Source organism: Eleutherodactylus coqui, chromosome 1, assembly GCF_035609145.1.
Source record: "Eleutherodactylus coqui strain aEleCoq1 chromosome 1, aEleCoq1.hap1, whole genome shotgun sequence".
Lineage (NCBI taxonomy): Eukaryota > Metazoa > Chordata > Amphibia > Anura > Eleutherodactylidae > Eleutherodactylus > Eleutherodactylus coqui.
This window is the reverse complement of record NC_089837.1, coordinates 15077085-15221263: the sequence shown is the minus strand read 5'-3', so window position 1 is coordinate 15221263 and position 144179 is coordinate 15077085. Positions and strand designations below refer to the sequence as shown.

At 47.5% G+C, this 144179-nt stretch overlaps 1 protein-coding gene across 1 annotated transcript; it reads left to right on the top strand.

Annotated features, from left to right (window-relative positions):
* Window positions 1–60319: 60319 nt before the first annotated feature.
* LOC136572577 (vomeronasal type-2 receptor 26-like) lies at window positions 60320–61625 on the top strand. The gene is made up of 2 exons (XM_066573711.1): window positions 60320–60467; window positions 60703–61625. The coding sequence occupies exons 1-2, from the start codon at window positions 60320–60322 to the stop codon at window positions 61623–61625; spliced, it is 1071 nt and encodes a 356-aa protein (XP_066429808.1).
* The last annotated feature ends 82554 nt before the right edge of the window (window positions 61626–144179 follow it).

Here is a 144179-nt window from a genome sequence, read left to right as displayed (position 1 = left end):
TAAGCAATACGTAGGCTGCACCCGCGGATGGAAGCATCGTTTTGTATTCCCATCAAAAACGGGGACCTTTTCGCATCATCAATCTGTGTATAATACTCCTCCTCCTCCTGCTCCTCCTCCTGAAACCTCACATAATCACGCCGAACGGGCAATTTTTCTTAGGGCCACAAGGCTCACTCATATAATTTTTCTAAAAAATTTTTATACGTTTCAATGCTCTTAAAAGCGTTGGAACTTTAACTTGAAACAATTTTTCGTTAAACTGGGCTGCCTCCAGGCCTAGTTACCACTTAAGCCACATTAACCAAAGCGATTAATGGGTTTAACCTGCCATCTTGGTTGGGCATGGCCAATTTTTACTGAGGTACATTAGTACTGTTGGTACACCAATTTTTTTGGGCCCTCACCTACAGTGTAATCATAGCAATTTCTATGTTCTTTACCTGCACTCATGGTACAGAAGTGTGTGTGGGGTTGGCCTACACTTTAGCTACATAAATGTAACTTGGGCCTTGGCTATACTGCAGCTACTGGAATGGAACTAAGACTGCACTCCCACTATACTGCTGCTTCGGAATTGTTCCTGGGGCCTGTGTAGGCTGCTACTATTACTTAAATGGAACTTAGACTATGCTCCTCCTATACTGCTGCTTCGGAATTGTTACTGGGGCCTGTCTTGACTGCTACTATTACTGAAATGGAACGAAGACTGCGCTCCCACTATACTGCTGCTTCGGAATTGTTACTGGTGCCTGCCTGTCTTGAGTGCTACTATTACTGAAATGGAACGAAGACTGCGCTCCCACTATACTGCTGCTTCGGAATTGTTACTGGGGCCTGTCTTGACTGCTACTACTACTGAAATGGAACTAATACTGTGCTCCCCCTATAATGCTGCTAGTGATATGTTAGTGGGGCCTGTCCTAATGCTACGGCTGAAATGTTACGAATTATGGTCTCTGCCTATACCGCTTCTAATGGTATGTCTCTGGGGCGTGGAAACAGAGGCTTCCCAAAGACATGATGGCGGCGAGGCCATTTCCCACCAACGCGGTTACTGTTAAGGTGCATATAACCACGGACACGTGGAGAGGACACGTAGTGCCTCAAAAACTTCCCCTCCTCCTCCAACAATGAAAACATTCTTGGCAAATGCCTTTGCATTGGTTCGTCTGGTGGCAGTCCAAGAATTTCACCTTTACCGACACAAGAGAGCCCCCCCACCATCCCCCCGCCACGGCCCACTTAATCCTGGCCACATTCCGAAAACCAACAAAATACAACCGCGCTACTAGGTCCGCGTCACCACCACATTACCACCAATGCGGTTACTGTTAAGGTGCATATAACCACGGACACGTGGAGAGGACATGTAGTGCCTCAAAAACATCCCCCGCCATGGCCCACTTAATCCTGGCCACATTCCGAAAACCAACAAAATACAACCGCGCTACTAGGTCCGCAGTCACCACCACATTACCACCAACGCGGTTACTGTTAAGGTACATATTACCAGTCTGACTGGGGCATACAGACACCTTGACAGAATGAATGGTGTGTGGCACATAGGTTCCCCATTGCTATGCCCACGTGTGCAGCTCCTGATGGAGGTGGCACAGGATTGGATTTCTCATTGCTTCTGTACAGCATTGTGGGCTATCGCCCCACCACTTTTAAAGAGGGTCGCTGCCTAGCCATGCCAACCCTCTGCAGTGTGTGCCTGCAGTTCCTCCTCATGGCAGACGCACTTATAAATAGACATGAGGGTGGTGTGGCATGAGGGCAGCTGAAGGCTGCGCAGGGACAGTTTGGTGTGCGCTGTGGACACTGCGTCGTGCAGGGGGGAGGGGGGTTGGGCAGCATGTAACCCAGGAGAAGTGGCAGCAGAGTGTCATGCAGGCAGTGATTGTGCTTTGTTGTAGCTAGTGTGGTGCTTAGCAAAGGTATGCCATGCTAATGAGGGCTTTTCAGAAGTAAAAGTTGTTGGGAGGGGGGGGGCCCACTCTTGCCGGTATTGTGGCTTAATAGTGGGACCTGTGAACTTGAGATGCAGCCCAGCATGTAGCCCCTCGCCTGCCCTATCCGTTGCTGTGTCGTTCCCATCACTTTCTTGAATTGCCCAGATTTTCACACATGGAAACCTTAGCGAGCATTGGCGAAATACAAAAATGCTCGCCCATTGACTTCAATGGGGTTCGTTATTCGAAACGAACACCCGAGCATCGCGAAAATTTCGTCCCGAGTACCGAGCACCCGAGCATTTTGGTGCTCGCTCATCTCTAGTGAACACATAAAATACTGGTTCCTGATGAAGTGTCTTCACATGATACAGAAACGGGCCGAACCGAACCCACATGACATCTAATCAAAATTTTCTGATATTGGAGCCACAAATTTATATTGATATAAATAAAATCCTTCTTTCAAGTCATCATAACTTGAACTTTGATGATCGCACCTTGGAACGTCTATATTTGTGAGTATAATTATTATATACTACCAAAGTAAAAAACAGGGGTCCGCTTCTATTTTTACTGTCCACTCAACTGGTTATCACATGGATTTAAAACTATAGCCCATCAATTATTCTGTATTCGCCAATTGGCATGATGGACTAATATGACACATCTGACACTGCCACCTTTATTCAGCTATGGTGACAATCAGTACCACCTACTATCTATAACATAGTGTTGAGTTGGAAGTATTTTGGTCTGTTTTTTGTGAGTCTGTCTTTGTCAGCCCAAGATTTTAATTCATTTAAATAAAAGATTATTTCAGGTGTTTGTAACTATGAAGGGCTTCTGTTTTAGAACTTTGCACCTATGCTCCCTGTACCTAACATTTCACACGTGCATTTTTTATCCTACCCCAATTCCTCATTTATTTTGTTTTTATTACCTTGTTATTCCTTATTCTATTCCTGTCTTTTTGGTCCCTCCCACGCCCGATACACATTTACTTCTCTGTACATTATATCACGTGTTCAAGTCTCATGTTGGAATAAGAAAATATTTATTAAAATTTTTGAAATGTATAGAAAAAAAACCTTAAAAAGCCCTCCGCTGATTTATCACATAAACAATGTAAAGACTAAAAATATAAATATAATTGGTATCATCGCATCTGTAAAATTCAGGATTACCCTATCATTTATCTGGTGCTGTGAGCTTTGAAAACTAAAGTCTCACAAAATACAGTTGAGCGCAAAGCCCTGGAGATTGATGTACTACAATGTATAACTTGTCTCTGGTGGAACCTATGGAAGTCACTGCCGGCTCCTGCTTGTGAACCAAAAAGGGAAAAAGAAAATAGAGAAGCTCACCTGTACTTAGGAGCCCTCACTACACCGCTGCCGCAGAAAACACTACCAGTGTCAAATCCAACTGCCCAGTCCTGGCGGCTTCCTGTACCTAGTCACCAGGTGCATGAAATATGCTAGTTCTGAAATATGGGACCCTCGGCACGCAATAGAATAGGAGACCACTGTTCTCCATCACCCAAGTGCATGACCACATTGAGGAATAATCTAATGTACATGAAGGGCTGTTCATCAGGGAATTAAGTTTCCTAAATAATCTGGATTATGATTTTATTATGCAAATTGAAGTTGAGATTTCCTGCTGGTTTGATGTTCTCCCCACAGATCAGCTATGGAGCGATGGATCCTGCATTTACCAACAAGCTCCGGTTCCCTTATTTCTATCGCACAGTCCCTGAAGAGTCGGCTCAGTATGAAGCTGTTGTTCTGCTACTGAAGCATTTTGGCTGGAGCTGGGTGGGGATGGTGACGTTAGACGATGAGAGCAGCCAACGAGCCGGCATGGAGCTGTACAATGTGATAACACAGAGCGGCATCTGCATAGCTTATACAGAATCTGTCAGTAATTATCGTTCTAGGATCTCTTCTGTGGCCGACAGGAAGGTGTTGTATCACATCTGGAAGACCCATTGTAATGTTATTTTATTTGTTGGTTCCTCACATGGCTTAGACTCATTGCACAATTTATTGTCTGACTTCATCAAAGCCAGGAAGGTTATAATCATACTCTCATCTACTGTTCGTGAAGAGTTAACCCATTTCACTACATTTCATAGATCTTTACAGCTCACTCTTCATAAAGGAAGAATCCCAGGATTAAAGGAACATTTACTGACAGCCGGTCCTCTGAAATATCCGGAGGCTGAGTTAATGTTTGATGTATGGAAATGTCATCTTTCTTGTTGTGTTGGAACTGATGGAACTAACTGGAGGCCATGTAATGAAAGTGATGTTCTCGGTAATGTAGATCACTCTCTGTATGATGTGGACAATTTCCGATACACATTCAGTGTGTACTCTGCAGTGTATATTGTGGCTCATGCCTTACATCATCTGATATACCCAGATAAAAGACAGGAACATACCGAATTATTTAATATCCAAAGGGAAAAGGTTTCCTGGAAGGTGAGCGCTCCAGTTTGGAGACTATATTATAATTATATTTAAATTATAATTAATTATATTTAACCCCTTTGTGACAAGTGATGGAGATATCAGTTGGAGGCAGATGCTGATCCTGCACAGTGACAGGTATATCTATCAATGCCCAGTGTACCTGCAGGATCCTGACAGGAGGGCAACCATGATGCACAGCCGTGCTTCCGCTGCAACCCTAAGGAACCAATATAACTCTCCCTTTATTCCTCCATAGTCACAACCTGCAATGAGATCACAAAGTGCTACCCATGTGTAGGAGGATATAGGCCAACCAGGGGATAATGGTTAATGCTAGCAGAAGACCACAGGACCAGAATTATTGGGCCACAAGGGGGTTTTTCTTCCCAGGAGCCTCCCTAGTTAAAGGACATACAGGCAGAGACCACACACTGCAACGCTGAAGAAAGCTTTGATGAAGATAATGAAGGCAGATAGTAAGTCTACCAGCCGCTGACCAGCATAGATGCATGGCCTGGAGCTCTCAAGACAATGGGGAAACCCCTAACACCAGCAAGGAAACTCCAGCACTGCCAGGAGGCCCTTGGAGATATAGGCAGCTGCGACGGGGGACCGGCAGCAGAGAGATTGACAGTGGTGAACTGCCCTCTATGTACCACGGCACCCACTGTCTAACCTGCCGAGACCTGCAGGCTTCCTTCCTACTACAGCTGATTCCCTATCACTACCTCCCTGCTCCTTCTCCCATCACTGATGCTCGTCCTGTCTAACAGCGACCGTGACTGAGTAAAATAAAAACAAAGTTACTCTTTGAGATAGCACTGGACTGCTTGGATATAATCCCATTTTCCCCATACTGGTTTCATTACCAGTAACACATCTGTTGCTTCTAGCAGGGGCGTAACTATAGGGGATGCAGGGGATGCGGTTGCACCCGGGCCCAGGAGCCTTAGGGGGGCCATAAGGCCTCTCTTCTCCATATCGGGAGCCTGGTAATATGAATAAAGCTTTATAGTTGGGGGCCCTGTTAGTGGCTTTGCATTGGGGTCCAGGAGCTTCAAGTTACGCCTCTGGATTCTAGCAATGTTTTCAGCTGCTTCCAGAGTACGTTTGTCCCTTGCCTGCTTTACCTAGATCTTAGCACCACTATTCAAGAAGTCAGTAGAAACAGAACCTTTATCTCCTCTCACTGTCACAAAAGTAGGAGCATTACCCTTGATTACTTGCATTTATGGTAAAGACAATACTAGCTATTGAGTAATTCTGTCCCACTTTTGAATCCAAAAATTGTTAAAGCCACTGTTTTGCAAAATTACTTTAATCTCACCTTGATAATCTTGAGCGTGGGGAAATTAATCCAAAATGATCTGGGATCAACTGTGCTCTTATAACTGTTCTAATTGCTATAACAACTGTTTTATCTAATTTAATAACTTCATAAGCCTTTAAATCAAGACCTGCTGCTCGAGGCTTTGCTCCATATGGTCCTAATACACCTTTTTCTAATTCCCAGTAAATCACAGTCTGGTCGGATGTTTCAGCTTTGAAGCGTATTACTGTTAAATTAGGAGTAATCCTTCTCATTAGGGTGCGGGCAGACGAGCGCATAAACGGCGCGTTTTTGCAACCAAACGTATATACGTGACCATCTGAGGCAATGGTTTCGAATGTATTCGTTCACATGGGCGATTTTACGGCGCGTAAAAATGGCAATTCGAAAAAAAACGGAACATATGCGACCGAAATACGCGCCAACGCATATTCGATCGCCGAAAAGACCGTTTGCAAAGTAGGAACAAACGAAAATACGCTTTCTAGCTCTGGTCGTGATCGGTGAAAAACGATCGCTCGGGCGATTATACGTTGCGCTCGTGCGAACGTAAATACGCCTACGCTCGTCTGCCCGCACCCTTACTGAAGTTTCTTGTTCGCTAATCGGTCTGTTATTTAAGATATTGAGTAATTCATTTGAATTACATCTCCACATTATGTAGGTACCATCTCCTAATTTTCTAAGATGTCCTTTCTTTTCTTTTTTTTAAGATATTTTTATTTGGTTTTAAGGCAATACATGGTATTCAGACAGGTACAGTTGCAGTTTACAATTGCAATACAAAATAGGCAATATATGCATTTTAAATAGTCAACAGTCAAAGCCAAATAAACTAGTTGCCTTAATCACAAAGATAAAACACAAAGTTTAAAGGGAGCATCTTTGTTTAGTTACTTGGTTTCATGTTACCTAATCTATGCTCTGTTTTATTGGTTTTAATTTTAAGTGTTTATAGTGTTAGACATTTTTTTTCTATGTTAAATTTTAACATTGTCAAACAGTTAATATAAACCGTCGCCACGGTTTCCACAAAACATTAAAACTAGAGATGAGCGAGCACCAAAATGCTCGGGTGCTCGTTACTCGAGACGTATTTTCCGCGATGCTCGAGGGTTCGTTTCGAGTAACAAACCCCATTGAAGTCAATGGGCGACTCGAGCATTTTTGTATATCGCCGATGCTCGCTAAGGTTTTCATTTGTGAAAATCGGGGCAAGTCAAGAAAGTGATGGGAACGACACAGAAACGGATAGGGCAGGCGAGGGGCTACATGTTGGGCTGCATATGAAGTTCACAGGTCCCACTATGAAGCCACAATAGCGGCAAGAGTGGGCCCCCCCCAACAACTTTAACATCTGAAAAGCCCTCATTAGCAATGCATACCTTAGCTAAGCACCACACTACCTCCAACAAAGCACACTCACTGCCTGCGTGACACTCCGCTGCCACTTCTCCTGGGTTACATGCTGCCAAATCCCCCCCCCCCACGACCCAGTGTCCACAGCGCACACCAAACTGTCCCTGCCCAGCCTTCAGCTGCCCTCATGCCACGCCACCCTCATGTCTATTTATAAGTATGTCTGCCATGAGGAGGAACCGCAGGTACACACTGCAGAGGGTTGGCACGGCTAGGCAGCGACCCTCTTTAAAAGGGGCGGGGCGATAGCCCACAATGCTGTACAGAAGCAATGAGAAATCCAATCCTGTGCCACCTCCATCAGGAGCTGCACACGTGGGCATAGCAATGGGGAACCTATGTGCCACACACTATTCATTCTGTCAAGGTGTCTGCATGCCCCAGTCAGACCGCGGTTTTTTATATATAGTCACAGGCAGGTACAACTCCGCAATGGTAATTCCGTGTGCACCCACAGCATGGGTGGCTCCCTGGAACCCACCGGCGGTACATAAAAATATCCCATTGCATTGCCCATCACAGCTGAGGTAGTAATGTCATGTTTAATGCAGGTGGGCTTCGGCCCACACTGCATGCCCCAGTCAGACTGGGGTTCTTTAGAAGTGGAAACAGATGCATTTACAACTCCCTGTGGACACACAGCATGGGTTGGTGCCAGGAAGCCACCAGCGGTACATAAATATATCCCATTGCATTGCCCAACACAGCTGAGGTAGTAATGTCATGTTTAATGCAGGTGGGCTTCGACCCACACTGCATGCCCCAGTCAGACTGGGGTTCTTTAGAAGTGGAAACAGATGCATTTACAACTCCCTGTGGACCCACAGCATGGGTGGGTGCCAGGAAGCCACCGGCGGTACATAAATATATCCCATTGCATTGCCCAACACAGCTGAGGTAGTAATGTCATGTTTAATGCAGGTGGGCTTCGGCCCACACTGCATGCCCCAGTCAGACTGGGGTTCTTTAGAAGTGGAAACAGATGCATTTACAACTCCCTGTGGACCCACAGCATGGGTGGGTGCCAGGATGCCACCGGCGGTACATAAATATATCCCATTGCATTGCCCAACACAGCTGAGGTAGTAATGTCATGTTTAATGCAGGTGGGCTTCGGCCCACACTGCATGCCCCAGTCAGACTGGGGTTCTTTAGAAGTGGAAACAGATGCATTTACAACTCCCTGTGGACCCACAGCATAGGTGGGTGCCAGGAAGCCACCGGCGGTACATAAATATATCCCATTGCATTGCCCAACACAGCTGAGGTAGTAATGTCATGTTTAATGCAGGTGGGCTTCGGCCCACACTGCATGCCCCAGTCTGACTGGGGTTCTTTAGAAGTGGAAACAGATGCATTTACAACTCCCTGTGGACCCACAGCATGGGTGGCTCCCTGGAACCCACTGGCGGTACATAAAAATATCCCATTGCATTGCCCAACACAGCGGATGTAACGTCAGCTGTAATGCAGGTGGGCTAAAAATTAATTGGATTACACTGTAGGCGAGGGCCCACAAAAATTGCTGTATCAACAGTACTAATGTACATCAGAAAAATTGGCCATGGCCAACCAAGAGGGCAGGTGAAACCCACTAATCGCTTTGGTTAATGTGGCTTAATTGGTAACTAACTAGGCCTGGAGGCAGCCCAGTTAAAATAAAAATTGGTTGAGGTGAACGTTTCAACGCTTTAATGAGCATTGAAACGTATAAAAATTGTTTACAAAAATTATATGACTGAGCCTTGTGGGCCTAAGAAAAATTGCCCGTTCGGCGTGATTATGTGAGGTTTCAGGAGGAGGAGCAGGAGGAGGAGGAGGAATATTATACACAGATTGATGAAGCTAAAAGGTCCACGTTTTTGATGGGGATACAGAACGATGCTTCCATCCGCGGGTGCAGCCTACCTATTGCTTAGGTATCGCTGCTGTCCGCTGGTGGAGAAGAGTAGTCTGGGGAAATCCAGGCTTTGTTCATCTTGATGAGTGTAAGCCAGTCGGCACTGTCGGTTGACAGGCGGGTACGCTTATCTGTGATGATTCCCCCAGCCGCACTAAACACCCTCTCTGACAAGACGCTAGCCGCAGGACAAGCAAGCACCTCCAGGGCATACAGCGCGAGTTCAGGCCACGTGTACAGCTTCGACACCCAGTAGTTGTAGGGGGCAGAGGCGTCACGGAGGACGGTCGTGCGATCGGCTACGTGCTCCCTCACCATCCTTTTACAGTGCTCCCGCCGACTCAGCTGTGACTGGGAAGCGGTGACACAGTCTTGCTGGGGAGCCATAAAGCAGTCAAGGGCCTTAAAGAGTGTTGCCCTGCCTGTGCTGTACATGCTGCCTGATCTCTGCGCCTCCCCTGCTACCTGACCTTCGGAACAGCGCCTTCGGCCACTAGCTAGCGCTGTCATATGGGAATTTTACCATCAGTTTGTCCGCCAGGGTCCTGTGGTATAGCAACACTCTCGAACCCCTTTCCTCTTCGGGTATGAGAGAGGAAAGGTTCTCCTTATACCGTGGGTCGAGCAGTGTGTACACCCAGTAATCCGTAGTGGCCAGAATGCGTGTAACGCGAGGGTCACGAGAAAGGCATCCTAACATGAAGTCAGCCACTTTCAGGATCCTCCTCCTCCTCCTCCTCAGGCCATACACGCTGAAAGGATGACAGGCCAGCAGCATGTGTACCCTCACCAGTGGGCCAAGCTGTGTCTTCCCCCTCCTCCTCATCTTCCTCCTCCTCCTCCTCCTCCTCACCGCGCTGAGATATAGACAGGAGGGTGCTCTGACTATCCAGCGACATACTGTCTTCTCCCGGCTCTGTTTCCGAGTGCAAAGTGTCTGCCTTTATGGTTTGCAGGGAACTTCTCAAGAGGCATAAAAGAGGAATGGTGACGCTAATGATTGCAGCATCGCCGCTCACCACCTGGGTAGACTCCTCAAAGTTTCGAAGGACCTGGCTTGACATGTCTGCCAACCAGGCCCACTCTTCTGAAAATAATTGAGGAGGCTGACTCCCACTGCGCCGCACATGTTGGAGTTGGTATTCCACTATAGCTCTACGCTGCTCATAGAGCCTGGCCAACATGTGGAGCGTAGAGTTCCACCGTGTGGGCACGTCACACAGCAGTCGGTGAACTGGCAGATTAACCCGAGGTTGCAGGGTGCGCAGGGTGGCAGCGTCCGTGTGGGACTTGCGGAAATGTGCGCAGAGCCGGCGCACCTTTCCGAGCAGGTCGGACAAGCGTGGGTAGCTTTTCAGAAAGCGCTGAACCACCAAATTAAAGACGTGGGCCAGGCATGGCACGTGCGTGAGGCTGCCGAGCTGCAGAGCCGCCACCAGGTTACGCCCGTTGTCACACACGACCATGCCCGGTTGGAGGCTCAGCGGCGCAAGCCAGCGGTCGGTCTGCTCTGTCAGACCCTGCAGCAGTTCGTGGGCCGTGTGCCTCCTATCTCCTAAGCTGAGTAGTTTCAGCACGGCCTGCTGACGCTTGCCCATCGCTGTGCTGCCACGACGCGCGACACCAACTGCTGCCGACATGCTGCTGCTGCTGACACATCTTGATTGCGAGACAGAGTTTGCGTTGGAGGAGGAGGAGGAGGAGGGTGGTTTAGTGGAGGAAGCATACACCGCCGCAGATACCACCACCGAGCTGGGGCCCACAATTCTGGGGGTGGGTAGGACGTGAGCGGTCCCAGGCTCTGACTCTGTCCCAGCCTCCACTAAATTCACCCAATGTGCCGACAGGGAGATATAGTGGCCCTGCCCGCCTGTGCTTGTCCACGTGTCTGTTGTTAAGTGGACCTTGCCAGTAACCGCGTTGGTGAGGGCGTGTACAATGTTGCGGGAGACGTGGTCGTGCAGGGCTGGGACGGCACATCGGGAAAAGTTGTGGCGACTGGGAACTGAGTAGCGCGGGGCCGCCGCCGCCATCATACTTTTGAAGGACTCCGTTTCCACAACCCTATGCGGCAGCATCTCCAGGCTGATAAATTTGGCTACGTGCACGTTGAACGCTTGAGCGTGCGGGTGCGTGGCGGCGTACTTGCGCTTGCGCTCAAACACTTGTGCTAGCGACGGCTGGACGCTGCGCTGACAGACATTGCTGGATGGGGCCGAGGGCAGCGGAGGTGAGGGTGTGGGTGCAGGCCAGGAGACGGTAGTGCCTGTGTCCTCAGAGCGGGGTTGGATCTCAGTGGCAGGTTGGGGCACAGGGGGAGAGGCAGCGGTGCAAACCGGAGGCGATGAACAGCCTTCGTCCCACCTTGTGGGGTGCTTGGCCATCATATGTCTGCGCATGCTGGTGGTGGTGAGGCTGGTGGTGGTGGCTCCTTGGCTGATCTTGGCACAACAAAGGTTGCACACCACTGTTTGTCGGTTGTCTGCACTCTCAGTGAAAAACTGCCAGACCTTTGAGCACCTCGGCCTCTGCAGGGTGGCATGGCGCGAGGGGGCGCTTTGGGAAACAGTTGGTGGATTATTCGGTCTGGCCCTGCCTCTACCCCTGGCCACCGCACTGGCTCTTGTAACCTGCCCTGCTGCTGCCCTTGCCTCCCCCTCTGAAGACCTGTCCTGAGTAGGCGTAGCAAACCAGGTGGGGTCAGTCACCTCATTGTCCTGCTGCTCTTCCTCAGAATCCTCGGTGCGCTTCTCCCTCGGACTTAATGCCCTTACTACTACCTCACTGATAGACAACTGTGTCTCATCGTCATCGGCCTCCTCACCCACTGAAAGGTCTTGAGACAGTTGCCGGAAGTCCCCAGCCTCATCCCCCGGACCCCGGGAACTTTCCAATGGTTGGGCATCAGTCACGATAAACTCCTCTGGTGGGAGAGGAACCACTGCTGCCCAATCTGAGCAGGGGCCCGAGAACAGTTCCTGGGAGTCTGCCCGCTCCTCAGAATGTCTCATTTTCATGGAGTGAGGAGGCTGGGAGGAAGGAGGACCAGCAGCCAGAGGATTCTGAGTTGCAGCAGTGGACGGCGCAGAACTGTGGGTGGACGATAGGTTGCTGGAAGCACTTTCTGCCATCCACGACAGGACCTGCTCACACTGCTCATTTTCTAATAAAGGTCTACCGCGTGGACCCATTAAATGTGCTATGAATGTGGGGACGCCAGAAACGTGCCTCTCTCCTAATCCTGCAGCAGTCGGCTGCGATACACCTGGATCAGGAGCTCGGCCTGTGCCCACACCCGGACTAGGGCCTCCGCGTCCTCGGCCGCGCCCACGTCCTCTAGGCCTACCCCTACCCCTCAGCATGCTGTATTAACAGGAATGCAGAAACACAACACTGTAATTAAATGTGCCGCTTATTGGCCTGTGGTTGGAGGCTGAGTTCGCTTACGGAACGCCAGGAAATAATTTGGCACAAGCCTGCTGTAACACTTAGCTGGCTGCGTATTTATTTGGAGAAATACTACCCCCAGCAGACACGGACCCAGAACACTGAGCAGAGTGACAGGCAGGCCAAATATATTTTTTTCAAATATTTTTTTCAAAAGGACCACTGCATATATTCAATCTATAATATATGTCTTCTGGCCCTGCCTACAGAATTCTATCCCTGGAGTATTACTGCAGGGCGCAATGCTCTGCACGGCCGATATACCAAAAAAAAAAAAAGTGCAACACTGCTAAAAGCAGCCTCCACAGTACTGCACACGGTTAGATGTGGCCCTAAGAAGGACCGTTGGGGTTCTTGAAGCCTACACTAACTCCTAACACTCTCCCTGCCTCCACACTTCTGTCCCTGGACTATTACTGCAGGGCGCAATGCTCTGCACGGCCGATATACCCCCCCCAAAAAAAGAGCAACACTGCTAAAAGCAGCCTCCACACTACTGCACACGGTTAGATGTGGCCCTAAGAAGGACCGTTGGGGTTCTTGAAGCCTACACTAACTCCTAACACTCTCCCTACAGCAGCTCCAACACGATAACACTGTCCCTGATCTCTGTCACAACGCATCTGAGGCGAGCCGCGGGAGGGGCCGATTTTTATACTCGGGTGACACCTGATCTCCCCAGCCACTCACTGCAGGGGGGTGGTATAGGGCTTGAACGTCACAGGGGGAAGTTGTAATGCCTTCCCTGTCTTTCTATTGGCCAGAAAAGCGCGCTAACGTCTCAGAGATGAAAGTGAAAGTAACCCGAACATCGAGTGGTACTCGTTACGAGTAACGAGCATCTCGAACACACTAATACTCGAACGAGTATCAAGCTCGGACGACTACGTTCGCTCATCTCTAATTAAAACATTTTAGGCTATTATTGGATTTAGCAAAATGTTTTTCATATGTATAGTGGTCTGCTGAGGTATCTAGTAAATCTTTCACATTTGGAGGAGATTCTGTTTTCCACTTTCTAGTGATTATTAATTTAGCTGTCATTAAGTAATGACTAGAGATAAGCGAGCACCAAAATGCTCGGGTGCTCGTTGCTCGAGTTGAGCTTTCCACGATGCTTGAGAGTTCGTTTCGAGTAACAAACCCCATTGAAGTCAATGGGCGACTCGAGCATTTTTGTATATCGCCGATGCTCGCTAGGGTTTTCATTTGTGCAAATTTTCAAAACCTACGAAACTGATGGAAACGACACAGAAACGGATAGGGCAGGCGAGGGGCAACATGCAGGGCTGCATTTCAGGTTCCCAGGTCTCACTATTAAGCAACAATAGCGGCAAGAGTGCGACCCCCCCCCCCAACAATTTTTACTTCGGACAAACCTTCATTAGCAAGGCACACCTTAGCTAAGCACCACACTACCTCTAACCAAGCACAATCACTGCCTGCGGGACACACTGCTGCCTCTTCTCCTGGGTTACATGCTGCCAACCCCCCCCCCCCCGCATGACCCTGCGTCCGCAGCGCACACAAAATTGCCCCTGCGCAGCCTTCAGCTGCCCTCATGCCACATGCTGGCCTCATAGCCACACCACCCTCAGGTCTATTTATAAGTGCGTCTGCCATGTGGAGGAACCGGAGGCACACACTGCAGAGGGTTGGCAGGGCCAGGCAGCGACCCTCTTCGAAGGGGGGGGGGGGGGGCGATGGCCCACAATGCTGTGGAGAATTAATTATAGATTGACGTTCCATCTTCATTCTAAACCTTTGCCACCTCCGTCAGGAGCTGCAAACATGGGCATAAAGTGGAGTCCGCTGCCAGCCCAGCACTTCTACACATCTCCACAATGCAGCAATACTTCGTGTGGGAAGTATGTGAGCAGGCCCTGGGTCAGCCTTTGTCCCAGCAAAAACCTTGCGTGGCCCAAGGTGCTGCGAGTGACATAGCAATGGGGACTCCATGTGTCTACACACTACTCATTCTGTTTGGGTGTCGGATACCTCATCGACAATTCAAGGGGTAAACCATCTGCACTCTGCACCCTACCCAAGTCTGTCAGTGTTTTGGGGACAGACAGGTACAACTCCGCTATGGCAAGTCTGTGTGCACCCACAGCTTGGGTGGCTAGCAGGAACATACAGACGGTACATTAAGAAATCCCATTGCAGTGCCCCGGATAGCTGAGGTTTACGTGAGAGGAAATACATGTTGGCCGCGGCCCACACGCCATGCCCTAGACATTCTGTGTTTTTTCAAAAGTGCCAGGCAGGTAAAACTACGCTATGGCAAGTCTGAGTGCACCCACAGCATGGGTGGCTAGCAGGAACATGCATACGGTACATATAGAAATCCCATTGCAGTGCCCCAGATAGCTGATGTTGCGTGAGAGGATATACATGTTGGCCACGGCCCACACGCCATGCCCTAGTCAGTCTGGGTTTTTTGGGGGGCCAGATAGGTAGAACACCGCGATGAGAAGACTTAGTGCACCCATAGTATACACAGACCCCTGTAATATTCCTGTAGTAGAGGTATAAGCTGACCTCAGTAACATAAATGTTGTAGAAGTCTAGGGAGACCCCAGTAACATTTCATTAGCACAAGTATAGGCAGACCTCAGTAACATTTATGTAGCTGCAGTATTGCCAGACGCCTGCAACATTTGTGCAGCAGTAGTATATGCAGACCCCCTGTAACATTTATGTGGCAAAAGTATAGGCAGACCCCAGTAACAGTTATGTAGCAGCAGTATAGGCAGACCCCAGTAACATTTCTGTTGCAGCAGTATAAGCAGACCCCTGAAACATTTTTGTAGCAGCAGTATAAGCAGACCCCTGTAACATTTAAGTAGCAGAAGCATAGGCAGACCCCTGTAACATGTCTGTAGTAGAAGTATAGGCAGACCCAAGTAACATTTCTGTTGCAGCAGTATAAGCAGACCCCCGAAACATTTTTGGAGCAGCAATATAAGCAGACCCCTGTAACATTTAAATAGCAGAAGCATAGGCAGACCCCTGTAACATTAACGTGGCAGCAGTATTAGCAGACCCCAGTAACATCCTTGTGGCAGCAGTATAGGCAAACCCAAGTAAAATTAACAGGGCAGAAGTATAGGCAGAACCCAGTACCATCTTTGTGGCAGCAGTATAGGAAGACCCCTGTAAGTTTTACGTTGCAGAAGTATAGGCAGAGCCCTGTAAAATTCAAGTGGCAGCAGTATAGGCAGACCCCTGTAACATGTCAGTGGCAGCAATATAGGCAGACCCATGTAACTTTCTTGTAGCAGAAGTATAGGCAGGCAGGCAGGCAGACCCCAGTAAAATTTCTGTAGTAATAGTATAGGCCAAGGTTGGAAAAATTAGTTGGATAAGAGTTAAGGCGTGGGCCCCAAAAATTAGTGTACCAAGAGAACAAGTGTACCTCTGAAAAATGTAGCAACCGAGAGGGCAGGTGAAACCCATAACCATTTTTTTTAAAGATATAGCTCACAGTTGCTTAAAGGGGTTGTCCCGCGCCGAAACGTTTTTTTTTTTTTTTTCAAACCCCCCCCCCCCCCGTTCGGCGCGAGACAACCCCGATGCAGGGGTTAAAAAAGAACACCGGACAGCGCTTACCTGAATCCCCGCGCTCCGGTGACTTCTTACTTACCTGCTGAAGATGGCCGGCGGCATCTTCTCCCTCGGTGGACCGCAGGGCTTCTGTGCGGTCCATTGCCGATTCCAGCCTCCCGATTGGCTGGAATCGGCACGTGACGGGGCGGAGCTACACGGAGCTACACGGAGCCCCATTGAGAAAAGCAGAAGACCCGGACTGCGCAAGCGCGTCTAATTTGGCCATTAGACGGCGAAAATTAGACGGCAACCATGGAGACGAGGACGCTAGCAACGGAACAGGTAAGTGAAAAACTTTTGATAACTTCTGTATGGCTCATAATTAATGCACAATGTACATTACAAAGTGCATTAATATGGCCATACAGAAGTGTATAGACCCACTTGCTGCCGCGGGACAACCCCTTTAATTTGTAACAGAGCCTGGAGGCAGCCCTGTTGAAAAAATTGGTTCATGTTACAGTCTCAATACTTTTGAAACTTTGAAAAATTGTTAAAAAAAAGTGATAGATGTAGATGAGCCTTTTGGGCCACAGAAAAATTGGCCGTTCAGCGAGATGACATGTTTCTGGAGGAGGAGTAGCAGGAGGAGGACTAATGTCAGAGACAGATTGACAAAAATAAATGCCCTGTTTTCCCAGTGATAGAGAAGAGTGCTTTTTATCTGCGGTTGCAGCGAAAAGATCCTTTAGGTTCCGCTGCTCTCTGCCGGTGGAGAAGAGAAGTCTGGGGAAATCCAGGCTTTGTTCATCTTTATAACTGTAAGCATGTCGGCACTGGCAATTGACAGGCGGGTACGCTTGTCTGTGATGATCCCCCCAGCTGCACTAAACACCCTCTCTGACAAGACACTAGCGGCAGGGTAAGCAAGCACCTCCAGGGCATACAGCCCAAGTTCGTGCCACGTGTCCAGCTTTGACACCCAATAGTTGCATGGAGCTGAGGCATCACGGAGGACGGTGGTACAATCGGCTATGTACTCCCTCACCATCTTTTTACAGTGCTCCCTTCAACTGAGCCTTGACTGGGGAGTGGTGACGCAGTCTTGCTGTGGAGCCATAAAGCTGGCAAAGGCCTTGGAGAGTGTTCCCCTGCCTGCACTGAACATGCTGCCTGATCTTTGGGCCTCCCCTGCTACTTGGCCCTCGGAACTGCTCCTTCTGCTGCTAGCGCTTTCAGATGGGAAGTTTACCATCAGTTTGTCCACCAGGGCCATGTGGTATTGCATCACCCTCGAACCCCTTTCCTCTTCAGGAATGAGAGTGGAAAGGTTCTCCTTATACCGTGGGTCAAGAAGGGTGTACACCCAGTAATCCGTAGTGGCCAGAATACGTGTAACGCGAGGGTCACGAGGAAGGTAGCCTAACATGAAGTCAGCCATTTGCGCCAGATCCTTCTCCTCCTAGTGCACAGGCCATACACGCTGAACAGATGTGAGGCAAGCAGCATGGGTACCGTCTGCAGCTGGCCCAGCTGTCTCGTCCCCCTCCTCCTCCTGTTCCTCCTCCAAAACGCGCTGAGATATAGACATGAGGGTGCTCTGACTATCAAGCGACATACTTTCTTCCGCCATCTCCTGTTCCGACCGCAAAGCCTCAGGCTTTATGCTTTGCAGCGAGCTTCTCAGCAGGCATAGCAGAGGAATGGTGACCCTGATTGCAGCATCGCGGCTCACCATCTGGGTAGACTCCTCAAAGTTTCCGAGGACCTGGCAGGTGTCTGCCATCCAGGCCCACTCCTCGGTTCAGAATTGGGAGGAGGCTGACTCTCACTACGCCGCCCATGTTGGAGTTGGTATTCCACTATAGCTCTACGCTGCTCAGACAGCCCGGCCAACATGTGGAGCGCAGAATTCCACCGTGTAGGCACGTCGCACAGCAGCCGGTGCTCTGGTAGATTAAACCGATGTTGCAGGGTCCTCAGGGTGGCAGCATCTGTGGTGAACTTGCAGAAATGTGCGCTGACCTGGCGCACCTTGCCGAGCAGGTCTGACAAGTGCGGGTAGTTTTTCAGAAACCGCTGAACCACCAGATTAAAGATGCGGGCCAGGCATGGCACGTGTGTGAGGCTGCTGAGCTGCAGAGCCTCCACCAGGTTACGGCCGTTGTCACACACGACCATGCCCGGTTGCAGGCTCAGCGGCGAAAACCAGAGGTCGGTCTGCTCAGTCAGACACTGCAACAGCTCAGGGGCCGTGTGCCTCTTGTCACCTAAGCTGAGTGGTTTCAGCACGGCCTGCTAACGCTTGCCCACCGCTGTGCTGCCGCACCACACCGACTGCTGGCGACGCGCTTGTCACATTTCTTAATAGAGACGTAGATGTTGCGTAGGAGGAGGGGGAGGGTTTAGAGGAGGTGGCATAGACCGTCGCAGATAGCAGAACCAAGGTAGAACCCGCTATTCTGGGTGTGGGTAGGACGTGTGCGGTCCCAGGGTCTGACTCAGTCCCAGCCTCCACTAAATTCACCCAATGTGCCTCCAGGGAGATATAGTGGCCCTGCCCGCCTGTACTTGTCCACGTGTCCGTGGTTAAGTGGACCTACCCAGTAGCCGCGTTGGTGAGGGCACGATTGATGTTGTGGGAGATGTGCTGGTGTAGGGCTGGGGCGGCACACCGGGAAAAATAGTGGTGACTGGGGACCAAGTAGCGTGGGACCGCCACCGCCATCATGTTTTTGAAAGCCTCCATTTCCACAAGCTTGTACGGCAGCATATCCAGGCTGATCAATTTGGCAATGTGCACGTTTAATGCTTGAGCGTGCGGTTGCGGGCTGCGTATTTGCGCTTGCGCTCCAATGCTTGCGCTAGCGACAGCTGGGCGCTGCGCTGTGAGACATTGCTGGATGGGGCCGAGGACAGCGGAGGTGAGGGTGTGGGTGCAGGCTGGGAGGTGCTCGTGCCTGTGTCCTGAGAGGCGGGTTGGATCTGAGTGGCAGGTTGGGGCACAGGGGGAGAGGCAGTGGTGCGACCCGGAGGTGGTGAACAGACTTCGTCCCACCTTGTGGGGTGCTTGGCCATCATATGCCTGTGCATGCTGCTGGTGGTGAGGCTGGTAGGGGTGGCTTCCCGGCTGATCTTGGCGCGACATAGGTTGCACACCACTGTTCGTCGGTCGTTTGCACTCTCACTGAAAAACATCCACAACTTTGAAGACCTAGGCCTCTATAGGGTGGCTTGGCGCAAGAGGGTGCTTTGGGAAACAGTTGGGGGAGTCTTCACTCTGGCCCTGCCTCTACCCCTGGCCACCCCACTGCCTCTTCCAACCTGTCCTGCTGCTGCACTTGCCTCCCCCTTTGTAGACCGGTCCTCAGTTGGCTTAGCGAACCAGGTGGGGTCAGTCACCTCATCGTCCAGTGGCTCTTCCTCCAAATCTTCTGTGTGCTCCTCCCTCAGACTTACTGCCCTTACTACTACCTCACAGATAGACAACTGTGTCTCATCATCTTTGACCTCCTCACCCACTGAAAGCTCCTGAGACAATTGCCGTAAGTACCCAGCCTCATCACTCGGACCCTGGGAGCTTTCCAAAGGTTGGACATCGGTCTCGACAAACTACTCAGGTGGGAGAGGAACCATTTTTTCCCAATTAAGGCAGGGGCCCGAGAACAGTTCCTGGGAGTTTGTCTGCTCATCAGAATGTGTCATTTTCATGGAGTGAGGAGGCTGGGAGGAAGGAGGAGCAGCGAGAGGATTCAGAGTTGCAGCAGTGGACGGCGTAGAAGACTGGGTAGTCGATACATTGCTGGATGCATTTTCTGCTATCCACGACAGGACCTGCTCACACTGCTTATTTGGTAATAAAAGTCTACCACGTGGACCTATATATTGTGATATGAAGCTGGGGACCCCAGAAACTTGTCTCTCTTCAAATCCCGCAGCAGCCGGCTGCGATTCACCTGGACCAGGAAGTCTGCCTGTGCCCACACCCTCACTTGGACCTCCGCGTCCTCGCCTGCGTCCACGGCCACGTCCTCTAGGCCTACCTTCCCCTTAGCATGATGTATTTCGAATACAGCAGACACAGAGCGGTGTAAAATATTAGACAATTATTGGCCTGCACTTGGAGTCTGACAGCGGTATTGTAACGCACACTGTAGGCCCAAAAGATTATACGCTTGCCTGCAGAAAGGCCTAGCTGGCTAATAGTGAGCCACTACAACTCCCAGCCGCCACAGCAGTAATGCACACGGTCACAGGTAGCCCTAAGGAGGATTTTTCCCCCATTTTCAAAAAAAAAAACAAAAAAACAGCAGCCAAGATAGCGTGTATATATCTTTCTCTTTATCAGCGGCTGTGGCTGTACAGTTTGCGGGAAGTTGACGGGACGCACAGAGCGGTGTAAAAAATTAGGCAATTATTGGCCTGCACTTGGAGTCTGACAGCAGTACTGTAACACACACTGTAGGCCAAAAAAATTATATGCTTGCCTGCAGAAAGGCCTAGCTGGCTAATAGTGAGCCACTACAACTCACAGGAGCCACAACAGTAATGCACACGGTCACAGGTAGCCCTAAGCAAGAGCTTTTTTGGGGTACTTGTTGACAGGATTCTACAGTAGCACTGTCCCTGCCTCACCAGTACTTACCCTATACTCTGTATAATTGGCTGCAGACTGAGAACGCAATAGTCTGCAGAGCCCAAGATGAAAAAAAAAAAAAAGGGTGCAAAACTGCTCCCAGCAGCCACAACAGTAATGCACACAGTCAGATGGGGCCCTGAGAAGGACCGTTGGGGTTATTGCAGATACAAACAGTAGTCTAACACTCTCCCTATAGCACCAGCAGCACCCTCCCTAATCTCTGCGAGCGTGTGTCTGAGGCGAGCAGCGGGCAGGACTGCCTTAATTACTCGGCGGTCACTTGTTCTCGCCAGCCACTCACTGCAGGGGGGTGGGATAGGGCTGGCACGTCACAGGAGGAAGTTGTAATGCCTTCCCTGCATGTCTATTGGCCAGAAAATGGCGCAAAACATGCAGGGAAGGAAATCAAATTGACTCGAATACCGCGTGGTCTCGCGTAACGAGCATCTCGAGTACCCTAATAATTGAGCGAACATCAAGATCGGATGAGTGTGCTCGCTCATCTCTAGTAATGACTAATCTATTTGCGATGGTTTCTGGGAATATGGTCACAGTCCAGGAGTAATAGAGCAAGTTGTGGCTTTAGTTTCACCTGGGCGCCCGTGATTTTAGGAATGAGGGCGAAAACCTCCTCCCAGAAATTTTTAACTATCGGGCATTCCCAAAGGATATGGAAAAGTGTACCGGCTTTGCCACATTTTCTCCAGCATTCGCTGCTTTGTGAAGGAAAGCTTCTAACTAGTTTGATAGGAGTGTAGTACCACCGTGTTAATATTTTATAATGAGTTTGTAATATATTTGTTGAGAGAGTAGATTTATTAGCCCACTCAAAAGTTTTTAACCATTGGGGTTGTGTCTTTTTACACCTCAAGTCTGTTTCCCAGTTTATCAATTGGGCTCTTTTAGACATTCCCATATTCCCTAATAGGATATTATAGAAATCTCTTGTTTTAGCCCCAACGGAACCGCCACGAGCAGTAAAGAGGGGCCCCAACTCATCTAGGATGTCCAAGGACCACAACCGATTTTTTTTAAGAAGGATTGAATTTAATAGAATGTAAAGAGATCTTCAGTCTCCAGTCCATAATGCTCCTAAAGGGCACCAAACGAGAGAATCTCCCCCCTCTATACAGCTTGAAACGAGTTTGATCCCGTTTCTCTTTCATCTCTCCATGCGCAGGTTTTGAATAAAGAATGTAAGGATCTCTATCGGGAGCTCAAGTTTCAGATTTTTTGGTATGTTGTTAAATTTGTGGACATAGGTATTCCAGGCCTGCAGTGTTGCTAACATAGGAGGAGACATGTCATGAATATCTATCAAAGGATGATACATCAGGTATAAAGTTTCTATCATGCACGCCTCCAGGAGAGATCTCAAGGACCTTTTTTATTCGCTTGTTTTTCTATAAGACACAACGCCGGGAGATCTGAATCTCGTAACCAAGTCATAAATTGGCTTAGGATTGTCGCTTGATAGTAAGAGTGCAGGTTAGGAACTCCCATTCCCCCCTGTTTACGATGTTGATATAAAATCTGAGCAGCCACTCTGTCTCTTTCTACTCCAAATATAGCTCATGAGTTGGGTTTGAAATTTTGATATAGTTACTGACTGGATTGGATAGCTTAATGTGCGAAACAGATATAATATTTTTGGTAGTAGTAGCATGTTGTAAAGAACAATTTTCCCTAACCAGGAGTGTTCCATTTTCCACAAGCGATCAAGCTCGTTTTGAAATTTTAGATGGAGCGGGCCCAAGTTTATTGGTACAATGTTTGATAGCGGGTAGCATAGTTTTATGCCCAAGTACGGGATCTCAGAATGCCATTGGAAAGGGAATTCTCTCTGGATATCCAATTTTTACTGTTTGTCTATATTGATGTTTAATATTTGCAACATGTCTACATTTAATTTATAGTATGAGACTTTGCTAAACATCTCTATACACTATTGTTTTTCTCAAGGAGTTCAGGGGGTCTGATAAGAATAAAATAACGTCATCGGCAAATAGTCCTATTTTATGTTGTCTGTCGCTCAGGTGCACTCCTCTAATTTCAGGGGAGAATCTTATTAACTCTGCTAAAGGCTCCATTATCATGATAAAGAGTAGGGGAGAGAGGGGGCACCCCTGGCGAGTGCAATTTGTAATTTTGAATGGTGAAGACAAGGCTCCACCCACTAACACTCTTTCGGATGGTGAGGAGTACAAGGCACTGATGGCCTGTAGAAATGTGCCACTTATTCCGAATTTCAGGAGAGCTGCAAAGACGAACCCCCAATGAAGTCTATCGAACGCCTTCTCTATATCCAGGGCAAGGAGGAGAGAAGGCGCTCGACTCGACCCCACCTTTGAGATCAGGTTCAGAGCCCTTCTTGTGCCATCCTCTGCTTGTCTCCCTTTTGTGAATCCCACCTGGTCTTTATGAATTATCTTCGGGAGGACCTCTACTAGTTTTGTAGCTAGAATTTTAGAATATTTTGTATGTAAATTTAATAGGAAGATTGGTCTGCAATGAGAAGGGACAGTGGGGGATTTATCTGGTTTAGGAATCATAGTGATTGTTGCTTGTAGCATTTCTGATGGCAAGGAACCATTTGACATCGCATCGTTAAGTGTTTTTTCTAGGTGAACAGTTAAGGGGGAGCAAATAATTTATAATATTCGTTTGTGAAGCCATCTGGCCCAGGACATTTAAAATTTTTTAATTGGTTAATAGTTTTAGTAATTTCCGAGATGGATATAGGTTTATCTAGTTCCTGCGGCCTAGTGCCCAGTGTGGGGAGAGACATTTTATTTAAGAATGTATCGATAATGGCGGAGTTGGACTGAGGGATGTCAGGATCCTCTTTCAAATTGTATAGTTTAGAATAGTAATCTTTCAATGATTCAGCTATTTTCTGGTGGTGGGAAATTTTGAGAGCGGGGTTGTTGCTGTAGGTCAAGTACGGGATTTTGGTTTTAACTCTTTTTGGCTTTGCGAGGTTAGCCATTAATTTTGAGGGTTTATCTATGTTGGAATAAACGTTGGCCTTATAATACACAGAGTCTTTCTCAAAGTTTTCAAGAAGAGTTGATCTAAATTTCATCTAAGTGTTATCAGGTCATTTGTATATATATTCTTTTCTGATGAGGTTTGTATTGCTTTCTCTGCTGTTTTTATTTTGTCTAGATGTTCTTCGATCTGTTTTTTCCTCTCTTTTTTGTGTTGGCTGCTGATTTTTATTAATATTCCTCTTATAACTGCTTTATGGGCGTTCCAGATCGTAGAATTTTTTATTTTTTTGGTTTTAGTTTAAGATGAAGTACTCGTCAATCGCGTCACCAATTATTTTTCTTTTTTTAGGCATTTGAGTAAGTTTACATTGTTTCGCCATATTTTTAGGTTGAGGTTGTTATTTGGGGTTCCAAGATCTAGTTTCAATGAGATGAGATACATGAGAGCCTCCTTAATATGGAAAAAATGCACTCTCGCTAATACATCGCGGGGAGATGCTGCCGATATAAATTTTGGTTATTATACGGTCATTTTCAGAAGTGTTTGGTAGAAGAGTCTCTATAAGTCTGGAGAGATAATCTTTTAGCTCAGATTGTTCAATATTTTCAGGAACACCTCTAAGTTTAATATTATTCCTCCTATTCCTATCCTCCAAATCTGCTAGTTTAAGCTTGATGGATAATACTTCTTCCTCCAACGCATAGTGCGCATCTATTAGGTTATTGTGCGAGGTTGTAAACTCCGCCATTTTGCTTTCAACATGTTCCGTACGATCTCCCAGTTCTAAGAGGGATTGGTGGAATGAGGAAGACAGCTGTTTCATATCATTTTGTAGCGTATGTCTTAACGCTATAATCATGTTTTTTATAAAGTCCTCTGAAGCAGGAATATTGGATGTGGGGACGTTTACAATAAGGTCTTTCTCTTCTTCAGAACTTAATTATGAGGAGTGTGGTGTGGACAGTCTTGGTTTTTGTTTTTCTGGGCTGTTTGAAGATGACTGAGACTGAGGCGAGATAGTAGAAAATGGATGAGCAGCCATTTTGTGCATCTGTGAGGTTCTCATAGGCTCAGTTGCAGATAATGTATTTCTGGGCATGTTTTCTATTTAAATTCTTTATTTATAGTTTGAACTTGGGTACAGAAGGGAAAAAGGGGAGGGGGGATAAGCAACAATGTAGCACAATAAAATTTGTTATCGTAAACAGTTAAATATGGTAATTTTGCTGCATAAACCGAGAAAGGATGAGAATAGGAAAGTGGGGAAAAAACAAGGTAAAGTTTCTAGTAGCTTGCTTTATGATCCAAACTTGTGGTCGTGTTGAAAAATATGGTATGAACTTTATATTAGAAAGAGGGATTAGCTGGCTGGATTATTCCCGAATAAAGATTTATTTGTTCTTATAAGAGATCCATTTATTCCAGATTTTAAAGTATTTTTCTGGTTTACCCTCTTGCATGAATCTGGTCTTTTCAAAGCTATTTATTAGGTTGACCTCGTTCAGCCATTCATAGAAATTGGGGGGGTCTGCCTCCTTCCAGTGTCTAGGGATTAGCATTTTTGCTGCATCCAAGAGGAGGGTAAGTAATGGGTCTCTTTTTTCTGATGGTCTCTGGGGGATTATATTTAAGAGAAGAAGTTTGGGTGTGAGAATCACTTCATAGTCCAGAATTGCTTTTAGTGCCTTCTGTATCTCCTGCCAAAAGGGGGTCAGCAGTGAGCACGAAAACATAACGTGTGAAAGAGAGCCCTCTGCTTTTGAGCATCTCCAACAGGTCGAAGGGTATTTCAGGTCTATTCTATGAAGTAACTCTGGAGTCTTGTACCATCTGGAAATTATTTTGTAGTTTAATTCTTGATATTTCGTTGAAATAGAGCTTGAGTGTGAATTGCTTAGTATGCTCGAGGTTTCCTCTTGTGAGAATGTGGTTCCAAGCTCTCTTTCCCAGCTGGAGATGTAAGAAGGGTTTTCCTTACTGTGGATGATGGTGTTGTAGATTTTAGAGGTAGTCCCCTTGAAGGGGCGGAATGTCCTCAGGAGTTTATGAAAAAGTAAATTATGATTGGTACTAAGTATATCTGATTGAAAGAGGGATAGTGCGTCTCTGATTGCCTCGTAGTCCTTCAGTTGGAGTTGCGGAAAAGGGAGTGCCTCTTGAAGATCTTGGTATGTAATAAACGAATCATTCTGGAAAAATTTCAGGGCAGGCACATTATATAAGTTTGGGTTTTGTGAGAGGTATTTCTTAAGGCGTTTAAGTTTGTTTGGTAATAGATTTAGGAAAGGAGTGTATCCGCTGATCTGGGGTAGAAAACGTATTTTCTTATTAAGTTTGTGCCAAACTTTAAAGGAGAATGCAGTGAGAGGGTTGTTGATTCCTTTTAATGAAGGTTTATTATGCGGTGTAACCCAAGGTAAAGAGTAGAGTTGGGCCTCTAGTGAATGTTGTTCTAATTGGGCCCAAAGTTTATTGTTGGAGGGGTGTATAAGATCGAAGATGCGGGTAAGGTGTATTGCGTTGTAGTAATGTTCAAAGTCTGGGAGGCCGACACCCCCCGACTTTTTGTGTCTAATTAAGGTGGAGTATTTAACTCTGTGACCTTTATTTTGCCATATAAATCTAGAAATTAGGCGCTTTAGTTTAATAAAGAAAGGCTGCGGGATTTCTATTGGGAGGACTTGCATCAAATATAGGGCTTTGGGCAAGACCACCATTTTGACTAGATTTTTCCTTCCCATCCATGACATCTGCAGCGACATCCAGGAAGCTAGGTCCTTTTCTATTTTGTCTAATAGTGGTATGAAGTTTAATTTGTATAGGTCGGCTAGATTATGTGAAATTTTTGTTCCCAGATACGTTATATGAGAGCATGTGTTTTTAAACGGTGATGTTTTAGATAAACTGGACCAAATTCTATCTTCTATATTTATATTAAGGAGTTCAGATTTTGAAAAATTAAGCTTAAAATTTGAAATTTGTCCAAAGAGGTCAAATTCCCTCAAGAGTGGTTTAAGAGTCTTTTGTGGACGAGAAATCATTATCAGGACGTCATCGGCGAAGGCGGCTGTTTTGTGTTCCACTTGTCCACAGCTGAGGCCTGTGATTTGTGTATTTTGCCTTATTCTCTCTAGAAAGACCTCCATTGACAGGACAAATAGAAGAGGGGAGAGTGGGCACCCCTGTCTTGTGCCATTCCTGATGTTAAAGGCGGGTGAAAGGCTTCCATTAATTTTGATTTTGGCTGAAGGCTTTCTATACAATGCCATGATTTTGTCTATAAAAGTGTCCGGAAGGTTGAATTTTTGAAGAGTCATTTTGAGGAATATCCAGTTGACCCTGTCAAAGGCCTTCTCTGCATCAGTTGTAAGGATCGCTAAGGGGGTTTTGGTTAATTTGGCCTGATGTATCGCGTTGATCACTCTAGTGGTGTTGTCCTTAGCTTCTCTAGAGGACGTGAAACCCGCTTGTTCCGGATTGATGAGATTTGGGAGGAGGGGCTTAATTCTGTTAGCAAGAATTTTAGCATATAGTTTAAGGTCATTGTTAATTAATGAAATTGGCCTATAGCTGCTACAAAGGGAACTGTCTTTCCCTTCTTTAGGGATCAAAGAAATGTGGGCGGTAAGTGCTTCTTTTGGGAAATCGTTTGTGGCGTTAATGTGGTTAAAGTACTTATGTAAGGTTGGGGTTAGAAGGTCTTTGAATGTTTTATAATATGTGGCGCTAAACCCGTCTGGGCCCGGGCTTTTGCCTTTAGGGAGGGCCTTGATGACATCCTCTATTTCTTTTAAGGAGATTGGGCTGCTGAGTGCTGATTTCTGGGAGTCTGAGACCTGTGGGAGACAGATAGAGTCTAGGATTTTTTGAATTTGTTCAGATCTCCGTGTGTCCGAATTCTCCTGACATCCTATGTTATATAAATCTGAATAATAGGACTGAAAGATTTTGGCGATCGTCTCTGTTGTGTGGTGGAGTTGGTCATTTCTATCTTTAATTTTCGTAATAAAGGATCTGGAATTTTGTTTTTTAATAAGTGAGGCTAATTTTTTCCCACATTTGTCTGCTAGAGCATAATGTTTAAATCTAGCATAATATAAATATTTATCAGTATTTAGGTTTAGTAGCTGTCTTAGTTTGGTACGTAATTCGAAGAGATCCTTCTCCACGGGGCGCGAGATTGTTTTTTTATGTTGTGATTCTAGTATTTTGATTTGATCTATCAGATCTGTTTTCTCCTTCTCTCTCTCCTTCTTCCTTCTAGAGCCTATTTGTATAAGAAGCCCTCGAATCACCGCTTTGTGGGCTTCCCACAAGATCGCGGGCTTTGTAGCGTATTGCGCATTCTCAGTGAAATATAGTTGGATACTCTGCTTAATGGCAGCGACATCCTCTTTATTAAGTAGAATGCTATCGTTTAAAACCCAGTTCGTTGGGCTTCTTTTTTTTGTTGTTAAAGAGAGTTCAAGAGAGAAGGGAGCATGATCCGAGAAGAGGATTGTGTCGTAAGCCGATTTGGTCACTGAGCCCAGTAAATGGTGTGGGATGTATAGGTAGTCTATTCTAGAATATTTCTTGTGCACTGGAGAATAGAATGAAAAATCTTTTGTTGCGGGATTCTGAATTCTCCATGGGTCCACTAAATTGAAGTCAGACAACAGTTTTTTAATTTTTTTTAATTTGAGGTAAGGAATTGAAGATGTTCCACTTGATGTATCTATGGAAGGTTGAAGTGGGACATTAAAGTCGCCGCCTATGATTAACTGTCCCTCTTTGAATTTTTCCAAACGATCAAAAACTGAGAGGAAGAAATTTACCTGGCTGTTGTTTGGCGCATAAATATTGACCAGGGTGTAAGTTTTGTCATATAACATGCCTTTGAGGAAAATGTATCTTCCCTCTGGGTCCGGGTAGACATTAATGAAATGGAATGGTAGGTCTTTATTTAAGGCGATTGATACTCCTCTGTGTCTCTTGAGAGGAGAAGAGGCGTTATACCATTTAGTGAATCTTTTGTTTTTGGACAGTGGAGTGTAACCTTTTTTGAAATGTGTTTCCTGGAAGAAAACTATATCCGTTTTATTTTTATCTAAGTAATGGAGGATTTGGGATCTTTTATGGGGGATATTAATACCTTTAACATTAAAGGTGGTGATTTGTACTTTAGCCATTAGTTGTTATAAGGGGTGTTGTTTGGTATGTGTTAGGATCAGCATAGCCACTCAGAATGGGTAGGAAAACATAGGGATAAACAGAACAGTGTATCATCATATTTAAGAAAATGAGATAAAGAGATAAACAATTAGCTACGTTTTGCAGCTGAGTGCGAGTATTTAGACAGTGTCTGCTCGCACTCAGGTTCAAAAGCAAACAATCAAAGTTTGTGGGGGGGGGGCCCGCAAACAAAGGGGGATCCAGCGGGATCCCTAATCTAGCAAGGACCGGTGGGAGAGACTGACTAGGTCAAATTGGATTTGCTCTCGTCAGGTCTCCCAGCGCAACCGAAAATAATTAGGAAAAATACAAAACTAAACAGGCAAATGCAAATAGAGATAAAAGTAAGAAATCTGTACTTATCTCCTCAGAGGAGAGTGGGAGTTGAAGTGGAGTATAGAGTCCTATTTTGTCAGGTGGCGTCTGGTGGGGGGCCTCTTCTGGGGGACCTGGTGGAATCCTGCTCCATTCTTCTCGATTTTCTAGGCTTGTTTGGAGTGACCTGAGTCCAGGAATCTATTTTGGGGAGAGCAGGAAGAGCCAATGAATCCTCTGCCGATGTCCAGTCCAGGATTTGGATGTGAGAAAGGTTTAACTTGTTTAGAACCAGGGGGAGATCTTCTGGGGTTTTTATAACCCACGTTCTGTTTGGGCTTGTGATTGCTAGACCAAATGGGAAAAGCCATTTGTAAGGGATATTTTTGTCTCTCAGTTCTCTTGTAAGTGGTTGTAATTGCCTTCTCAAATCTAATGTGAGTTTGGAGAGGTCCTGGTAGATTTGAATTTCACTTTTGTCGTATTCAATTTTTTTTGCGGCTCTGGCTTTGTTGAGAATTTCTTCTTTGAGTTTGAAGCTCTGGAGGCAGCAGAGGATATCCCGGGGCTTGTCCGATTTCACCGATCTGGGCCTAAAGACCCTATGTGCCCTTTCCAGGCCGAGGTCAGTGTGCTCGTCCCTCTCCAGGAGGCCGTTGAAGATCCGACCGAGAGTGGTGGAGACCTCTTTGTCAGGGATACTTTCTGGGATGCCGCGTACGCGAATATTGTTGCGTCTTGAGCGGTTCTCAAGGTCGTCTATGTGTATTCGTTGGAGATATAGCTCTTTATGTTTGTCGATCAGGATATCCTTGACTCTCTCTGCATGTTTGATCATTTTGGAGCAAGAGTCCTCAAGAGTATTGACTTTGGTGTGAACTTCCTTGACGTCTTTCCTTAAATCAGAGATCTCTTCTTTCACTGTTTGTGTGAATTCTTTGAATAGATCCTTTATGCATTCCTTGGTTGGCAACGCTTTAATATATTTTTTTATGTCTGAGTTGGAAATTACAAGCCCATCGTCTTCTGACTCGCTTTCTGAGCCTTGTAGTGAGGCGGTGTGATTTTGGTTATCTTCTTCTAATGACATCTGCTTGGATTGAAACGAGAGAGAGGTGTCTTGGGAGGCAGTCTCAAATGTTTTCACTAAAGCTTGAGGTCTTCTAGGCGTTTTGAGGTCTTTGGCGCTGTTGTTGCTTATGGGTTTTGTGGGTTTACCCATTTTGCCTGTCTTGGTACAATTGCGCTGGGAGAAATGGGGTGAGAGGGTTAATCACATATCATGTATTGCTATGACAACGATTCACGTTCTTTGCGCTTGCGGATCTATTGTAGGTAAGTGTGATATCTTTTGCTGCTGGGTAGGGGTGGTTGTGCCAGCAAAAATGGGCTGCTCAGATATCAAATAGAGCAACGGAGTTTCCTCGGATTTATGTGAAGTCAGCTTAAAGCAGAGCAAAGTATGTCCTCCTTTTTTCTTTTATTTTCCCCTTCTTTTTTTTTTTTTCCCTTCTTCTTCTCGCTATTGGGGTTTATGGCACTCTTTGCAGAGCCTCTCTCTTCCTAAGAAGTCTCTGCTTATGCTATTTCTCTTGGTTGGACTAGTGGTAGTGACTCTGTTCCAAAAGTCTTTTTTTTTTTTTTTATTTATTTATTTTATGGGGGGGGGGAGGGGGGTGCGTATGCTGTAGGTGGGAGATGTCTCCAGGGGTTATCTTATCCCTCCAACATCTGCTGGCCCCTGTGTTTGGGACTTATAGTGTTTTATGCACTTCAGAGTAAGAGTGGTGCCCCCAAAGTGGCGGCACCACGTGGTGTTCAATACTGGTGACTGTCTTGGTCTGCCCCCGTGTCTAGCGTTGCTGAGGTGTATTATACAGAGGGGAGACCACTTTCTCCTGGTTGGTGCTCCTGTCGTCTCCCTCAGGCTCCGCTCTTTATGTCTGCAGAGGTCGTGGAGGGACTGCAGCAGGGACGAGCTCACCCCCCTCTCTCCTTTCCCCTGCTTCCTATGTCCCCCGCTCCGGACTCCCCGTCCGCCGACAGCGCGGGTGTCCTCTCCACGCCGCCTCTCCAGCAGCCCCGCTCTTCTCACCTGTCTCGCGCCTCTCCCTCCGGCAGGTATCGGGTGATGTCGGGAAGGAGCAGCGGCGGAACAGCGGCAGTGTCCTCGTCGCCGTGCGGGTATGCGGCCGATGTCTCCTCGGGTCTCCCGGCGGGTAGCGGCACGGCGTTTGTCCGAGCGATCTTCTGTTTTCGCCTGTCACCGGGTCCGCTGGGATAGACCAGGTATTGTGTCCTGTTTGTTGGAAGCTCTTTTAGGGGACAAAATCTTGCTGGAGTCCACTAATTTGTGTGCTTTTGGTGGGAACACGATCTAAGTGCGTCCGGCCATCTTGCCTGCCAGGCACGCCCCCTCTGTGGGCATGTTTTCTACTCCTTCCTCATTATGGAACTTTGCATGGCTTTTATTTCTCTTTTAGTGTTTTTATTTGAGCCATTTATCTGGGTTCCCTGTTGTGTTGTTGGGGCTGGGGGGGTCGGAGAGTGCCTAGACACCATGTTAAGTGAGCTCCACTTTTTATCAGTCCCCCCCATCCCCTAGCTTACCACTCCTCTCTGCGGGCTCCCCTGCGCTGTTGGCTGTTTGTGAGAGCTGTCGGCGTCCGGAGCTCCGATCACTGCAGCTGCTGTGTGAGGCGTTCTCCCTGGCTCTGTGTCCGATGCTGAGATAGTGGGGGAAGGCGGCTTCTTAGGGAGTGTGGACCGCTCCCGGTCTTCAGGTCGCATCGTGAAGAAGTCCGAGACCCTCTGAGGGTGGCAGTTTGAACACCTTTCTTTTTGGCATGGTGTCCAGAGGCTTAGGAGGTAATTTGTGATTGGAAATTTGCTGCTGGTTAGATGGTTTGTTTGCTTTTTAGGCTAGATAGAGATGGAGCTCCACCCGAGATGTCCATCTTCCTTTTCAGTCAGGCCACGCCCAATAAGATGTCCTTTCAATGATACATTCATTCACTCAACTAAACCAGCAGCCTGTGTATAAAATGGAATCTGAAAGATCCACTCAAATTGTTCTCGGCACAGAAGCTACTAACCTTGTGATTCTTCAACTGTGACCCATTAACATTTTGAATTTGTAAGGAAACTGCATAATATAAAATTATATTTTCCAAAGTTTTTCATGTACTGTTCACATTTGCCCTTTTACATGAATGTGCCAACATGTACTCAGAATATGTATATACGTATCCACAACCATGCTTGCATGGCTGTGGATACATATTCAAGTGGGATACCAAAAGGTTTTGTCCTAGGCCCAGTGTTGCTAAACATTTTTATAAATGATCTGTAGGATGGAATTGGGGGAAAACTTGCTGACGACACAATCAAATTTTCTGACAACACAAAGTGAGGAGGAAAAGCTAACACTAAAGAGGAGAGAAAGGATTAAAAAAAAGATCTAGAAAAGCTTGAACATTCAGTGATGACTTACAGAATGGTATTTAAAAAGGGAAAATGCAAAGTCCTACATCTGGGCAAGAAAAAAGAAAAGAGCACATACAGAATGAGAGAAAATAAGCTAAGCAGCATGTGTGAAAAAGACTTTGGTATACTAATAGATCATAGACTTAACAAGAGTCAACAATGTGATGCAGTATCCAAAAAGGCAAACACAATTCTGGAATGTATTAAGAGAAGCATAGAGACTAGATCACGTGAGGTAATTATTCCCCTCTACTCTTCCTTAGTCAGACCTCATCTGGAATACTGTGTCCAGTTCTGGGCACCCCACTTTAAAATAGACACCGATAAACGGAAGCAAGTTCAGAGAAGAGTTACCAAGATGGTTAGCAGTATGCCAATCATGTCCTATGAGGAATGGGAATGTTTAACTTGCAAAAAAGAAGGCTGAGAGGAGACTTAACAGCTGTGTACAAATATCTGAAGGCTGTCACAGTGCAGGGGGATCAGCCCTATCCTCATTTGCAAAAGGAAAGACTAGAAGCAATGGGATGAAACTGAAAGGGAAGAGACACAAATTAGATATTGGAAAAAAACTTTCTGACAGTTAATGTGATTATTAAGTGGACCAGGTTGCCATGGACGGTGGTGAGTTCTCCTTCAATGGAAGTGTTCAAACAAAAGCTGGACAAATGTCTATCTGGGATGATTTAGTGAATCCTGCAATGAGCAGGGGATTTGAGCAGATGACCCTGGAGGACCCTTCCAATTCTATAATTTACACAACCACCATCTTGTGGTAAGGGTCCAATGTAATCCGCTTGCCAAATTTGACCAGGACCAAGTCATTAACCTCTTGCTATTTGATCCTGTACTACGTATGGTACAGGTCTTTGCTGTGAATGTTGGCAAACTGGACATTTTAAGATTACTTATTTTTGCAGATCTAACCTGATGGTCACTGCTCGGGATTGTACCCACTGAAAGATGGCTTTTTCTCTGAAGTGTCCATATTTTTGTTGAGCTCAATGGGCCTACTCCCCAAATTTGTCATCTGTATGGGATTCCTCAGTGTCAGCAGCTGATATCTTTCAGTGTTCATCAGCTATTGTGTTAAAGAGTCTCTCCAAGGTGTCTGAAGCACAATGAGCCTCAACATGAAATACAGTCACAATAACTCTCTCACAATAAATCTTGCGATAACTAATTTCCTCATATCTCTTTACTATACATTGAATTGTGTAAATCTAGCATTTACATGAAATATGATTCTAATTTGATACTTACCATTTGGTAACTGGAATACAATACATTTTAATATATCAATTCCAATACTATATTAGGAATTGGGACTATCAATACCGAATACATTGTTGTGGGTACATTTACCAATTGTAAGGGAAATTTTAGTTTGGACCGCATCATATATATATATATATATATATATATATATATATATATATATATATATATATATATATAATAAAATACGATAGTCCACAACCATCAATTCATGAGCGATAGCTTGAGACTGCATTTCTGCTGCCTTAACACGCTGCGTCACACATACACACTTATTTGCTACGCCGCAGAATTTCCACCCGTGTGCAGGAGGCCTTATAAAAAGTTGTTTATAATCAGAAATACTCTTCAACTTAGAGTCAAAGATTTAATGTTATCATGGAGATTAACAAGAAGTCCTAAGGTTCTTTATGTAGTTTTCTCTGTCTGTATATTTCACATCTTGCATGATGATAAATGTGGATTTTGATCACATTTAGTTTCTAGATTTTGTTTCCTTCTAAATTGTAAACCGGCCCTTCATCTCATTTATTCTTTGTAGCTCAATCGTTATATGAAGGGAATTAATATTATGACTCTTGGGGGAGAATTGATTTACCTGGATGATAAAGGAAATGGTCCTGTAGGATTTGATCTGGTAAATTATAATGTACATTCTAACGGTACTGAGGAGAAACATCTAGTCGGACACTTCCATGAAGACAATGGTCATCGTCAGTTCACCATTAATGACAGTTTAATCCTTTGGAATTCACAACTTCTCCAGGTAATAACAGGTTTTCCTGTTTCAGCTGTCAACACTTAGAGAAAATTGCTGTTATCTATTGTAAGCAGAGAAGCCTGGGACATAACCCCTAATGAATATTCATGAGCAGCTATTTTATTAAGACACATTAGGAAGATCACAATATAAGATTTACAACATAATTACCCTCATATAGTGCAGGATCTGCAGGTTTAATTTTTTTTAAATAATCCAAAAGGGAAATTTTGTTAATTTTATTAAACTTTATTTATCTTTTTGTCCCACAAAATGTCCTTTGTTTGATCTGATTTGTGTTTTTATCTTAAAAATGTATGAAAATGCTTTGGAATACTTTTGTATGTCCGCTACCGAAACATAACAATGCACATGAATCTGTTACATAAGACCTGTGGCCCTATTATTGAAATGTTTCCTAGTGGGTGTGTTTTCAGGGGGCCAAATTAATGTTAATTGTCGAGCTGACATTGCTGACAAATCAAATACAAATCTGAATTTGATTGGAAGGGGTCTGTCTTTATTAGCGCACATCTCAATTGATAGGGTAAAATAAAAGAGAACATATTCTTGGGAGACTGGTGCTGATAACGTCAAGGTCTCCATTCTGGATTTCCTATACCACTTCAGCAAGACTAAGATATTGTTTTTGAAATGCTCTTACTTAATGGAAAATCACAAGGTTTATGATAGAACAAACAGAAGATATAAAATGGATACATATTTATTGCTCTCACATTTCCCCTCTTTTTGCAACAGTTGCCTCATGTTTCATAGCCCCCAAATTTGGCATGATCTCCATTTTCATCCCAGAAAAAAAAAAAAAAAATATATATATATATATATATCACAAGGAAACATGGTGCAACCATTTAGTTATGTCTGGGTTGGATTTCTTTAATAACATGAGTTGCAAATCTGTGTAATCGTTGACCCGTGAACCAGTTATTACATAATCCAGTGCATTAGGTATACACTGAATTCAACACCACAGGAGTAGACAACTACACAAGAAAATATACAAAAAAGTAGACAAAGGCAAGATGTAATGAACCAGGAATCGGAAAACAAATCAAACCATTCCTGGTCCGGCCTGAGTGTCTGTACTAACTTTCTAAATACTATGTTGCATATTGTTATGAATAGATTCTGAATCATCACATATCTTCAAATTTTTCACATCCATGATTGAATACCATCAAGTGTAGCTCTGTTCTGTAGAGCAGCTTTTTCACTACCTTGTACATCCAACAGTAATAAGTGAGGAGCCTGTGAGGTAGCTCTGAGGGCTCTTGCCATACTACAAGCTATACCTAGCTATTAGTTATTGCTAGTCCCCAGCAATGTGGGGGCAGGTGGTGCTTTCAGTGTATTTGCTGCATTGGGCAATTGTTGGGGAAAATATTAGAGTTACTAGTACTGCTGGTACTATTATTGGGGGTCACTATTACTCCTGGGCCAATTATTGGGGGTCACTGCTACTGCAACTATTGGGGGTCACTATTTCTGCTTGTGCAATTGTTAAGGGTAACTGTACCAGCAGTGACAGTGACCCTTAATAATTGCCCCAGCAGTGATAGCGACTCCCAATAATTGCTCCAGGAGTAATAGTGACCCCCAATATTTATCACTGCTGGGGCAATTACTAGGCGTCTCTATCACTGCTGGGGCAATTACTGAGGGTTACTATCACTGCAGGGGCAATTACTGGGGGTGACTATTTCTGCTGTGGCTATAATTGTTGGGGCACTATCACTGCAAAGGGCGACTATTGTTGGGGCACTATTCCTGCTGTGGCTATAATTGTTGGGGCATGATTTCTGCTGTGGCTATAACTATGGGGGCACTAATGCTGCTGTGGCTATAATTGTGGGGGCAATAATGCTGCAGTGGCTATATTTTTGTGGAGGTGCTATTGCTGCTGTGGCTACTATTGTGGGGCACTATTACTGCTGTGGCTATAATGGTTGGGGCACTGATGCTGGTGGGGCTACTATTGTGGGGGCACTATTACTGCTGTGTCCACTATTGTGGGGGTACTATCACTGCTGTGGCTACTATTGTGGTGTCACCATTATTGCTGTGCCTATATTTGTTGGGGCACAGTTTCTGCTGTGGCTAATTGTTGGGTTACTGATGCTGCTGGGGCTACTATTGTGGGGGCACTATTACTGCTGTGTCTTCTTTTTTCGGGGCACTATTACTGCTGTGGCTATAATTGTTGGGGCACTGATGCTGCTGGGGCAACTATTGTGGGAGCACTATTATTGTTGTGGCTACTATTGTGAGGGCACTATATTATGTGGGAGCACTATGTTATGTAGGGGCGCACTGTGGTACCACTATGTGGGTGCACTGTGGGGGCAGTGTGTGTGGGCACTATGTGGGGGAACTGTGGAGGCACTGTGTGGGCACTATGTTATGTGGGGGCGCACTGTGGGGGCAGCATGTGGGAGCACCATGTTATGTGGGGGAACTATGTGGGAGCAGCTTGTGGAAGCACTATGGGAGCACCATGTGGGGCACCGTATGGAGCACTATGTTATTTGGCGGCACTGTGGGAGCACCATGCGGGGACACTATGTTATGTGTGGCACTAAGTGTGGGGGCACTAAGTGGCACTGTGTAGGTGCACCATAGGGGGCACTGTGTGAGAGCATGTGGTGTACTTTCACTTTTAATTACTTTCAATGGCAAAGCATTGCGGTCTCCTGCTACTGCTGTCACAGCAGTAGCAGGAAATCCCTCCATCTCCCCAGCATGTCCCCTCATCACTGGACACTGGGAGATCACTGTCACATCATTGTCCCAGTATCCAGTAATGAGGGTGCATGCTGCAGAGATGGAGGAATCTCCTGCTACGTCTGTCACAGCTCTAGCAGGTGATCGCGATGCTCTGCCATTGAAAGTAAAGATAAAGATCATGATCTCCTGCTACTGCGTTGACAGCTGTTGTAAGAGACTCCTTCATCTCACTGGGACATCAGCTGGGGAGATGAAGGAATCTCCTGCTACAGCTGTTACAGCTCTAGCAGGAGATCGCATTGCTCTCCCATTGCTGGGGCCAGGCGGCTGTCAACTCCATTGAAAGCAGTGAGATCAGGGGACTCGCATGGAGTGTGAGAGCTATATCAGGCCATCACTCACAGCCTGATATCGCTCTCCTCATCACAGAGTGCTTCTCTCATAATGACGCCGGTCTTCCAGTCATGTGACTGGCGTCATCAGGAATGCGCATGCTGAGGGAGAGAGAGGGCAGTGCATCATGGGAACTACCTGGGTGGCGCCATCTTTGAATGATTCTTCAGGCCAGCTTTACAAGGAGAAGATAAGGAATAAAAAGGTGAGCAGAATATCGTTTTTTTAAAAATGTGTAATGCTGTATTGTATGATGCTTTTAATCTACAGGGCATTAATGGAAAAAAAATCACTTTGGGGGGCGGGGCAACCCCTTTAATCTTAAATTGCATTAGTTTGATTAACCAGCCTAAGTACTGTGAAAGTTTGATCATCTAGATAGTCTATAGCTTTAACCAACTTATCCCCCATTTGTGGTATGAATGGGCAAATAAACCATCTTGTTGACCATGGCCATAGACACTACCCAAGGCTGAACATTTGGCCTCAGCCAATTATCTGCAGCTCTCTTGAAAAGTGCGTCTTCAGGGCTTACCATTTATGACAGATCATCATGCGGTAACAGAAAAGTGGCATTATTACTACCATGTTATCGAAGACTGCAGGCAACTTGTCATCAAGGAGCAGGACATCCTATGCTCTGGCCCAGGGTGTAATTGGAAAACACAATTGCTACCTAGGACATTGAAGATGATGCTATAGGAGCATGAGTACATATCCAACAATTTTTCTGCGTCACCAAACGCTGCAGTAAGCACTTCATGATATTTAACAAACTTATTGTCCCAATTACTTTCCAACATATTATTCAAGGCCCAAACATATAGTGGTATGACCATAACTAAAAGGATATGCATCGTTCTAGTGGGTAGTTGATTCTGTTTTTTGGATGGAGACTTGCATAAAGTGGTTGGCGTGGATCCAATTGTCTTTTCCTTCCAATTTAACCTGAGTGGCAGTTGTCAACTGTATCTGGTATGGACAATCAAGTCTCAGTTCCAAACTTTTTTCTGACGTCTTTTTTTAGGATATTCGAGTCACATGAAAGCAAAACTATGTGATTCCTCTTTTGAGTTTGAATCTGGAATCAAGGAAAATACAGATTTATAAAGGACAGTTAACTTCTGATATAAGGCACTTGCATGGGAAGGGAGGTCCTCATGCTGGGGCTGAAGAAAGTATAGGCCTGTTACGGGTGTCCCTACCAAAGACAACTTCATAGGGGCTCAACTCAGTCTTACGATTAGCCATAGGTCTGACCAGGTAGAGAGCTAATGAAATGTGTACCTATATTATTTTCTATGACATCTGGTACACCATATAAATAGAAATTACTTCATTTGCCAATCTTTTAGCCAAAGTTTTGACGTTGTCATTTTTATTTATTTTATAAGCCACGTGAGGGGAGGTCTACGCAAACCAACAACAACTCCAAAGGAACTATCTTTGGTAGCTGTATGTAGTCAGTCTTCAGTCACTGAAACAGATAGTCTGGTGTTGAAGTAACAGCGAGAAGGTACGTTAACTAATTGGGCTGGATTGTGACAGGCACATACCATGTAGCCTTGTACAAACAGCAGTGTTGAACCCTGGGTCAAGCCAAGCAGAAGACACTATGCTACACATTACCTTCTTGGATTGGCATCAAGGAGTAAAGCATATGCAGGAGGCACAGGAAATTATTAGAGATGAGCGAGCACCAAAATGCTCGGGTGCTCGTTACTCGAGACAAACTTTTCGCGATGCTCGAGGGTTCGTTTCGAGTAACGAACCCCATTGAAGTCAATGGGCGACCCGAGCATTTTTGTATATCGCCGATGCTCGCTAAGGTTTTCATTTGTGAAAATCGGGGCAATTAAAGAAAGTGATGGGAACGACACAGCAACGGATAGGGCAGGCGAGGGGCTACATGTTGGGCTGCATCTCAAGTTCACAGGTCCCACTATTAAGCCACAATAGCGGCAAGAGTGGCCCCCCCCCCAACAACTTTTACTTCTGAAAAACCCTCATTAGCAATGGATACCTTAGCTAAGCACTGCCTGCATGACACTCCGCTGCCACTTCTCCTGGGTTACATGCTTCCCAACCCCCCCTGCACGACCCAGTGTCCACAGCGCACACCAAATTGTCCCTGCGCAGCCTTCAGCTGCCCTCATGCCACGCCACCCTCATGTCTATTTATAAGTGCGTCTGCTAGAGGAACCGCAGGCACACACTGCAGAGGGTTGGCACGGCTAGGCAGCGACCCTCTTTAAAAGGGGCGGGGCGATAGCCCACAATGCTGTACAGAAGCAATGAGAAATATAATCCTGTGCCACCACCATCAGGAGCTGCACACGTGGGCATAGCAATGGGGAACCTATGTGCCACACACTATTCATTCTGTCAAGGTGTCTGCATGCCCCAGTCAGACCGCGTTTTTTTATAGTCACAGGCAGGTACAACTGGGAATCCCCAACTCCGCAATGGGATTTCCGTGTGCACCCACAGCATGGGTGGCTCCCTGGAACCCACCCGCTGTACATAAATGTATCCCATTGCAGTGCCCTGGACAGCAGAGCTAACGTCAGATGAAATGCAGGTGGGCTTCGGCCCCCACTGCATGCCCCAGTCAGACTGGGGTTCTTTAGAAGTGGACACATGTAGTTACAACTCCCTGTGGACCCACAGCATGGGTGGGTGCCAGGAAGCCACCGGCGGTACATAAATATATCCCATTGCATTGCCCATCACAGCTGAGGTAATAATGTCATGTTTAATGCAGGTGGGCTTCGGCCCACACTGCATGCCCCAGTCAGACTGGGGTTCTTTAGAAGTGGACACAGATGCATTTACAACTCCCTGTGGAGAAGAGAAGTCTGGGGAAATCCAGGCTTTGTTCATCTTGATGAGTGTTAGCCTGTCGGCACTGTCGGTTGACAGGTGGGTACGCTTATCTGTGATGATTCCCCCAGCCGCACTAAACACCCTCTCTGACAAGACGCTAGCCGCAGGACAAGCAAGCACCTCCATGGCATACAGCGCGAGTTCAGGCCATGTGTCCAGCTTCGACACCCAGTAGTTGTAGGGGGCAGAGGCGTCACCGAGGACGGTCGTGCGATCGGCTACGTACTCCCTCACCATCCTTTTACAGTGCTCCCGCCGACTCAGCCGTGACTGGGGAGCGGTGACACAGTCTTGCTGGGGAGCCATAAAGCAGTCAAGGGCCTTAAAGAGTGTTGGCCTGCCTGTGCTGTACATGCTGCCTGATCTCCGCGCCTCCCCTGCTACCTGGCCCTCGGAACTGCGCCTTCGGCCACTAGCGCTGTCGTATGGGAATTTTACCATCAGTTTGTCCGCCAGGGTCCTGTGGTATAGCAACACTTTCGAACCCTTTCCTCTTCGGGTATGAGAGTGGAAAGGCTCTCCTTGTACCGTGGGTCGAGCAGTGTGTACACCCAGTAATCCGTAGTGGCCAGAATGCGTGTAATGCGAGGGTCACGAGAAAGGCATCCTAACATGAAGTCAGCCATGTGTGCCAGGGTACCTGTACGCAACACATGGCTGTCCTCACTAGGAAGATCACTTTCAGGATCCTCCTCCTCCTCCTCCTCAGGCCATACACGCTGAAAGGATGACAGGCCAGCAGCATGTGTACCCTCACCAGTGGGCCAAGCTGTCTCTTCCCCCTCCTCCTCATCTTCCTCCTCTCCTCCTCCTCCTCACCGCGCTGAGATATAGACAGGAGGGTGCTCTGAATATCCAGCAACATACTGTCTTCCCCCGGCTCTGTTTCCGAGTGCAAAGCGTCTGCCTTTATGCTTTGCAGGGAACTTCTCAAGAGGCATAGCAGAGGAATGGTGACGATAATGATTGCAGCATCGCCGCTCACCACCTGGGTCGACTCCTCAAAGTTTCCAAGGACCTGGCAGATGTCTGCCAACCAGGCCCACTCTTCTGAAAATAATTGAGGAGGCTGCGCCGCCCATGTTGGAGTTGGTATTCCACTACAGCTCTACGCTGCTCATAGAGCCTGGCCAACATGTGGAGCGTAGAGTTCCACCGTGTGGGCACGTCGCACAGCAGTCGGTGCACTGGCAGATTAAACCGATGTTGCAGGGTGCGCAGGGTGGCAGCGTCCGTGTGGGATTTGCGGAAATGTGCGCAGAGCTGGCGCACCTTTCCGAGCAGGTCTGACAAGCGTGGGTAGCTTTTCAGAAAGCGCTGAACCACCAAATTAAAGACATGGGCCAGGCATGGCACGTGCGTGAGGCTGCCGAGCTGCAGAGCCGCCACCAGGTTACGGCCGTTGTCACACACGACCATGCCCGGTTGGAGGCTCAGCGGCGCAAGCCAGCGGTCGGTCTGCTCTGTCAGACCCTGCAGCAGTTCGTGGGCCGTCTGACTCTTCTCTCCTAAGCTGAGTAGTTTCAGCACGGCCTACTGACGCTTGCCCACCGCTGTGCTGCCATGCCGCGCGACACCGACTGCTGGCGACGTGCTGCTGCTTACACATCTTGATTGCGAGACAGAGGTTGCGTAGGAGGAGGAGGAGGGTGCTTTAGTGGAGGAAGCATACACCGCCGCAGATACCACCACCGAGCTGGGGCACGCAATTCGGGGGGTGGGTAGTACGTGAGCGGTCCCAGGCTCTGACTCTGTCCCAGCCTGCACTAAATTCACCCAATGTGCCGTCAGGGAGATATAGTGGCCCTGCCCGCCTGTGCTTGTCCATGTGTCTGTTGTTAAGTGGACCTTGGCAGTAACCGCGTTGGTGAGGGCGCGTACAATGTTGCGGGAGACGTGGTCGTGCAGGGCTGGGACGGCACATCGGGAAAAGTAGTGGCAACTGGGAACCGAGTAGCGCGGGGCCGCTTCCGCCATCATGCTTTTGAAAGCCTCCGTTTCCACAAGCCTATACGGCAGCATCTCCAGGCTGATCAATTTGGCAATGTGCACGTTTAACGCTTGAGCGTGCGGGTGCGTGGCAGCGTACTTGCGCTCTCGCTCAAACAGTGGCGCTAGCGACGTCTGGACGCTGCGCTGAGAGACATTGCTGGTTGGGGCTGAGGACAGCGGAGGTGAGGGTGTGGGTGCAGGCCAGGAGATGGTAGTGCCTGTGTCCTCAGAGGGGGGTTGGATCTCAGTGGCAGGTTGGGGCACAGGGGGAGAGGCAGCGGTGCAAACCGGAGTCGGTGAACGGCCTTCGTCCCACCTTGTGGGGTGCTTGGCCATCATATGCCTGCACATGCTGGTGGTGGTGAGGCTGGTGGTGGTGCCTCCCCAGCTGATCTTGGCGCGACAAAGGTTGCACACCACTGTTCGTCGGTCGTCAGGCGTCTCTGTGAAAAACTGCCACACCGTAGAGCACCTTGACCTCTGCAGGGTGGCATGGCGCGAGGGGGCGCTTTGGGAAACAGTTGGTGGATTATTCGGTCTGGCCCTGCCTCTACCCCGGGCCACCGCACTGGCTCGGCCTTTGCCCACACCCTGACTTGGGCCTCCGCGTCCTCGCCCGCGTCCACGTCCTCTAGGCCTATTCCTACCCCTCAGCATAGTGTATTAGCAGTAGTGCAGAAACAGAACGCTGTAATTAAATGTGCCGCTTATTGGCCTGTGGTTGGAGGCTGACTTCGCTTACGGAACACCAGGAAATAATTTTGTGCAAGCCTGCTGTAACACTTAGCTGGCTGCGTATGAATTTGGAGAACTACTACACCCAGCAGAGACCCAGAACACTGAGGACACTCACAGGCAGCCCAAATAGATTTTTTTCCCCAAATGTTTTTGCAACGGCCCACTGCCTATATTCAATCAATATATCTCTTCTCTCTCTGCGTCACCGCTACTGGCCCTGGAGTATGTCAAAGAACTGCAGAGTGTTGCACTGTGGACTGCAATACAGCGGTGATTTAACAGCCCAGACAGAGCCAGGAAATAATTTTGCGCAAGCCTGCTGTAACACTTAGCTGGCTGCGTATGAATTAGGATAACTACCCCCAGCAGAGACCCAGAACACTGAGGACACTCACAGGCAGCCCAAATAGATTTTTTTTCCAAATGTTTTTGGAAAGGCCCACTGCCTATATTCAATCAATATGTCTTCTGTCCCTGCCTAAGCGCTTCTGGCCCTGGGGTATGTCACAGAACTGCAGAGTGTTGCACTGTGAACTGCAACACAGCGGTGATTTAACAGCCCAGATAGAGCCAGGAAATAATTTTGCGCAGGCCTGCTGTAACACTTAGCTGGCTGCGTATGAATTTGTAGAACTACTACACCCAGCAGAGACCCAGTACACTGAGGACAGTCACAGGCAGCCCAAATAGATTTTTTTCCCAAATGTTTTTGGAAAGGCCCACTGCCTATATTCAATCAATATGTCTTCTGTCCCTGCCTAAGCGCTTCTGGCCCTGGAGTATTACTGCAGGGCGCAATGCTCTGCACGGCTGATATACCAAAAAAAAAAATGTGCAACACTGCAAAAAGTAGCCTCCACACTACTGCACACGGTTAGATGTGGCCCTAAGAACGACCGTTGGGGTTCTTGAAGCCTAAAATACTCCTAACGCTCTCCCTATAGCAGCTCCACCAAGACAGCACTGTCCCAGATCTATGTCAGAACGCATCTGTGGCGAGCCGCGGGAGGGGCCGATTTTTATACTCGGGTGACACCTGATCTCTCCAGCCACTCACTGCAGGGGGGTGGTATAGGGCTTGAACGTCGCAGGGGGAAGTTGTAATGCCTTCCCTGTCTTTCTATTGGCCAGAAAAGCGCGCTAACGTCTCAGAGATGAAAGTGAAAGTAACTCGAACATCGCGTGGTATTCGTCACGAGTAACGAGCATCTCGAACACGCTAATACTCGAACGAGTATCAAGCTCGGACGAGTACGTTCGCTCATCTCTAGTTGTGTCCATTTTCTCCCCTCTATATCCAAGCAAATGTAATGCAGCAGGATACAATGTAGTTTCCTTTATGGCCCTGACATGAATTCTTACTTTAATTGCAGCCTCTTATGCAGGGCTCAGGGGGTACTGAGGCTTTGAGGAAGCACAGCCCCTTTTTCAGCTTGACCAAGTCAGGTAGGATGAGAAACTTTCCAATATTTGTCTTGTTAGTTACCCAAAGCATCTGTGGGACCTGAGTAAGCTGGGCTAGATCTGCAGGGGGTGAATTTATTAGTTCTTTCTAAGAAGTGAAAAGCTTTTAACAAGTAAATTAACTGTTTATCCACCTCAGAGCCGGGGGTAACAGTACCATTGGGTGAGACGTGGATAGGGACTTTCAAAACCCATAGTTTCCCTTCTATTAATTCTAGACAATCATGCACTGGAAATTCAATGTAATGGTCTCGGCGGTCATATACTTAGTGCATCTGCAGCCGAAGGATTTTTAACTTCTGCTCAATGCAGTATTTCCATGCCTGCAGGAGCGACTATGACAGTAGGGGGCCCATAACACATCTGGAACCTGCACAAAACGGTGGTTAACTGCTGGTTCTTTAAAGGCTTAATGCTACTAATAACATTTAGGCCTCATGTCCACGGGGAAAATCGGGCCCGCTACGGATTCTACATGTAGAATCTGCAGCGGGTCCCTCCTGCCCCGCGGACGTGAGCGCTGAAAATACGAATAAATAAGAATTTACCTATCCGTAGCGGGCGGCGAAGCTCTGCTCTTCCTCACGGCCGGATCTTCTTTTTCGGCCGGCGGATGAATTCCTGACGCCGGCGGCACGTCGCCGGCATGTCGTCGACGTGCCGCGCGCTTGCGCCGGGCACATCCGCCGAGCCGAAGCAAGGGAGATGCGGCCGTGAGGAAGAGAAGAGCTTTCCGGCCCGCTGCGGGTGAGTAAATGCTTTAAATTCCTATTTTAGGTCTCCCGCGGATCCGGACGGCTTCCATAGGCTTCAATAGAAGCCCGCGGGAGCCGTCCCCGCGGGAGACCCGCATGAAAATGGAGCATGGTCCAGATTTTTTCATGCTCCATTTTTTTTAAAATCCATTTTATTGACGATCCGCGGGTATTTATCTACCCGCGGGTGGTCAACGCATCCCTATGGGGTGCGGATCCGCGTGCAGGTAATCCGCTGCGGATCCTAAATCATATTTTGCCCATGGACATGAGCCCTTAGGCCTCATGTCCACGGGGAAAATCAGATCCGCTGCAGATTCTCAATGGAGAATCTGCAGCGGGTCCCTCCTGCCCCGCGGACATGAGCGCCGAAAATAGCAATTTAAAAGCATTTACCTATCCGGCGCGGGCGGGAAAGGTCAGCTGTTCCTCACGGCCGGATCTTCATTTTCGGCCGGCGGATGAATTCCTGACGCCGGCGGCACGTCGCCGGCACGTCGTCGACGTGCCGCGCGCATGCGCCGGGCACATCCGCCGAGCCGAAGCAAGGGAGATGCGGCCGTGAGGAAGAGCAGAGCTTCGCGGTCCGCTGCGGGTGAGTAAATGCTTTAAATTCCTATTTTAGGTCTCCCGCGGATCCGGACGGCTTCCATAGGCTTCAATAGAAGCCCGCGGGAGCCGTCCCCGCGGGAGACCCGCACGAAAATGGAGCATGGTCCAGATTTTTTCATGCTCCATTTTTTTTAAAATCACTTTTATTGACGATCCGCGGGTATTTATGTACCCGCGGGTGGTCAATGCATCCCTATGGGGTGCGGATCCGCGGGCAGGTAATCCGCTGCGGATCCTAAATCATATTTTGCCCGTGGACATGAGCCCTTAGGGTATATTCAACTTCTGCTTGTATCATTGTAAGTATATCTGCCCTAATAGGTCTCTGACACCATAAATATACCCACATTGGAAATGTGATACCCTTTAAGCAAATTTTTGTTCTTAACTTGATTTGCAATGCACTCATTATGCACTCATTATGTTTGTCAAATACATAATTATGTCATTTTAGCATCATACTCCAATAGTATTTAAATAAATAGAACCCAATATTAAGAATACATCATGTACTTGCGTTGAATGCATCTAGAACATACTGTATCTATCTATATATATAAAGCGGAAAGCCCTCACTGACTGACTGACTGACTGACTGACTCACTGACTGACTGACTCACTGACTGACTCACTGACTGACTCACTGACTCACTGACTGACTCACTGACTCACTGACTGACTCGCCGACTCACTGACTGACTCGCCGACTCACTGACTGACTCGCCAAAAGTTCTCCAACTTCCCGATATCGTAGAAACATGAAATTTGGCACGAGCATAGATTATCTCCAAAATAGGAAAAATAATTGGGTCCCAACTCGATTATTCAATTCTAGCGCAAAAGACTTGGCGTCGAAATTTTACGTACATAATCTAAATCACTCACTTCCCAATGTCATAGAAACGGGAAATTTGGCACAGGCATTGATTATGTCATAAATAGGAAAAGCTAATAGGTCCCAACTCGATTATTCAATTCTATGCGCAAAAGAATTAGCGTCCAAATTTTACATGCGGAATGTAATTTTCTCGCTTTCCGGTGTCATTGAAACGTGAAATTTGGCATGAGCATTGATTATGTCATAAATAGGAAAAGTGAATGGGTCCCAACTCGATTATTCAATTCTAGTGCAAAAGAATTGGCGTCAAAATTTTACGTACGGAATCTAATTTTTTCACTTTACGATGTCATAGAAACGTGAAATTTTGCACGAGCATTGATTATGTCATAAGTAGGAAAAGTTTATAAGTCCCAACTCGATTATTCAATTCTATGCGCAAAAGAATTGGCGTCAAAATTTTACGTGCGGAATGTAAATTTTTCACTTTCCGGTGTCATAGAAACGTGAAATTTTGCACGAGCATTGATTATGTCATAAATAGGAAAAGCTAATGGGTCCCAACTCCATTATTCAATTCTATGCGCAAAAGAATTAGCGTCCAAATTTTACGTACATAATCTAAATCTCTCACTTTCCAGTGTCATAGAAACATGAAATTTGGCACAAGCATTGATTGCGTCATAAATATAAAAAGTTAATGGGTCCCAACTCAATTATTCAATTCTAAGCGCAAAATAATTAGTGTCCAAATTTTATGTATGTAATCTAATTCTCTCACTTCCTGATGTCCTTTTATATAAAGGAAACATCGCATGGTTACCTCCCCGTGGTGTTTTCTGGGTAACGCAGAGAACCATGCAAAATGGTGAACATATGTTTTTCCGGTATCTCTAAAGTAACCACGACTTCATAAGATTTTCCGTGTGAACACCAGATAAACACCAGTACCAAATTAACTCGGGTGAAGCCGGGTATATCAGCTAGTCTATATATATAACACATACAGGGACCCTTCACACTCACGCACTCACAAAATAACAGATCCACATTACTTATGGTCAGAATCGACAAGTATTACATTGTAGTTGTCTTGTGCAGCAAAAATCACCCATTTTCAATTCACATTGCTCAGACAATATTTAAATCACTGTACATAAACATCCTTTCAATGCAAGTTTCTTGTAACCTTCTGCACACACTTGCTGAGATCCTTTATTTTACTTCATTTTTTTTTCATTATGATCTGCTATCCAACGTTTCACTTCTTCAAACCACCCATATAACATGCTTTCTCCATCAGATTCATCGTGCATAATTCTATGCAGCAGTAATACATTTTCTACAGTTCTCAGAGGCTGACAGCCCCAACCATTGGAATTCACCTTGTGCTTCTGAGAAGATAGACTATTAAGCCTCTCTAATCAAGACTCTATATATGAAAGCTTCTCCCCTTACAAACTGCAAATCCACACTACAAAAACAGTTATTAATTCTTAAAAAGACTAAAAAACATAGTTTTGTAAGTAGAAACTAAATGTGTACTTACACGATGCAGCCAACAGTGTTCAGTCACAGGAAAGAAAGTATAACGCACTGAAATTTAACGTTCCTGTCCACTACTGGTCGCCCAATGCTGTGAGACGATCCTCAGAAGCCAACACATGGCCGATTTCCACATGCACAACTGTCCAAGCATCCTTATGGATTCTTACCAGCTCTTTTAAATATTGATTGACATTCTTACATTGCATTTTTTCACTTTAACCAGCTTCTTAGCAGTCTTCCAAGCACTGCCCTTGCTGCCATTTTCTTGTGAGTTCCCTATGGTAACTCACAATCTTTTTTTTTTTTTTTAAATCAATTTTTATTCAAGAATTTTGTAATACAGGGTAGTATCGGACTCTGTCAGAGCGAGATGAAAAACAGATTTGACATCTTTATGTAATAGACAATGAAAAGCAATCGCAGTGCGGTCAGGCAAATCCAAATTATACGCTAAACAAGCTACGTCCTGGCAGCTCCTGAGGGGCAAGGGGTGGAGGGAGGGTGTTATCGGACCACACCGGTACCGATCTGATGACCTCGTTGTTGGTGCCAAATTGGTAGATAAGGAAGCCCGTGATGAGGAGATTTTGCTAGCATTATCTATCAATAGCATGAAACCACTCCATGTTATGTCAAGTCACTTCTCCATGAGAATCAATGAATTTTACTTTATTATGAACATTGCCAACTCTTATACAGAAAGAATGGGGGTATCCAAATGTTGCCTGGTACAAAGATAAGTGTTACGTAGCTTACTGTTACAAAGGTGAAAATACTTATTGATCACAAGACTTATTGACATCTATCAAATATTCTCAAAGCTCTTAAGGGTCGTCTCAGACACAGAATTACCTAAGTCAGGATATTGCTGTTGCATTAGACAATATTTCTCCTATAGCTGTGTGTCTTCTCTGTTAACATAGCTTAGCCTTATTTAATTTGTCTGTTGACTTCTTATCTTAAAATCCTAGTTCCTGACACTACAAAGCATAGGTTTTAGTCTTCTATTTAAGGGTCAATAGTCTAATACAAGGTAAGAAACATACACTTATTCAATTCTGAAACTTAACACTTTATATTCCATTACAAGGGTAAGCTTGAAAGATGCTTTACTTAATAAGGTAAGATAAAGTCTAATAAAATAAAATAATGGGTAGAGGGGAGAGGGGAAGGAAATGAGAGGTTTGGAAAGAGGGTTCGGAGGGGCTCAATTCAATGATGTAGTACGTTCAAGAGTCTCAAGTTACGCCAGGGAAACCAAATCCTTAAGAACTTATCATATGAATTGTTTTGCCAGCTCGACAGTTCCTCAAGATTGTAAATCATGTTGACCTTCTCTTTCCATTGAGACAAGGAAGGAGGTGCCTCGCGCTGCCAGAGCAAAGGGATCAAAGTCTTAGCTGCGTCAATCAAACAAGCTTTCAGCCTATCTCAGCGTGGGTGGAACGCTGGAGACGTCTTCCACAGGAACACCATCTCGGGCGTGAGAACGAAGTTTTGTTTGATTTTTCCCAGCACCTCCCCCACTCCCCTCCGGAAGGGTAACATCTTCGCACAGGTCCACGAAATATGCAAATAGGAGCCTTCATCAGTGTTACATCTCCAACATTTGCTACGTGGGGCCAGTTTGTATGCATGGAGCCACTGCGGGGTCTTATACCACCTTACTAAGAGTTTATAGTGAAATTCTTGGGCTAGAATGCATGGGGAGAGGCCAAAAGAGGTGGCTAAGATAGCTTTGGGGTCACTCTGTGATAGGGATATTCCCAGTTCCCTTTCCCAGGAAATAATGAAGGATGGTTTAGTCGTGGTTTGGGGTATGATGAACTGTTGACGGAGATATGAAATTTTTCTTGTTCTATGGTTAGATTCCTCTAATGAGCGTTCGAATGGAGTTCGGGGCCTAGTTGATCTGTAGGTCCTAAGGAAGTCTCCTAAAACCTTTTCAACTGTGGCTCGAAGGAGGAAGGAGGCCGGCAATAACGACTGTATTATCTCCGATACCAGTAAATGGGCTAAGACTTGAAGGTCTCCCACGGTAAGGTCTTTAAATTTCCTCCAGATGTAGGTGGAGACTGGATCCAATGAAAGGTCCAGTAATCTAAATACAAAACTTAGAGGAGAAGATGGGGAGGGCCTAGGGGTCAAATTTTCCCCCACACTGTCCCACACCTCGCAGGGGCCTCTTAGCAAAGGGCTGAAATCCCTTGCTCTGTATCTGCTCTTTGCGGGATACCACAGATCCTCCAGGGAACCGTTGGAACCGTGGGCCGTGGCCAATTTGGACAGGAGGATGTCCCTTCTCGGGTGGACCAAGTCCAGTCAATAGCGCAATTGTGAGGCACGGTAGTAATCGAGTATGTTAGGGAGGTCCATGTCTCCCTCAAATCTTCTTTTAGTCATTAAACTATAGGCCAGTCTCGGCCTCCTCCGCCTCCATACATAACCCGCAAACGCCGAACGCAGGATTTTAAAGAAGCTTGGCGGTAGATAGATAGGTAGCATCCTGATCGTATAGAGGATAGTTGGCAAAGTGTAAGATTTCAAAATATTCCTTCTGCCGAACCAGGATATAAATGGTATATCGTAGTCTGTTAGAAGCTTTTTTTATCTGGTCTAGCAATGGGGAAAAGTTGGCAGAGTATATATCCTCTAGCTTTTTAGGTATCTTGATGCCCAAGTAGTCCAAGGATGTCTCTGACCACGCAAACGGGAAGATATTGCTAAACTTCTTACTACTTGAGTGGGGTATGGAGATATTAAGTACTGTAGATTTATTAAAATTAATTTTAAAATTCGAGAGTTTGCCAAAGGCATTCAGGAGATCGAGTAATCTAAGGAGACCCGTTTTCGGGGTTGGTAACCAGGAAAACGATGTCGTCCGCAAAAGCCACGGTGGAAAGGAGATTGCTTCCGATAGACAAACCCACAATGTCGGGGTCCTGTCTAACTTGCAGTAGAAGGGGCTCCAGGGCCAAGATGAATAAAGAGGGGGAGAGGGGGCAACTCTGTCGGGTACCATTTTTGATGTCGAATGGGGGGGATAAGATGTCGTTGACTTTAAGTCTTGTGTAAGGGCAGGCATAGAGGAAAAAGATGGCGGATACAAACTCCAATCGGAAATTGTAGTGTAACAACGCACACTTCATGTAGCACCAGTCAACACGGTCAAACGCTTTTTACGCGTCGGTTCCTATGAGAGCTAGAGGTATGTTATGGAGTTGGGCGTAGCGCGATGCGTGGAGGAGTCTGCGGCAGTTATCCTTGCCCTCCCTTCCCCTTACGAAACCCGCCTGCTCTTCATTGATTAACACAGGGATGATGAATTTGTCTAACCTCCTAGCTGGGAGCTTTGCCCATAGCTTGACGTCCAAATTAATAAGGGATATAGGCCTGTAACTGCTGCAGAGTATGGGATCTTTATTATCCTTATGAATTAAGATAATGTGGACCTCCTGCGCCTGTCTGGGGAGGGGGGCTCCCGATAGGAGAGTGTTGAACAGGTCAGTCAATCTGGGAGTTTATACAGTTTGGAAGGATTTATAATAGGGCAAGGATAGGCCATCGGGCCCCAGACTTTTATTAGGAGGACACGTGGCTAGTAAATCCTTAATCTCATCTTGAGTCACGGGTGTTAACAGGGATTTAGCGTCTTTGTGGCTTAATTTTGGTATGGGTAGGCGATGTAGAAAGGTATCAATTAGATTTTTTGTTTTTAGAGCATCTTCAGGAGGGAGTTGAAGGTTTTTGAAGGTTATAAACGTCTGAGTAATAAAGCTGAAACTCTTTAGCAATCTCTTTAGTGGATGTGGCCATCTTCCCCGACTGGTTTTTGATAGCGGTGATTGCATTTTTGGCCTGAGCTTTTTTAATTAGGTAAGAAGTAAGTTTGCTTCCTTTATTGCCTTGGGTATAGACAATGTGTTTCCAAAACAGATGCTTTTTATTGAATTTAGAGTTAAGGCAAAGCTGAAGGTCTCTTCTTATTTCGGTTAGTTGCCCTAGTAGGGATTGGGTTTGAGATAGTTTGACCATTTGTTCCAGTTTGGCTATTTGTATAAATTTATCGTCTATTTCCTTTTGGATTTTCCTCTTGGCCCTGGAGCCCATGGCTATCAGCAAGCCCCTGACATATGGTTTATGGGCTTTCCATACCATAGGTATGCTTACATCTCTCTTAATTTGAATTAATCTGAAAGTATTCCTCGATTAGATTGGATAAGGAGGAAATGTCCTCTTTAGAATCCAATAAAGAAGCGTTTAGCCTCCATTTCCATTCCCTAGGATGCTGATGAAGGGGGCGAAGTGTTACATGGATTGGTGCATGGTCTGAGACAGTTGCTGAATCTATCTTTGCCCCCTTTAGGGAGGTGAGGAGTCCAGAAGAAACAAAGAGGTAGTCTAGTCTTTGGTGGGAAAGGTGTACCTGCGAAAAAAACGAGTAATCCCTGTCTGATGGATGTAATAGACGCCAGGCGCCCACTAGGCCCAACTCTTGTAAGCTTTTATTTAATTTCCTCAGCCTAGTCTGGGATATCTGGGCATGGCCAGTAGAGGAATCCAGTAAAGGATTAAGGGTAAGATTTAAATCGCCCCCTAGAATAACCTGTCCCACTACAAAATGTTTTAATACCTCCAGCTGGGAGATTAGCCAGGGGACCTGGTCAACATTCGGTGCATACAAATTGTCAATTGTGACATATGTGTTGTTGATAGAACCCTTTAAATACAAGACTCTACCTTCACTGTTTGTATACTGCAAATCGCAAATAAAGCTAACGGTTTTGTGGACGAGAGTCGATACCCCTCTGGAGGCGGACACAGCATGGGAACTATGAAAGTGCTGGGAGAACTGCTTACCTGGCAGCGCGAAGCACCTGTCCCCCCTGAAGTGAGTCTCCTGGAGAAGTAGGATTTTCGTGCCGTATCTTTTAAGGAGGAGGGCGATGTTATGGCGCTTCACTTGAGTGTTGATGCCTCGGACGCTAAAGGAAGTGAGTCGAAGGTCATCCATATTTAGTTACTTGGGAAAAATAGCAGAGAAGAACAAATATTATATGGATGGACCTCTCGTCTGAGCAAGTAGGGAAAGAGACGATGGAAGGAAAAGGGGGGGGAAGGGGTGTGAGCAATACGGAAAAGGTACTAAAACACAGATGGAAAAGGGTTGAGAAAATAATTAGGTAAATGAAACCGAAACAAACAAACAAATGGATACAACAGAGCTAATGATTTCAGCTGGAGGGTCTGGTGTAATCCAGAATCCTCGTAAGGGGTGGGCGAGCCACAATAAGGTAACGCAACGGCGAAACCTAGAAGCACAAACTACGTACAGTCGGCCTGACCTGACAGGCACAGTCGGGGACCTTATCAGATTGGGGAAACAGTTATAGTAAGTGGAAATGTATAAATGAACATGCTGTAAGCAGGAAACATATCAGTTGACCTATATAAGGTTACAGCTTGACTAAGGGGAAATGAAGGAAAACTATAAATAGGGACGGGGAGAATATGGAAACGGGTCTCCCCTCCAAGCCATGTAACGAGACCAGTGCGAATGCCACCGCTGCCCCGTCAAAGGTGGAGACACCAGAGTGTCAGGCCCTGATGTCACCCCATAGTTCTCATGCCATTAAGTTCTAGCTAGAGGTAGCAAAAAAATAGGGCCTAGGCGGGGGCACAGGCGAGCAAAGGTCCCATCTCAACGAAATAACAGTTACAAACTCTCCCGGTGGCAGACTTCAGGTATCCAGCGTTTCAGGATCTTCTCTTGTTTTCTTTTTCTTGCCCCTGGGGGACTTATGGCTGGTGACTGGTTGCCAAGTCCCTGGGGTCGTCACAGTGGAGAATCTTGGGATGTCCGGTAATGGCAGCCAGCTTGGGCTCTCAATTGACTCGATGTCCAGAAATTGCCAGCATTGTTGAAGTTCATCTGGAGATCGGATATTTAATTTGCGACCTTGATGAGTTATCCCTAGGCCAAAAGGGAACAGCCAAGCATATTTTATCCCTTTGTTTCTTAGGGCATCCAGAAGCAGACGCAGCAGGTGGCGTTTGGCATGGGTAGAGGGAGCCAAATCTTGAAAGATTTGTATAGAGGCATCTCCATATTTTAAGTCTTTAGCAAACCTTGAAGCTTTTAAGACTTCAAAGGCGTCGGGAAAGGAGAGTATTTTGCACACTACGTCCCTCGGAGGTTCTGAGGCAGCGGGCAAAGGCCTGAGGGCTCTGTGTATGCGCTCAATAATAATGGCTGCAGCTTTGTCCTTGCCAAGGAGCTGACTTAAGATTTCTTTGGCCACTTTGGCTAGGCAATCGGCAGCCCACGACTGTGGGAGCCCTTTTATGCGTACGTTGTTACGTCTATTTCTATTTTCGATGTCCTCCTGCATTATTAGGGACTTGTTGATCTGACTATGGTGCTCTTTGAGGGTTTTTTCAAGATCACTGGAGTGCGCAGTGATGGCGGCCGTGGCGGATTCCAGCTCTTTCACTCTGCGGCCCATGTGTCTGAGGTCTTCTTTTATCTTGGACAGATCTGCTCTTAAGGGGTGCAGTGCCTGAGAGAACAACTCTCTCATAAAGATTCTGGACACATTCTCTCCGTCCTCACCATCAGTAGAGGCCCCATCTTCCCCCTCCTTACTGTTCAGGGCAGTGAACTCTGCAGCCGGCGCCATCTTGGGTACTCTGGTCTTTGAGGTACCACTGCATGTCAGTCTGTCCTTTGTACGATCTGGGGTGCTCTGTGACTCTCCCAGCTTCTCTCTCCCGATCTTCCCCATTAGTTCAGCTGATAACCGCTGGGTCGGGTCCTCGCGGGTGCCGATGAGACGGAGCTCCCAGCTTAGGACTCCATCTCGTTCAGCGGTCAGACTCTGCCCCTCGTAACTCCCAATTTTTTAATACATGTTGCGAGACAGTGACTGACAAAGTGCTGGAGGGTGGATACGTGCCACCGAGCGGCCTGGGCTCGGTGGAGGAAGCCAGCATTTCTGTGTCAGTAACGCTATGTTACTGACACGTTGTAGTTTTGTAAGTGGCTCCAAGCCGCATAGTCCGGGCCGGCTTTTCCTGGAGTAGTCAAAGCGAAGGGTGGGATGGCCACTCCCACGTACCAGGTGAGACTGGTACCAGGCCTTATAAAGCCTGGGCCTACAAGGTCAGAGAGAGAGAGAGAGCGTCTGGCTGAGAGCCAGAGAGAGGGCTCTGCAGAGCAAGGAGCCCGGCTAGCCCAGCGTGTGGACTGAGAGAGCCAAAGGCGAGGTTGACAGGGTGACGCCCCTAACCTCAACACCCAGGAGGGTGTGGTGAGACCTCCACAGGTCTGAGGACCGGACTGGCTGTGTGCAGCAAGCAAGAAGTATTCTGACAGTGAGTAGTCAGGAACAAGCATATGTATAGTGAGTGCTCAGATGAGCAGGTGTTTATTTCCGTTTTGGTTTTGTTTCTGCTGCAATAAACCCAGGCAAAGCCTGGACTAAAGAACATTGTTGCCCGGTGTCACTGTCTCTGGCCGCGGATGCCCATGCTGCTACTGCCCCTAAATGCTAATCCCTCACAATGTTTAACCTCTTAAGGACATGGCCCTTTTTTTCCCATTTTTGTTTTTTCCTCCCCCCCCTTTAAAAAATTGTAACTCCTTTACCTATCCATCGATGTAGCTGTATGAGGGCTTGTTTTTTTCTGGACAAGTTGTATTTTTGAATAATACTATTTAATTTACCATATAATGTACTGGAAAAAACTCTATGTGGACTAAAATAAAAAGAACAAAAAGCAAAATGCCGCCATCTTTTGGTGCGTCTTGTTTCTACGAAACACAAACTGCAACAAAAATGACATGATAACATTAATCTATGGGTCAGTGCAATTGCTATGATATCAAACTTATATAGTTTTTTTGTACTACGTTTATTTTTTTCAAAGATATTTAATTTTTTTTAATTATTTTCTGTCGCCATCTTCTGAGTGCAATAACTTTTATAGACGCTTTGATCGCTCCTGCAGTATGATGTAATGCCATAGCATTGCATCATACTGTGTTTGGGCAGGCAGTCTATCAAGCCACCCTATGGGCATGGCTTGGTAGGCATTCTGCTAATACAGCCCCGGGGCCTTTCAGAAGGCCCTCGGCTGCCATGACTCCGTCACGGCTCCCTGCAATCTCATTGTCACCCCTGTATATTGTCCCAGAATTTAAATGTGGCTGCCAGAATTGACCCCGGCATTTAAAGGGTTAACAGCTTAGATCAGATCACTGAGCGATCTCTCTTCATATATACCCCGATGCTGCAGGATGTAAATGCATGTCCTATAGTGGGAAGAAGTTAAGGTCCTGTCTGGTTGCAATTGAAAAAGCCTGTATTGTGGTGGCACATTTAACACTACACCCTTGGTAGTATTACACACTGTACCCTTGACAAGTGTACTTTTTCCAGGCAATGAGGGGTTGACTTCCCTCCTCATAAATGGGCAATAACTTTCCAAGTTACCCAGATCAAAAAATAAACACAAACAGCAACGCTTTAGTTATCAGCAGTGCAATCTTCAGCTCCAATCTTATTCTTCAACAGTCAGAACAATATCCATCATCTACAGGGTTCCTATTTCTCCTGGGTAATAGATAGGCAGTTCTCCAAAAGACTATACTCTCAGATTGATTCAATTTCTACTGTAGCCTTTCTGCAACAGACGGAGTCCATGCACTTTGGTATTCTTTCATTGCGATAGCCTGAAGATCAAACACATTTGCAATGCTTAAAAAATTCCTTTTGTGACAGGTTCACACTACACACACAGAGACACAGACACACACACACACACACACAGACACACACACACACAGACACACACACACACAGACACACAGACACACAGACTCACACACACACACACACACAGACACACACACACACACAGACACACACACACACAGACACACACACACACACACACACACACACAGACACACACACACACACACACAGAGACACAGACACACACACACACACAGACACACACATACACACACACACACATGCTTTAAACACCTGTTCACTATTTACATACAGAATTCTTACCCCAAAGCTTACCATCTGTCGGATTCTTCGACACGGATCTCAAGGAACGACACTGGTGCCCTCCTGTCAGCCAGTGAACAGGGGTAATCACAACCTCAGGAAAGGGCAGATGATTTTGTAAGAAATAAGGTTTCTTCCTTTTTGTTTACAGAACAATCTGTCTGTCCTTCCTGGAGAAGGGATCATCACTGAATTCTTTTCATGGATCTGGAGTGAGAATTTGGTGGAAGCTCCATGTTGCATGCCAAATTTGTTAGCAAAATATTTGTTAGTTGGTATGTTTTCAGGTGGCCAAATTAATGTTAATGGTTGAGCCCGAGGAAGCTTATAAATCACACACAATTCTGAATAGGAAGTAGTCTGTCTATATTAGCGCTGCATCTCACTTGATAGCGTAAAGTAAAACAGAACATATTCTTGGGAAACTGGTGCTGATAACATCACGTTTTCCAGTCCACTTCAGTAGGGCTAAGATATTGTGTAGAGTGCTCTCGGTTAATTGAATATCTCGAGGTTTATGATATAATAGGCAGAAGCATATTAGATAGATACAATAAAAAAGCCCCAACTCCATATTTTTACGGCTCTGGGCATCACATTTTATGGCTTCCAGCACCGTGTCTTGGTTTAGTGGGTTAGTAAAGAGTTAAATACACTTTTTAATATATTCACCATATTTTGTATCTTATATGATCCAGTACACATATTCCCATATATTTATTAAGGGAATGGCTTTGCCTCTCTACTGCATTGTGCAACAGATATGACACTTCATGGTATTACCACATGGTGCTGTGAGCAGCCACTAGATGGCATAGTTGGTAAGGCGCAGATTATATAGAAGGAAAACAGCTGTCCCCATGAAAACAGGACTGGTAGATCTACCTGGGTGAATATCAGGGAATGTTTGTGGAATATAAGGTAAGAAAAAAAATGTTATTCTAAAAGACTCAAACAAGGAACTAAACACTTATATATCTATAAATATTCACAAGTAGTACATAGAAGAATGTATATATATCATATAAGATACAAACTGGCTTTATGGTCAACATAGAAGGGCACAGTACAACATGTGGAGTAGCATTGTGTCTCAACACAAAAACAGCGTTGTTGGACTCCATATAACAGGGTTGAGGGGGGATCAAGCCCCCCTTAATCGTTAGTACAACCACATTTTTGATGAACTGAAAACACTTAAATAGAAGACTTTTTTACAGTATTAAGTATATAGTACTTGATTCCTAATTATTAGTATTCAAATATTGACTATTTTGTAGTATTTCAGGATCTTGTACATTCACTAAAATGTTTGACAGCCTTGAAGGAGGTTAAGTTTTTTATAAGCACCCACAAAAGTAATCATATGGACACCACTGATAGGTTGTCAATAAACAAGTTGTGTCATGTGATACATATCCAATGTAAAAGTTGACAATAGCCATGATGTATCATATGCGATACAGAAACGAATTTGCATTAAAACTAAAAAATCATCAATAAAGGTATTTTAGTGTAATAATTGTGTTTCTGAAAGAATTTTATCAGCTAAAATTTTTTGTCATGTTTTTGGAAGTTCATTCAATGACGGGCTAAAAAAGACTTCAAACCAAACTGATACAATATTTAGTTTTCTTCTCTTATAATAGTCTAAGAGCAAACAAAACATAATGAACAGGAAAAGGCCAAATGTAAATCACAAGCTAAGGCCTTAGTCAGACGGGCTCAGCGCTGAGCCAATCAGGGGCAGCTCTCACTCACACCCACTGCCGGTCGACCGCGCTGAACTCCGTCTGCCGGGACAAGGTGAGTATATATATATTTTTTATTTTTACACATTTCTGGATGAATTGCAGGGAAGGGCTTATATATTTAAGCCCTTCCCGACAATTCATCCTGCGATCGCCGGCAGCCCATTGCTTTCAGTGGAACCTGCTGTATTGCCGGCTCCATTGAATTCAATGCGCTGGACAGCTCCGGACTGTTTCTATTGAAACGCGGCTAGGAGGAGTTTTTTCGGGCGATTTTTCGGCCCCGGTCACGCGATTTGCGGATGCACATCCGTCATGCGATCCGCAAATCGTGGCAAAAAACGCCCGTGTGACTAAGGCCTAAGGGTGCTTTTAGACGGAACAATTATTGTTCAAACAATTATTGAATCATTCAAAAATGAACAATAATTGTTCAATGAAAACGCGGCCAACAACTGAATGAAGAATGATAATGTGTTCGCTTGTCATTCGGTGTTCAGTTTATGCAGGTATAAGCATTATCATACATCATTTGCGAGCCGTTCCGTCTGTTCAGTACTTTGTAAACCGTTCACATGTATTCCCAATCGACCCTGACAGACCAATGATAGACTGAATGAAATGTGATAAAAATGTAAACCATAAATTGTACATGTAGAAGGATGTCATTTGAAAAGAAAAGTCTTGTTCTCTTGTTCTAACGATCAATTCCTATGTGTAAATGAATCCTAAACAAGGAGCAACCATGGAAATTCTCCATATATCACAGATACCACGTTCTGCCTGCAGTGAGAGTTGTCTACCCGGATACAGGAAAGTCCCATGGGAAGGAAAACAAAAATGCTGCTACTACTGCGTCCCCTGTGCAGAAGGCGAGATCTCCAACCAGACTGGTGAGAAATAGACATTTATCAGTTGTCTTGTGTTACTCTGTAGGGCCGCTAATTATTGATTATATTATTATACAAGGAGTACCAAGTGTGATTATATAGATAAAGATAATTTACAATGTGAAATATCATATACAATCCTGTTAGCTGAGATGTGGTTATGGTCTTGTCTGCTCGAATACTTATTTATTCTAGTAATTAATATTATCTATTTTGACTCCCCATAAATGTCCCGCAGATATGGAGAGATGTTTGGAGTGTCCTGAAGACCGCTGGCCTAATGAGAGAAGAGACATCTGTATCCCAAGACCAATTGATTTCCTGTCCTATGAAGATACATTGGGATTATCTCTCGTCATTATCAATCTCTTCTTCTGTTTTGTGACTGTCGTTGTGTTGGGGATATATATAAAACACAAGGACACTTCAATAGTGAAAGCCAATAATCAGAACCTGAGCTACATCCTGCTCCTCTCTCTACTCTTCTCATTTCTATGTTCTCTCTTATTCATTGGACGGCCCACGAGGATCTCATGTCTGCTACGACAGGTGGGAACTGGGATCATTTATAGTCTTGCAGTTTCTTCCATTTTAGCTAAAACAGTCACTGTAGTCTTGGCTTTTCATGCCATCCAACCTGGCAGAACACTGAGGAGATGGTTGGGGAGACATCTCTCCACATCCTTACTCATTACTGGTACAACAGGAGAGGTTCTGATCTGTGTCTTCTGGTTGTCTTTCTCTCCGCCATTCTCAGATTATAACACTGCAGTAGAGGTTGGGAAGATAATCTTACAATGTAATGAGGGATCTGTCATTGCTTTCTACATGGTCCTTGGCTACATGGGATTTCTGGCTGTGTTGAGCTTTATTATAGCATTTCTAGCCAGAAAGCTTCCAGACGTCTTCAATGAGGCTCAGTACATCTCCTTCAGCATGCTGGTCTTCTGCAGTGTGTGGATCTCCTTCATCCCAGCCTATCTCAGTACCAAGGGGAAATACATGGTGGCTGTAGAAGTTTTTGCCATCTCAGCTTCCAGTGCTGGACTCCTGGGCTGTATCTTCATCCCCAAATGTTACATTATCCTGCTGAGACCAGAGCTGAATACAAAGTTCAACAAAATTTTGGGACAAAGAAAGAGTATAAAGCATACGTTGTAGCTCCTATTCTCACTTCTTTCCATGGCCGTGTTTTTCAGCTTCTTATTTGCCTGTTTTGCCTTACTGTAACATTTAGAACAGTTTGTTGGTCTGATCAGACAAATAACCTCTATTTGTTGTCTTCGCTCTTTGTACACAATAAAGTTACTGCACTTTTAGTCTAAAAATATACAATAATAAAAACCGTGACAATGTTCCAAAAAATTAATTCTTTAAATTCTTTATTAGAGATGAGCGAGCACCAAAATGCTCGGGTGCTCGTTACTCGAGACGAACTTTTCGCGATGCTCGAGGATTCGTTTCGAGTAACGAACCCCATTGAAGTCAATGGGCGACCCGAGCATTTTTGTATATCGCCGATGCTCGCTAAGGTTTTCATTTGTGAAAATCTGCAAAACCCAAGAAAGTGCTGGAAACGACACAGAAACGGATAGGGCAGGCGAGGGGCTACATGTTGGGCTGCATTTCAGGTTCCCAGGTCTCACTATTAAGCCACAATAGTGGCAAGAGTGCCCCCCCCCCCACAATTTTTACTTCTGAAAAACCCTCATTAGCAAGGCATACCTTAGCTAAGCACCACACTACCTCCAACTAAGCACAATCACTGCCTGCATGACAGTCCGCTGCCACTTCTCCTGGGTTACATGCTGCCCAACCCCCCCCCCCCCCCCCCCCCGCACGACCCAGTGTTCACAGCGCACACCAAAGTGTCCCTGCGCAGCCTTCAGCTGCCCTCATGCCACACGCTGGCCTCATAGCCACACCACCCTCATGTCTACTTATAAGTGCGTCTGTCATGAGGAAGAACGGGAGGCACACACTGCAGAGGGTTGGCAGGGCCAGGCAGCGAAGCTCTTTAAAAGGGGCGGAGCGATAGCCCACAATGCTGTACAGAAGCAATGAGAACTTCAATCCTGTGCCACCTCCGTCAGGAGCTGCAAAAGTGGGCATAGCAATGGGGAACCCATGTGCCACACACTATTCATTCTGTCAAGGGGTCTGCATGCCCCAGTCAGACCGTGGTTTTTTATAAATAGTCACAGGCAGGTACAACTCCGCAATGGGAATTCCGTGTGCACCCACAGCATGGGTGGCTCCCTGGAACCCACCGGCGGTACATAAATAAATCCCATTGCAGTGCCCAGCACAGCTGAGGTAACGTGAGGTTTAATGCAGGTGGGCTTTGGCCCACAATGCATGCCCCAGTCAGACTGGGGTTCTTTATAAGTAGGCACATGCAGTTACAACTCCGTGTGGACCGACAGCATGGGTGGGTCCCAGGAAGCCACCGGCGGTACATAAATATATCCCATTGCAGTGCCCTGGACAGTAAAGCTAACGTCAGATTAAATGCAGGTGGGCTTCAGCCCACACTGCATGCCCCAGTCAGACTGGGGTTTTTATACATAGACACTGGCAGGTACAAATCCCTAATGTGAAGTCCCTGTGGACCCAAAGCATGGGTGGCTCCCTGGAACCCACAGGCGGTACATAAATAAATCCCAATGCAGTGCCCATCACAGCTGAGGTAACGTGAGGTTTAATGCAGGTGGGCTTTGGCCCACACTGCATGCCCCAGTCAGACTGGGGTTCTTTACAAGTAGACACATGCAGTTACAACTCCGTGTGGACCGACAGCATGGGTGGGTACCAGGATGCCACGGGCGGTACATAAATATATCCCATTGCATTGCCCATCACAGCTGAAGTAACGTCCGATTAAATGCAGGTGGTCTTCGGCCCACACTGCATGCCCCAGTCTGACCGGGGTTTTTAATACTTAGACACTGGCAGGTACAAATCCCTAATGTGAAGTCCCTGTGGACCCACAGCATGGGTGGCTCCCTGGAACCCACCGGCGGTACATAAACGTATCCCATTGCAGTGCCCTGCTCAGCAGAGCTAACTTCACATACAATACAGGTGGGCTTCGGCCCACAGTGCATGCCCCAGTCAGAGTGGTAATATGTACGTTAACAGTAACCACATTGGTGGGAATGTGTTGGCGACTGCGGACCTAGTAGCGTGGTTTTATTTAGTTGGTTTTCGGAATGTGGCCAGGATTAAGTGGGCCGTCGCGGGGGGATGGTGGGTGGACTCTCTTGTTGTGTCGGTAAAGTGAAATTCTTGGACTGCCGCCAGACGGACCAATGTAAAGGTATTTGGCAAGAATGCTTTCATTGTTGGAGGAGGAGGGGGATGTTTTTGAGGCACTACGTGTCCTCTCCACGTGTCCGTGGTTATATGCACCTTAACAGTAACCGCGTTGGTGGGAAATGGCCTCGCCACCATCATGTCTTTGGGAAGCCTCTGTTTCCACACCCCAGTGACATAGCATTAGCAGCGGTATAGGCAGAGCCCAGAATTAGTAACATTTCAGCAGTAGCATTAGGGACAGGCCCCAGTAACATATAACTAGCAGCATTATAGGGGGAGCACAGTATTAGTTCCATTTCAGTAGTAGTAGCAGTCCAGACAGGCCCCAGTAACAATTCCGAAGCAGCAGTATAGGGGGAGCACAGTCTTAGTTCCATTTCAGTAGTAGTAGCAGTCAAGACAGGCCCCAGTAACAATTACGAAGCAGCAGTATAGGGGGAGCACAGTATTAGTTCCATTTCAGTAGTAGTAGCAGTCAAGACAGGCCACAGTAACATTCCCGTTGCAGCAGTTTAGGGAGATAACAGTCTCTTTCACATTTCAGTAGTTGCAGTATAGACAAGGCCCCAGTTACATTTATGTAGCAAAAGTGTAGGCCAACCCCACACACCTTGCTGTAACATGAGTGCAGGCGAAGCCCATAAAAATTACTAGGGTTACACTGTAGGCGAGGGCCCAAAAAAATTGGTGTGCCAACAGTACTAATGTACCTCAGAAAAATTGCCCATGCCCAACAAAGAGGGCAGGTGAAACCCATTAATCGCTTTGGTTACTGTGGCTTAATTTGTAACTAGGCCTGGAGGCAGCCCAGTTAAAATAAAAATTGGTTCAGGTGCAAGTTTCAACGCTTTAATGAGCATTGAAATGCATAAAAATTGTTTACAAAAATTATATGACAGAGCCTTGTGGGCCTAAGAAAAATTGCCCGTTCAGCGTGATTACGTGAGGTTTCAGGAGGAGGAGCAGGAGGAGGAGGATGAATATAATACACAGATTGATGAAGCTAAAAGGTCCCCGTTTTTTATGGTGATAGAGAACGATGCTTCCATCCGCGGGTGCAGCCTACGTATTGTTTAGGTACCGCTGCTGTCCGCTGGTGGAGAAGAGAAGTTTGGGGAAATCCAGGCTTTGTTCATCTTTATGAGTGTAAGCTTGTCGGTACTGTCAGTTGACAGGCGGGTATGCTTATCCGTGATGATTCCCCCAGCCGCACTAAACACCCTCTCTGACAAGGCGCTAGCCACAGGACAAGCAAGCACCTCCAGGGCATACAGCGCGACTTCAGGCCACGTGTCCAGCTTCGACACCCAGTAGTTGTAGGGGGCAGAGGCGTCACGGAGGACGGTCGTGCGATCGGCTACGTACTCCCTCACCATCCTTTTACAGTGCTCCCGCCGACTCAGCCTTGACTGGGGCGCGGTGACACAGTCTTGTTGGGGAGCCATAAAGCTGGCAAAGGCCTTGGAGAATGTTCCCCTGCCTGCACTGTACATGCTGCCTGATCTCTGCGCCTCCCCCGCTGCCTGGCCCTTGGAACTGCGCCTACTGCCACTAGCGCTGTCGGATGGGAATTTTACCATCAGTTTGTTCGCCAGGGTCCTGTGGTATAGCATCACTCTCGAACCCCTTTCCTCTTCAGGTATGAGAGTGGAAAGGTTCTCCTTATACCGTGGGTCGAGCAGTGTGTACACCCAGTAATCCGTAGTGGCCAGAATGCATGTAACGCGAGGGTCACGAGAAAGGCATCCTAACATGAAGTCCGCCATGTGTGCCAGGGTACCTGTACGCAACACATGGCTGTCCTCACTAGGAAGATCACTTTCAGAATCCTCCTCCTCCTCCTCCTCAGGCCATACACGCTGAAAGGATGACAGGCAAGCAGCATGGGTACCCTCAGCAGACGGCCAAGCTGTATCTTCCCCCTCCTCCTCATGCTCCTCCCCCTCCTCCTCCTCAACGTGCTGAGATATAGACATGAGGGTGCTCTGACTATCCAGCGACATACTGTCTTCCCCCGCCTCTCTTTCCAAGCGCAAAGCGTCTGCTTTTATGCTTTGCAGGGAACTTCTCAAGAGGCATAGCAGAGGAATGGTGACGCTAATGATTGCAGCATCGCTGCTCACCATCTGAGTAGACTCCTCAAAGTTTCCAAGGACCTGGCAGATGTCTGCCAACCAGGCCCACTCTTCTGTAAAGAATTGAGCAGGCTGACTCCCACTACGCCGCCCATGTTGGAGTTGGTATTCCACTATAGCTCTACGCTGCTCATAGAGCCTGGCCAACATGTGGAGCGTAGAGTTCCACCGTGTGGGCACGTCGCACGGCAGTCGTTGCACTGGCAGATTAAACCGATGTTGCAGGGTCCGTCTTGGACTTGCGGAAATGTGCGCTGTGTCAGCGCACCTTTCCGAGCAGGTCTGACAAGCGTGGGTAGCTTTTCAGAAAGCGCTGAACCACCAAATTAAAGACGTGGGCCAGGCATGGCACGTGCGTGAGGCTGCCGAGCTGCAGAGCCGCCACCAGGTTACGGCCATTGTCACACACGACCATGCCTGGTTGGAGGCTCAGCGGCGAAAGCCAGCGGTCGGTCTGCTCTGTCAGACCGTGCAGCAGTTCGTGGGCCATGTGCCTCTTCTCTCCTAAGCTGAGTAGTTTCAGCACGGCCTGCTGACGCTTGCCCACCGCTGTGCTGCCATGCCGCGCGACACCGACTGCTAGCGACGTGCTGCTGCTAAAACATCTTGATTGCGAGACAGAGGTTGCGTAGGAGGAGGAGGGTGGTTTAGTGGAGGAAGCATACACCGCCGCAGATACCAGCACCGAGCTGGGGCCCACAATTCTGGGGGTGGGTAGGACGTGAGCGGTCCCAGGCTCTGACTCGGTCCCAGCCTCCACTAAATTCAACCAATGTGCCGTCAGAGAGATATAGTGGTCCTGCCCGCCTGTGCTTGTCCACGTGTCCGTTGTTAAGTGGACCTTGCCAGTAACCGCGTTGGTGAGGGCGCGTACAATGTTGCGGGAGATGTGGTCGTGCAGGGCTGGGACAGCACATCGGGAAAAGTAGTGGCGACTGGGAACCGAGTAGCGTGGGGCCGCCGCCGCCATCATGTTTTTGAAAGCCTCCATTTCCACAAGCCTATACAGCAGCATCTCCAGGCTGATCAATTTGGCTATGTCCAGGTTTAACACTTGAGCGTGCGGGTGCGTGGTGGCGTACTTGCGCTTGTGCTCAAATAGTTGCGCTATCGACGGCTGGATGCTGCGCCGAGAGACATTGCTGGATGGGGCCGAGGACAGCGGAGGTGAGGGTGTGGGTGCAGGCCGGAAGACAGTCGTGCCTGTGTCCTGAGAGGGGGGTTGGATCTCAGTGGCAGGTTGGGGCACAGGGGGAGAGGCAGTGGTGCAAACCGTAGGCGGTGAACGGCCTTCGTCCCACCTTGTGGGGTGCTTGGCCATCATATGCCTGCGCATGCTGGTGGTGGTGAGGCTGGTGGTGGTGGCTCCCCGGCTGATCTTGGCGCGACAAACCTTGCACACCACAGTTCGTCGGTCGTTTGCACTCTCAGTGAAAAACTGCCACACCTTTGAGCACCTCGGCCTCTGCAGGGTGGCATGGAGCGAGGGGGCGCTTTGGGAAACAGTTGGTGGATTATTCGGTCTGGCCCTGCCTCTACCCCTGGCCACCGCACTGCCTCTTCCAACCTGCCCTGCTGCTGCACTTGCCTCCCCCTCTGAAGACCTGTCCTCAGTAGGCTAAGCAAACCAGGTGGGGTCAGTCACCTCATCGTCCAGCTGCTCTTCCTCCGAATCCTCTGTGCGCTCCTCCCTCGGACTTACTCCAATTACTACTACGTCACTGATAGACAACTGTGTCTCATCGTCATCGTCCTCCTCACCCACTGAAAGCTCTTGAGACAGTTGCCCTAAGTCCCCAGCCTCATCCCCCGGACCCCGGGAACTTTCCAAAGGTTGGGCATCGGTCACGATAAACTCCTCTGGTGGGAGAGGAACCATTGCTGCCCAATCCGGGCAGGGCCCGAGAACAGTTCCTGGGAGTCTGTCTGCTCCTCAGAATGTGTCATTTTCATGGGGTGAGGAGGCTGGGAGGAAGGAGGAGCAGCAGCCAGAGGATTCAGAGTTGCAGCAGTGGACGGCGTCGAAGATTGGGTGGTCGATAGATTGCTGGATGCACTTTCTGCCATCCACGACAGGACCTGCTCATACTGCTCAGTTTCTAATAAAGGTCTACCGCGTGGACCCATTAATTCTGAGATGAATCTGGGGACCCCTGAAACTTGCCTCTCTTCTAATCCCGCAGCAGTCGGCTGCGATACACCTGGATCAGGAGCTCGGCCTGTGCCCACACCCTGACTTGGGGCTCCGCGTCCTCGCCCGCGTCCATGTCCTCTAGGCCTACCACTACCCCTCAGCATGGTGTATTACGAGTAGAGCAGAAACAGAACGCTGTAATTAAATGTGCCGCTTATTGGCCTGTGGTTGGAGGCTGACTTCGCTTACGAAACGCACAGCAGAGCCAGGAAACAATTTTGCGCACGCCTGTAGTGAGACGTAGGTGCGTAGGACTGAGCTAGTGGAATTCACAGCGCAGAAGCAGTCAAGTGGCCAAAGGGCAGTGGTAGGCCTTAAGTATTTTGCTTCAATTTTTTAAATGGTGAGCTGAAACACCAGACAGATACTGTATGCAGCGTATATATATGTATACTGTTTCCCTCTGGCGCTATGACGGTGGTGATGTAACAGGCACAGCAGAGCCAGGAAACAATTTTGCGCACGTCTGTAGTGAGACGTAGGTGCTTATTAATTAGGACTACTACCCCCAGCAGACACGCAGTACACTGAAGACGGTCACAGGCAGCCCAAAGATAGTATTTTTCCCCAATTTTTTTGAAAAAGCCCACTGCCTATATAGACAGTATATCTCTTTCACCTTTCCCTCTTTCCCTGCCTCACCAGTACTGGCCCTATACTCTGTACAATGACTGCAGACTGAGGACGCAATGCTCTGCACGCCCGATATACAAAAAAAAAGAAATTGTGCAACAATGCTAAAAGCAGCCTCAACAGTACTGCACACGGTCAGATGTGGCCCTAAAAAGGACCGTTGGGGTTCTTGAAGACTAAAATAAGACTTAACACTCTCCCTATAGCAGCTACAGCAAGACAGCACTTTCCCTGATCTCTGTCACCATGCATCTGTGGCGAGCCTTGGGCGGGGCAGATTTTAATACTCGGGTGTCATCTGATCTCGCCAGCCACTCACTGCAGGGGGGTGGTATAGGGCTGGAACGTCACAGGAGGAAGTTGTAATGCCTTCCATGTCTTTCTATTGGCCAGAAAAGCGAGCTAACGTCTCAGAGATGAAAGTGAAAGTAACTCGAACATCGCGTGGTGCTCGTTTCGAGTAACGAGCATCTCGAACACCCTAATACTCGAGCGAGCATCAAGCTCGGCCGAGTACGCTCGCTCATCTCTATTCTTTATCCAAATTCTTGCAGCTCCCAATTTTTTTTTCATAATGTAATGATTTGTTGGAGATACAAGTAAGATGGTGGTCAAAGTCAAAATTAAATGTTTTTCCTCCCTTTTATTTGTAATTGCACACATAATGAAAAGACTAAAACAAGGGCTGGGTAAAGCTGCTGTGGTACAAAAGAAACATAGTAGATCGGTAAAGTTCAAAGTTACTGTCATCCTAATGACACTACAAGTCAGAGGCTGCAACGGTGTCAAATCTAAGGGCTCCCACTCACTAGCGTTTTTTTCTCGACTGCGCTGCGAGAGTAAGTGAAAACTCTCGCAAAGCAGTGCGAGAAATTGCAGCGATATCGCTGTGACAGTCTCTTCAATGGGGCCAGCTGCAGCAGGGCTAGCCCCATTGAAAAGATATGGAGAATGCCGCAGACTTCTGCCAGAGCTGTGACAGCTGTCACAGCAGGGGCAGGAGTTTCCCTCGCGGGGATGAATGAATCTCTGTCACAGCTGTGGCAGAAGTCAGCGGCATGCTATCCCATTGCTTTCAATGGAATCGGCACTGCTGCCGATCCCATTGAAAGCAGTGGTTTCTGACAAGCCCTGCAGAATGATTATCGGAGAAGGGCTTGAAATATAAGCCCTTCCCCGATAATCATAAAAAAGTGGTTAAAAAAATAATAAAAAAGTTACTCACCTCTCCTGCTATCAGCCGCGTTCTCCGGCTGGCTCCCCGGCAGTGCTACTGAGCTCTTTCAGCAGATGGGGATTTAAAAATCCCCGCCTCCTGAAAGGGCTGTGCAGATTGGCTGAGGGCTCAGCCAATAGCAGCTACTGCTTAGCTATTGGCTGAGCACTCAGCCAATGGCAGATAGCTCTTAGCTATTTATTCATGAATAGCAATATCTTTTCAGTCAGCGGCATTCTCCATATCTTTTCAATGGGGCTAGCGCTGCTTCCGCTGGCCCCATTGAAAAGAGTGGCGATTTCGCAGTGATATCCCAGCGATTTTGGGATATCTGCCTGCGCTTTTCTCGCACTGCGATGCGAGACTTTAACTTTAGAATCGCATTGCAGTGGAGAAAAAAACGCCAGTGGGTGTGAGCCCTAATTCAAATAAGCCTTCATGCTTTTTCCTGAACCAGACTTTGACCATTTTGCTTCAACTTTGGTAGCTGATGTTGGTGTCATTAGATGAGGCCCATGCTCACCACTGCCATAAAATCAATAAACTTCAGTTTAATAGCTTCAGTGAGCAGTGAGATGAGTCTAATGTTACAAGGTAAAGTCTGTGGCAGCACTGCTGTGCCAGCCCGAGAAAGTGTAGCATTGTGTTGCTACACAACATTGATAGAAAGCCGTAGCCGGCAAGGCAAAGAGTGCAGATTAATGTGAGGGGAGAAGAGACACAGCAACAAACACACACAGCAAGCAGTGAGGAGAGACAGAGGGAGTCAGGAGAGAGAGACATAGAAAGAGAGACAGATACAGCAGACAAGACAAGGAGTGCAGCTGCATGTGGGAGTGGGGAGACAAGGCAACGAGTGAAGCTGAATGTGAGGAAAGAATAGACACAGCGATACACACAGACACAGGGCAAGCAGCTAGGAAAGACAGAGGCAGTCAGCAGAGAGAACCATAGAAGGAAAAATAGAAAGAGTAACACAGAGAAACAGCAAAAGAGACAGAGAGAGAAACAAAGAGATAGATACACAGAGATACAGGGGGAGAGGTACATACACAGAGTGACAGAGAGACATATAAAGAGATACACAGAGAGAGACAGAAAGAAAAAGATACATAGAGAGATACAGAGAAAAATTCACAGAGACATACATAGTGAGAGAAAGAGATAGATACACAGAAAAAGAGTGATGCACAGAAACAGAGCGATAAACAAGGAGAAACATAGATACACAGAGAGAAACAGAGAGATATAGAGCGAGATCGATACACAGAGAGAAACAGAGGAAGACAGGGGGAGACAGATATATAGAGTGTGACAGAGAGATAGATACACAGAGAGAGACAGAGGGAGACAGAGGGAGACAGATAGAGACAGATATATCTGTCTGCTCTGTCAAACCCTGTAACACCTCTTGGGTGGTGTGCCTCTTTTCACCCAAGCTCAGGAGTTTCAGCATGCCCTGTTGACGCTTCCGACGGCAGTGCTGCATCGCCTCGAGCTACCGACTGAAGGCGATGTACTCCCACGTGGTAATTGAGAGGTGGAGGAGGAGGTGGCATAATAAGCTGGAGAAACCGTGACCGAGATAGGACCCGCAATCCACAGTGTGGGTAGCACGTGAGCGGACCCAGGGTCAGACTCGGTCCCAGCCTCCACCAGGTTAACCCAATGTGCCGTCAGGAAGATGTAGTGTCCCTGGCCGGCAGCACATGTCACGTGTCGGTGGTTAAGTGAACCTTCCCAGTAACTGCGTTGGTGAAGGCGCGGTTGATATTCATAGACACGTGCTGGTGTAGGGCAGGGACGGAACAGCAGGAAAAATAGTGGCGACTGGGAACCGAGTAGCAAGGGGCGTCCGCCGCTATGAGGTTGTGGAAAGCCTCAGTTTCTACCAGCCTATATGGCAGCATCTTCGGGCTCAGCAGTTTGCTGATATGCACATTTAGCAATTGTGCATGCGGATGGGCGGCTTCATATTTGCACTTGCGCACAAATGTTTGTGCTATGGCCAGCTGAATGCTGCGCTGGGACACATTGGTGGAGGCAGTGGAGGACCGTGCGGGGGAGGGTGTGGTTGCAGGGCAGGAGACACTCATGTCTGCATCCTGGGGAGAGGGATTGCATCTCAGTGCCAGCATGTGACACAGGGGAAGAGGCAGTGGTGTGACCCGCAGGGGGTGAATGGCCCTTGTTGCACGTTGTTGGTTGCTTAGCTATCATATGCCTGCACGTGCTGGTGGTAGTCAGGCTGGTAGTGGTGGATTCCCTGCTGATCTTGGTGCGGTACAGGTTGCACATCACTGTTCATTGGTCATCCACTCTCTCCTTAAAATACCTCCGGACGTTCGAACACCTAACCCTCTGCAAGTGAGCTTGCCGCGACAAGGTGCTGTGTGGAACAGTTGGGGGGTAATTTGCTCTGGACCTGCTTCTCCCTCTGCCCACCCTATTGCCTCTTTCAAGCTGTGTAGTGCTGCACTTGCCTCCCCTCTGAAGCGCTGTCCTCCTCACGTGGCTGATGAACCTTTTTTTCCGACTCAGGGCAGGGACCAGAGAAGAGTTCTTGGGAGTATGCCTGTTCTGAATCTCTCCTTTTGCTGGAGTGATCAGGCTGGGAGGAAGGAGGATTCAGAGCTGCAGTCCCTTGGCTGGCGTGAGTGGACTGTGTGGAAGACTGGGTGTTGGATAAAATACTGGATGCGTTATCTGCTATCCATGTCAGCACCTGATCGCACGGTTGTGCTTTTAATAATGGTCTACCACGTGGACCTGCAAAATGTGACATGTACCTGGGGAGTGCAGATACGCGGCGCTCTACTAATCCCTCAGCAGCAGGCACTGTTTCACCCCGCTCAGGACCACGGCCTCTGCCCACACCCTCATTCGGACACCCACATCCACGTCCACGTCCTCGACCTTGGCCCTTACCCCTAGTCTTTATCATGTTGGATAAAGCACTTGGACTAAATGCTACGCAAAATGCAAGTTACTTTGCGTACACTGATAGGCCACAATAGACACAGTAAACAGTGTGCACTGTTGTTAGATTGCAGAGATTCCCAGCACCCAGACACGGGTATATATACCTTGAGCTTTCAGCAGGCACAAAAAATTTTCAAGTGTGTATACTGTTATGAAATAGCACAGATTCACAGCTCCCACACACTGGTTGTTACCATGCGTCAGCTGCCGGGGTCACGGGTGGCTGGTCGGAGCAGTGAGCGCACTTGTGGATCCGGGTGGCAACGTGTGCGCGTGCACTTGTGATTGCAGCTCTATGCACAAGTCCCTGGTTATGGGATTCTGCTGGGAGGTAGTCGCCTCCCTCTCTCCGCCCCTGGGCGGAGGTTTCTGTTTATAAGGCTGGCAGTGATGTCCATTCACTGCCAGTTATAGGTTTCTGTTCAGCGTGCTAGCTTCCTGCCTCTGTCAATCTCCTGTGTTTTCAGCTGTATTATATCTGCCAGGTTATCCCATCTGCCTCGGTCTGCGTGTATTCCTGTTGGTTCTCCATCTGCCCTTCCTGTCAGAATTCTACCCTGTTACATCTTGGTACGCCAGTCCCCTCTCTCGGTCCCTAGTGAGAGCAGGGACTGCCGGCTAGTTGCCCGCCTGGGGTTCGCCAGGAGTGAAGGCAAGTAGGCAGTGACAGGGGTAGCGGGTAAGTTCTAGGGCAACCCAGACTGGTGTATCATCGGGTAGGATACTGTAACATAATAACTAGCCCTTAAAATTACTCTGTGGGTTTTGCTCTCCAAAGGAGACTATGAGTGTCCTTGATAATCAGTTGCAGGATCTAGTGGGTATGATCCAATACCTGTCTGTCGTATGGTGGTCCAGGAGCAGCGGGTGTTGGCGCAAACCCCTGCCACCCCATCTATCCCTGAGCCCGATCGTCCCACCCTGAGGTGTTTTCCAGGGAGAGAAGCAAGTTTTTTGTTTTTCAGCCTGGCATGTACACTATATTTCCGGTTGTGGTCCGGATCTTCCGGCTCTGAGACCCAGAAGGTGGGATTGATTCTCTTCTTACTGTGTGGTCCCCCCAGACATGGGTCTACTCCTTACCCAAGAGTTCGGCTTGCCTACATCCGTTGATTCGTTTTTTCAGAAACTAGGAGGTATTATGACCGGACCGGGCGGGGTTAGCAGTATGTTACCTCATGGCTTTGCGTCAGGGGCAGCAGTGTGCTAAAGACTATTGCTCTAAGTTTAGACAGTATGCCCGTGAAACCTCCTGGAACGATGGTGCCCTCAAGAATGTGTTTTTGTTGGCTCTTTCTGATGCTGTCAAGGATCTAATTATTCCCCATCCCGCTCCCGTAACACTTAAAGAGGCGATGGAATTGGCAGTAAAGGCTGACTGGAGACTGAGATCTAGAGAAAAGGAATGTCAGGCCTGTAAAATTAGGGAGTCCTGTAGATCTGTTCCTATTTCCCCCATGCCAACTCCTGGGGCCGAGCCTATGGAAGTGGACCAGCTAAGTTCCGGAGAACGGTGATGGTTCCCGCTTACTCACCATCTTTGCCTCTACTGTGAAGAAGCCGGACATCGGGTAGCAACCTGTCCACAGAAGCAACAGCAACATCAGTCTGAACTGGCAGAAGAATTTCTGATCCTAGGCAATCGTCAGAAGGGTCGCCTAGGATCACAGGTACTCCCTAGGTTGTTGGTGCCTTGTCAGGTTGGCTTCCGGACTTTTATTCGGTCCGGTGAAGCTTATATTGATTCGGGGTCTGCCGCCAATCTGATTAATTTAAATTTTGTCAGACCTCTGATGACCGAATTTTCCATGCTAAAGCCCCCCATACGCTTCATCAGTATTGATTTGACCCCTCTCTCTACAGGTGTTGTTAAATAGAAGACTCCCATTCTGCAGTTCGCTGTGGGTGTTCTTCATTCTGAGAATCTGTCTTTCCTGGTTATGGAAAAGATATTTGTTGATGTGGTGCTTGGTATCTCCTGGTTGGCATTGCACAACACCCAATTTGATTGGCCCACCTGGGAATTGCCTCATTGGGGGTCATCCTGTCATAATCACTTAACTACTATAGCCATGTGCTCAGCAGATACTGTGCTTGTCCCGGAGTATTTTTCGGATTTTCAAGACGTATTCTCCAAAAAAACAGTCTGAGACTTTGCCTCCTCATAGGGAGTGGGACTATGGTATTGATCTGATTCCTGACAGTCCCATCCCTAAGGGAGCCATTTTCAATTTGTCAGGGTCTGAGCACGATGCCCTTAAGTCCTATATCTTGGAGTCTCTGGCCAAACAACATACCTGACCGTCCAGGTCCCCTGCCGGGGCAGGTCTCTTTTTTGTTGAAGAACCAGTGCTCCTTGCCCCTGATTCCGGACTTGTTGAATCAGGTGGTAGGCGCTCACCAGTTTTCCAAACTGGATTTAAGGGGGGATTACAATTTAATTCGCATTTGAGAGGGAGATGAATGGAAGACCACTTTCAACACCCTGTTTGGACATTTTGAATGTCTAGTAATGCCCTTCGGACTTTGTAACGCCCCCGCTGTGTTCCAGGGTTTTATGAACGCAGTCTTCCACGACTTCCTGGGGGAATTTCTGACCATATATCTTGATGACATTCTGGTGTATTCTGCAGATTGGGACATACATGAGCGGCACCTGAGGTTGGTTCTGACCCGTTTGTGCAAGTATCAACTGTTTGTCGAGTTGGAGAAATGTACAATTGGTTCTAAACAAGTATCTTTTTTTCTGGGTTATGTGGTCTCCCCCATGGAGATTTGGATGGAGTCTGATAAAGTAGCAGCAATCTCCCAATGGGTCAGACCAGACAACCTTAAGGCTCTTCAGTGATTTATGGATTTCTCAAATTTTTACCGTACATTCATTAAGAATTACTCAGTTATCGCACAGCCCTTGACCTATCTGACTAAGAAGGGGGCTGATTTGGTAAAATGGTTGCCTGCGGCCCTAGAGGCCTTTAGTCATCTAAAAAGAGCATTTACTACTGCCCCGAGCTAGTTCAGCCGGACACGCTACTACCCTTTTTCATTGAGGTCTGAGGTGAGGAAGGGAGATGAGATGTATTTCTCAGGAAGTCAGTGGGAGATCCGGGTATAGTCCATGTGCGTTCTTTTTGCGGACGTTTAGTTCAGCAAAACGCAACTACTACGTGGGTAACTGAGTTACTGGTGATCAAATGGGCTTTAGAAGAGTGGAGACACCATCTTGAGGGGGCTAGACACCCATTCTGTGTATACTGATCACAAGAATTTGGTATATCCCGCCAATGCTAAAAGACTCACAGCTCGTCAAGCCAGGTGGGTGTTGTTTGTCGCCACATTTAATTTCGTCTTGACATATATCGCAGGAGAGAAGAATGTGAAGGCAGATGCCCTGTCACAGAGTTTTGGGGTGCCGGAAAGTGAGACTGACTTCCAAGAATATCTGGGCACCTAGGGTGGTGGTGGCAGCTGTAGAATCTAACTTCGTCCCTCAACTGCAGAATGGTCAGCAGGATGCTCCATCGGCGGTGCCGGAGGGCAGATGGTTTGTGCCAGGGACCTTACATCTCAGAATCATTGAAGAATCTCACTTGTCAGTATTTTCAGGCCATCCGAGGTTTCAGGGGACCCTGGATCTTTGTCCTAGACACTTGAGGTGGCCAGGGATATCTCAGGAGATCCGCGACTTTGTTAAGGGATGCTCTGTCTGTGCACACAATAAAAGTCGTCGGCATCCTCAGGAGGGTCCTCTGAGACCATTATCAATACCTTCTTGTCCGTGGTCGCAGTTATCGGTAGATTTTATCACCGATCTACCGGAATCCCAGAAGTTCAACACTTTCTTAGTGGCTGTCGACCAGTTCTCAAAGATGGCACATTTTGTGGCGTTGAAGAAGCTACCTTCGTCAAAGGAATTTGCCAAGATTTTTGTAAAAGAAATCATTCGTCTACATGGGGTTCCCAAGAACATTGTATCTGATCGCGGGGTTCAGTTTGTTGCGCAGTTTTGGCAAGCCTTCTACAGAAACCTGAGAATGTCGCTTTCCTTCTCGTCAGCATTCCACCCGCAAACCAATGGTCAGACTGAGTGGAAGAACCAAAATTTAATGCAATATTTACGGTTGTTTGCTAGCGAAAAGGCTCATCAGTGGGCAGAGTTCCTGCAGTTGGCAGAGTTTGCACTAAACAACCGCACTTGTTCTTCCACTGGGGTATCTCCATTCTTTTGTGTATACGGTCAGCATCCTCGCTTCCTTACAGCGATCCCTACTCCATCTGTCTGTCCTGCAGCTGATGTAGTCACAGATACGCTGCAGGGAGTATGGAAAGAGGTACAGAAAACCTTGGAAGCAACGGGGGCTCGTGTGCAGTTGCGTAGTATCTGAACCTTACAGGGTGGGACAGAAGGTATACTTGTCTTCTAAAAATCTCAAATTAAGGGTCCCATCCTTGAAGCTGGCGCCGCGTTATATGGGGCCCTTTGTCATCACACGTGTGGTGAACCCTCTCACCTATGAACTTGGTTTGCAAGCTACATGGAGGGTTCACAGGGTTTTCCATAAGTGTTTATTGAAACCTTTTGTCCCTTTGGTGAATTCAGAAAGGTGTATACTGTTGTGAAATAGCGCAGATTCACAGCTCTTAGACACTGGTATATAGAGAATGCTTTCAGCAGGGCCAGAAAAAATTTAGAACAGTGTATACTGCTGTGAAGTAGTGCAGATTCACAGCCCCCAGACACTGGTATATAGAGAAAGCTTTCAGCAGGGCCAGAAAAAATTTAGAACAGTGTATACTGTTGTGAAATAGTGCAGATTCACAGCCCCCAGAAACTGGTATATAAAGTACGCTTTCAGCAGGGCCAGAAAAATTTAGAACAGTGTATACTGTTGTGAAATCGCGCAGATTCACAGGCCCTAGACACTGGTATATGGACTATGCTCTCAGCAGTCCCAGAAAAATTTTGAACCATGTATACTGTTGTGAAATAGCGCAGATTCACAGCCCCCAGAAACTGGTATATAGAGTACACTTTCAGCAGGGCTAGAAAAATTTAGAACAGTGTATACTGTTGTGAAATAGTGCAGATTTACAGGCCCTAGACACTGGTATATGGATTACGCTCTCAGCAGGCCCAGAAAAATTTAGAACAGTGTATATACAGAAAGAAGAGGGCGTATTCACAAGTTACTTGGTACAAAGATTAGTGTTACATAGGTGACAAAGCTTATTGATCATAAAGCTAATTGACAACTACCAAATATTCTCAAAGCTCTTAAAGCCCGTCTCAGACATAGAAATTACTTCAGTCAGGTTATTGCTGTGGCATTAGACAATATTTCTCCTATAGCTGTGTGTCTTCTCTGTTAACATAGCTTAGCCTTACTTAATTTGTCTGTTGACTTCTTATCTTAAAATCCTAGTTACCGGCATTACAAAGCATAGATTTAACTCTTCTATTTAAAGGTCAGTAGTCCAATACAAGGTAAGAAACATACACTTATTGCATTCTGAAACTTAACACTTTATATTCCATGACAATAAATACACAGAGAGAGATAAACAGAAAGTGTCAGAGAGAGAAACACAAAGGAAGAAACAAAAAGACAGAAAGATAAACAGACAGAGCGAGGGACAGAGAGAGATACAGAGAGATAGATACACAGAGAGCGATATATACAGAGACAGAGAGATACAGAGTTAGGCCTCGGTCACACGGGCGTTTTTTATAGCGCGATTTGCGGAAATCGCAACTAGCAGTGTTTTTGGCGAAACAGCCCCGATAAAGGAGCGCTGCTTGCTATCCTCTGCCACAGCTGTGGCACAGCTGTGGCAGAGGAGAATGATGTTCACCCATTGAATTCAATGGAGCCGGCAATACAGCCGGCTCCATTGAAAGCAATGGGCTGCCGGCGAGCGCGGGATGAATTTTCAGGAAGGGCTTAAAATAGAGATGAGCGAGCACCAAAATGCTCGGATGCTCGTTACTCGGGACGAAATTATCGCGATGCTCGAGGGTTCGTTTCGAGTAACGAACCCCATTGAAGTCAATGGGTGACTCGAGCATTTTTGAATATCGCCGATGCTCGCTAAGGTTTCCATTTGTGAAAATCTGGACAATTCACGAAAGTGATGGGAACGACACAGCAATGGATGGGCAGGCGAGGGGCTACATGTTGGGCTGCATCTCAAGTTCCCAGGTCCCACTATTAAGCCACAATAGCGGCAAGAGTGGGCCCACCCCTCCCAACAACTTTTACTTCTGAAAAGCCCTCATTAGCAATGCATACCTTAGCTAAGCACCACACTACCTCCAACAAAGCACAATCACTGCCTGCATGACACTCCGCTGCCACTTCTCCTGGGTTACATGCTGCCAACCCCCCCCCCCCCCCCCTGCGCAGTGTCCACAGCGCACACCAAAGTGTCCCTGCGGAGCCTTCAGCTGCCCTCATGCCACACCACCCTCATGTCTATTTATAAGTGCGTCTGCCATGAGGAGGAATCGCAAGCACACACTGCAGAGGGTTGGCACGGCTAGGCAGCGACCCTCTTTAAAAGGGGCGGGGTGATAGCCCACAATGCTGTACAGAAGCAATGAGAAATATAATTCTGTGCCACCGCCATCAGGAGCTGCACACGTGGGCATAGCAATGGGGAACCTATCTGCCACACACTATTCATTCTGTCAAGGTGTCTGCATGCCCCAGTCAGACCGCGTTTTTTTATAAATAGTCACAGGCAGGTACAACTCCGCAATGGGAATTCCGTGTGCACCCACAGCATGGGTGGCTCCCTGGAACCCACCGGCTGTACATAAATGTATCCCATTGCATTGCCCATCACAGCTGAGGTAATGTCATGTTAAATGCAAGTGGGCTTCGACCCACACTGCATGCCCCAGTCAGACTGGGGTTCTTTAGAAGTAGACACATGCAGTTACAACTCCCTGTGGACCAACAGCATGGGTGGCTCCCTGGAACCCACCGGCGGTACATAAATATATCCCATTGCAGTGCCCATCACAGCTGAGGTAACGTTCGATTAAATGCAGGTGGGCTTCAGCCCACACTGCATGCCCCAGTCAGACTGGGGTTCTTTAGAAGTAGACACATGCAGTTACAACTCCCTGTGGACCCACAGCATGGGTGGCTCCCTGGAACCCACCGGCGGTACATAAATATATCCCATTGCAGTGCCCAGCACAGCTGAAGTAACGTCAGCTTTAATGCAGGTGGGCAAAAAATTAATTGGATTACACTGTAGGCGAGGGCCCCCAAAAATTGGTGTACCAAAAGTACTAATGTACGTCAGAAAAATTGCCCATGCCAAACCAAGACGGCAGGTGAAACCCATTAATCGCTTTGGTTAATGTGGCTTAATTTGTAACTAGGCCTGGAGGCAGCCCAGTTAAAATAAAAATTGGTTCAGGTGCAAGTTTCAACGCTTTAATGAGCATTGAAATGTATAACAATTGTTTACAAAAATTATATGACTGAGCCTTGTGGGCCTAAGAAAAATTGCCTGTTCGGCGTAATTACGTCAGGTTTCAGGAGGAGGAGCAGGAGGAGGAGGAGGATGAATATTATACACAGATTGATGAAGCTAAAAGGTCCACGTTTTTGATGGAGATAGAGAACAATGCTTCCATCCGCGGGTGCAGCCTACGTATTGTTTAGGTATCGCTGCTGTCCACTGGTGGAGAAGAGAAGTCTGGGGAAATCCAGGCTTTGTTCATCTTGATGAGTGTAAGCCTGTCGGCACTGTCGGTTGACAGGCGGGTACGCTTATCTGTGATGATTCCCCCAGCCGCACTAAACACCCTCTCTGACAAGAAGCTAGCCGCAGGACAAGCAAGCACCTCCAGGGCATACAGCGCGAGTTCAGGCCACGTGTCCAGCTTCGACACCCAGTAGTTGTAGGGGGCAGAGGCGTCACGGAGGACGGTCGTGCGATCGGCTACGCACTCCCTCACCATCCTTTTACAGTGCTCCCGCCGACTCAGGATTGACTGGGGAGCGGTGACACAGTCTTGCTGGGGAGCCAGAAAGCTGTCAAAGGCCTTAGAGAGTGTTCCCCTGCCTGTGCTGTACATGCTGCCTGATCTCTGCGCCTCCCCTGCTACCTGGCCCTCGGAACTGCGCCTTCGGCCACTAGCGCTGTCGGATGGGAATTTTACCATCAGTTTTTCCGCCAGGGTCCTGTGGTATAGCATCACTCTCGAACCCCTTTCCTCTTCAGGTATGAGAGTGGAAAGGTTCTCCTTATACCGTGGGTCGAGCAGTGTGTACACCCAGTAATCCGTAGTGGCCAGAATGCCTGTAACGCGAGGGTCACGAGAAAGGCATCCTAACATGAAGTCTGCCATGTGTGCCAGGATACCTGTACGAAACACATGGCTGTCCGCACTAGGAAGATCACTTTCAGGATCCTCTTCCTCCTCCTCCTCAGGCCATACACGCTGAAAGGATGACAGGCAAGCAGCATGGGTACCCTCAGCATTGGGCCAAGCTGTCTCTTCCCCCTCCTCCTCATCCTCCTCATGCTCCTCCTCCTCCTCCTCAACGCGCTGAGATATAGACAGGAGGGTGCTCTGACTATCCAGCGACATACTGTCTTCCCCCGCCTCTGTTTCCGAGCGCAAAGCGTCTGTCTTTATGCTTTGCAGGGAACTTCTCAAGAGGCATAGCAGAGGAATGTTGACGCTAATGATTGCAGCATCGCCGCTCACCATCTGGGTAGACTCCTCAAAGTTTCCAAGGACCTGGCAGATGTCTGCCAACCAGGCCCACTCTTCTGTAAAGAATTGAGGAGGCTGACTCCCACTGCGCCGCCCATGTTGGAGTTGGTATTCCACTATAGCTCTACGCTGCTCATAGAGCCTGGCCAACATGTGGAGCGTAGAGTTCCACTGTGTGGGCACATCGCTCAGCAGTCGATGCACTGGCAGATGAAACCAATGTTGCAGGGTGGCAGCGTCCGTGTGGGACTTGCGGAAATGTGCGCAGAGCTGGCGCACCTTTCCGAGCAGGTCTGACAAGCGTGGGTAGCTTTTCAGAAAGCGCTGAACCACCAAATTAAAGATGTGGGCCAGGCATGGCACGTGCGTGAGGCTGCCGAGCTGCAGAGCCGCCACCAGGTTACGGCCGTTGTCACACACGACCATGCCCGGTTGGAGGCTCAGCAACGCAAGCCAGCGGTCGGTCTGCTCTGTCAGACCCTGCAGCAGTTCGTGGGCCGTGTGACTCTTCTCTCCTAAGCTGAGTAGTTTCAGCACGGCCTGCTGACACTTGCCCACCGCTGTGCTGCCACGCGACACCGACTGCTGGTGACGTGCTGCTGCTGACACATCTTGATTGCGAGACAGATGTTGCGTAGGAGAAGGAGGAGGAGGGTGGTTTAGTGGAGGAAGCATACACCGCCGTAGATACCACCACCGAGCTGGGGCCCGCAATTCTGGGGGTGGGTAGGACGTGAGCGGTCCCAGGCTCTGACTCTGTCCCAGCCTCCACTAAATTCACCCAATGTGCCGTCAGGGAGATATAGCGGCCCTGCCCGCCTGTGCTTGTCCACGTGTCCGTTGTTAAGTGGACCTTGGCAGTAACCGCGTTGGTGAGGGTGCGTACAATGTTGCGGGAGACGTGGTCGTGCAGGGCTGGGACGGCACATCGGGAAAAGTAGTGGCGACTGGGAACTGAGTAGCGCGGGGCCGCTGCCGCCATCATACCTTTGAAAGCCTCCGTTTCCACAACCCTATACAGCAATATCTCCAGGCTGATAAATTTGGCTATGTGCACGTTTAACGCTTGAGCGTGTGGGTGCGTGGCGGCGTACTTGCGCTCCAACACTTGCGCTAGCGACGGCTGGACGGTGCGCTGAGAGACATTGGTAAATGGGGCCGAGCACAGCGGAGGTGAGGGTGTGGGTGCAGGCCAGGAGACGGTAGTGCCTGTGTCCTGAGAGGTGGGGTTGGATCTCAGTGGCAGGTTGGGGCACAGGGGGAGAGGCAGCGGTGCAAACCGGAGGCGGTGAATGGCCTTCGTCCCACCTTGTGGGGTGCTTGGCCATCATATGTCTGCGCATGCTGGTGGTGGTGAGGCTGGTGGTGGTGGCTCCCCGGCTGATCTTGGAGCGACAAAGGTTGCACACCACTGTTCGTCGGTCGTCTGCACTCTCAGTGAAAAACTGCCAGACCTTTGAGCACCTCGGCCTCTGCAGGGTGGCATGGCGCGAGGGGGCGCTTTGGGAAACAGTTGGTGGATTATTCGGTCTGGCCCTGCCTCTACCCCTGGCCACGGCACTGCCTCTTCCAACCTGCCCTGCTGCTGCACTTGCCTTTCCCTCTGAAGACCTGTCCTCAGTAGGCGTAGAAACCAGGTGGGGTCAGTCACCTCATCGTACTGTTGCTCTTCCTCCGAATCCTCTGTGCGCTCCTCCCTCGGACTTACTCCAATTACTACTACCTGAGTGATAGACAACTGTGTCTCATCGTCATTGTCCTCCTCACCCACTGAAAGCTCTTGAGACAGTTGCCGGAAGTCCCCAGCCTCATCCTCCGGACCCCGGGAACTTTCCAAAGGTTGGGCATCGGTCACGACAAACTCCTCCGGTGGGAGAGGAACCATTGCTGGCCATTCTGGGCAGGGGCCCGGGAACAGTTCCTGGGAGTCTGCCTGCTCCTCAGAATGTGTCATTGTAATGGAGTGAGGAGGCTGGGAGGAAGGAGGAGCAGCAGCCAGAGGATTCAGAGTTGCAGCAGTGGACGGCGCAGAACTCTGGCTGGTCGATAGATTGCTGGATGCACTATCTGCCATCCACGACAGGACCTGCTCACACTGCTCATTTTCTAATAAAGGTCTACCGCGTGGACCCATTAATTGTGAGATGAATGTGGGGACGCCAGAAACGTGCCTCTCTCCTAATCCCGTAGCAGTCGGCTGCGATACACCTGGATCAGGAGCTCGGCCTGTGCCCACACCCTGACTTGGGCCTCCGCGTCCTCGCCCGTGTCCACGTCCTCTAGGCCTACCCCTACCCCTCAGCATGCTGTATTACCAGTAGTGCAGAAACAGAACGCTGTAATTAAATGTGCCGCTTATTGGCCTGTGGTTGGAGGCGGACTTCCCTTACGGAACGCACAGCAGAGCCAGATAACAATTTTGCGCACGCCTGTAATGAGACGTAGGTGCGTATGACTGAGCTAGTGGAATTCACAGCGCAGAAGCAGTCAAGTGGCCAAAGGCCAGTAGTAGGCCCTAAGTATTTTGCTTCAATTTTTTTAAAATGCTGAGCTGATACAGCAGACAGATACTGTAGGCAGCGTATAATATTATGTATACTCTTTCCATCTGGCGATCATGTAACAGAGACAGCAGATCCAGGAAACAATTTTGCGCAAGCCTGCTGTAACGCTTAGCTGCGTATTAATTAGGACTACTACCCCCAGCAGATAGATACTGTAGGCAGCGTATAATATTATGTATACTGTTTCCCTCTGGCGGGATGACGGCGATCTTTTTTTTTTAAAAAGCCCACTGCGTATATAGCCTGAATATCTCTTTCACTGCCTCACCAGTACTGGCCCTATACTCTGTACAATGACTGCAGACTGAGGACGCAATACTCTGCACGGCCAATATACAAAAAAAAAAAAAAGTGCAACACTGCTAAAAGCAGCCTCAACAGTACTGCACACTGTCAGATGTGGCCCTAAGAAGGACCATTGGGGTTCTTGAAGCCTAAAATACTCCTAACGCTCTCCCTATAGCAGCTCCGGCACCAACAGCACTGTCCCTGATCTCTGTCAGAATGCATCTGTGGCGAGCCGCGGGAGGGGCTGATTTATATACTCGGGTGACACCTGATCTCCCCAGCCACTCACTGCAGGGGGGTGGTATAGGGCTTGAACGTCGCAGGGGGAAGTTGCAATCCCTTCCCTGTCTTTCTATTGGCCAGAAAAGCGCGCTAACGTCTCAGAGATGAAAGTGAAAGTAACCCGAACATCGCGTGGTGCTCGCCTCTAGTAACGAGCATCTCGAACACGCTAATACTCGAACGAGTATCAAGCTCGGACGAGTACGCTCGCTCATCTCTAGAGATTAAGACATTTAATTATGGTACCTCTATGCATCATCTAGCTATTGAGCATTTAATCTACTCTAAACTATAGGAATCCACCTTGGCAGGCCCCCAACTGTAAGAGCAATCTTAATGCCCCAATTGAGAGTATAGAACTCTCTTATAACAGGGATATCTATCCCGGTTACGATATCGACCATCATATAAGTTCTGCTGTATCTCTATAAACCTTAGATACAGCTTTTTTCACTCAGACTGATGTTCTCTCTGGGATATCTAATTCTTTCTACCTTTGAATCTAAAACTCAAGTACTGTATCTCCTGATGATCCAACAAACTAATGGTGAAACGCGTAGAGTATAAGTACTGACCAAGGCAAGTGAGAGAGTCTAAGTACTGATCATTATAAGCGAGAATTTAAACGGTGATCCTGTCTTGCCTATATACACAACAATTCAGGACGCTCAACTTTGGAGTCTAAGTTCTGATCACCGATAGTGAGAGTGTCTTAGTACTAACCATCACAAGTGAGAGTCTAAATGGTGACCCTGTCTTGCTCATATACAAAATAATTCAGGTTCCTTAGCTCCGATACTAAATCGTCCTTTGTTCTCTTGAATCCATCTTGGGTAGAGTGTTTTGTTATCAAAAAACATTTTTTATTTTCTATCAAGTGGAAAACAATTCCAGGCCCCCATTGGTATTTTCCCTCTAAACTAACTGGTGTTTGGAGGAACCTGGTATATGTGTGTTGTCTTTGTAGTGCCCAGCATTTGTGTTATAACATAGTTAATAATAAAAATACGTTTTTAGTGTTAGTCACGTCTGTGAATTCAGTAATTGAGTTAAGAACTCTGTGACTTCTTCCCAGTACGTATGGATGTCTGGGTAATACCATATTAGGTGATTAAAATTTGCATTGGGTGCCCGGCAACGGTGGCACTGACTAGTGGCCATCCTTTTCATTTTGTGAAGTCTGATTGGTGTCAAATAACACTGGTGTAAAATGTATAATTGGGTTAGTTTATTATTTGCGGCTGGTGATACCATAGTGTATCTGGACATTGCAGATTCCCAGTCTTCGTTAGTGAGAGAGGGGATAAGCTCTCTCCATTTTTCCATCACTGTCATTGGTGTATCAGGGATTTTGGATTGTAGTAGGTGAGTGTATAGCACCGATATCAGGCCTTTGGGTCCTTGGGTGCGCAATATGCCTATTAATGGGTATTGGGAAAAGGATTGTCTGGGCTCTGGGAATTGTGTCTCTAAGACATGTCTGAGTTGTAGGTATCTAAAGAAGCCCACCCTTGAGACTTGGTATAGTTGTTGTAATTGTTCGAAGGAAGCCAGTACTCTGTTAATATATAGGTGTTCTAGTGTAGTAATTCCCAGGTTTATCCAGAACTGTCTATCTGGTAGGTTTATCAGATGCGGTAGTGTTCTGTTGTCCCATAAAGGGGTCTCCAAAGGTATGTCATCCTATTTAGTCAGCAGCTTGCATGTTTGCCACACATTGACTGCAAGTTTATTCTGTAGTCCTGGTTTTTCCAGGAGAATCCAGAGTGGTATTTCTGAGAGAAAGGACATCAAGTGGTGCTCGGAGTTCAGGAGAGGAGAACCCGACAACCAGTGACGGATATATCTAACCTGCCCCGCTAGGTAGTAGAGTTTAAAGTCCGGTAATGCCATTCCTGCCATCTCTTTAGGTCGCTGTAGGGTATCCATGCGGAGTTTGGCTCTAGAATTTCCCCATATAAGTGATACTATTAATGATTTTTTTTTTCTTTTTAATTCTGCGGTACAGTTATCTCTGCGTGTTCTAGGCAATATAGATACTTAGGGGGTTTTATCGTTTTTATAAGGTTTATTCTGCCCGCTACAGACAACGGTAGAGAACTCCAGGTTTTTAGTTTTTGTTGTAGAGTTGCCAATAAGGGTGTGATGTTTAGATCAAGGCTTAGGGTGTAGTCTCTAGTGATATGAATCCCAAGGTATTTAAATTGAGGGGTGACTTGTAATTTGCAGAATACATCCCCCGTCCACCTGCTCTTTGGTCTTAGAGGCATAAAAGTGGACTTCTGTCAATTGATACGTAGGCCTGAAAAATTTCCAAATTCGTCTATTAGGGAGATAGCTAACGGTAGAGTGCTCTTGGCGTCCGACATGTATAGTATTATGTCGTCTGCGTATAGTACTATCCTGTCCTCTCTCGGTCCTATCTGGATGCCTTTATATAATGCATGTTGTCGGATCCTCAAGGCTAGGGGTTCTATGGCAATTGCGAACAGGAGAGGGGCAAGTGGGCAACCCTGTTGGGTCCCCCTGTGAAGTGAGGAGGAGATGGAGGTCAGACCATTCACCACTACCCTAGTCGTCAGAGATCTATATAGAATAGAGATCCACTTAATAAATGAGTCTCCAAATCCAAACCTCTGCAGAGCCCCCATCAATTATGGCCATTCAACTGAGTCAAATGCCTTAGCCACTAGTGAGGCCAAGGCCCAGTCCGACCTCCACCTCCACCCCACCTGCGTGATTACCTGCGTCCTTCTAATGTTGTCCGATGTAAATTTTCCGGGGATGAAGCCTGTTTGATCAGGGTGTATAATATGTTTTATGGCTTGGTTTAAACGAGAGGCCAGTGTTTTAGTGAGGATTTTGTAATCTGTGTTTAATAGAGATATAGGCCTATACAAACTGCATTCCACCGGATTTTTATCTGGCTTCGAACATTGATTCTGGGAGATGTTTTTTTTAAAGAATATATTTATATAGGGAAAGCAGGTGTGGAGTAATTTCTTTTTTATAGTGTAAGTAGACTTCCACTGGCAGTCCGTCTGGTCCCAGGGTCTTACTTTTTGCCATATCTTTCATCGCTTCCTCAATTTCCTCTATTGTAATGGGAGAATCTAGTTGGGACTTGTGGGTGTCTTGCAGTACTGGGAATATTATGTCAGTTAAATAGGTCTCCAATTCTACAGGGGAATAATTAGTCTGAGATTGATATAGGTCGTTGTAAAATTGTTGAAATCTATCTAGGATGTCTTTTGGATCTGTGAGCAGTATTCCTTTTGGCTGATTTAACTCTTAGTACCGACGGGGGAGCGGTCTCTTGTCGGGCCATAAAGACTAATAATTTGCTGGACTGGTTTCCTAGTTCGAAGAAGGACTGTCGAGTAAAGAAAAGGTTCCTCTGGGCCCTTTCTTTTAAGTACAGTAGATAATCTCTGCCTATTTGAAGCCATCTATCTCTTTTTATGTCTGAGTGGTCAGTGATGAATTCTTTTTCTAATAGTTGGCATTGTTCTGCCAGGAGTTCTCCTTCCCGTGCCGTGGCTTTTTTTGATAAAATCAATTGAGGATCGGAAGCATCCTCTGAGAAGGTTTAAACGCCTCCCATACCAGCATCATATCAGATTGTGTCTCATGTGCCTCATAGTATATTTGGATCTGGTCCGGTATACGGTCACTTGGACCAAACAGCGTGAGCCAAAATGGATGTATCCTCAATCTCTTAATAATAGCTGGGCCTGGGTATTTTAGAACCATACGGATCGGCGAGTGATCCGAGATCCCTCGGGGGAGGAACTCTATGGAGTCAATTTTTGGGAATAGTGAGGGGGACCCAAATATGTAGTCTTTTCGACTAAGTACATGATTGTGGGCTGCGTGGCAGGAAAACTCTTGTTGTTGTGGGTGGAATACATGCCATAGGTCCAGCCATCCCGTCACTGAGATTATAGAGGCCAGGCGAGTCATACTCGTGTCTCCCTCCCTCCGAGCACCACCTCTGAATCTATCCAGAAGGGGATCCATTATCATATTCATATCTCCTATGCAAACAATCGTTGCGTCTGGTGAGAATGAGGTGAATTGGATGCCATCTGTTAAGAGAGCTGTTGTCGCTGGTGGTGGGTTATAGTAACACAAGAGGACGTAGCGTTCGTTGTTAATTTTGGATCTCACAAAAATGAATCTGCCCTCTGGGTCTTTTTTAAGCTGCTCGACCTCCCATCTGAGTGACCTTCCAATCAGCAAAGACACACTTCTGGAGTATGATGTATGATATGAGTGAGCGGACCACTGAACCCACGGCTTTAACAAAACTCTTGTAGTTTCAGGTGTGAGGTGGGTCTCCTGCAGGCATAGCACATGTGGTCGCCAGGAGCGTACTAAAGAATTTATTTTTGATCGCTTCCTGGCTGATCCCATGCCCCTTATGTTCCAGGACACAAAGATTACCTCCGCCATAGGCAAGACAGGTTAATCGAATCCGGATAAATTTTCTTCTAACATTTTGACTGTCAAGTGTCCCTCCACAACACCCAGCAACATTTTTATTGCATATCATGTAACAGCACTTCAACACACCTTTAAAGTCCGCTTGGAGCACTTGATGCATACAACTTGTTAACATTACGGTAGTATAGTACCGGCTTAGAACTTAAACAACTTGTAACTGAACAAATTCGAATGCTTTCCCTGTTGAGTTAGTATTCGTGGCGAACTAATATTAGGGGGAACCTACATAGCATAGCTTCAACTTTGGCTATACTTGAGGTACTATTTGGATTAATAGATCAATAATAGAAACTGACATTAACTTGTTAGGCGTTAACTGGGAGGGCCCCCTTAGAGGGGGAGAGAGAGATCCGTTCCCTCTGGATCTTTCAAAATCACATCTCTCTTAACGGGTTATGGGTTTCATTATCCGTATAGTAAGGAGTGGGGGGGGGGGGGAAGAAAGGAGAAGAAGAAGAGGGAAAAAAAAGAGGGTGGAGGGGGTGGTTTTGGGGGGGGGGGAGAGTTAAGGATACCAACAGGGGGAGGGCTCGTCGCCATCTCTAAAAGAGAGCGAGCCATAAGGCAACAACAGGTAGTGGGAGTCTCAGTCCTGCGTCTCAGGCTTAGGTACGATCAAGGTATCTCAGGAATACAGTTTCTGAAGTGCAGTTAGCTCCCGGTATAGGCGGCTTCATGGGCACACGGTGGGCTCGCTCGATCACAAAGACTTGTGATAGTCCAGCATTGGGGAGGAGTTCACGGAGCCATCGTTCCATGAATTCTTTGGGCCTCTGCCCTTCAGCTCGTTCTGGCAGGCCCACTATGTGCAGGTTATTCCGCCGTGAGCAATTTTCAAGATCTTCTGCTTTTTGTCTCCAGTATTCAACTTTCTGTGTGAGGTCTCGTATTGTGGCCGACATTGGAGAGACAGTGTCATCTAGTGTGGAAATTCTGTCTTCAGTACTTGTAACTCATTCTCTTAGGTTTTAAAGGTCTTGTTTAATAGGCTTACATCCATTTTTACTTCGTCAATTTTGCCAGTAAGAGTAGTCGTAGATGTTTGTATTGCGGTTAGGAGCTGTTCAGACAGCTGTTGCAGGGTTTGAACTGTGCCCGCAGGTGGGTGTGGGCTGGCGTCTTTTACCGCTGGCGTTCCCGTTGGAGCAGATGGAGTGGATTCAGGGCTGGGGTCTTTGCGGGCTTCCCCCCTGGCAAATGCTTTAAGTTTCTCAACGGATGAATTCTGCCTGGTGGGGCCCATGATAAGATCACTTTGTGTTTTTTACTTTGTGAGGAGTTTTGCAGTGTATTAGGTTCCCTGCAGGTAGTCTATAAATGTCTCTGGCCTGTAAATATGGATTATTTAAGACGCACTTTTTACGGAGGAGTAATTAGATATTCTGCAACCCAGAGGTTATGATAGTTTCACCGTAACGGCAGTCGTGGTGCAGGCGAGGTTTTGTTTGCATGTGTGGTGATCACTTCAATGGGTATGTAGCCCTGTTTCCCCTTTTCTTCAGATGTCTGGGTATTGTACTGCTTTCTTTTCATATATTAGGGGATAATAACTACCATGGATTAGTGGTGGCTGCAGTGTATTTGTGCCAATGAGTGACTCTCATAGGAGTGTGCTCTGCTTTATTTCACAGTGACTTGTTCTATGCAGCTTCCCCCTTGGCTTCCCCGGCAGATTATGGCGGGAAAGGGCGAAGCTCCTGTTCTCAGGGCTGTATGGGGGCTTTGGATCGGCCACTCTCCCCTCTGCTCCCTGGTCAGTCCGGCGCTGCTCCGGGTGCCTTTTCCCTCACTCAGGGGGGGACCTCCCACGTCTCCCCCACCTGCCTCTCTTCCCTGCGCTCCTTTCAAGATGGCGGCGGCGGTCGCGGCGGCGCGGGTCCACCGCCCATGTTACCTTTGCTGCCAGCATTACAGGGGTGCTGCAGGCGGCTCGGCCTCTTCTTCCTCGGCTGTCTCTCCTCTCCGCGGCTGTCCAGCGCTGTTTTTAAGATGGCAGCGGCGGTCGCGACATCGCGGATTCCCCCCCCGGCGTCGCCTCTGCTGTGAGGGTTACAGGGGTGCTGCAGGCGGCTCGGCCTCTTCTTCCCAAGCCGTCGCTCCTCTCCGAGGCCGTCCGACGCTGTTTTCAAGATGGCGGCGGCGCGGACCCCCTGCCGGCGTTGCCTCTGCTGTGAGTGTTACAGGGGTACTGCAGGTGGCGCGGCCTCTTCTACCCTCACCTCCGCTGATGTTTTTCTGGGTCCGGGGGCCCTCAGGATGATCGCAGGATGGCTGGTAAGTCGGCTAAAGCGGGAGCTTCACTTACATGTGGCCGGTCTGCTCGGCAGCTTATATACACATATATTTAATTCTGTCTCCTATGAGCATCTTTGATATACACTTCTGGAGGCTATGGGCCTAAAACATATACATATATGTTTAATTCTGTCTCCTATGAACATCTTTGATATACGCTTGTACATTTATGTGTTGTTTGCACGGCAAGATTGCATTGTTACAGGAATTAGAAATAGAGAGTAGTACTTAGCAAAAGTATATATCTTACATTCTTCCTTATCTTCTGTTACACTGTTCAAAGGTCACTGTGCAATAGTGTCCAGTAAAGACAATGCCTTAATGTTTAACTGCTATCTATGTAAAAGCACATGACTGACTGAAATGTACACTTATTGACAATAGACCACTCTCCTTTAAAATACTATACAAAGAGAGATGTTTTGTAATAAAGGTAGATTGCTTTAAGACACGGTCATGAAGTCTGTGTCCATTGCTTTCTCATGGCGGCCGCCATAATCACCTCTGATTGACGGAACAATTGAATTTCCCTAACAGTTATATTAGTGATCAGTCCTGAATGCTATACATGAGCTCTTTGTACACTAGATACCCCACAGATATCCCTTGCATAATAAGCAGGGGAAAATTATATGAATTATCAGTTCTGGATATTGTAAATGTACACTAGATGCCCCACAGATATCTATGTACAATAAGCAGGGACAGTTATATTAATTATCAGTCCTGGGTGTTATACATGAGCTCTTTGCGCACTAAATACCCCACAGATATGCCTCCTTGTATGACAAGTGGGGCCCGTTAAATTGAGGAACAGTTAAAGGATCTGGGAATGTTTAACTTGCAAAAAAGAAGGAGACTTAATAGCTGTCTACACATATCTGAAGGGCTGTCACAGTGCAGAGGGGTTCAGCCTTTTCCCATTTGCACAAAGAAAGACTAGAAACAATAGGATAAAACTGAAAGGGAGGAGACATATATTAGATACTAGAAAAAACTTTCTGACAGTGAGAGTGATTAATGAGTGGAACAGATACTGTTTCCATTGGCTTCCCTGTTTCCCACTGGCTTCCCTTTTGACAATTCTACCAGCCTTCTTCATTAGTACTGCCACTCTGAGACTTCCTGATACGGACCCATGGCTTCCCTTCTGACAACGCTACCTGCCAGCTCCATTTGTACTGCAAACACGACCTCCCATTGCTGACCCATGGCTTATCCCTGTCTACTCTCTCCAACCCTGTGGCTACTACATCTGAGGCTCTGACCCAGTGCCTAAAACTGCTACAAAATAATCATGCCCAAACATGATTCCCACAGTGGCCACTCTGAGAAAACAGATTACGGAGCTTCAGGAATTTTGGGCCTCCTACCAGGAAGAGGTCGCCAATACCCTGGTTTCCTAATTCAATACCAGAATAATTTTCATATGTAGCCCACCTTGTTTACCAGTGACCAGAAAAAGGGTTTTTATTAGAGATGAGCGAGCGTACTCGTCCGAGCTTGATACTCGTTCGAGTATTAGGGTGTTCGAGATGCTCGTTACTCGAGACGAGTACCACGCGGTGCTCGACTCCATTACATTTCGTTCACTGAGAAATATGCGCGCTTTTCTGGCCAATAGACGCACAGGGAAGGCATTACAACTTCCTCCTGTGACATTCCAGCCCTATCCCACCCCCCCCCCCCTGCAGTGAGTGGCTGGGGAGATCAGATGACACCCGAGTATTTAAATCTGCCCCGCCCGCGGCTCGCCACAGATGCATGCTGACAGAGATCAGGGAAAGTGCTGTCTTGCTGTAGCTGCTATAGCGAGAGTGTTAGGTGTTATATTCGTCTTCAAGAACCCCAACGGTCCTTCTTAGGGCCACATCTGACCGTGTGCAGTACTGTTGAGGCTGCTTTTAGCAGTGTTGCACATTTTTTTCTTTTTTGTATATCGGGCGTGCAGACCATAGCGTCCTCAGTCTGCAGTCATTTTACAGAGTATAGGGCCAGTACTGGTGGGGCAGGGAAAGAGGTATACTGGCTATATAGGCAGTGGGCTTTTTCCCAAAAAGTGTAAAAATATACTATATTTGGCCTGCCTGTGACTGTCTTCAGTTTACTGCGTGTCTGCTGGGGGTAGTAGTCGGTGATTAATACCCAGCCTTGCGCATAATTGTTTCCTGGCTCTGCTGTGCGTTCCGTACGCGAAGTCAGCCTCCAACAGGCAAATCGAAATACAGTGTATATCAAGAAATTCACAGAGAAGGGCAGTTGAAGTCAACTAAGGAAAGTAAAACCCAATTCACAAACGTGACTTATACTAAAACTATAAATTTTTATTATCAGATAATTAAAACACGATTGTTGGGCACAACACTTACAACATAAATGAACCAGGTATACTAAATCACTTCTCAATATTTGTTATGAGGAGTGGTAGTGACCTGGAGTATGTTATGACACTCGATACGTATTCAATTTAAAATAACGAACACTCCACCAAAACAAGGTTCAAAAGACCAAAAGATAAGGAAGGTGGGGGAGTTTCAGAATACCAGACTTTTAGCTCCTTAGATGATATTACATATGAGCCGCTCATATGTAATATCATCTGAAGAGCTAAAAGAGCTATCTTTTGGTCTTTTGAACCTTGTTTTGGTGGAGTGTTCGTTATTTTAAATTGAATACGTATCGAGTGTCATAACATACTCCAGGTCACTACCACTCCTCATAACAAATATTGAGAAGTGATTTAGTATACCTGGTTCATTTATGTTGTAAGTGTTGTGCCCAACAATCGTGTTTTAATTATCTGATAATAAAAATTTATAGTTTTAGTATAAGTCACTTCTGTACAGTGTATATCAGAGGCAGTGGGCTTTTTCCCAAAAAGTTTAAAAATATACTATATGTGGCCTGCCTGTGACTGTCTTCAGTTTACTGCGTGTCTGCTGGGGGGAGTAGTCGGTGATTAATACCCAGCCTTGCGCATAATTGTTTCCTGGCTCTGCTGTGCGTTCCGTACGTGAAGTCAGCCTCCAACAGGCAAATCGAAATACAGTGTATATCAGAGGCAGTGGGCTATTTCCCAAAAAGTTTAAAAATATACTATATTTGGCCTGCCTGTCACTGTCTTCAGTTTACTGCGTGTCTGCTGGGGGGAGTAGTCGGTGATTAATACCCAGCCTTGCGCATGATTGTTTCCTGGCTCTGCTGTGCGTTCCGTAAGGGAAGTCCGCCTCCAACCACAGGCCAATAAGCGGCACATTTAATTACAGCGTTCTGTTTCTGCTCTACTCGTAATACACCATGCTGAGGGGTAGGGGTAGGCCTATAGGATGTGGACGGGGGTGAGGACGCGGAGGCCCAAGTCAGGGTGTGGGCACAGGCCGAGCTCCTGATCCAGGTGTATCGCAGCCGACGGCTGCGGGATTAGAAGAGAGGCAAGTTCCTGGGGTCCCCAGAATCATCTCACAATTAATGGGTCCACGCGGTAGACCTTTATTAGAAACTGAGCAGTGTGAGCAGGTCCTGTCGTGGATGGCAGAAAGTGCATCCAGCAATCTATCGACCACCCAGTCTTCTACGCCGTCCACAGCTGCAATTCTGAATCCTCTGGCTGCTGCTCCTCCTTCCTCCCAGCCTCCTCAATCCATGAAAATGACACATTCTGAGGAGCAGGCAGACTCCCAGGAACTGTTCTCGGGCCCCTGCCGAGATTGGGCAGCAATGGTTCCTCTCCCACCGGAGGAGTTTATCGTGACCGATGCCCAACCTTTGGAAAGTTCCCGGGGTCTGGGGGATGAGGCTGGGGACTTCCGGCAACTGTCTCAAGAGCTTTCAGTGGGTGAGGGGGACGATGACGATGAGACACAGTTGTCTATCTGTCAGGTAGTAGTAATTTCAGTAAGTCCGAGGGAGGAGCGCACAGAGGATTCGGAGGAAGAGCAGCTGGACGATGAGGTCACTGACCCCACCTGGTTTGCTAAGCCTACTGAGGACAGGTCTTCAGAGGGGGAGACAAGTGCAGCAGCAGGGCAGGTTGGAAGAGGCAGTGCGGTGGCCAGGGGTAGTGGCAGGGCCAGACCGAATAATCCACCACCCGTTTCCCAAAGCGCCCCCTCGCTCCATGCCACCCTGCAGAGTCTGAGGTGCTCAAAGGTGTGGCAGTTTTTCACTGAGAGTGCAGACGACCGACGAACTGTGGTGTGCAAGGTTTGTCGCGCCAAGATCAGACGGGGAGCCACCACCACCAGCCTCACCACCACCAGCATGCGCTGGCATATGATGGCCAAGCACCCTACAAGGTGGGACGAAGGCTCTCCCCCTGTGCCCCAACCTGCCACTGAGATCCAACCCCCCCCCCCCCTCAGGACACAGGTACGACCGTCTCCCGGGCTGCACCCACACGCTCACCTCCGCTGTCCTCAGCCCCATCCAGCAATGTCTCTCAGCGCAGCGTACAGCCGTCACTAGCGCAACTGTTTGAGCGCAAGCGCAAGTACGCCGCCACGCACCCGCATGCTCAAGCGTTAAACGTGCACATAGCCAAATTGATCAGCCTGGAGATGCTGCCGTATAGGCTTGTGGAAACGGAGGCTTTCAAAAACATGATGGCTGCGGCGGCCCCACGCTACTCGGTTCCCAGTCGCCACTACTTTTCCTGATGTGCCGTCCCAGCCCTGCACGACCACGTCTCCCGCAACATTGTACACGCCCTCACCAACGCGGTTACTGGCAAGGTCCACTTAACAACGGACACGTAGACAAGCACAGGCGGGCAGGGCCACTATATCTCCCTGATGGCATATTGAGTGAATTTAGTGGAGTCTGGGACCGAGCCAGAGCCTGGGACCGCTCACGTCCTACCCACCCCCAGAATTGCGGGCCCCAGCTCGGTGCTGGTATCTGCGGCGGTGTATGCTGTCTCCACTAAACCACCCTCCTCCTCCTACGTAACCTCTGTCTCGCAATCAAGATGTGTCAGCAGCCACACTTCGCCAGCAGTCAGTGTCGCGCGGCATGGCAGCACAGCGGTGGGCAAGCATCAGCAGGCTGTGCTGAAACTACTCAGCTTAGGAGAGAAGAGTCACACGGCCCACGAACTGCTGCAGGGTCTGACAGAGCCGACCGACCGCTGGCTTTCGCTGCTGAGCCTCCAACCGGGCATGGTCGTGTGTGACAACGGCCGTAACCTGGTGGCGGCTCTGCAGCTCGGCAGCCTCACGCACGTGCCATGCCTGGCCCACGTCTTTAATTTGGTGGTTCAGCGGTTTCTGAAAAGCTACCCATGCTTGTCAGACCTGCTCAGAAAGGTGCGCTGGGTCAGCGCACATTTCCCCAAGTCCAACACGGACGCTGCCACCCTGCAGACACTGCAACATCGGTTTAATCTGCCAGTGCACCGACTGCTGTGCGACGTGCCCACACGGTGGAACTCTATGCTCCACATGTTGGCCAGGCTCTATGAGCAGCGTAGAGCTATAGTGGAATACCAACTCCAACATGGGCAGCGTAGTGGGAGTCAGCCTCCTCAATTCTTTACAGAAGAGTGGGCCTGCCTGGCAGACATCTGCCAGGTCCTGCCTGAATGTAGTAAAATAAAAAACAACCCGCGCTCCTTTATGAAAAAAATCCTTCAGATGGTGCTCCCAACTATGAAAGTGAAATCTTCTCTTATTGTACAACGCGTTTCGTCTCATAAAGAGACTTTCTCAAGTACATATAATAAAATACAGTAAACATTTCTTTAAATAGTTGTTAAAACATTACCTTGGTCCCATGAGATTCTCCGTCTCCTCCGTGCCCCGCGGCGTCTCCCTGCGTGCTCTGCGTCTGACGCGACACGTCGTCACGCAGCGGAGTGACGTCACTACGTCGGGCACGTTCCCTGTTGCGGGGGGTGGAGCCCGGAGCGTATCCCAGGTCCTGCCAACTTCTGTGAATACAGAGAGGGCCAAACGGAGCATATATTCATTAAAATAAAATACTGACATGCACATTTGTTGTTCATTTCTAAAACTGAACCACTGTTATAAAAAATATGCCCTAGCTCTGGCATTTATTTAGTGGATATGCTTAGAAATAAATTAATTGTTGTAGTTAATTTAACACAATTGCATCTTCCCTCTATATTTATTAACCCTAGAGATATCCATATACACCTATGTACCCATTAGTATGCAATGGCATAATAAAGCCAACCATGCAATGGCCTGATAAAGCACCCATTAGTATGCAATGGCATGATAAAGCCAACCAATAAGGATATAATATATGCATTTTTTTGTGTAAAAATAATTAAATTAACCTAAAATGTATATCCATAAAATTCTAATATAATATATAAAATATACAGTACATACATGTTAAAATATTTTATACCTATATATACATAAAACCGTAAGTATCATTCGATCTCCTATATATTTTAATAATTCTCTATATATGTCATCTTATTCATAACTTCTCCAGTACTTCATTTAAACCATTCGGCACTAGCGTGTTTGCCCGAAAGATCCAGTACATCTCCTTCTCTCTTAGTTTTGGTACCGATCTTTCATATATATATTCCAACGGGGTGATTTTGAGTCCCTTATAATCTTTCCCATGCATCTGCATAAAGTGTCGGAAAACACTATGTTTCGTAAAACCATTGCTGATGTTACTTCTGTGTTTGTTCATTCTTTCTCTTACCGTATTTATCGTTCTTCCGACATACCTAAGACCGCATGGGCATTCTAACATGTATACCACACATTTTGTTTTGCATGTCATATGTTGCTTAATTTCTATTCGTTCTTGGTTTGATAGATCTATGTTCTTTTTCCCGTGTGTGATGTTAAAGGGGTTGTCCCGCGGCAGCAAGTGGGTCTATACACTTCTGTATGGCCATATTAATGCACTTTGTAATATACATTGTGCATTAATTATGAGCCATACAGAAGTTATAAAAAGTTTTATACTTACCTGCTCCGTTGCTGGCGTCCTCGTCTCCATGGTGCCGACTAATTTTCGCCCTCCGATGGCCAAATTAGCCGCGCTTGCGCAGTCCGGGTCTTCTGCAATCTTCTATGGTGCCGCTCGTGCAGAATGCAGGCTCCGTGTAGCTCCGCCCCGTCACGTGCCGATTCCAGCCAATCAGGAGGCTGGAATCGGCAATGGACCGCACAGAAGAGCTGCGGTCCACGAAGACAGAGGATCCCGGCGGCCATCTTCAGCGGTAAGTATTGAAGTCACCGGAGCGCGGGGATTAAGGTAAGCGCTCCGGTAAACTTCCTTTACCTCCCTGCATCGGGGTTGTCTCACGCCGACCGGGGGGGGGGGGGGTTGAAAAAAAAAAAAACCCGTTTCGGCGCGGGACAACCCCTTTAATTATGAGCCATACAGAAGTTATAAAAAGTTTTTTACTTACCTGCTCCGTTGCTGGCGTCCTCGTTCCCATGGAGCCGACTAATTTTCGCCCTCCGATGGCCAAATTAGCCGCGCTTGCGCAGTCCGGGTCTTCTGCAGTCTTCTATGGAGCCGCTCGTGCAGAATGCAGGCTCCGTGTAGCTCCGCCCCGTCACGTGCCGATTCCAGCCAATCAGGAGGCTGGAATCGGCAATGGACCGCACAGAAGAGCTGCGGTCCACGGAGACAGAGGATCCCGGCGGCCATCTTCAGCGGTAAGTATTGAAGTCACCGGAGCGCGGGGATTAAGGTAAGCGCTCCGGTAAGCTTTCTTTACCTCCCTGCATCGGGGTTGTCTCGCGCCGACCGGGGGGGGGGGGGGGGGTTGAAAAAAAAAAACCCGTTTCGGCGCGGGACAACCCCTTTAAGGCAACACTTACACTTCTTTTCTTTGCACCTAAACACCCCTTTTTCCTTTTCTTTTTCTTTTTTCTCTTGTGTCTCTCTTCCTTCTTTTTTGAAGTTTGTTTCTTTTTTGGGGCATGAAGGAGCGAGTAGGTTTTTCAGTGTGTTATTACGGCAGAATATACATGGAGGTTTACTATGTATCTTTTTTGCTAGAAAAGGGTCCTCTTTCAAAATGGCACAGTGTTTCCTCAAAATTTGGTTTATTTTACCAGCTTGTGCACTAAATTTAGTAATGAAGGCTGTTTGATATTCTTCGTTTTTTTCCCTCTTAATCGATTGTGTATTCATATCCCTATCATTGTTGATGCTTTTATTTAGAACTTTATTGTATGCATCTTCGATTAAACCTTTTGGATATCCCTTATCTAAAAAACGCTTTTTGATTGTACCTGCTTGTATTTTGTAGTCCTCTAGTTTCGTACAATTTCTTCGTATCCTTTGAAGTTGTCCGTATGGTATATTGGACTTCCATTTTGTATGATGACAGCTTTTATAATTAAGATAACTATTTGTGTCCACTTTTTTAAAATGTGTACGGGTTATAATTTGGTCTTTTTCACTAGTTAGTTCCAGATCTAGATAAATAGCCTTATCTACACTGATTTCATGTGTAAATTTAAATCGGAACTCATTTTCCGCAAGATTCAAGACAAAATTTCCCAGGTCCTTTTCTTCTCCATTCCAGATGATTAAAAGGTTGTCTATGAATCTTCTATACATTATGATTCTGTCATCTTGAAAGCGATTTTTTTCAAAAGTCCCCATTACTAAATTGGCGAAATTTGGCGCACATTTAGTGCCCATTGCGGTTCCCATGCATTGCTTGTAGATAACGCCATTGTATGAGAAGATGTTGTTTTCTAAAATGAATTTAATACTCTTTAAAAGGAACTCCCTTTGGTGTGTTGGCATTAATATGTCCTCCCCCAGTATTTCTTCCACTGCTCTAACTCCTATGTCGTGTTCAATGTTAGAGTACAAAGACTCTACATCTATGGTACACCATAGGTATGTGGATTTCCATTGGATATTTTTCACTATATCTAATATGTGTCCTGTGTCTTTCACATACGAAGGTAAACTGTTCACATATTTTTGTAACTGGTGATCCACGTATTCAGACAGTCTGTGTGTTGCTGCTTCCATTCCTGCTATTATAGGTCTTCCAGGGGGATTTTTTGTGTCCTTATGAATTTTGGGAGAATGATAAAAGTAGGGCAGGTCTGCCAGGTCCTTGGAAACTTTGAGGAGTCTACTCAGATGGTGAGCGGCGATGCTGCAATCATTAGCGTCACCATTCCTCTGCTATGCCTCTGGAGAAGTTCCCTGCAAAGCATAAAGGCAGATGCTTTGCGCTCAGAAACGGAGGCGGTGGAAGACAGTATGTCACTGGATAGTCAGAGCACCCTCATGTCTATATCTCAGCGCATTGAGGAGAAGGAGGAGGAGGGGGAGAAGCATGAGGAGGAGGGGAAAGAGACAGCTTGGCCCACTGCTGAGGGTATCCATGCTGCTTGCCTGTCATCCTTTCAGCGTGTATGGCCTGAGGAGGAGGATCCTGAAAGTGATCTTCCTAGTGAGGACAGCCATGTGTTGCGTACAGGTACCCTGGCACACATGGCTGACTTCATGTTAGGATGCCTTTCTCGTGACCCTCGTGTTAGACGCATTCTGGCCACTACGGATTACTGGGTGTACACACTGCTCGACCCACAGTATAAGGAGAACCTTTCCACTCTCATACCCGAAGAGGAAAGGGGTTCGAGAGTGATGCTATACCACAGGACCCTGGCGGACAAACTGATGGTAAAATTCCCATCCGACAGCGCTAGTGGCAGAAGGCGCAGTTCCGAGGGCCAGGTAGCAGGGGAGGCGTGGAGATCAGGCAGCATGTACAGCTCAAGCAGGGGAACACTCTCCAAGGCCTTTGACAGCTTTATGGCTCCCCAGCAAGACTGTGTCACCGCTCCCCAGTCAAGGCTGAATCAGCGGGAGCACTGTAAAACAATGATGAGGGAGTACGTAGCCGATCGCACGACCGTCCTCCGTGACGCCTCTGCTCCCTACAACTACTGGGTGTCGAAGCTGGACACATAGCCTGAACTCGCGCTGTATGCCCTGGAGGTACTTGCTTGTCCTGCGGCTAGCATCTTGTCAGAGAGGGTGTTTAGTGCGGCTGGGGGAATCATCACGGATAAGCGTACCCGCCTGTCAACTGACAGTGCCGACAGGCTTACACTCATAAAGATGAACAAAGCCTGGATTTCCCCAGACTTCTCTTCTCCACCAGCGGACAGCAGCGATACCTAAACAATACGTAGGCTGCACCCGCGGATGGAAGCATCGTTCTCTATCACCATAAAAAACGGGGACCTTCTAGCTTCATCAATCTGTGTATTATATTCATCCTCCTCCTCCTGCTCCTCCTCCTGAAACCTCACGTAGTTACGCCGAACGGGCAATTTTTCTTAGGCCCACAAGGCTCAGTCATATTACTTTTGTAAACAATGTTTATACGTTTCAATGCTCATTAAAGCGTTGAAACTTGCACCTGAACCAATTTTTATTTTAACTGGGCTGCCTCCAGGCCTAGTTACAAATTAAGCCACAGTAAGCTAAGCGATTAATGGGTTTCACCTGCCCGCTTGGTTGGGCATGGGCAATTTTTCTGAGGTACATTTGTACTGTTGGTACACCAATTTTTTTGGGCCCTCGTCTACAGTGTAACCCTAGTAATTTTTATGGGCTTCGCCTGCACTCATGTTACAGCAAGGTGTGTGCTGTTGGCCTACACTTTTGCTACATAAATGTAACTGGGGCCTTGTCTATACTGCAACTACTGAAATGTGAAAGAGACTGTTATCTCCCTAAACTGCTGCAACGGGAATGTTACTGTGGCCTGTCTTGACTGCTACTACTACTGAAATGGAACTAATACTGTGCTCCCCCTATACTGCTGCTTCGGAATTGTTACTGGGGCCTGTCTTGAGTGCTACTATTACTGAAATGGAACTAAGACTGCGCTCCCCCTATACTGCTGCTTCGAAATTGTTACTGGGGCCTGTCTGGACTGCTACTACTACTGAAATGGAACTAATACTGTGCTCCCCCTATAATGCTGCTAGTGATATGTTACTGAGGCCTGTCCCTAATGCTACCGCTGAAATGTTACTAATTCTGGGCTCTGCCTATACCGCTGCTAATGCTATGTCACTGGGGTGTGGAAACGGAGGCTTTCCAAAGACATGATGGCGGCGAGGCCATTTCCCACCAACGCGGTTACTGTTAAGGTGCATATAACCACGGACACGTGGAGAGGACGCCTCAAAAACATCCCCCTCCTCCTCCAACAATGAAAACATTCTTGGCAAATACCTTTGCATTGGTCCGTCTGGTGGCAGTCCAAGAATTTCACCTTTAACAACACAACAAGAGAGCCCCCCCCCCCACCATTCCCCCGCCACGGCCCACTTAATCCTGGCCACATTCCGAAAACCAACTAAATAAAACCGCGCTACTAGGTCCGCAGTCGCCACCACATTCCCACCAATGCGGTTACTGTTAAGGTACATATTACCAGTCTGACTGGGGCATGCACTGTGGGCCGAAGCCCACCTGTATTGTATGTGACGTTAGCTCTGCTGAGCAGGGCACTGCAATGGAATTTGTTTATGTACCGCCGGTGGGTTCCAGGGAGCCACTCATGCTTTGGGTCCACACGGACTTCACATTAGGGATTTGTACCTGCCTGTGTCTATGTATTAAAAACCCCGGTCAGACTGTGGCATGCAGTGTGGGCCGAAGCCCACCTGCATTTAATCTGACGTTACCTCAGCTGTGCTGGGCAATGCAATGGGATTTATTTATGTAAAGTCGGTGGCTTCCTGGGACCCACCTATGCTGTCGATCCACACGGAGTTGTACCTGCCTGTGTCTACTTATAAAGAACCCCAGTCTGACTGGGGCATGCAGTGTGGGCCAAAGCCCAGCTGTATTTAATCTGACATTAGCTCTACTATCCGGGGCACTGCATTGGGACAAACTACAGGATCAATACAGCGCTAATGAGACGTGCACAGCTACGCTAGCATTGGAGTCCGCTGTAGGAACGCGATTGCTGAGGGTTTGTGCAGAGACCTATGTCCTGGGTGCAGTGAAAGTCCGCTTCCAGCCTAGGATTGCTGAATCTGTGGGCCGAGGCCCTTGCCGTGGGCGCGGTGCAAGTCTGCCATGTTTGGCCGCTCAGATCAATTTTTTGTTCATGTCTTGGGTTTCCTAGGACCCACCTATGCTGTTGGTGCAAACTTAGTTCCCATTGCGGTGTTTGACCTGTCTGGCACAAAGGCACTGACTAACTTGGGTAGGGGGCAGAGTGCTGACGGCTTTCTCCTTGCAGTGTGGATTGAGCTATGCGACACCTTGACAGAATGAATACTGTGTGGCACATGGATTCCCCATTGCTATGCCCACGTTTGCAGCTCCTGACGGAGGTGGCACAGGATTGGAATTCTCATTGCTTCTGTACAGCATTGTGGGTTATCGCCCCGCCCCTTTTAAAGAGGGTCGCTGCCTGGCCCTGCCACCCCTCTGCAGTGTGTGCCTCCGGTTCCTCCTCATGGCAGACACACTTATAAATAGACATGAGGGTGGTGTGGCTATGAGGCCAGCGTGTGGCATGAGGGCAGCTGAAGGCTGCGCAGGGACACTTTGGTGTGCGCTGTAGACACTGGGTCGTGGGGGGGGGGGGGTTGCTACTATTACTGAAATGGGTGGTTGGGCAGCATGTAACCCAGGAGAAGTGACAGCGGAGTGTCATGCAGGCAGTGATTGTGCTTTGTTGGAGGTAGTGTGGTGCTTAGCTAAGGTATGCCTTTCTAATGAGGGTTTTTCAGAAGTAAAAATTGTTGGGGGGGGGGGGGCACTCTTGCCGCTATTGTGGCTTAATAGTGGCACCTGGAAACTTGAGATGCAGCCCAACATGTAGCCCCTCGCCTGCCCTATTCGTTTCTGTGTCGTTCCCATCACTTTCTTGAATTTCCCAGGTTTTCACAAATGAAAACCTTAGCGAGCATTGGCGATATACAAAAATGCTCGAGTCGCCCATTGACTTCAATGGGGTTCGTTACTTGAAACGAACCCTTGAGTATCGCGGAAAGTTCGACTCGAGTAACGAGCACCCGAGAATTTTGGTGCTCGCTCATCTCTAGTTTTTATCATTAAACTTCCTCACTGATGTGGCGCTTGATAGGCTCTATGCCTCTATGACCGCTATGGGTCAAATCTTAGATGATCCGAACCATCGTGCCACGGCTGAAGGGAAGTTTCAGAACCTACGACAAGGGCGGAGTATATGGTGGAATTTTTTTTCGCTAGGCGAATGATACCTCATGAAACACAACTAAACAATAGAGCAAATTCTGTTGAGGAATATTTGTGCAGCTGTGCATCCAAATTGACCATAGACTTTCCGAGCGGCAAAAGGAGAGACTGCGTGGTTTGGCACCAACACCACTTACTACTTTAATCAATCCACATTGGGTCCCCAGGCTGAAGCCGAACCAGAACTGTTGCAGACTGACATCATTGACAAACCCCTCTCCATCACTAAAAAGAAAGGCACTGTGCTAAAAATCTGTGCCTTTACTGTGGAAGCTCAGGACATTATGCCTTAAACTGTCCAAATAAGTTACAGAGAACTCTTTCCCTAGCCAACGTCAAGATGATGACCAATCCAGCTGTCACGAAACAATGGGATGCCAGCAAACACATCTTTGCACCAGTAGTACAAGATGGTGTAAAAACCTTTCCTCCATTCCACTATTTTGTCCTCCCAATAGAGATCTTAATAGAAATCAGAAGACGCAGTGCTCAGCGATCTTGGATTCAGGAGCAGGAGGAAACTTCATGGACTTAAAATTTGTTCTTGACAATAATATTGCAATCAGACTTAAGCCTGCACCTGTTCATATGTTAAAGAACGGATGGGCAACCCTTGTTCTTGGGACCAGTCACACAGGAGACAATAGAACGGGAGCCCATCATGAAACCTGACCAAGAAACAATCAGCTCATCTATTTCCAGTGATACTCTGGATTCCCCGGTTTTCTACTCATAATCCCTCTATCAACTGGGAATCAAGAAGCATTGCCTTCTCTTCTGAGTACTGTAAAGAGAACTGCACGATGGCTCCTAAACCAGTGTAAGACCCAGAGGAGGATCACCAGGACTTTGAGAAGATACCAATTCAGTATCAGATGTTTAGGGATGTTTGCAGCAAGAAGAATTCTGACCAGGTGCCACCTTATCAGCCCTATGATTGCCTAGGGGAGTTGCTCCCCAGTGCTTTTACTGCATTCGGGCGGATCTACAACCTATTTGAACTGGAGTTGAAGGTACTCTGAGAATACCTGGACGAAAATTTGAAAAAGCGGTTCGTTTTTCAAATTTGAAAAAGCGGTTCATTCGACCTCCTACTTGCCCCGTGGGACACACATATTTTTTGCGTAAAAGAGTGACTCAACCCTGCAACCATGTATTGGTTACAGGGAGTTAAATAAGATTACAATCAAGAATCGTTACCCCATTCCTATGATTCCAGAAATATTAGAGAGACTCCGCTCTATTAAGATCTTCACTAAGATCTTCTTAGATCACTAGATCTAAGAGGAGCCTAATACCTTGTATGGATTCCCACAGGGGATCAGTGGAAGAATGCTTTTAGAGCCCAATATAAACATTTCAAATACCTAGTGATTCTTATAAGAGCAAAAAGTACCCCCGCGCTCGTGGGCTCCAGAAACATCAAGGACACAATGGTCTGTAGAATATAATTATATTTTTATTATTTTCCAGTTGCTACGCGTTTCGGCAGTTTTAAACCGCCCTCTTCAAGCATAAAATAAACATATCACAAACATACATTTATATAAATTGTCTGAACTCAGATTAACCCACGGACGCCGCTGGTCGGGGCCATCTTTGGATCACGTGGGATCATACGTCATGATCACGTGTCCCACATAATAACTTTGGCTTCTTCTGGGGAAAGCAAGATGTTTAGTTTACTTTCCCATGAAATTAGAAAAGCTGTTTTTATAGGGATGGTTGGAGAGATGAATCGTTTTTTTTAGGTTTGCTAGTTTCCTTTGTCCCAGGACCTTCTCGCCTAAGGCCCTCTCGAATGGTGTCTTAGCTCTAAAGGACTTAAATGTTTTCTGAAACTTCTCAATAGTTTTAATAACGTGAGCCTTTTGTAAGACTGAGAAAGTATGCTGAGGAAGGAGAGTCAGAAGCACTTCTGAGGGGGGTTTATGTGCCAGAGCCTGGAGATCTCCTACTGAGAACTCTTTGAATTTTTTCCATATACTAGCAGTTGTCAGGTCGGGAGAGATTTCCACTAACTTGCATATTGCACGGAGGCATTGCTGGGGATGGATTTGGAGCCAGGGAATTCCCGAGCTCGCCCCAGGCCTTGCAGGGACAGCAGAGAAGGGGTTCAAATTTGCTCCTCTCGAACCTGAACCTAGGGGGGAACCACAAGTCCTCCACCAAGGACTCCCCATACACACACCCCTGCCAATAGAGACAAAGTTGGATCCTTCATGGGCTGGGTGAGTTCCATCCAGTAGTTTAGTTGTACTGCTTTGTGGAAGTCTTCTAAACATGGTAAGTCCATTCCGGCTTCATATCTTTTTTTTATCATTAAGCCATAAGCTAAACGTGGCCTTTTATGTCGCCATACATAGTCTGTGAAGGCTCTCCTAAGAGCTTAGAAAAAGGATCTTGGAAGGGAAATTGGGAGCATGCGAAGTTTATATAGTATTGTTGGGAGAACATAAGATTTTAGAATGTTTTTCCTGCCAAACCACGAAATAGTAGGCAGGTCGTAGGAATGCAGCATTTTTTTCACTTTGGCTATCAGGGGATGAAAGTTATACTTATAAATGTCTTCTGCTCTTTTGGTAAGTTTGATCCCTAGATATTCAATATGGGAGTTGGACCAAGTGAAGGGTAAGCTGGACTTTAGGAGGCGATATTTTGATTCTGGTATAGAAATGTTCAAGATTATGGATTCCGAGACTTTTATTTTAAAATTTGATAAAGCTCCAAATTCTTCTAAAAGTAGGGTAAGTCTGGGGATCCCCCTTTCGGGGTCCGTGACAACAAACATGATGTCGTCAGCAAACGCCGCAGTGGATATAGAGTGGGGACCTATTTTAAAACCCTTTGTTTCTGGGTCCTGCCTTACTTTCTGGAGGAAACGTTCTAGTGCAAGAGTAAAGAGGGAGGGGGAAAGTGGGCATCCCTGGCGGGTTCCATTGCGTATGTTGAATGATGGGGATAATATTTCATTAATTTTTAATCTTGCATACGGTTTAGAGTATAATGAAAAAATTGACGTGATGAAGGGGGGGGGGGGGCAGGTTAAATCTCCTGAGGGCTGCTTCCAGGTAAGTCCAGCTCACCCTATCAAATGCCTTCTCGGTGTCTGTTCCCAGGAAAGCTAAGGGGATATTCCGCGACTGGGCATATCTAGTTATATGTAACAAACAGAGACAATTATCCCTGCCCTCCCTTCCCTTGAAGAATCCCATTTGTTCATTATTAATTAACACAGGGATGAGATCTTCTAGTCGTTTGTCCAGGAGCTTGGCCTAGATCTTGACGTCTAGGTTCAGCAACTAAATTGGCCTGCAGCTGCTGCATAGCTCAGGGTTTTTCCCCTCCTTATGTAGCAGCGTAATTTGCGCTTCCAATGCTTGTTTGGTAGGGTTTTTTCTTGTAAAAGGGCATTACAAAAGTCTTTAAGGCGAGGAATTAGTATCTCTTTGAAAGATTTGTAATAGGCAACCGATAGGCCATCCGGGCCGGGACTTTTCCCTGACGGGCAAGACTCGAGCACACTTTCTATTTCTATGTCCGTGACCGGAGCCATCAGATTACTAGCTTCCATTGCGTCTAATTTAGGGAGATTAAGAGCACTCAAGAGGTTGTCTAGTTCCACCTTTGTTTTTTGTGGAGTGGGACTTTCCTCTCTGCCGTTTAAGTCATACAGTTCTGCGTAAAATTTCTGAAATTCAGTAGCTATTTCTGCCGTCGAAGATACTACTTCACCTGTTTTTGTCCTTATTGCTGAGATATGATTTCTTGCGCACGCTTTTTTTATGAGGGCAGTCATAAACCTACTACCTTTGTTGCCGTGTGCGTAGACTGTATGTTTAAAGAATAAACGTTTTTTGTTAAATCTAGACTCCAAGCAATTTTTTAGATCGCGTCTTAAAGCAGTCAATTCCTCTAAATTATTTTTGGACTGAGAGCTTTTTACTTTTTGTTCTAGTTTCACTATTTGGTTGAGTTAATTGTCAATTTATTTTTGTTGCTGTTTCTTTATCTTCGTCCCCAATGCTATTAGGACGCCACTTGAGAAAGTTGAGAAAGCCTTGTGGGCTTCCCATATAATGGGTATTTCTATGTCATCTTTTGAGTTTAATTGAAAATATTCATCTATTAGTTTGGACAGTCGTGTCCTTTCTTCTAGTGAGTCTAATAGAGATTCGTTTAACCTCCACCTCCATTCCTTTGGTTCAGTTTTTCCAAACTTAATATCTAAATGCATAGGGGCATGGGCTGATATGGTCATTGCATCAATATAGGCTTTTTCTACCTGGGGTAAAAGGGTATATGATACAAATAAGTAATCAAGCCTCTGGTAGGAGGAATGGACAGCGGAGAAATATGTAGAGTCCTTGGTGGATGGGTGCAAGCACCTCCAAGCATCAGTAACTTCTAGGTTCTGGAGCGCTCGATTTATAGTCCTAAGTTTCCTCCGCGAGACCTGGGAGCGACCTGTTGAGGTGTCCAGTAGACGGTTGAGGGTTAGATTCCAATCCCCCCAATGACTATCTGGCCCACAGCAAATTGTTTTAGAATCTCCAGTTGTTTCATTAACCAGGGCACCTGGTCAGAATTGGGTGCGTTTAGATTTGCGAAGGTTACCTTCACATTGTTTATCATGCCTTTCAGGAAGAGGACCCTCCCCATCTGCATATTGAGCATCGTATTTGAAGGAGATGGACCTGTGAAAAAGGATGGAAACCCCCTTTGAGGCCAATGTGGGATGTAGGTTATGGTACTCCTGCGGGGAAAGCCTCCCGGGGAGTGTCATATGTTTGTTACCCTTGAAATGGCTTTCTTGCAGAAAAAGGACCTTTGTACCATACCTTTTTAGTAGTACCGAGAGGTTATGCCTCTTGAGAGGAGAATTCAAGCCCCGAACGTTGAACGTAGAGATGCGGGTGATATCCATTTTCAGCCTTGTGGGGGGGGGGGGGGGGGCTAATGTAGAAAAGGACTCTGATCTTGGTTTGGGGTGCTAAGAATAAAGGTTAGAATGTAAATACACAATAATCAACTTTATCAGAGGGAAAGTCTGGGAGATCTCTCTCAGGAGTAATAGGAGGGAATGAGAGGACGAGGTATGGGAAAGGCGTGGGGAAGGGACAAAATGAAAGGATGGCAGACAGTGACTGAAAGACAAGGAAGAGGGAGTAACTTGTAGAAGTAACTGTGTGTTACTCTCGATAGGTATTCTTCCTATGAGAGTATGTGTACACAAATACGAGGGGAGGGAAAAGAGATATGCAGCACTGTGAGCTAAATTTATCTCTTAACTGAACTTTTAACCTGATCGATACAGGCACCACGGGGGCCCAGTAAACTATTCCTGCTTGGGAGGAGCAAGGTAACTATGATCATTTAAGATAATTGTGAAGGAAGTGTATGACTTTAGAAGAACACAATAAATTAACTATTTAGAATGTCCGCATGTGGACTGTCCAATGAAACGAGCTACTACTTTGGTTGCCAACTGGGAAGAACGCCTAGTCGGTCAGGAATATTAAGTGAGAGGATCAGCGTCCAGAGTATCAGGTGTCACTTGGCATAGCTTCTTCTCTGTTCTTCTTTTTGCTCTTTGGAGATTTCTGGTTTCTGACCAGTTGCCACATCTCTGGTGTGGGCAGTTGTGTGAAATTTTGTAGCTCTGGTAAAGGTAAGCAGCAAGGCAAGTCAATTGGATCTACTCCCAAGTGAGGCCAGCAGTTTTGTAGGTCTTCTGGGGAACGTATATTAAAACCCTTGCTTTTATAGTTGAAACCCAGGCCGAAGGGGAACAGCCATGCATATTTTATATTTTTTGATTTTAGGATATCTAGTAGCGGTCGCAATGCCCTTCTTTTCGTCAGTGTGAAGGGAGCTAAGTCCTGGTAGATTTGTATAGTAGCACCTCCATATTGTAGATCTTGAGAGTTTCTCGCTGCCCTCAGAACCGCCAGCGCGTCCGGGAAAGATAATAATTTGCAAATTATGTTCCTGGGCGGATCGGTGTTAGATGGGACTGGTCTCAAAGCTCGGTGAATTCTTTCAATCGCTATAGAAGTCGTTCTGTCAGGTCCTACTAATGAGGTAAAAATTTCCATAGCAACTTTTTCAAGGGCTTCTGCGGCCCAAGATTCCGGGAGTCATTTTATATGTATATTATTACGTCTGTTGCGGTTTTCTAAGTCCTCTTGTAGTAACAGAACTCTATTTAATTGGTCATGGTGGACTTTCAGAGCTTGTGCCATCTCTAGGGAGTGTGTTGTAATGCTGGAAGTTGGAGGACTCTAAGTCATCTATTCTCCTTCCCATGCTTCTGACTTCTTCCTTTATTTAATTTAAATCAGCCATAACAGGGTGAAGAACTGAGGAGAATAGTTCCTTCATGAAACCCTTTGAGACTCTTACGCCGTCCTCCCCATCTGATGAATCCTCCATCTCCCTGTCAGCCACGGTTGCAGCCGCAGATTGCTGGGACGGTGCCATCTTGCCTACTGCATGAGGGGAGCGAGTGGTCCGGTCTTTCAAGAATCGTTGAAGGTCTGATTGACCTCTTGCCGGGCGAGGGGTTCCCTGGAGGTCTCCCCCTTTTTCTCTGCCTGTTTTGACCATTTTCTTTGAATGAACGCTGCTGGAAAGGGCCCAGGAGTGTGCCGTTGTAACGGGGTTCTGCAATCAAGCAGCCATTAAATTGCGCGGTCAGGTTCTGCCCGGGGGCAGTGAAAAAAATTCAGAATTAATTTTCTTTGTGAGAGTTTATAGCATAAAAAATTGTTGTAGTTTGGAACTTAGAGCTTACACTGCAGGTTCCGTAAAATTAGAGCAAGGCTCTTGTATAATGAGTGTTCAGAGATTAGTAGGTTCTCCTTTAGTTGTCTATCTTCTATCTCCTCTCGGGGGGGGGGGGGGGTAAGATGGTGGTGAGGCTCTGGCGGGAAACTCGTCCCTGCGAGGAAGAAGGGAGGGGTGGGGTTGGGATAAGATGGAGAGGAGGCAGGAGGCGCATGTGTTATCAGCTTTAGCCCTTCGCCCTAATAAGGAGCTGCCTCGGAGCTGACAGGGTATTATCCTCCTCTTGTTGGCTGCCCTGCTTTAGTTCATCTCCCTCCTCCACTTCCTCGCCCACCTGTCCGGACGTCTCCCCCAAAAGCTCCGGTGGAGTTGGGTGCCCGCTGAGTTGGTGAGTGCCGCCTGTCCCGCTCTCACTCTCCCTCACTCACCTCCGAGAACGGGATCGCTGCCCTGCTTTATCTCTTGTAACTTTCCACTGGGCACTGCGCTCCTCCGGACGGCGTGCTCCTTCACGGCACCTAAAATACCCGCGGCTTGTCTCCGGTGCTCGGTCCTGATATTCTGGTGTAGATCGGTCCGGTAGCGGGTCTTTCTCAGAGTTATCCCAGCCTGCAGGGATGGTAGATGTAGATCAGACGTGTTGCTGATGGTCGTAGAGTGTCGGGAAAGGTTCTAAAGGTATATAATTTCCCCTCTGGCTCAGGAGCAATGAAGCCGTGCGACCGTCTGCTCTGCAGGTTCTACTTAATCCCAAGAAGAATGTATTTGACCTCTCTTCAGGCTCTGAAAATATTCTGGACAATGCAGACTACACAATTTGGGTATCTTGGAATCTGAAAAACTTTTACAAAGCTTAAGGGAGGATATGAAAATTAACCTTTCCTGAGTCGTCTTTCTAAGGATGGGAAGCATTCTTTCAAAGATGAACTTTGGAGGTGAGACCGCCAATTATATGTTCCTGAGGCTGGTCAACTCTAAGACCTCAAACTGGTCCATGATTCCAAGCTTGCAGGTTATCTTGCGGTCACCAAGACTTTGGAACTTCTGCTTTGTTCCTTCTGGTGGCCTGACTGCAGGAGGGATGTGAGAAGGTTTGTCACCTCTTGCAAAATTTGTGCTTGAACAAGACGCCACAAGCTCACCCTCTGGGTTTCCTACAACCTCTTCTAGTACCATCGAGGCCACGGGAATCTATATGTATTGACTTTATAGTGGACCTGCCCCTCTTGAAAGAAATAATGACCATCCTTGTTGTTGTGGACTAATTCATGAAGATGGTTCACTTCACCAGCATAAAAGAGATGGATGATCTGGGTTTTCTGACTACATGGAATCCCTGATGATATTTTTTCAGACAGAAGGGTGTAGTTTCCCTCAATGTTCTAGAAACACTTCTGAATGGCCATGGGAACTACCATGAGCCTGTCCTCTGCTTTTCAGTATAACAGCTAGACCAAGAAAACTAACCAAACTATGGAGAAGTATCTCTGCTGATTCATTTCTCATCTTCAGGATGACTGGGTGGGTTATTTATCAACAGCAGAGTTCATGTACAACAATTCCAACGCAGTTCAACTGCTCAGGGCCAATTCTTGGAGGCACCCTGTCTTCATTCCTGGCCTTCGTACCAACCAAAACCTTCTGATATCAACCCTTGGCTTCCCTTCTGACAAGGCGACTTGCCTCCTACATTTGTACCATGACACTGAGACCTGATCTCCTGATACCGACCTCTTGCTTCCCTCCCAACAATGCGATCCACCTCCTTCACATTCACTGCAAACAAGACCTCCCATTGCTGCCCAGTGGCTTGTCCCTGATTACTCTCCAGACTTGCGAATACTACACCTGAGGCTCCAACCCAGTGCCTGAAACCGCTACACACAAGATTGTGACAATAGCAATGGAAGCACCCTCTACATCTAGAAGAAAGAAGGTTCTTTACTGTTAGAGTGGTGAGACTATTGAATGCCTGAAGACGAGGTGAGAGCGAATTCACTAAAAGACTTCAAGAGCGGCCTAGAGTGTAATAATATAAAATGTTATATCACTGATTACTTCAGAGAGGCCGGTGAACCAGCCTGATAGGAGTCAGGAAATATATTTTTTTCCTAAAAAAGGAAAATTGGCTTCTAATTCATGAGGGTTTTTTTTTGCCTTTCTCTGGAACCAAATTGGTGGGTAATAGGCTGAACCGGATGGATATGTGTCTTTTTTCAGCCTTACTATGTTACAATGTGTCTTCCATAAACCAAGTTGAAAAGCTGATCAGAGTAACTAACTCTGGTTCATGCAACCGACCCCCAAATCATTTAGGCATCTGGTCATTAAGTCATTTGGCTTACTCTACTCTGAATCTCGGGGATTTCCCACCCATATGTTTATGTTCTTATTATTTTTACGCCTCAGTGATTTCATTCTAAGCAGGTCATTCCGTAATGTATTTTTTGTACTGTGTTTTAGTCTTACTATGTAATATGTGTTTGTTTTACTTATGAGGTACCACAAAGACCTGGGCTTTCTTCTCGGTTACATATGTTACTGTATTGTCTCGGTACCAATCTCTGCAACTATTCAGGAGGTCCTCGAAACGGGAACAAGGCTTTAACTATAGTATATATTCAGGAGGTCACTTCCCCAAACTTCCGCAAGCTTGTCTTATAGACAGAATAAGTTATCATTCACATAAAGTTCCAGCTGTGCTAAAGAAAATTAATAGCAGTAATGAAAAAAAAAGTAACTAAAGATACATCAGAGCTCGGATCTCCAGAAAGAAGCGTCTCATCCAGGTGTACAAAAATATCCCTCTGTGTGTGAAGAGAGGATAAAAAGGCCTCCGCTCCGTGTCAGCTCTGGGAGCAAGAACAGAACTGCAGCTGCTGCATCCTGAGACTCCCGGACACCGAATCTTCACACTAAGAGGTAAGAGACATCCCAACCCAATCTCCAGCCTCAGCTTAGCTGCGTGATACACTGTGGTAAACAGGACATCAGGGGTGCAGTGAGATATGGAATAATAGGGGAAAGACAGGCAATAAACAAGAAAAGAAGGAATATAATAAATACCATATTTTTCTGACAATATGATGCAGTTTTCAACATGATACAATGTCATTGAGAAGCGTCTGCACCTTATTGTCCAGAGGCATGGGGGTTTGGTAGAACCAGAGACCCCTGACCTTCGCCTTAATGATCCTGCACTGATCGATCATCAGGAGAACTCTGCAGCCATACATACTGCGGCTGCACAGTCCTCCCTTATCCTGTCCGATCAGTGCAGATAATGCTGGAGATCTCTCACACATCTCCCAGGGTGCAGGTGCTCCTCTGTATACACAGGGACAGACAAGAGCAAAGGTCAAAGGGGTTGCAGCAGCAGCAGGGCCGCAGATGATGTCATAACCATGTGACCAGGAGCAGCTGGAGGGGGTCATGTATTACTACACTTGTATAGGAAAATGTAGTGGTAAAAAAAAAATCATTTTTTTTTACAGCCGGCTGCAGATGTGTGTATGTAGCAGAGCTGTATGAGCTGTATGTATCTATGTAGCAGAGCTGTATGAGCTGTATGTATCTATGTAGCAGAGCTGTATGTGTAAGAGGATGGTGCATACCCCTAGGTTTTATGGTGGTTTTAACTATCATTCATGTACTGTCTTTTTAAATGTGTGTTTTAAGTAATGCTTTTGTGTAAGACTTGTACCCTCAGGGTGCTGGGTAGGACAAACTGTGGCTGTCACAACTCACCAAAAGTCCCTGTGGCCCTGGTAACCAGTGTATGGTACAAAAAGTGTGGGGCAGAGAAGGCATGTAGAAAGGTTTGGAATCTGACATATATCAGTAGTCCTTGTGGAATGCAGAATCTATAGATATATGACATAGAGGGGTAAATAGTTCATGAACTCCATGTAAACCGTCTCTGACCTGGGTTATTAACCCTTTAGTGTCAAAGCCTATTTGTATTTTAATGAGCACATTATTTTCATTGTCACATCCTAGGACATAACTTTTTCATTTTTCTATCCCATGGCCATATGAGGGCTTCTTGTCTGCTGAACAAGTTGTATCTTCAATGCCATCATTTTGGAGGACATATAATGTATTGTAGAACTTTTATTAATTTTTTGGGGATTGGGAAAAAAATAAATTTTGCAGTTTTTTTAAAATTTTTTTTACAGTGTTGAGTAATATGACAACATTATTCTTTGGGTCGGCACAACTCCAGCGATATTATGTTTATACCGTTTTTTTAAGTTTTGCTATTTTTGTACACAAACTCTTTTTTTTAAAGATCTGCTTTTGTATCGCCGCACTCCAAGATCCAGAACACTTTTATTTTTCCATTAATGGGGCTCTATAAGGGCTTGTTGTTTGCAGGATGGATTCTAGTCTTCAATTATCTCATTTTTATTAATATACAACATTTTGATTGCTTTTTATTCCATTTTTTTCAAGAGGCAAGATTAACAAAATCTGCAATTCTGGCACCTTCATTTATTTTTATATTTAACGTCTTTCATTGTGCAGTTTAAAGAATATGTTTTATCAATTCTGCAGGCCGGCACAATTATATCAATACCAAATTGACGTGTGTGTGGGGGGGGGGGGGGGGGGTTGTAACTTTTTCATGGTAAGTTAAAAAACTGTTGTTTTTTATTACTGCATTCAAAGATCCATAAGAATACCTCCTGACAACACAGCAACCCATCGGGACCCCATAATTGCATTGCGGGGGTCTGATAGGTGAGCGAAGGAGCCACTTCCCTCTGGCAGCGTTTTACATGTCCTGGTTGCACTGACAGCACCATGTAAAGGGTTAAGCAGGAGGATCAAAGGTTTCTCTTGTCCCCATTGTTTGATCAGATGCCAAGCTGTTTTCCTACAGCCGAGCACCCGCTTTCCCTGTGGCAGGAGAACTGTTCCAGGCTTCTGATGCAGCTGACATGAAAAGATGGTGCATCAGGAAAAATGCCCTTAATTGCCGCGGTCAGAAGGCATATGGGTGGTTGTTAAGGGGTTAATACAATGAACATTACTGGGAAATAAAAGGTGGCAAAAAAATCATCTTGTCATTCCACAACACAATACATAAAGCCTTCAAATATGGGGAGGGGGGCTAATAATAACCATTTTAATATGATGGTTTCATGTTCCATCCCAACACACAGCAGCACTATAAGATCCCTGGGATGTTCACATGTTCCACCTCCAATGTCGTGTACCTGATCCTGTGCAGTAAATGTCCTTTTTGGGTATTGATATTGCAGAAGCAGGAAAAGAATGAAGGCGAGGATGAGACTCACTACAAGACAATGAGAGAGTCTTGTGTGGTGCAGAGTGCTAAGACAGCAGAAATTCAATCCTAAGCTCTTGTTTATGACCAGAAGGTTGCTAGTTCAATCCCTGCATGGTCCAGGTTGCTGGCACAAAGTTGACTCAGGCTTCCATCCTTCTGAGGTCAGTAAAATAAGTAGCCAGCTTGGTGGGTGGGGCGTAACAAATAAAAATTATGCAGAATAAGTTGGTGCTACACAAATAACAAGATTTACCTGTGGCCAAGCACTTTTATAGGCCTCTGTTATACGTTTAAAAGGCAATTTCAAACTTATAACACAGGCTTAAATTCTTCAAGAGAATTTTTATGTGACTGGGAAGTATAAGAAATAGCACAGATAACACTCTGGCTTGGTGACCCCCTAACTCTAATTCAGAGACCATAAAACTTTCACATCTTTATCAGTGGACTATTTAAGGTTTTATTTCTTTCTTACTCATCCTGTTCTGGTATTTTTTTAAGTGTAAAGTAATCACATTCCTCTCTGTGCCTTGTCATAAGTATGTGTATATATACTGTATATATGCATGCCTCTTCGGATCTGTTTCCTGAGGAAAAACCCTGAGTAGATTCAAAGATAACATTGTAGGAATGTGCCACAAGATCTTCACAGTCCCGTTCACATATATCCAATCCCCAAGATGTCGGGAGAGCTGCAGAACATGGAGAGGGTTTCCCTTAAATGGAAGGAACCCCCGCAAAGAGATATATATAATATTCTATTAGAAAAAGTGTCACTGCGCTTTGTGATAATGTGACACAGTATAGATGCAGTATTGGTCATAAAGACATACAATATTAGCAAAGAAAGACACTTACTGGACAGGAGGGGGGTATGTGGTATTCAGAAACCCCCTCCGTGAAGTGTTGACTCAAATATCAGAGATTAGTACACACCAGTCCACTGGGGTACGGTTCAAGGTTTAATATAATCGGCAGGCAATATCGTAAACAGACAACAGGCAACGCGTTTCGGTGTTTTAGCAATAACACCTTTTTCAAGCCAACACTTCGAGTCAACACTTCACGGAGGGGGTTTCTGAATACCACATACCCCCTCCTGTCCAGTAAGTGTCTTTCTTTGCTAATATTGTATGTCTTTATGACAAATACTGCATCTATACTGTATCACATTATCACGAAGCGCAGTGACACTTTTCCTAATAGTATATTTAGTAAATTCAAAAGCTCGCCATTACATCATGTATTTTTGTTATCCACTAAAAGGTACCATATCTACAGGATTACTTGGTTTCTCTTACTGAGAACAATCACATTTTGCTCTACTGGTGACACGGTACTAAACTTTTTCATATTGTCTGCCATGATATACTACAGGGCGATTGTTGGTTTTTGACAGCCTAGAATATGTTTGTATACAGTACTGATATATATCATGGGATTTATATCTATTGTGGCTTTGATAGCATACATTACTTGAGAATATCCACGTGGAGGGTTTCTCTTTGGTCCTGGATTTTGGGAATCTTTGTGCATAGGTAACTATATACACTACCAATCTGAGATATGCGTTTTTCCCATGATGATTTATTCGGACACTCCCACGTTAGTGCGAATGCAGGTTTGGGTGATTTCACACTCATTATGGGGGTGTACCTATTAATAAATAAGTAGCAGTTGATTATTCTTATGTTAGTATGATAATTTATGGGATTGAATAGACGGTTGACTGGCAGGTGTCCAACAGTGTTTCTACATGTTCACATGGGTGAAACTATGGATCTGTGTAATCTCCCCTTTACAGTGTTCTTCTTGAGGTTTGGATGGCAGACCACTATATATACATGTTGATTGCCGTATTGGGAGCGACGGACTGATGTGTGTGTATCACCTCTTTAACCCCTTAACGACCAGCCCATAGTGTTTTTACGTCCTCCCGAAGTGGACTTTATTCTCTGAGGACGTAAAAACATGTGTCCTGCAGAGAATAAAGCCCCTTGGGCTCTGGACGTGACAGGTCCACGCTGTAGGTGCCCACAGGTAGCCGACAGCATGGAGCTGTCATCCCAGGCTGTAGGGACCCCCTTCCCCGGCAATGTGATCGGCGCTATCTATTGGATATCGCATAAAAGTTAAAAAAAAGTTTTTAAAAAGTTAAAGATTCAGCTGCCCTGATGGATCGGATCCATCAGGGCAGCTAAAATTACTCACCCACACTGCTCCCCGCTTTCCTGGTCATCCGGGCCCCGAAGCCGGCTTTCTGTGCATTCGCGCCAGGCGGCATTTTGTCAGCCGCATGCGCAGAAGGCCCGGCGGCCCGAGAAATTGAAAAACTCCTGGCTCCCGGCTCCTGTAGGTAGCCGGGAGGCAGGAGATGTCAGCGGGGACCGCGGTGAGCGGTCCCCGGTACCATGATCGCCGTTATCCTGGATAACGGCGGTCGTGGAAAAGTGAAGCAACATGTAAAAAAAAGAAAAGCTTCACTTCCCCTCATGGATCGGATCCATGAGGGAAGGTGAAAATACTCACCCTGCTTCCTCCATGTCCTCCAGTCGGTCTCGGGTCCCTCCGCTGGCTTCTGTGCATGTGTTAAAAGTTAAAAAAAGATTATAAAGTTAAAGTTTCATCTCCCCTTACGGATCGTATCCGTAAAGGGGGATGAAATTACATACCCAAGGTCCCCGGATTTGTTCCCAAGGTGGGATGTTGATCCGTGGACCTTACCCCAGCTTCGGCACATGCGCCTGTCAGCATGATGGCGGATGCATGCACAAAAGTGAAAGATTGCCCAAGAAATTTAAAATCTCCCTGCTGCTGGCTACCAAAGTTAACCAAGAGCCTGGAGATGTCACGAGGAGCCGCGGTATGCGGTTACTGGTCATGTGATCGCCGTTACCCAATGCATAATGGTGATCACGTAAAAGTTCTTAAAAAAGTGGAAGTTTCATCTCCCCTCACTGATGCGATCGGTAAGGGGAGATGAAACATCTTCTCGGAGGCTTCCGCATTTGCATCTAGATGCGATTATCTTCCATGGATTCTGCCGGCTACTGGGTATGCGCCCGCCGGCAAAATGCCGGACACATTCGCAGGAGCCGGGGAGCCCAGGAAATCTTAAATCTCCTTGCTCCCAGCAACCAACGGTCGCTGAGTGCTTGGAGCAATGACCAGAGGCCTCGCTGAGCGGTCCCCAATCACGTGATAAATTAGCGATATAACATTAGGCCAGTCACGCATGACCGGAGAGGAATTACAGGTTCTGCATGCGTTTGATCAGCGGTATCCACGGATCAATCACATGCATCGGATTGCACAATTCCCCTCAATTAGCCGGTCGGAATTACGTAATCCACTCGCAGAAACAGAACACAACATGCTATATTTTACCGTGGATTTTTAGGAAGCCAATTTTTTTTCCATATAAGTGGGCCATGGGGCCTTGAATTTATTCAGTTGTACCATGAAATCCAGCGGGCATTCCCTCCATTATGGGCCTAGCCATGTGTCCTGTAAGTAGTTTAGGGCCACAATGGGTATGTTTCTGAACACGGGACAAACGTTGGTATCCATTTTGGGGTGAACATCTTCATTCTTATGTACACTGTACAAAAAAAAGTTTTTAAATTGACAAGATTGCCAAAAAATGAAAATCATAATTTTTTCCTTTTGCTTTGCTTAGATTCATTCAAATACTGTGGGGTCAAAATATGCAGTACACCCCTAGATGAATTTGTTAAGGGGTCTAGTTTTCAATATGGGGTCATTTGTGGGGGTTCTCTATCGTTTTGGCCGCTCAATGTCTCTACAAGTGGGCAAAGGGGCCTGGAATTTATTCAGTTGTACCGTGAAATCCAATGAGTGCTCCTTCCATTATAGGCCTAGCCATGTTTCCTTTAAGTAGATTAGGGCCACAATGGGTATATTTCTGAACACGGGCCAAACGGGGGTACCCATTTTGGGGTGAATGTCTTCGCTGCTTTTAAAATGACAGAATTACCAAAAAAAATTAAAATCGTAATTTTTTTCCTTCGGCTTGGCTTAGATTCATTCAAAAACTGTGAAGTCAAAAAAGTCATCGCACCCCTAGATAAATTCGTTAAGGGGTCTACTTTTCAAAATGGGGTCACTTGTGGGGGTTCTCCATTGTTTCTCTCACTCAAGGGCTCTACAAGTGTGCAATAGGGCCTAAATCTCCTTCAAGCAAAATTTCTGTTCCGAAAGCCACCGGTTGCTCCTTTCATTTTGGGCCCCATTTTGCATGCAGACGTAATACTAGGGCCACAATGGGTATGTTTCTGAGCACAGGACAAACAGGGGTATCCATTCTGGGGTGCAAATTCTCAATTTTTTGTGTACTATAGAAAAAAAAGTCCTGTCTTTAAAATGACATATTTGCAAAAATATGCAATTTTAGTTTTTCTCTTCTACATTGCATTGACTCCTGAAAAAAAACTGTGGGGTTAAAATACTCATGACACCCCTCAGTGAATACGTTAAGGGGTGTAGTTTTTAAAATGGGGTCACTTGTGGGGGTATCTATCATTTTGACTCCTATGAGCCTTTCCAATCTTGGCTTGGTGTAGGAAAACAAAGCGTTCCTCAAAATGCTGAAAAGTAATGTTAAATTTGTACGTCTCCTAACAGGCTTGGTCACTAAGGGGTTAAATGCTTATGCGATTTTATTTTGTAATTCTCATATATCAAGGCTTTATTTGAGTGTTATGGATTGACACACAAATATGACATTTTAGGAACGTTGTCTTGAGGGATTTGGTGGTTATTTTACCTCAGCTGCGCAGTTAAATTGCCTTGATGTTGAATGATGTAGATGGCGCCATGTTGGATTTGCATGCTGTGGGGAAGGCTGAGCAAAGATGGTGTAAGTGTGTTGTATTTATTCTTGGGAGGGGCCTATATGACTAATTCTATCTAGGGTGACTATATATATCAGATAGTTTTATGTATGTGTATTCTTGGCAAAGAGCTTCTGGTCGAAACGCTGCTGCTATTTTGTCCTTTAAGGAAGAAAAACTTTCACATTTTGAACCTTGATTGCTGTCATGTCTTCCTTCTATGTTGCTAGACCAACTACGATTGGATGCAATGTTTTCTCAAACTCGCAGATAAATAAATTACCACAAAACTGGGCGCATTTTTGTATATCACTAGAGATGAGCGAGCACACTTGTCCGAGCTTGATACTTGTTCGAGCATTAGGGTGTTCGAGATGCTCGTTACTCGAGACGAGCACCACGCGGCACTTGACTACATTACATTTCCTTCCCTGAGAAATTTGCGCGCTTTTCTGGCCAATAGAAACACAGGGAAGGTATTACAACTTCCTCCTGTGACATTCCAGCCCTATCCCACCCCCCTGCAGTGAGTGGCTGGCGAGATCAAGTGACCCCCGAGTATTTAAATCTGCCCCGCCCGCGGCTCGCCACAGACACACACTAAGAGAGATCAGGGACAGTGCTGCTGCTATAGGGAGAGTGTTAGGCTGTTATCTTCGTCTTCAAGAACCCCTACGGTCCTTCTTAGGGCCACATCTGACCGTGTGCAGTACTGTCGAGGCTGCTTTTAGCAGTTTTGCACAATTTTTTTTTTTTTGCATATCGGGCGTGCAGACCATAGCGTCCTCAATCTGCAGTCATTTTACTGAGTATAGGGGCAGTACTGCTGAGGCAGGGACAGTGGTACAGGGAAAGAGATATACTGGCTATAAAGGTAGTGGGCTTTTTCAAAAAAATTGGAAAAAAAAATCTTTGGGCTGCCTGTGACCGTGTTTAGTTTACTGCGTGTCTGCTGGGGGTAGTAGTCGCTCATTATTACCCAGCCAAGCCTGTGACCGTCTACAGTTTACTGCGTGTCTGCTGGGGGTAGTAGTCGCTCATTAGTACCCAGCCAAGCCTGTGACCGTCTACAGTTTACTGCGTGTCTGCTGGGGGTAGTAGTCGCTCATTATTACCCAGCCCTGCGCTTAATTTTTTCTGGCTGCACTGTGCTTTCAATAACCACAGTCATCCTCCAACAGGGAAATCCATATACAGGCTATATAGGCAGTGGGCTTTTTCCCAAAAATTGGAAAAAAATACTATATTTGGGCTGCCTGTGACCGTCTTCAGTTTACTGCAAGTGTGCTGGGGGTAGTAGTCGCTCATTATTACCCAGCCAAGCCTGTGACCGTCTACAGTTTACTGCGTGTCTGCTGGGGGTAGTAGTCGCTCATTAGTACCCAGCCAAGCCTGTGACCGTCTACAGTTTACTGCGTGTCTGCTGGGGGTAGTAGTCGCTCATTATTACCCAGCCCTGCGCTTAATTTTTTCTGGCTGCACTGTGCTTTCAATAACCACAGTCATCCTCCAACAGGGAAATCCATATACAGGCTATATAGGCAGTGGGCTTTTTCCCAAAAATTGGAAAAAATACTATATTTGGGCTGCCTGTGACCGTCTTCAGTATACTGCGTGTGTGCTGGGGGTAGTAGTCGCTCATTATTACCCAGCTAAGCGTTACAGCAGGCTTGCACATAATTGTTTCCTGGCTCTGCTGTGTCCGTTACATGATCGCCGTCATCCCGCCAGAGGGAAAGAGTATACATATATACGCTGCATACGGTGTCTGTCTGGTTTTTCACCTCACCATTTTAAAAAATGGAAGCAAAATACTTAAGGCCTACCACTGGCCTTTGGCCACTAGACTGGTTCTGCCCTGTGAATTCCAGTAGCTCAGTCATACGCACCTAGGTCTGACTACAGGCTTGCACATAATTGTTTCCTGGCTCTGCTGTGCGTTTCGTAAGCGAAGTCAGCCTCCAACCACAGGCCAATAAGCGTCACATTTAATTACAGCGTTCTGTTTCTGCTCTACTCATAATACACCATGCTGAGGGGTAGGGGTAGGCGTAGAGGACGTGGACGCGGGCGAGGACGCGGAGACCCAAGTCAGGGTGTGGGCACAGGCTGAGCTCCTGGTCCAGGTGTATCGCAGCCGACTGCTGCAGGATTAGGAGAGAGGCAAGTTTCTGGGGTCCCCAGATTCATCTCACAATTAATGGGTCCACGCGGTAGACCTTTATTAGAAACTGAGCAGTGTGAGCAGGTCCTGTCGTGGATGGCAGAAAGTGCCTCCAGCAATCTATCGACCACCCAGTCTTCTACGCCGTCCACTGCTGCAACTCTGAATCCTCTGGCTGCTGCTCCTCCTTCCTCCCAGCCTCCTCACTCCATGAAAATGACACATTCTGAGGAGCAGGCTGACTCCCAGGAACTGTTCTCGGGCCCCTGCCCAGATTGGGCAGCAATGGTTCCTCTCCCACCGGAGGAGTTTGTCGTGACCGATGCCCAACCTTTAGAAAGTTCCCGGGGTCCGGGGGATGAGGCTGGGGACTTCCGGCAACTGCCTCAAGAGCTTTCAGTGGGTGAGGAGGACGATGACGATGAGACACAGTTGTCTATCAGTGAGGTAGTAGTTAGGGCAGTAAGCCCGAGGGAGGAGCGCACAGAGGATTCGGAGGAAGAGACGCTGGACGATGAGGTGACTGATACCACCTGGTGTGATAAGCCAACTGAGGACCGGTCTTCAGAGGGGGAGGCAATTGCAGCCGCAGGACAGGTTGGAAGAGGCAGTGGGGTGGCTAGGGGTAGAGGCAGGGCAAGAGCGAATAATCCACCAGCTGTTTCGCAAAGCACTCCCTCGCGCCAAGCCACCGTGCAGAGGCCAAGATGCTCTAAGGTGTGGCAGTTTTTCACTGAGATGGCGGACGACCGACGAACAGTGGTGTGCAACCTTTGTCGCGCCAAGATCAGCCGGGGAGCCACCACCACCAGCCTCACCACCACCAGCATGCGCAGGCATATGATGGCCAAGCACCCCACAAGGTGGGACGAAGGCCGTTCACCGCCTCCGGTTTGCAGCACTGCCTCTCTCCCTGTGCCCCAACCTGCCACTGAGATCCAACCCCCCTCTCAGGACACAGGCACGACCGTCTCCCGGCCTGCACCCACACCCTGACCTCTGCTGTCCTCGGCCCAATGCAGCAATGTCTCTCAGTGCAGCGTCCAGCCGTCGCTAACGCAACTCTTTGAGCGCAAGCGCAAGTACGCCGCCACGCACCCACACGCTCCAGTGTTAAACGTGCACATAGCCAAATTCATCAGCCTGGAGATGCTGCCATATAGGATTGTGGAAACGGAGGCTTTCAAAAACATGATGGCATTGGCGGCCCCGCGCTACTCAGTTCCCAGTCGCCACTACTTTTCCCGATGTGCCGTCCCAGCCCTGCACGACCACGTCTCCCGCAACATTGTACGCACCCTCACCAACGCGGTTACTGGCAAGGTCCACTTAACAACGGACACGTGGACAAGCACAGGTGGGCAGGGCCACTATATCTTCCTGACAGCACATTGGGTGAATTTAGTGGAGACTGGGACCGAGTCAGAGCCTGGGACCGCTCACGTCCTACCCACCCCCAGAATTGCGGGCCCCAGCTCGGTGCTGGTATCTGCGGCGGTGTATGCTTCCTCCACTAAACCACCCTCCTCCTACTCCTCCTATGCAACCTCTGTCTCGCAATCAAGATGTGTCAGCAGCAGCACGTCGCCAGCAGTCGGTGTCACGTGGCAGCACAGCGGTGGGCAAGCGTCAGCAGGCTGTGCTGAAACTACTCAGCTTAGGAGAGAAGAGGCACACGGCCCACAAACTGCTGCAGGGTCTGACAGAGCAGACCGACCGCTGGCTTTCACGGCTGAGCCTCCAACCATGCATGGTCGTGTGTGACAATGGCCGTAACCTGGTGGCGGCTCTGCAGCTCGGCAGCCTCACGCACGTGCCATGCCTGGCCCGCGTCTTTAATTTGGTGGTTCAGCGGTTTCTGAAAAGCTACCCACACTTGTCAGACCTGCTCGGAAAGGTGCGCCGGGTCAGCCCACATTTCTGCAAGTCCAACACGGACGCTGCCACCCTGCGGACCCTGCAACATCGTTTTAATCTGCCATTGCACCGACTGCTGTGTGACGTGCCCACACGGTGGAACTCTACGCTCTACATGTTGGCCAGGCTCTATGTGCAGCGTACAGCTATAATGGAATACCAACTCCAACATGGGCGGCGTAGTGGGAGTCAGCCTCCTCAATTCTTTACAGAAGAGTGGGCCTGGTTGGTAGACATCTGCCAGGTCCTTGGAAACTTTGAGGAGTCTACTCAGATGGTGAGCGGCGATGCTGCAATCATTAGCATCATCATTCCTCTGCTATGCCTGTTGAGAAGTTCCCTGCAAGGCATAAAGGCAGTTGCTTTGCACTCGGAAACGGAGGCGGGGGAAGACAGTATGTCACTGGATAGTCAGAGCACCCTCATGTCTATTTCTCAGCGCGTTGAGGAGGAGGAAGAGGAGGTGGAGGAGCCTGAGGAGGAGCAGGGGGAAGAGACAGATGGGCCCACTGCTGAGGGTACCCATGCTGCTTGCCTGTCATCCTTTCAGCGTGCATGGCCTGAGGAGGAGGAGGATCCTGAAAGTGATCTTCCTAGTGAGGACAGCCATGTGTTGCGTACAGGTACCCTGGCACACATGGCTGACTTCATGTTAGGATGCCTTTCTCGTGACCCTCGCGTTAGATGCATTCTGGCCACTACAGATTACTGGGTGTACACACTGCTCGACCCACGGTATAAGGAGAACCTTTCCACTCTCATACCCGAAGAGGAAAGGGGTTCGAGAGTGATGCTATACCACAGGACCCTGGTGGACAAATTGATGGTAAAATTCCCATCCGACAGCGCTAGTGGCAGAAGGCGCAGTTCCGAGGGCCAGGTAGCAGGGGAGGTGCGGAGATCTGGCAGCATGTACAGCGCAGGCAGGGGAACACTCTCCAAGGCCTTTGACAGCTTTCTGGCTCCCCAGCAAGACTGTGTCACCGCTCCGCAGTCACGGCTGAGTCGGCGGGAGCACTGTAAAAGGATGGTGAGGGAGTACGTAGCCGATCGCACGACCGTCCTCCGTGACGCCTCTGCTCCCTACAACTACTGGGTGTCAAAGCTGGACACGTGGCCTGAACTCGCGCTGTATGCCCTGGAGGTGCTTGCTTGCCCTGCGGCTAGTGTCTTGTCAGAGAGGGTGTTTAGTGCGGCTGGGGGAATCATCACGGATAAGCATACCCGCTTGTCAACTGACAGTGCCGACAGGCTTATACTCATAAAGATGAAAAAAGCCTGGATTTCCCCAGACTTCTCTTCTCCACCAGCGGACAGCAGCGGTACCTAAACAATACGTAGGCTGCACCTGCGGATGGAAGCATCGTTCTCTATCACCATAAAAACGGGGACCTTTTAGCTTCATCAATCTGTGTATTATATTCATCCTCCTCCTCCTGCTCCTTCTCCTGCAACCTCACGTAATCACGCCGAATGGGCAATTTTTCTTAGGCCCACAAGGCTCAGTCATATAATTTTTGTAAACAATGTTTATACGTTTCAATTCTCATTAAAGCGTTGAAACTTGCACCTGAACCAATTTTTATTTTAACTGGGCTGCCTCCAGGCCTAGTTACAAATTAAGGCACAGTAACCAAAGCGATTAATGGGTTTCACCTGCCCTCTTGGTTGGGCATGGGCAATTTTTCTGAGGTACATTAGTACTGTTGGTACACCAATTTTTTTGGGCCCTCGCCTACAGTGTAATCCTAGTAATTTTAATGGGCTTCGCCTGCACTCATGGTACAGCAAGGTGTGTGGGGTTGGCCTATACTTTTGCTACATAAATGTAACTGGGGCCTTGTCTATTCTGCAACTACTGAAATGTGAAATAGACTCTTATCTCCCTAAACTGCTGCAATGGGAATGCTACTGTGGCCTGTCTTGACTGCTACTACTACTGAAATGGAACTAAGACTGTGCTCCCCCTATACTGCTGCTTCAGAATTGTTACTGGGGCCTGTCTTGACTGCTACTATTACTGAAATGGAACTAAGACTGTGCTCCCCCTATACTGCTGCTAGTGATATGTTACTGGGGCCTGTCTAGACTGCTGCTACTACTGAAATGGAACTAATACTGTGCTCCCCCTATACTGCTGCTTTGGAATTGTTACTGGGGCCTGTCTTGACTGCTACTATTACTGAAATGGGTGGTTGGGCAGCATGTTACCCAGGAGAAGTGGCAGCGGAGTGTCATGCAGGCAGGGATTGTGCTTTGTTGGAGGTAGTGTGGTGCTTAGCTAAGGTATGCCTTGCTAATAAGGGTTTTTCAGAAGTAAAAATTGTTGGGGGGGGGGGCACTCTTGCCGCTATTGTGGCTTAATAGTGGGACCTGGGAACTTGAGATGCAGCCCAACATGTAGCCCCTCGCCTGCCCTATCCGTTTCTGTGTCGTTCCCATCACTTTCTTGAATTTCCCAGATTTTCACAAATGTTAACCTTAGCGAGCATCGGCGATATACAAAAATCCTTGAGTTGCCCATTGACTTCAATGGGGTTCGTTACTCGAAACGAACCCTCGAGCATCGCGGGAAGTTTGACTCGAGTAACAAGCACCCGAGCATTTTGGTACTCGCTCATTTCTATATATCACCCATGCTCCGCTAAGGTTTTCATTGGTGAAAATCTGCAAAACCCAAGAAAGTGATGGAAACGACACAGAAACGGATAGGGCAGGCAAGGGGCAACATGCTGGGCTGCATTTCAGGTTCCCAGGTCCCACTATTAAGCCACAATAGTGGCAAGAGTGCTCCCCCTAACAATTTTTACTTTGGACAAACCCTCATTAACAAGGCACACCTTAGCTAAGCACCACACTACCTCCAACTAAGCACAAGCACTGCCTGCGGGACACACCACTGCCTCTTCTTCTGGGTTACATGCTGCCCGACCCCCCCGCACGACCCAACGTCCGCAGCGCACACCAAAGTGTCCCTGCGCAGCCTTCAGCTGCCCTCATGCCACACGCTGGCTGCATAGCCACACCACCCTCAAGTCTATTTATAAGTGTGTCTGCAATCAGAAGGAACCGGAGGCACACACTGCAGAGGGTTGGCAGGGCCAGGCAGCGACCCTCTTTAAAAGCCCGCAATGCTGTACAAAAGCAATGAGAAATCTAATCCTGTGACACCTCTGTCAGAAGCTGCAAATGTGGGCATAGTAATGGGGAATCCATGTGCCACACAGTATTCATTCTGTCAAGGTGTCGCATAGCTCAATCGACACTGCAAGGGGAAAGCCATCTGAACTCTGCCCCATACCCAAGTCAGTCAGTGTCTTTGTGCCAGACAGGTCAAACACCGCGATGGGAACTAAGTTTGCGCCAACAGCATAGGTGGGTTCTAGGAAACCCAAGACATGAAGAAAAAATAGATCTGAGCAGCCAAACATGGCAGACTTGCATCGCGCCCACGACATAGGCCTCGGCCCACAACTTCAGCAATGCTAGGCAGGAAGCGGACTTTCACTGCACCAAGGACATAGGCCTCTGCACAAACCCTCAGCAATCGCAGGCCTACAGCGGACTCCAATGCTAGCGTAGCTGTGCACGTCTCATTAGTGCTGTATTGCTCCTGTGGTTTGTCCCAATGCAGTTCCCCGGATAGTAGAGCTAACGTCAGATTAAATACAGGTGGGCTTCGGCCCACACTGCATGCCCCAGTCAGACTGGGTTTTTTTATAAGTATATACAGGCAGGTACAACTCCCTAATGTGAAGTCCCTGTGGACCCACAGCATGGGTGGCTTCCTGGAACCCACCGGCAGTACATAAATATATCCCATTGCAGTGCCCTGGACAGCAGAGCTATCGTCAGATTAAATACAGGTGGGCTTCGGCCCACACTGCATGCCCCAGTCAGACTGGGGTTTTTATAACTAGACACAGGCAGGTACAACTCCGTGTGGACCGGCAGCATGGGTGGGTCCCAGGAAGCCACCGGCGGTACATAAATAAATCCCATTGCATTGCCCGGCACAGATGAGGTAACGTCAGATTACATACGGGTGGGTTTTGGCCCACACTGCATGCCCCAGTCTGACTGGGGTTTTTATAAGTTGACACAGGCAGGTACAACTCCCTAATGTGAAGTCCCTGTGGACCCACAGCATGGGTGGCTCCCTGGAACCCACCGACGGTACATAAATATATACCATTGCAGTGCACTGGACAGCAGAGCTAACGTCAGATTAAATACAGGTGGGCTTCAGCCCACACTGCATGCCCCAGTCAGACTGAGGTTTTTTATAAGTATACAAAGACAGGTACAACTCCCTAATGTGAAGTCCCTGTGGACCACAGCATGGGTGGCTCCCTGGAACCCACCGGCGGTGCATAAATATATCCCATTGTAGTGCCCTGGACAGCAGAGCTAACGTCAGATTAAATACAGGTGGGCTTCGGCCCACACTGCATGCCCCAGTCTGACTGGGGTTCTTTATAAGTAGACACAGACAGGTACAACTCCCTAATGTGAAGTCCCTGTGGACCACAGCATGGGTGGCTCCCTGGAACCCACCGGCGGTGCATAAATATATCCCATTGTAGTGCCCTGGACAGCAGAGCTAACGTCAGATTAAATACAGGTGGTCTTCGGCACACACTGCATGCCCTAGTCACACTGGGTAATTTTTTTTTGGTCCATGTACGTGGAACACCGCGATGGGAACACTTAGTGCACCGATAGTATGCACCGACCCCTGTAATACTCCTGTAGCTAAGGTATACGCACACCCCACTAACAGTTATGTTGCAGAAGTCTAGGGAGACCCTATTAACACTTCTGTAGTAACAATATAGACGGACCACAGTAACATTTCAGTAGCTGCAGTATAGGCGGAGCACAGTATCAGTTACATTTGAGTAGTAACGGTATCGACAGACCCCTGTAACATTTCCGTTACAGCAGTATAGGCAGAGCCCAGTATTAGTGGGATTTCAGTAGTAACAGTATAGACAGATTGACAACACCTATGTGGAAAAGCTAGTATTTTCTAAGACAAGAGAGGGGCATTTGATTGCAATGAAAAGGATATTCAAGGTACTGAAAGTCTGCACTCCTTCTCATCTCAAGCTGGAAAATGGAAAAGCTTCATTCCTATGGTTTCCGTTGTCCATTTCAAAGTGTTAGCAAATAGCAATCCAAGTTTCCGGCTACTACCACGCAAGCATCTTTCTTAGGAATTACCAAAGATGATCACAAGTCAAGGCCTCATCATCGGTCAGTCCAAAATCATTCAGGGAGTATGTGGTTCTCAGCTTCCATTTAGGGTCGGTACCTGCTGCCACTCAGTCCCTTGCCCTGCAGGGATGGTGTGTTCTATAGTCACCTGTATTCCGACCTCAGCTGTACACTAATCTTTGGACTTAGCAGTACCAACAAGTTTTAAGCCACCAATGCTCTACCTGTCAGCTGAAAGCTTCAGCTAGGGATAACGGAATACTACCGCGGTTGTATTTAGTTGGTTTTCAGGATGTGGCCAGGATTAAGTGGACCGTGGCGGTGGTGGTGGTGAGGGGGCTTTCTTATTGTGTCGTTTAAGGTGAAATTCTTGGACTGCCGCCAGACGGACCACTGCGAAAGCATTTGCCAAGAATATTTTCATTGTTGGAGAAGGAGGAGGAGGGGGATGTCTTTGAGGCAGTTCGTGTCCTGTCCCCGTGTCCATGGTTATATGCACGTTACCAGTAACCGCGTTGGTGGAAAAGTAGTCGCGACTGCAGACCTATTAGCGTGGTTTTATTTAGTTGGTTTTCGGAATGTGGCCAGGATGAAATGTGGAGCGTGGATATAGTAGCGCGGTTTTATTTAGTTGGTTTTCGGAATGTGGCCAGGATTAAGTGGGCCGTGGTGGGGGGCTCTCTTATTGTATCGTTTAAGGTGAAATTCTTGGACTGCCGCCAGACGGACCACTGCGAAAGCATTTGCCAAGAATGTTTTCATTGTTGGAGAAGGAGGAGGGGGATGTCTTTGAGGCAGTACGTGTCCTGTCCTTGTGTCCGTGGTTATATGCACCTTACCAGTAACTGCGTTGGTGGGAAAGTGGTCGCAACTGCGGACCTATTAGCGCGGTTTTTTTAGTTGGGTTTCGGAATGTGGCCAGGATTAAGTGGGCCGTGGTGGGGTGCTCTCTTATTGTATCGTTTAAAGTGAAATTCTTGGACTGCCGCCAGATGGACCACTGCGAAAGCGTTTGCCAAGAATGTTTTCATTGTTGGAGGAGGAGGAGGGGGATGTCTTTGAGGCAGTACGTGTCCTGTCCCCGTGTCCGTGGTTATATGCACCTTCCCAGTGACCGCGTCGCTGAAAAGTTGTCGCGCCTGGGGACCTAATAGCTGGACCTCACCGCCATGTATTTGGCAAGCCTCCGTTTCCACAACCCTGTAACATAGCAGTAGCAGCAGTATAGGCAGAGCCGAGAATTAGTAACATTTCAGTGGTAAGAGTATGAACAGACCCCAGTAACATTTCATTGGCAGCAGTAGGGACAGATCCCACTAACATTTCAGTAGTATAAGTATAGACAGACCCCAGTAACAGTTCAGTAGTATAAGTCTAGACAGACCCCAGTAACATTTCAGTTCCAGCAGTGCAAACAGACCCCAGTAACATTTCAGTTTCAGCACTGCAGACAGACCCCAGTAACATTTCAGTTCCAGCAGTGTAGACAACCCCAGTAAAATTTCAGTAGTATCAGTTGCGACATGCCCCAGTAACATTTCAGTTCCAGCAGTGCAAACAGACTCCAGTAACATTTCAGTTTCAGCACTGCAGACAGACCCCAGTAACATTTCAGTTCCAGCAGTGCAGACAGACCCCTGTAACAAATCAGTAGTATCATTAGGAACAGGCCCCAGTAACATTTAAGTTCCAGCAGCGCAGACAGACCCCAGTTACATTTCAGTAGTAGTAACAGTATAGACACACCCCTTTAACATTTCCGTTGCAGCAGTGTAGGCTGAGCCCAGTAACATTTCATTTGCAGCTGTATTGACAGAGTGCAGTAAGTTTTCAGTTGTAGTAACAGTATAGACAGACCCCAGTAACATTTACGTTGAAGCAGTATGGGCAAAGCTGCAGATTCACATTTCCCTGGCAGCAGTGTAGGGAGAGCATATTTTTTTAACATTTCAGTAGTAGCAGTATAGACAGACCCCAGTAAATTTACGTAGAAGCAGTATGGGCAAAGAAGCAGATTCACAATTCCCTTGCAGCAGTGTAGGGAGAGTACAGCATTTGTAATACTTCAGTAGTAGCAGTATAGACAGGCCCCAGTAACATGAACGTAGAAGCAGTATGGGCAAAGCAGCAGAAAAACATTTCCCTGGCAGCAGTGTAGGGAGAGTACAGCATTTGTTACATTTCAGTAGTAGCAGTGTAGTCAGACCCCAGTAACATTAAAAGGGTTGTCCCGCGGCAGCAAGTGGGTCTATACACTTCTGTATGGCCATAATAATGCACTTTGTAATGTACATTGTGCATTAATTATGAGCCATACAGAAGTTATAAAAAGTTTTTCACTTACCTGCTCCGCTGCTGGCGTCCTCGTCTCCATGGAGCCCGCCTAATTTTCGCTGTCTAAAATGGTCGAATGGCCAAATTAGATGCGCTTGCGCAGTCCGGGTCTTCTGCTTTCTTCAATGGGGCTCCGTGTAGCTCCCTGTAGCTCCGCCCCGTCACGTGCCGATTCCAGCCAATCAGGAGGCTGGAATCGGCAATGGACCGCACAGAAGAGCTGCGGTCCACGGAGGAAGAGGATCCCGGTGGCCATCTTCAGCCGGTAAGTATAGAAGTCACCGGAGCGCGGGGATTAAGGTAAGCGCTGAGCGGTTTTTTTTTTTAAGTCCCTGCATCGGGGTTGTCTCGCGCCAAACGGGGGGGGGGGGGTTTGAAAAAAAAAACAAAAAACGTTTCGGCGCGGGACAACCCCTTTAACGTAGAAGCAGTATGGACAAAACAGCAGATTCACATTTCCCTTGCAGCAGTGTAGGGAGAGCACAGCATTTGTAACATTTCAGTAGTAGCAGTATGGACAGGCCCCAATAACATTTACGTAGAAGCAGTATGGGCAAAGCAGCAGAAAAACATTTCCCTGGCAGCAGTGTAGGGAGAGTACAGCATTTGTTACATTTCAGTAGTAGCAGTGTAGTCAGACCCCAGTAACATTAAAAGGGTTGTCCCGCGGCAGCAAGTGGGTCTATACACTTCTGTATGGCCATAATAATGCACTTTGTAATGTACATTGTGCATTAATTATGAGCCATACAGAAGTTATAAAAAGTTTTTCACTTACCTGCTCCGCTGCTGGCGTCCTCGTCTCCATGGAGCCCGCCTAATTTTCGCCGTCTAAAATGGTCGAATGGCCAAATTAGATGCGCTTGCGCAGTCCGGGTCTTCTGCTTTCTTCAATGGGGCTCCGTGTAGCTCCGTGTAGCTCCGCCCCGTCACGTGCCGATTCCAGCCAATCAGGAGGCTGGAATCGGCAATGGACCGCACAGAAGAGCTGCGATCCACGGAGGAAGAGGATCCCGGTGGCCATCTTCAGCCGGTAAGTATAGAAGTCACCGGAGCGCGGGGATTAAGGTAAGCGCTGAGCGTTTTTTTTTTTAAGTCCCTGCATCGGGGTTGTCTCGCGCCGAACGGGGGGGGGGGGGGGGTTTGAAAAAAAAAACAAAAACGTTTCGGCGCGGGACAACCCCTTTAACGTAGAAGCAGTATGGACAAAACAGCAGATTCACATTTCCCTTGCAGCAGTGTAGGGAGAGCACAGCATTTGTAACATTTCAGTAGTAGCAGTATGGACAGGCCCCAATAACCCAATAACATTTACGTAGAAGCAGTATGGGCAAAGCAGCAGAAAAACATTTCCCTGGCAGCAGTGTAGGGAGAGTACAGCATTTGTTACATTTCAGTAGTAGCAGTGTAGTCAGACCCCAGTAACATTAATGTAGAAGCAGTATGGTCAAAGCAGCAGAAAAACATTTCCTTGGCAGCAGTGTAGGGAGAGCACAGTATTTGTAACATTTCAGTAGTAGCAGTATAGTCAGACCCCAGTAACATTTCCGTAGAACCAGTATGGGCAGAGCCCACTATTAGTTACATTTCTGTTATAGCAGTATAGACATTTCCCACTAACATTTCCGTTGAAGCAGTATGGGCAGAGCCCAGTATTAGTAAAATTACAGTAGTAACAGTATACACCAACCAAGGTAACATTTCAGGAGCAAAAGTATCGGCAGACCGAAGTTACATTTCTGTTGCTGAAGTATAGTCAGACCCCTGTAGCATTACTGTGGCAGAAGTATAAGTAGGCAGAACAGAGTTACATTTCTGTAGCAAAAGTGTAGGCCAACCCCAGACACAGTGGTGTAGCATGAGTGCAGGCGAAGCCCATAAAAATTACTTGGATTACATTGTAGGCGAGGGCCCGAAAAATTGGTGTACCGACAGTACAAATGTACCCCACAAAAAGTTGCCCATGCCCAACCCAGAGGGCAGGTGAAACCCAGTAATCGCTTAGCGTATTGTGGCTTAATTTTTAACTAGGCCTGGAGGCAGCCCAGTCAAAATAAAAATTGGTTCAGGTGGAAGTTTCAATGCTTTAATAAGAATTGAAACAGATTAATATTATTTAGAAAAGTTAGATGAGCCTTTTAGCCCACAGAAAAATTGCCCGTTCACGGTGATTACGTGAGGTTTCAGGAGGAGGAGCCGGAGGAGGAGGACGAATATCATACACAGATTGACAAAGGTCTTTAGGTAGCACTGCTGTCCGCTGGTGGAGAAGAGAAGTCTGGGGAAATCCATCTTTATGAGTGTAAGCCTATCGGCACTGGCAGTTGACAGGCGGGTACCCTTGTCCGTGATGATTCTCCCAGCTGCACTAAACACCCTCTCTGACAAGACACTAGCTGCAGGGCAAGGCAACACCTCCAGGGCATACAGCGCGAGTTCGTACCACGTGTCCAGCTTTGACATCCAGTAGTTGTACGGAGCAGAGGCATCACAGAGGTGGTATGATCGGCTACGTACTCCCTCACCATCTTCTTATAGTGCTCCCTCCAACTCAGCCTGGACTGGGGAGGTGTGACACAGTCTTGCTGGGGAGCCATAAAGCTGGCAAAGGCCTTGGAGAGTGTTCCCCTGCCTGCGCTGAACATACTGCCTGATCTCCACGCCTCCCCTTCTACTTGGCCCTCGGAACTGCGCCTTCTGCCACTAGCGCTGTCAGATGGGAAGTTTACCATCAGTTTGTCCACCAGGGCCCGGTGGTATTGCATCACTCTCAAACCCTTTTCCTCTTCGGGAATGAGAGTGGAAAGGTTCTCCTTATACCATGGGTCAAGCAGTGTGTACACCCAGTAATCCGTAGTGGCCAGAATGCGTCTAACGCGAGGGTCACGAGAAAGGCAAGCTAACATAAAGTCAGCCATGTGTGCCAGGGTACCTGTACGCAACATATGGCTGTCCTCACTAGGAAGATCACTTTGAGTATTCTCCTCCTCAGGCCATACACGCTGAATGGATGAGAGGTAAGCAGCATGGGTACCCTCTTCAGTGGGCCCAGCTGTCTCTTCCTCATCAGGCTCCTCCCCCTCCTCCTCCTGCTCAATGCGCTGAGATATAGACATGAGGGTGCTCTGACTATCAATCGGCTAACTCTCTTCCCACATCTCCGTTTTCGACCGCAAAGAGTCAGCCTTTATGCTTTGCAGGGTACTACTCAACAGGCATAGCAGGGGAATGGTGACGCTAATGATTGCAGCATTGCCGCTCACCATCAGGGTAGACTCCTCAAAGGTTCCAAGGACCTGGCAGATTTCTGCCATCCAGGCCCACTCCTCTGTAAAGAATTGAGGAGGCTGACTCCCACTACGCCGCCCATGTTGGAGTTGGTATTCCACTATAGCTCTACGCTGCTCATACAGCCGGGACAACATGTGGAGCGTAGAGTTCCACCGTGGGGGCACGTCACAAGGCAGTTGGTGCACTGGCAGATTAAACCGATGTTGCAGGGTCCGCAGGGTGGCAGTGTCCGTGTTGGACCTGCGGAAATGTGTGCTGACCCGGCGCACATTGCCGAGGAGGTCTGAGAAGTGTGGGTAGCCTTTCAGAAACCGCTGAACCACCAAATTAAAGACGTAGCCCAGGCATGGCACGTGCGTGAGGCTGCCAAGCTGCAGAGCCGCCACCAGGTTACGGCCGTTGTCACACATGACCATGCCCGGTTGCAGGCTCAGTGGCTAAAGCCAGCGGTCGGTCTGCCCTGTCAGACCCTGCAGCAGTTCGTGGGCCATGTGCCTCTTCTCTCCTAAGCTGAGTAGTTTCAGCACGGCCTGCTGACGCTTGCCCACCGCTGTGCTGCCGCGCGACACCGACTGCTGGTGACGTGCTGCTGACACGTCTTGATTGCGAGGTAGAGGTTGCGTTGGAGGAGGAGGAGGAAGGTTTAGTGGAGGAAGCATACACCGCCGCAGAAACCAGCACTGATCTGGGGCCCGCAATTCTGGGGGTGGGTAGGACATGAGCGGTCCCAGGCTCTGACTCAGTCCCAGCCTCCACTAAATTCACCCAATGTGCCGTCAGGGAGATATAGTGGCCCTGCCCGCCTGTGCTTGTCCACGAGTCGGTTGTTAAGTGGACCTTGCCAGTAACCGAGTTGGTCAGGGCGCGTACAATGTTGCGTGAGATGTGGTCGTGCAGGGCTGGGCCGGCACACAGTGAAAAATAGTGGCGACTGGGGACAAAGTAGCGGGGCTGCCGCTGCCATCATGTTTTTGAAATCCTCAGTTTCCACAAGCCTGTAGGAGAGCATCTCCAGGCTGATCAATTTGGCCATGTAGACATTTAAAGCTGGAGCGTGCGGGTGCGTGGCGGCGTATTTGCGCATTCGCTCCAACGATTCTCTTAGCGACAGCTGGAGGCTGAGAGACATTGCTGGATGGGGCCGAGGAGAGTGGAGGTGGGGGTGTGGGTCCAGGCCAGGAGAGGCTCGTGCCTGTGTTGTGATAGGTGGGTTGGATTTCAGTGGCAGCTTGGGGCCCAGGAGGAGAGGCAGTGGCGCAAGCCGAAGGCGGTGAACGGCCTTCGTCCCACCTTGTGGGGTGCTTGGCCATCATATGCCTTCACATGCTGGTGGTGGCTCCCCGGCTGATCTTGGCACGACAAAGTTTGCACATCACTGTTCGCCGGTCGTCCGGGGTCTCAGTGAAAAACTGCCACACCTTAGAGCACCTTGGCCTCTGCACGGTGGCTTGGCGTGAGGGGGTGCTTTGGGAAACAGCTGGTGGATTATTCGCTCTGGCCCTGCCTCTACCCCTGGCCACCCCACTGCCTCTTCCAACCTGTCCTGCGGCTGCAATTGCCTCCCCCTCTGAAGACCTGTCCTCAGTTGGCTTATCACACCAGGTGGGGTCAGTCACCTCATTGTCCAGCGGCTCTTCCTCCGAATCCTCTGTGCGCTCCTCCCTCGGACTTACTGCCCTTACTACTACCTCACTGATAGACAACTGTGTCTCATCGTCATCGTCCTCCTCACCCACTGAAAGCTCTTGAGACAGTTGCCGGAAGTCCCCAGCCTCATCCCCCGGACCCCGGGAACTTTCCAAAGGTTGGGCATCGGTCACGACAAACTCCTCCGGTGGGAGAGGAACCATTTTTTCCCAATCTGGGCAGGGGCCCGAGAACAGTTCCTGGGAGTCTGCCCGCTCCTCAGAATGTGTCATTTTCATGGAGTGAGAAGGCTGGGAGGAAGGAGGAGCAGCAGCCAGAGGATTCAGAGTTGCAGCAGTGGACAGCGTAGAAGACTGGGTGATTGATAGATTGCTGGATGCACTTTCTGCCATCCACGACAGGACCTGCTCACACTGCTCGGTTTTTAATAAAGGTCTACGACGTGGACCCCAAAATTGTGATATGAAGCTGGGAACCCCAGAAACTGTCCTCTCTCCTACTCCCGCAGCAGCTGGCTGTGATTCGCCTTTACTAGGAACTCGGCCTATACCCACACCCTCACTTGGAACTCCGCATCCTCGCCCGTGTCCACGTCCTCTGCCCCTACCCCTACCCCTACCCTTCAGCATGGTGGATTAAGAATCAAGCAGACACTGAGCGGTGTGAAATTTTTTTTGAATTATTGCCGCGCAGTTGGTGCCTGCCAACAGTTATACAATGCAAAAAGAAGCCTGAACTAAAGTATAAGGAAGGGTGCAAGCAAGACTAGCTGTGCACTATGTAGTTGAGATTCACCTCATGTCCCACAGGCCATGCAGTAATGTGTACTGGGTTACAAGCAGACGTAAAAAAGGATTCCTTTTTTAAAATTAGCTTTTCTCCAATGCAATGCAGGCAATGGAGCGTCTATTGGACTCTCCCTCTATGGCTGTCCGGCACCGTACACTGCGCCGGCAGCTGACTGGTAACACAGAGTGGTGTAAAAAATTTGTGGTTTCTTGGTGTACACTTAGAGGCAGACAGCGCTGACGTTACACTAACTGCGGACAGAAAAATATTTAAATGAAGGCTGCACTTAGGCCTTACTGTGCACTATGCAGTTTGGATGGACGTGAAGTCCCACAGGCCATGTAGGCAAATGCAGTGGGTCACTGTCAGCCGTAAAAAGGATTTCTTTTTTAAATTTCCTTTTTTTTCTTTGCAATGCAGGCTGAGGCTATGCAGTGTGTATTGCACTTTCAATCTACGGGTGTCATACACACCGTGCACTTGTGAGGCAGCTGGCGTGTAACACAGAGCGGTGTAAAAATTTTGTGGTTTCTTGGCGTACACTTGGAGACAGACAGCGCTGACGTTATGCTAACTGCGGACAGAAAAATATTTACATGAAGGCTGCACGCAGGCTCTGCTGTGCAATACTGAGGTGCTACAACTCCCAGCAACCACAGAGTTAAATGCACACGGTCACAGGTAGCCCTAACAAGGACTGTTGGGGTTCTTGTAAACAGGATTCTACACTACCACTGTCCCTGCCTGACCAATACTGCCCCTATACTCAAGTACAGCCTGCAGCCTAAGTACGCTATAGCCTGCACACCCGATATACATAAAAAAAGTGCAAAACTGCTCCCAGCAGCCACAACAGTAATGCACTAGGTAAGCTGTGACGCTAACACTCTCCCTATAGCAGCAGCGGCACTTTCCCTGATCTCTCTTAGCGTGTGTGTTACCATGCAGTGCGACGCGCGGTCCTGCGGTCAGCGCGCGCCGCTCCGGCTTCGGCGTCCTGGAGCTATGACGTCAGGGCTCTTCCGGCGACATGGGGCCGCCGGTGTGTGGCGGCGTGGGCGGGTCCGCCCGTAGGATGCCGGCTGCACCCCTCCCTCGCTCTTGAACTGTGAGTGGGGGAGTTGGCTCCTCCCACTCTCCGCCCCTGGGTGGAGTCTTGCAGTTATAAGGCTGGCAGTGACCTGAGCTTACTGCCAGTTATTGGTTCTGTCAGCTCCTAGTTAGTCCTGTCTGCATTTCTCCCCAGTCAGTCCGCTAGTCTGCTCGTCAGCTTCCTTTCCCTAGCTTTGTCTAGTGCTCAGCATTTCCTGTTTGGTAACTCCATCTGCCTTTCTTGTCGGCACTCTGTGCCCCGTTAGTTAGGTTCATCTTAGGCAGTCGCCAGATCCCTAGCCAGGGTAGGGACCGCCGTCCAGTTGTCCGCCTGGGGTTAGCCAGGTCGAGGCAAGTAGGCAGGGACAGTGGGGTGCGGTAAGTTCAGGGTACCCCATCTGGCGCTCGGGGGTCACAGTGCCGTAACATAATAACTGGCCCTTAAACTGTTTTCTATGGAGGCGATCAGCTCCCTCGCGAACCAGCTGCAAGTCCTGGTGCCGGTGATCCAGGATTTATCCGCTCGTATGGCAGCCCAGGAGCAGCGGGGGTTATCACAGGGTCTGGACGCCTTGACAAGTCCAGAACCCAAGTGCCCTCTTCCCGAGGTGTTTTCTGGGGAGAGGAACAAGTTTTTTGTTTTCCAACAAGCTTGTCGCTTGTTTTTTCGGATGCGCCCCCGTTCTTCCGGGTAGGAGGCCCAGAGGGTCGGGCTTATAATGTCCCTGCTCCGGGGCTTTTTCCATTCCTGAGGGTTCTCCCTGCCTGCAGTCTGTGGACTCCTTTTTTCAGGAACTCGGGGGTATCTTCGATGAACCGAACCAAGCGGGGTTGGCGGTTTCTCGGCTGTTGGCGTTGCGTCAGGGGTTGCTTTGTGTGGAGGATTATTGCTCTAACTTCAGACGCTATGCGGGTGATACGGCATGGAACGATAGCACTCTGAAAGACGTTTTTCTGCAGGGCCTCTCGGACGCGGTGAAAGACCTGTTGATTTCCCATCCCATTCCCGGGTCCTTAAAGAGGGCTATGGAGCTAGCGGTGAAGGCAGATAGGAGGCTCAGGTCTAGGAAGCAAGATAGACAGGCCCGTAGAATCAGGGAGGTCGTTAGTCCTGTTCCTTCTTCTTCCTTACCAGTCTCTGTTCCCGAGCCGATGGAGGTGGATCCGCTGGACCCCAAAGAGCGACGCCCGATTCAATTGTTGCATCACCTCTGCCTCTACTGCGAGAAAGCTGGACATCGGGTGATAACCTGCCCCCTGAGGCTTCAGTGCTCGCAGTCTGAACCAGCGGAAAACTCCGAGTCCTAGGTGATTGTAGGGAGGATCGTCTAGGACTTCAGGTACTTCCCAAACTTCTGGTACCATGTCTCGTTAGATTCCGGAATTTTTCCCGCCCAGGACAGGCTTTTATTTATTCCGGAGCAGCCGCTAACCTGATAAGCCTGTGTTTTGTCAGACCCCTGATGGCTGAATTAGTGGCGCTGAAGACGCCAATTCATTTTACCAGTATTGATGCTACCCCCTCTCTCAACTGGCCTGGTACGATGGAGGACCCCAGTGTTACAGTTCACGGTGGGGATTCTCCACTCGGAAGAACTATCATTCCTGGTGATGGAGAAAAAGTTGGTAGACATGGTACTAGGGATGCCGTGGTTGGCGTTGCACCACCCCCAATTCAATTGGACCGCCCGGGAACTGACTCATTGCGGACCATCTTGCCATAGCCATCTTGCTCCCCTTCCTCTCTGCTCAGTAGATACCGCGCTCGTTCCGGAATACTTGTCTGACTTTCGGGATGTGTTTTCTAAAAGCCTGTCAGAGACCCTGCCTCCTCACAGGGAGTGGGATTGTGGGATAAACCTTATTCCAAATAAACCCATCCCTAAGGGAGCCATTTTTAACTTATCCAGGCGGGAGCACGAAGCTCTCAAGGTCTATATTACGGAGTCCCTGGCCAAACATCATATTAGACCATCCCGTTCCCCTGCTGGGGCGGGTCTCTTCTTTGTCGAGAAGAAGGATGGGACATTGAGGCCTTTGTAGATTATCGGGCCTTGAATCAGACCACAGTCAAGAACCAGTGCTCTCTGCCTCTGATCCCTGACCTTCTGAATCAAGTGGTGGGAGCCCACTGGTTTTCTAAACTAGATTTAAGAGGGGCTTATAATTTGATCCGTATCCGCGAGGGGGATGAGTGGAAGACGGCTTTCAATACCCTGTTGGGACACTTTGAATGTCTTGTGATGCCATTTGGCCTTTGTAATGCCCCTGCTGTCTTCCAGGGGTTTATGAATGCGGTCTTCCACGACGTCCTGGGGGTGTTTTTAGTCATCTACCTCGACGACATCCTGGTATATTCTCCTGACTGGGACTCTCATGTGCAGCACCTTAGGTTGGTACTAACTCGGTTACGTGAGTACCAGTTGTTTGTCAAATTGGAAAAATGTCTGTTTGGCACTCAGCAAGTGTCCTTTCTGGGGTATGTAATTTCTCCAACTTCCGTGCAAATGGAGTCGGATAAGGTGGCAGCTATCTCCCAGTGGGCCCGACCAGGTAATCTGAAAGCACTCCAACGGTTCTTAGATTTTGCGAATTTCTATCACAAGTTCATTAGAAACTACTCAGTCATCGCTCAACCGTTGACCGATCTTACCAGGAAGGGGGCTGACTTGGTAAGATGGTCACCTGAGGCCCTGGAGGCATTCGATCGTCTCAAAAGCGCGTTCTCGGCCTCCCCGGTGCTCGTCCAACCTGACCCGCAACGCCCTTTTTTCGTGGAGGTTGATGCATCTGAGGTGGGGGCTGGCTCTGTGTTGTCCCAGCTGGTTAGCGGGAGGGCTGGCTACAGTCCATGTGCATTCTTTTCACGAAAGTTCAGTTCGGCAGAGCGTAATTACGATGTGGGCAATTGAGAGTTATTGGCAATCAAGTGGTCCTTAGAAGAGTGGCGTCACCACCTTGAGGGTGCTCGACATCCCGTCACAGTGTACACCGATCATAAGAACCTAGTATACCTCGCCAACGCTAAGCGACTCACTGCACGTCAGGCCAGGTGGGCACTATTTTTCTTTAGATTTAACCTCGTAGTGACGTATCTCCCGGGGGCTAAGAATGTAAAGGCTGATGCTCTCTTGCAGAGTTTTGGGTTGCCAAACTGTGAGTCGCTTCCTCCTGAAAATATCCTGGAACCTGGGGTTGTGGTTGCGGCTGTGGACTCTGGCCTCATTCCCCGCCTTCAGAGGGCTCAGCAGGACGCTCCCCCAGGGGTTCCAGAGGGCAGATGGTTTGTGCCAGAATCCTTACGTCTCACGGTTATTGAAGAGAGCTTTCGTGGGTCCCCCGGGAGTGCAAGGGACTCTGGATCTCTGCTCCAGGCTCTACTGGTGGCCTGGCATGTCTGGTCAGATACGTGACTTCGTAAGGGGTTGCTCGGTTTGCGCTCGCGGCAAGAATCGCCGTCGGCGTCCGGAGGGTCCCCTGAGAACGTTGCCTGTGCCGTCGCGCCCCTGGTCGCACCTTTTGGTAGATTTTGTTACTGACTTGCCAGAGTCACAAGGGTTCACCACCATTCTGGTGGTGGTGAACCGTTTCTCTAAGATTGCCCATTTTGTGGCGTTAGAGAAACTTCCTTCGGCGATTGAATTTGCCCAGGTCTTCGTTAAAGAAATTGTCCACCTCCATGGAGTTCCTGAGAACATTGTTTCCGATCGCGGGGTTCAGTTCGTGGCGCAGTTTTGGCGGGCCTTCTGCAGAAACCTTGGGACTTCGCTTTCATTCTCTTCAGCATTCCACCCGCAGACTAATGGTCAAACAGCGGAAAAAACAGGATTTGGTGCAATATTTAAGGCTGTTTGCAGGCGAGAAGGCTCATCGGTGGGTTGAGTTTCTGCCGTTGGCTGAGTTTGCGCTGAACAACCGTACTAGTTCTTCCACTGGGGTTTCT

What these genes read in the sequence shown, in the direction of transcription:
- LOC136572577 (XM_066573711.1), top strand. Translation starts at nt 60,320, where the DNA reads ATGGAAATTCTCCATATATCACAGATACCACGTTCTGCCTGCAGTGAG. An exon ending in CGAGATCTCCAACCAGACTG is followed by an intron (nt 60,468 to 60,702) that starts GTGAGAAATAGA and finishes AATGTCCCGCAG; the next exon opens with ATATGGAGAGATGTTTGGAG.